Below are 118,830 nucleotides of genomic sequence, written 5' to 3'. Positions count from 1 at the left end.
CATGAAGGGCAGCTCTCAATCATGAAGTGTTAAACTCACAGGGCTATAAACACTCCCAGAGCACTGAAGCATGTGCTGCCAATGCAAAGTGTCTTTTCTATGCAAATTGTCTTCCTTGGCACAGCAGCCACTTCTAGCCAAGCAGTGCTTTTAAGTTTAAACTCATTTTCAGCTGATGCAGTTTCTTTGCCGTTCACAAGCCATTCAGAAGCTGTCTCAACTTACTGTGAATATTTAAAAAAAGTAAAGAACATGAAAATTCCTCTAAAAGATGTATTGAATTCAGTGTTTTAATTGGCTGAATCAGCCCTGTTTTTCTTTTATCTAGATTAAAGTTAGAAAATGCTTCCAATACCTGCAGCAGAAAGAATGTGTGCATATCATGCAAGGATGTGAGAAGAGAAAAGAGTAGGGATGAAACAGAGGAACAGAGAGTAGCAGAAAGCATGCAAGTGGAGTATAGGGAGGAAGAAAAGGGAAGCACAAAAGAGCAAAGAAACAATGAGAAAGTATAGGAGAAATCTTTCAAAATGACATGAACCAGAACCACAACTTAATGAGAATCATTTGACAAACTCACCGTCAAAAGTTCTCTTTTCAGCTCAGTCACTAGGGAAGGCAATAAGTGGAGTAAACCGGGCACTTCCAAAGAGCCCCAGGAAGAAAAGTGTCGTGGTAAAGAAACTGGCAACTCAATTTGGTTTGGCTCTGGTAGATAAGCACGCTTCCACACAGTGGTAACTTAGTGAAACAGAATGTCAGGTTTGTGCATTCTATGAGATTGATTGTGTGTCCCGTCAGCTGCCTAGATGAAAAGACTGCATCACTATCAGAAGAGAGGATGCACAAAAAAAGAATGCACAAAAAAGTGCTCCTGATGACGGATCTTGAAGCTCACCGCCTCTTCAAGAATGAATATCCTGATGTAAAAATCTGAACATCAAAAAAAGTCTGCAGCATTGCGCCCTGTGCACGTTCAACCTGCCTGTCTGTCGTTACCATGAGAACACAGAGATGCTACTAGATGGTTTGAAAAAGGTTTGCCAAAATATCCCCAATGGAAATCTCCTGGTCATTGGGTCACTTTGCAACTGGCAGATGAAATGCTGCCTTGGCCAGTGCGACACATACCAAGACCTTGCTAGTTCTATCAGGTAATACAAGGCAATGATAATGAAGATACAATTGTACACTACTACCAATAGATGGCTAACAATAAAAAGGAACTGCTTGAGTCAACATTACACGATGCCAAGGAGGAGCTCAAACCCAGCGCACCATTCTGCGGAGCCACAGTTTTATTGCCAAGGTGCAACTTCACCAAATCAAGACACTGAAGATGAATTGAAATGAATGTGAAGCTATACTTCAGGAAGATTTCTCAGAACACTTCCCTATAAAGCAGCAAGCTGAAATAATGTGAGCTTCCTGGATCACAGAAAGAGTGTGTCTGTTTCCAGCAGTTCTCACAGCTCAGTCTGTTAGTACTTCTTATGTTGTGCTCAGTGATGAACGGCAACATGACACATTTGCAGTTGTTTCCATCCTCCCCTCCTGCCTCCCTTCCTCCTCTCTCCCTGACTCCTGGGGTTTGTATTTTCACTTTGTAAATGTTTGATCTAATCTCATATTGAAAGTGAATGCTGCTATTCAGAGTGGAATCTTTTACTCTCAAAAGCTTTTTTGTGAATAAATGATCTTTTTTTTTTGTAATTTCATCATTTCTACACAAGTAAAGTTATTACATTACGCAGCAGCAACTCAATAATATCAAATTGCAAAATTCTATTTTAATCAATCTTTATTTTATATAGCGCCTTTCATAGTGGAGCACCATCACAAAGCGCTTTACAAGATAGTGAGGAACAATGCATGATACATTAAATACAGTGAAATACAGGGCATAGTACATTAAATACAAACAGTAAAAAACAATGCAAATACATTAAATACAAGCATATTACATTAAATACAAGGCTAGGGTGTGATTTCTAAACATTGTGGATGCGTGTTTCATACAGAATTATATGAATAAGATGGAGTGAAAAACCTGAAATAGCAATTCAGACAACGATTAATAACAGATATCAGGCTTGAAGAGCATTGAAAGCCAGAGAGAACAAGCGGGTCTTGAGAGTTGATTTGAAGTGAGCGATTGTGGGAGCTGTACGCCCTAGAGCTGGGAGAGAGTTCCAGAGAGTCGGGGCAATGAAGCTAAAAGAGCGCTCTCTGATTTGTTATAGCACACTTCACAATACATCGTCTCAAGGCAGTGTGTAACAAAGTGTAACAAAACAGTCATTTTTGTTTAGTAATTATTAAATAAATGAATAAATAAATGAAAACAGTCAATAATCATACAGGCAATAACCGATAATAAAAATATTCAATATAGAGATAAATTAAACTGCAGTACAGTACAGACAATGACTAATATTAAGATGTGAATGACAAAATATAAAAGTGTGCCTTTAATCGGGTTTTATAAACTGCAACAGTTGGAGCCTCCCTTACAGAAACAGGCAGTCGATTCCATAGTTGGGGGACCCTAAAACCAAATGCTCTCGCACCTGCGTTCTTTAAAAAATCTGAGGGACAGTCCTGGGATTGCAGTGGTTGTCTAGGTCTATATGGGATCAAAATATCATTTAGATAGGAGGGAGCCAAACCGTTTAATGCTTTGTAAGTAATAAGCATGATCTTAAAATCCCCCTGACCCTTACAGGAAGCCAGTGCAGGGCTGCCAATACCAGTGTAATGTGGCCATGTCTTCTACTTCCTGTTCAAACCCTGGCAGCAGCGTTTTGCACAAGCTGCAGTCGGGATAACACAGATCTGGGAATACCAGAGGAAAGAGCATTGCAATAATCTAGTCTGGATGTTATGAAAGCATGCATCACCCTCTCTGCATCTTCCATGGAAAGAAAGCGCCTTAGCTTAGAAATATTTCTCAAATGAAAAAAGGACACTTCAGTTAATTTTTCTAACATGAGGTTCGAATGAGAGATATGGGTCAAAAGTTACACCCAGCTCGGCCAATTGTGCGCCGCCCGGACGGGGAGGGCTCGAGTCGGCTGTGTAATCCTTGTCTCACCGCACACCAGCGCCTCCTGTGGGTGGCCAGGCGCCTGCGAGCCGGCTGTGCTGTCACCGGACTGCGTTGTCCTCCGACGCGATAGGTCTGCTTGCTTAGCTGTGGGCTTGCAGTGTGAAAAATAGAGGTCAGCTTGACAGAGCATGAGTCACTGCGGGGGTTGCAGCGGTGAGACAGGGGCTTCAAAAAACAAAGGATATTCCAGATATGGAGAAAAATGAGAGTAAAAATAATTGGCAATTTTTAATTTTTTTTTTTTTAAAACCTTACACCCAGATTTCTCACTTCAGTTCTCAACTTAAATGGAAAGCTGTCAACTGCAAAAACATCTGAATTTGTATTGTTTAATTGATTTTTTGATCCCAATAACATTACCTCTGTTTTATCGGAATTCAACAACAGACAGTTCTTTGACATGCATTGCCCAATGTCGGCAAGACAGATAGTAAGGATATTTACAATTGAGGTGTCACCTAGTTTAAGGGATGAATATAATTGAGAATCATCTGAATAGCAATGAAAATTGACAACATCACCCAAATCTGTAACCTCTATGCTGACACATACTGATGTGAGTCTGCAGGAATAACTGGGGTGTGGGACAGACAGCTTACAGCAACTCTCAGAGAGGAGAGCAAGGGGAGAATCATTGTGTTTAAAATGCTGGCTTGCTAAAGGGACATTTTAACATTCTTTAGTATTCACTGGGCAGCAGTGTGGAGTAGTGGTTAGGGCTCTAGACTCCTGACCGGAGGGTTGTGGGTTCAATCCCCAGTGGGGGACACTGCTGTTGTACCCTTGAGCAAGGTACTTTACCTAGATTGCTCCAGTAAAAACCCAACTGTATAAATGGGTAATTGTATGTAAAATAATGTGATATCTGTATAATGTGAAATAATGTATAATGTTATATCTTGTAACAATTGTAAGTCGCCCTGGATAAGGGCGTCTGCTAAGAAATAAATAATAATAATAATAATAATAATAATAATAATAATTCACTGGCAGGGGTGGAAGTTGCAGATGTCGAGATATTAGAGTCAGTGTTTCCCAGCATGCATCACTGTGAGCAGCTCCTTTATCCAGACACAGACCACACTGTAGTGTTTAGATGACTGGGTGTGAGGAGCCTTGTGTTCACAATGGGATAAATGGACTGACTGGGGAGGTAACTGCTGTGTATTTCAATTACCTTATTACTGTGTTATTACTTTATAGACAGCAGTGGTGCTCGGGCTCCCTCTTGTGGTCAGTATTAATATCAGGAGTGTGTCACTTGTAGATCAAATGAATGGAAGCTATAGTGCTGCTGACAGTAGTAATCTCCTGCATCTTCAGCCTGGACTCCACTGATGGTCAGCATGAAGTTTGTTCTTGACCTGCTGTCAGTGAATGGAGCTGGAGCTCCAGAGACTCGGCTATTCAGTGAAGAGAAGAGGAGTTTAGGAGCTCCTCCGGGTTTCTGCAGATACCAGGCTAGACTGCTGGTAGAACCAGAGCTACTGGATCTGCAGTTCAGAGTGACACTCCCTCCTATAGAGACAGACTCCACTGTGGGACTCTGAGTCAGGACAATCTGACCACTAGATTCTGAAAATAAAAACACAGAACATCAACCCACCGAGTCAACAGCCTCGTCCATTAACTGCATTCCACTGTGTGCTGAGGAAGCGCTGATATTAATAATAATTAATAATAATGAGGATATCTTACCATGAGCACAGAGTGCCAGTGTGCAGAGGAGGAGCCCCAGTGAATGCATGTTCTCTGTGTGTCTCAGTGACTGTGAAAGGGCTGAACTGTCAGCTTTAAAAACCCTGAGCAATGGAGCAGTGCAGTTATTCTAGCTGTTGTGTAGAGCAGTGAGGCAGGCACAGGTATGCAAAGCACCTTCCTTTATACAAATCCTGTCCCAGGCAGTTAGATGAGATCTGAGCCGTGAGCACCAGTGGAGCTTCATAGGGTTGGGCCACTTTTACTGTTTTCTTCTATTTTTACCCCAGTCAAAGTTCTCTGTATATCACTGCTGTCTAATCTGTGTGTCTGTCTGAACTGACAATAATGTTTGTGTTTGTGCCATTATTTCAATCCTATTGAGAATTAAAGGGTATGTAGTGCCCTACCCATAACCCTAGTGTTATACCTTCCCATGTGTTGCTGCTGCTGTACAAGTAATGGACCTGTCATTTTTCTTTTCATTGTTCTCATTTTGACAGCTTCTTACTCTTCTAAATGGAACATCTACTTCACTGTCTTTCACAGGCCTTTCCAAGATGTACCTTGAACTGCTACGAGTGTGTTTTCATGATTTCAATCATGCTAATATTTAACAAGCCAGGGAAAAAGGTAAAAAACTAATGTATTGATTTCTTTATTGATTGATTGATTGATGTGTGTGAAAGGGCGCACACAGTGACTGATCACACTCCATTGCCATGGCAATCCCAGCTCACTGAGAAACACATGGCTCTTGTATTTACATGTTGTTTTGAGAAAGATTGGAACAAACCAGCTTTCTTTCATTTTTAATGAGACTGAATTAGTGGGGAGTCTGTGATGTAGGGAATTCAAGTGAATATTATGAATGTGTTCAAAATATACATGACATGTGACAGTGATTTGAATGAAGAATTGTACATTTCAGTAAATACATTTTTATTTGTATTCACATTTCACCTATTATACACACACACATAATCAGTGATCAGAATATTCTCTCGTCTAAAACGGCATCAATGTCAATATCTTAACTGTCAAGAGGATGGATGCGGCCTCGCAAGATATGCTGATGCCGAAAAACTCTGTTAAAATCAGCATGAAAGAGAAGCAGCAACAGCTGCCGAGCCGTCTGGAAATGTGATTCTACGAATAGATTACACCCACTCAAAGGTATGGATACATTTTAAACAACAACTAAGCCTTGTGTTAGAACTATCTGACCTGGTGCAACTAGTGTCAATGTAGTAATATGTCAAATTAAAGTTAGTAAGACTTATGCTATAACTAAGCTAAGTATGAACTTACACAGAGCTGGTGCAACCCAGCCCAGGATTCATGGACATCTTCATATGAGAATCAGATATGAAAAACATGAGTTACATTTTTACAATTCTTGGAATAACTGAATGATGTTACAGAATAGAATAGATGGTATCATCACTACATTACTAGATGACCCTGTAGTCACAACAAAATCAGTTTGTTTAAATAGACCAATATTGAATCCATACCTCCATGTAACTGTGTGTTGTTATTGAGCTCAGTGTGTTTGTGTGCAGTTGAGCTCCTCCACAGGCCGGGTCCCGTTTCATTGCCTTCACCCTCAGCACCTGCAGTAGGTCCCAGATGCAGAAGTGCAGTCGCTGTGCAGTCCTGCTCAGGGAGGTTTTTGTATGGGTGTGTAGCACTGTGTGAACACCCAGCTACTGCTGGGGTAGTGTGCACTCTGACAGTAGTAATCTCCTGCATCTTCAGCCTGGACTCCACTGATGGTCAGAGTGAAGTCAGTCCCAGATCCACTGCCACTGAAACGAGTTGGGATCCCAGACTGAAGGGTACTTGCATAATAGATCAGGAGTTTGGGAGCTTCTCCAGGTTTCTGTTGGTACCAGGCTAGTACGTTGTTACTGTACACTGCGCTGTTGACTTTACAGCTCAGAGCGACTGTGTCTCCTGGGAGAACAGATTTCACTGCTGGAGTCTGAGTCACAGTATACTGTCCACTGGATTCTGTGAATAATAAATCATAACATAGACAATTATAGTACACAGTTGATTTAATGAACAAAAACACATTTCAAACTGTTTTTATTTTCCCCTGCTTTACTTTTTTAAAGTTATGTATGTATTAAGAATTGTCCCAGAAACAGATATTTCTTTAAACATGTTTTTCTAAATGATTCTTACCCTGAGTGCAGATGACAAGTGCCCAGATGAAGATGCTGATAAAAGTCATTGTTGTTGTGGATTCTGTTGCCATGAAGGGCAGCTCTCAATCATGAAGTGTTAAACTCACAGGGCTATAAACACTCCCAGAGCACTGAAGCATGTGCTGCCAATGCAAAGTGTCTTTTCTATGCAAATTGTCTTCCTTGGCACAGCAGCCACTTGTAGCCAAGCAGGTGGTGTAAACACAGGCTTGGTGCTGTGTGTTCTGACAGAGCGAGATTAGCAGTTTAGCACGAACACTCCCAGGACAGCAGGACTAGACAAAGAACAGCTTTAATAGGAGCATATGAGGAGAGCCAATCAGCCGAGCCCTTATTCCACTCAACACAGCTGGAATGGTGTCAAGTGTGGAGTGTGTGTTTAAAGCAGTACTCACACTGTGTGTTCAAACAGAGCAAGATTAGTAACTGCCCTGGTATTAACACTCCCAGGACAGTGGGACTATACAATAGAGCCCAGCTATTAAGAGTAGCATTGGAACCTGATTAGCACAGTCCTTAATGCACTCATTAAAGTGTAATGCAGCAGTACTGCTTATTAAACAGCAGCACCGTCATGATTGAAGTGCAGTGAAGTTCTCACTGGCTTCAGTAACGCTAGAAGACACTAAAGCCTGCTGTAGTAGAGATTGCCAGTCCTTGTTTGGTTCTGTGTTGAGTGGCTCTTGCGATGCTGTAGGTAGTTCATCCACAATGTCAACCAGTCCATCAGAAAGCCTTCAGGAATAGTAGAAGACACTGTGTCTGGAGTCCAAACTGTTCGTTCTAGTGTTACTGAAGAGCTCTCACTGGCACTGAGGGCAGCACTATGTTTTAGTGTCTGGAGCATTACCTTTATCTTTGCCCTCAGCAAGCAAGGCAAGAGTTAGCATCATGTCCGACACAACTGTGCAGCAAATGTATTTATCATGTATTTATTTATTTTCTTAGCAGATTCCCTTATCCAAATTGTTACAGAATATCACAATACTATTAAGTGCAATTTCAAAATGATTAAGTGCCATACAAAGGGCAAAATAAAAATGCAGTACAGATGCATTTCAAAGCAGTTGAACAATTAGACAAATGAAAGATACAGTGATTACAGTAGCATTTAAAGCAAATTCAAACAAGAATTGAGTTATTCAACACGTGCTGCTGTGGGGGACACTGCCACTATCAATCCACAAGAACAAGGCAGAGAAGCCCAGATAGAAATTTACATTGTGCTGTGTAACCATCGCCGACTCCGGGAAGGAGGACAGACACACTGTGGAAAACGTGAAAAGGCTCGAGAAAGGGCTCCCGAGTGGCGCATCCAGTAAAAGCCCTCGCGTAGAATGTAGGATGGCCCAATAGTCTGAAGTCCAGGCTATTAATTTGCTGACCGAGGACTGGAGCTGCCAAGGGGGCTGCGCACAATTGGCCGAGCGCTGCCTGGTGGGAGGGAGGGTTAGGTCGGCCAGGGTGTCCTCGGCTCACCGCGCACCAGCGACCCCCTGTGGTCTGGCCGGGCGCCTGCGGGCTTGCCTGTAAGCTGCCCAGGGCTGCGTTGTCCTCCGACGCTGTAGCTCTGGGTGGCTGCACGGTGAGTCTTATGTTCTTATGTTCTTATGTCTGCAGTGTGTAAAGAAGCGGGCGGCTAACGGCACACACTTCAGAGGACAGCGTGAGTTCATCTTCACCGCTCCCGAGTCAGAGCAGGAGCGGTGAGCTGAGCCTAAAAATAAATGGACTCTATTAAATTGGGGAGAAAAACAACAACAAACTAATTGGTTACTACTAAATATATATATAAAAAAAGAAGAGACTCGAGAATGACGTATATGAGAGATACAACATCACTGGGTTTTTGTTTTTTTAATATTGTACCAGTACACAAAATATTATACCGTTTGTAATCTGGAAATTTACTTCAGTTGTTTTTATATTTCATTTACTTATGAAATGAACTATAAAAAATAATTAAATAAATTACCAGACCCCCCCTCCAACACACAAAAACACACACACACAACATATGCACACGCAGGCACGCAGGCATACGCACATACCAACACATGCACACACGAACACACACACACACACAAACACACATACACACGCACGCGCACACACACAAACACACATACGCACACACGCACACACACTCACTCACACACACACACACACTGACACACACACACTCACTGACACACACATACACACTGTAACAAACTGGAGGGGTACCCTGCGGGATACTCCTCTCCACGGCTTCCACCGACGAGCACAGACACGTAGAGATTGCAGGCAAGTAACTTTTATTTACAATATTCAAACACAAGAGACTCTTTAAATCACTGAATGCCCTGTACGGGACACTAACTGTCTCACTTCTTCGCCCCTCTCTATCTAGTATAGAATACCAAGTCCCTACAGGCCGGAGCCTGTAGAAGTCCGCTCCCGAGGAAGGGTCCGTGTAGACTCTCCCTGTGGTATGAGCTTGGTAATCCACGTAGTCCACCCGCTACCTCTGCTGGGGTAATCCTGCAACACGGGTAAGTATCCACGGACTCCTCGCTCGCTGCAGGCTCTCTGGCCCAGAGGTAAGAACCGCACCGACTCCCTCTGCTGGAGTCTCGCTGCAGCACAGGCAAGGACAGCGCCGACTCCCTCTGCTGGAGCCTCGCTGCAACACAGGAACAGGTAAGGACAGCGCCGACTCCCTCTGCTGGAATCTCGCTGTAACACAGGTAACAGGTAAGTACAGCGCCGACTCCCTCTGCTGGAATCTCGCTGTAACACAGGTAACAGGTAAGTACAGCGCCGACTCCCTCTGCTGGAATCTCGCTGTAACACAGGTCACAAGTACCGGGAAGACTCTTGGTTGGAGTATGTAATGGGGCCCTGAATAAGAGCTCCTGGATGAACACTCCTGTGCCCCGCCTCCTAAGCAAGACGTGCCCAACGGCGTTGATGACTGTATCCAGACTGTGGGGACGAACCCCGGCAGCCAGTGTCCTGGGTGGTTCCAGAGCACCCCTGTGTACAATGTGCTTATTTTCCTGTTACAATAAAACGTGTCCTGCAAACCAAACTGTTGTTTTCGTCCGCTTTCTTTTCCCTTTTATTTCTACCCGCTGCTCCTGCAGCGCGTACTCATACAGTCTCTTTTCAAGTCCCGGATACCTCACACAGACACACAGTCGGCCGCCGTGACGGTCCTCAACCGACACGGAAGCTGCGGAACTGTTTTACTTAATACTGACGAGCGGCGTCCACACAAACGTTTAAATAAAACAAATTATACTAGCAAAACAAAAGGCTACCTCACCAAGAGGGAAACCGCTCACAATTTACACAAAACAAAACTCTTGTTCACAAAACAAAACCCGTTCGCTTTACCTTGCGAAGTTTTAACAACACTCTCTGCTCTCTGGGTATTTCCTGCAGGACAATCCGGCGGTGCTCCCCACGATCACCCCCGTCCTGTCCTACCCTACTTCCTTATATACCCCAAGAACCCCGCCCTACCAATTAGTGCTCCGGTTCCTGGGTGCTGTTTGCTTCATTTTCTGTAGTAACGCCGCCACTCCTTAAAGGCGACGTTACTTCTTTCTTACAACACACTGACACACACACACACAAACACACACACACACTGACATACACACACACACATACACACACACACATACACATACACACACAAACACACACACACAGACACACAGACACACACACACTCACACACACACACTGACACACGCACGCACAAACACACACACACACAAATACCACACGCACGCACACACACGCACACACACATACACAGACCAACACACACAGACAGACACACACACCACACGCATACACACACACACAAGCACAAACCACATGCTCACACACACATACTCACTGACACACACACAAACACACACTCACTGACACACACACACATGCACACTCGTGGACACACACACATACTGACACACACACACACACTCCCTGACACACTCATAGACACACACACACATACACACACAAACACACACACAGACAGACACACACACTCACACACACACACACGCACACACACACGAACACACACACACACACACCACTCGCACACACACATGCACACATGCACACACACCACACACACACACACACTCACTGACACACACACACACAGACACACACGCACACACAAACACACACTCACACACACAAACACAAACCCACGCATGCACACACACACACACAGTCACACACACACACATACACACACACAAACACACACATTTAAAACAGCTCTGGTCCTGCTGGATTTACTTTGTTTCAAGTGAAAGCCTAAAGGAGTTTCATGTTAAGTTGAGGATCTGTTTCTATCCCTCAGGGGTGGAATCAAGGGGAAATGAATCCCAAGTGAAGAGATATTAGAGTTAGTCATTTTATTACAAACTAACCCCCCCTTGTGGTCACAGAGTGTAGTGCAGTCTGTGCTGCTGGGCTGTGGAATTACTCTCTCCCTCTTGTGGTCACAGAGTGTAGTGCAGTCTGTGCTGCTGGGCTGTGGAATTGCAACAGAAATCCCTTCCCATGCTGGTGGAATGACATGCTGTAACCTCTATGCTGACACACACTGATGTGAGTCTGCAGGAATAACTGGGGTGTGGGACAGACAGCTTACAGCAACTCTCAGAGAGGAGAGCAAGGGGAGAATCATTGTGTTTAAAATGCTGGCCTGCTAAAGGGACATTTTAACATTCTTTAATATTCACTGGCAGGGGTGGAAGCTGCAGATGTTGAGATATTAGAGTCAGTGTTTCCCAGCATGCATCACTGTGAGCAGCTCCTTCCTCCAGACACAGACCACACTGTAGTGTTTAGATGACTGGTAACAGGAGGCTGTCTGGTCCAGTGGTTAAAGAAAAGGGCTTGTAACCAGAAGGACCAAGGTTCAAATCCCACTTCAGCCAGTAAATCATTGTGTGACTGTGATCAGGTGCAGTGGTGCAGTAAATAAATCCAGTCCACACAATCCTTTTCTCCCAAAACAGTCTGTGGACTTTAATAATAATAAAAATAATAACAACAAACACAAAATAAGTCCACCCCTTTACCAGCGATGGTATTGGGGGGGTACACGGCAGCTTTTCTAAAAATAAACAAAAACGGGACTTTGTCCGTCCCCGCGTTCTCTGTGCGCGCAGTGCTCTCGCTCCAGAGAAGCGTGGTGCCGTGAGTGGTGCTGTGCTGTGCTGTGCTGTGCTGTGCAGTGCAAGGACGTGCTCTTTATCAATCGCCGGTCCGCGGCTCACTCCTCCTCTGCAACACAAAACACACGTAATCCAAACTCATAAAAACAATACAGGCTCCGGCCGTTTGCATTTCATTCTCAGCGCAAGGGGAGGTTTTGACATAGCTGCTTCCCCTTTGTACCCAGCAAACTCCTCCCTGCAGCCAACGCGTCGCCATGATTTCTCCAATAGAGGGCTGCCCCGCAGCTGACTGCAATGGAATCGTCCTGAGTACTTGCAGCTACGCGCCCCTCCTAATATGGTCACCTTCCGGTTTCCACCTACCACCGAGGTGGCAGATCTAGGCGGCAGCTTACCTTCCCCCTTACACAGCGCCCTTTCTAATCGGGAGGGAGATTTGCAGCATCGATCCTTTCTCTCTCTATCACAAATCTCACCCCTCAGAGTGATGCCGAAGGAACACTCGGCCAACACTACATTCCCCAATGGTCCCCCCTCCCTTGAAAAAAAATCTGCATTTTGATGCTCCTTACCCGCACGATGTTTCACTGTATAGTGGAAGGGTTGCAGCGCCAGATACCACCGAGTTATCCGAGCGTTATTGTCCTTCATCGTGTGTAACCACCTTAAAGGAGCATGATCAGTGACAAGAGAGAAAGAACGCCCCAACAAGTAATAGCGAAGAGCATGAGTAGCCCATTTGATGGCTAAACACTCCTTCTCAATGACAGAGTAGTTAATTTCCCTAGGAGCCATTTTTTTGCTCAAATAAATGATAGGGTGTTCCACTCCGTCAACTTGTTGGGACAGGACCGCCCCCAGACCAATGTGGGAGGCATCAGTCTGAAGGATGAACTCTTTGCTGAAATCTGGTGAAATCAGAGCGGGAGCTTGACAGAGTCGCTTCTTAATCATATCAAATGCTTCCTGACACTGCCCTGTCCATTTAACTAATTTTGGAGCAGCCTTTCGGGTGAGATCGACCAGGGGGTTGACTATGGTGGCATACTCGGGGATAAAACGGCGATAATAGCCGGCTAACCCCAGTAGTGATCTCACCTGTGACTTGGTTCTCGGGATCGCCGTCTCCACCAGCGCCTGGACTTTGGAGGCGATAGGCTTTACCCGGCCATTACCCATAATATAGCCAAGATACTGGGTCTCCTGTTTGCCAAATGCACACTTGCCCAGCTTGGCTGTTAGCCCAGCCCCCCTTAGAGACTGTAGGACGGCTGAAAGCCTAATAATATGCTCCTTCCAGGTGGAGCTAAAAATCACTACATCATCGATGTATGCGGCTGCGTACTGATGATGAGGAGCCAAGACCTGGTCCATCAGTCTCTGAAAGGTGGCGGGAGCTCCATGCAACCCGAAGGGCATGGTCCGGAAATGGAACAAGCCATCTGGGGTAGAGAAAGCAGTTTTCTCTTTTGAGCTCTGAGTGAGTGGAATCTGCCAGTACCCCTTCGTCAGATCCAAAGTCGAAATTAACCGCGCCTTACCCAGTCGGTCGAGGAGCTCGTCCACTCGGGGCATTGGATACGCATCAAACTTAGAGATGGCATTGACCTTCCGGAAATCCACACAGAACCGAGTGGAGCCGTCCTTTTTGCCCACCATCACGATAGGACTGCACCACTCGCTCCGGGAAGGCTCAATGACTCCAAGCCTGAGCATATCCTCCACCTCCTCGTGAACGGGACCCCTGCGACTCTCCGGGATCCGGTACGGTCTCTCTCGGACCCTGACACCTGGCGGAGTAATAATAGCATGAGAAATAACATTAGTCCTGCCGGGCAAATCAGAAAAAACATCACTAAACCTTTCCACCAACTGGAAGAGCTCACGTTCCTGATCCGGAAGTAACTGTTCTCCCATCGGAATGTTAGTTGCAGCTAATGGATTGACAGTGGGACCAAAATCCTCTTCTAAACTGTCACCAGCTATAAACAGGGCCTCCCTTTCATTCCAGGGTTTTAGCAAGTTAATGTGATAAATTTCTGTCTTATTTCGGCGATTGGGTTGTCTAATTTCATAATTCACATTACCAATTCCCCGTATCACCTCATATGGCCCCTGCCATTTAGCATACAACTTAGACTCTGATGAAGGAAGTAGCAGCAGTACTTTATCACCTGGCCGAAAAGTCCGAATTCTTGCTTGTTTGTTGTACTGCTGCTCTTGGCGATGCTGAGCTAGTTTTAGGTTTTCTTGTGCCAAACGACCAACCAATTCCAGGCGGTCTCTTAACAGGATTACGTATTTGACTATGTTTTTGGAAGTTTTTGTTTGCTCCTCCCACCCTTCTTTCACAAGATCCAGAATGCCCCGTGGTTGCCTCCCATACAGCAGCTCAAAGGGAGAGAACCCAGTCGAGCTCTGAGGCACCTCTCTCACTGCAAACATCAGGTAGGGGAGGAGTTTAGCCCAATGTTTCTGCTCTTGGGTGACAAACCGCTTCAGCATCTGTTTTAAAGTCTGATTAAAACGTTCCACCAAACCGTCCGTCTGCGGGTGATAAACAGAGGTTCGAATGGACTTAATTTGCAACAATTTATACAATTCTTTCAAACACTGTGACATGAAGTTCGTTCCGTGATCAGTGAGGATTTCTTTTGGAATCCCTACTCTCGTTATAATCTGTACTAACTCTCGAGCAACTGCTGCGGCACTAGTAGATCTCAATGGTACTGCCTCTGGATATCTGGTCGCGTAGTCCACCACTACCAAAATATGCGTGTATCCAGAGTCAGACTGGCTCAAGGGACCCACTATGTCCATAGCAATGCGTTCAAAGGGAACTGAGATCAGGGGCAGTGGGACCAGCGGGGCCGGGCGAACCCGCCCCGGCGCTACTTGCTGGCATTCCGGACACCCCGCTACATATCGCGTCACCTCACTATAGACTCCCATCCAATAAAATCGAGCCAATATTCGTTCCCGAGTCTTATCGCTACCTAAATGGCCCGAACATGGGACATCGTGAGCCAACCGCATGATCTCACGTCGAAAAGACTGAGGAACGAGTAATTGTGTTACAATCTGGCTTGTGCTCGTGGCTTGGGATACCCTATACAGCAAATGCCCGACAATAATGTGGTGAGGATATGTAAGCGGCCGGTTATCCTCTACATCCTTCCCCTCGATAGACCGAACCTGCCCCCAGATGTGTGCCAGCGAAGGATCATTCTTTTGTTCCAACGCTAGGTCCACATCTCGGTCCCAGAACTTCGGGATATCGAGCGGAGCTACAGTAGCTTCAGCACTGGGGGCCCCAGTAACCTGCCCCCGCAGGTCACACTGAGTCCCAATCCCCTTTCCCTTACATTTAACAGACTCTGAAGTTTCCCCCACCAAACCCCAGCCTTGTCTTATTGACATTCCTTCCCATTTTTCGACCCTTCGCTCTTTTTTTGTTTTTTTCGGGCGAAATCGGGAATAGAACAAATCAGCTTGCAGCGGGAATATTTTCCCAATAGTTTCCCCCGCTGCTCCCATGGTCTTACCGGAGACTGGCGTTACCGTTTTATTAATCATTGTTTCAAAATATGGCCAGTCTCGACCTAAAATAACTGGATATGGCAACTTTGCAGCCACTGCCACGATTACGCGGCGGGAATGACATCCAATCGTCACATCTAATTTAGTGAGGGGGTAGTCCTTGTTATCCCCGTGAATACAGGAAATGACCACGACCCCGCGTGACCACCAAGGTACCCCCGCCAACAGAGCTTCTTCAATTAAAGTCTGCCCACATCCTGAGTCCACTAACGCGTGGGTACTCACATCACCAACCCGTACATCAACAATGCAAGGCCCCTCCCAATCATTACCCCTGGACTTACCTGGTGCTGTTGGTAGGTAATGGGAGGCCGCACCACATTCCATCGCCGCCGGACAATTCCGCGCAAGGTGGCCGACCTCATGGCACCGGTAACACGTGGGGTGAAAGGGCGCCCACGGAGCTTGCGTGTCCCGCTGCCGGTTCGGCAGTGGGGAGGGGTTCTCTGCTCTCACCCCGCTGGGGGTCGACCTTGCCCTCCATTGGGGTGGAGGAAGGCCACCCGTGGGGTGCCGATGAGAAGTAGCCCCGTGGGGGGAGGGGGTGAAGTGCTGTGGGGGTCCTGTCCTTGGAGTCGGTCCTGTCCGGGGTCGGTTGGAGGGAGGAGCGGGGGTAACGACCACAGGAGCTGATGCCAAGGCATCCTCATACCCCTCAGCCAATCGGACTGCTGCCTCTAGCGTGGTGGGTCGATGCCTGGTGACCCAGTTCTGGGTGTCCGGCCCCAGCACCTTCACGAACTGCTCTATGGCAATCAGCTCGGTGATCTTTTCTGCATCGTTGGTGCCGGGGCAGAGCCACCGGGTCACATGATCCACTAGTTGCTGGGCCACCACGCGGGGTCGCAGTCCTGGGGGGCGCTGGTACTCCCGGAACCGGCGGCGATGTGTCTCCTCTGTGATGTCCAGCCGCTGGAGAATGGCCTGCTTCACCTGGTCGTACACCAGGGCTTGCTCATGTGTCAAGGCTTGGTAGGCTGCCTGGGCCTCTCCGATCAAATTGGGGCCCAACTGGGTAGCCCACCACTCCCGAGGCCACTGAGCTGCTGTTGCCTGCCTTTCAAAGGCAACTAAGTAAGCCTCAGGGTCATCCTCCAGCGACATCTTCACTACCCTTACCCTTGGTAGGGGTACTGCTGGTTGAACCGCCGGTTCCCTCCCCCGATTGGCCTCCAGGAACAAGCCATGCATCCTTTCCATCATGGCCGTCAATGATTCCTGATGCCTCCGCTCCTGCGCCTCCAACAGCGCTGCCAATGCGGTTGGGTCCATTTATAATCCCACTTCTTGACACCAAGTGTGATCAGGTGCAGTGGTGCAGTAAATAAATCCAGTCCACACAATCCTTTTCTCCCAAAACAGTCTGTGGACTTTAATAATAATAAAAATAATAACAACAAACACAAAATAAGTCCACCCCTTTACCAGCGATGGTATTGGGGGGGTACACGGCAGCTTTTCTAAAAATAAACAAAAACGGGACTTTGTCCGTCCCCGCGTTCTCTGTGCGCGCAGTGCTCTCGCTCCAGAGAAGCGTGGTGCCGTGAGTGGTGCTGTGCTGTGCTGTGCTGTGCTGTGCAGTGCAAGGACGTGCTCTTTATCAATCGCCGGTCCGCGGCTCACTCCTCCTCTGCAACACAAAACACACGTAATCCAAACTCATAAAAACAATACAGGCTCCGGCCGTTTGCATTTCATTCTCAGCGCAAGGGGAGGTTTTGACATAGCTGCTTCCCCTTTGTACCCAGCAAACTCCTCCCTGCAGCCAACGCGTCGCCATGATTTCTCCAATAGAGGGCTGCCCCGCAGCTGACTGCAATGGAATCGTCCTGAGTACTTGCAGCTACGCGCCCCTCCTAATATGGTCACCTTCCGGTTTCCACCTACCACCGAGGTGGCAGATCTAGGCGGCAGCTTACCTTCCCCCTTACACAGCGCCCTTTCTAATCGGGAGGGAGATTTGCAGCATCGATCCTTTCTCTCTCTATCACAGTGACCCTGAGTAAGTCACTTATCCTCATTGTGCTCTGTCTTTTGGGTGAGATGTAGTTGTAAGTGAATATGCAGCTGATGCATAGTTCACACACTGTTGTCTCTGTAAGTCGCCTTGGATAAAGGTGTCTGCTAAATAAACAAATAATAAAAAATGGGAGAACTGGGCTGACTGGGGATGTAACTGCTGCCTATTTCAATTGTCTTATTACTATACTGTTATTACATTAATGACAGCAGTGGTGCTCTGGCTCCCTCTTGTGGTCAGTATTAATACCTGCATTGTGTCTCTCGGAGGTCACATTAATGAGTGCACTTTATTCACTTGAACACAGAGCAGCTCCTGTGTTAGCTGTCACTGAATCTCTTTATTCCATGATTTGCTGTATTGAGCTGGAGGCTCAGAGAGTGTTTCCTCTTTCCTATCAGCTGTGTGTTTTGTGTTTAAACCTCAGAGCACTCTGGATATTTACTGTCACCCTCCTCCCCTTTCCCAACTTGCTTTTTGCTCTTTCTTTTTGCATTAGGACTCTATAGAGTCCTTTTATGTAACTGTAACACCCACTAGGCAGTGCTTACACAGAATTGAAATACATAATCACATTTGGAGTCGGTCTGCGCCAGATTAGTGTGTAAGACACTGGACAAATAAAACAGTTACAGGTTATTTTATTCTGAAAGCAAATCAAGGATGGGATCAGAAACACAACCTCTTCCAATTATTATTATTATTATTATTATTATTATTATTATTATTATTATTATTATTATTATTATTATTATTATTATTATTTATTTCATTATTCATTTTAAGTGTTACAATACAAGTAATACAATAAGAGCAAGAAATACAATAACTTTTGTTCAAGCAAAGTACAAGTGTGACAAACCACAATTCAATAATACAGCAGATAATAGTGATAGTTACATCAGGATATGATTAAATAGTGATAGTTACATCAGGATATGATTAAATACAAAGTACTACAGGTTAAACACTTGGCAGATTACAGTATTCTGAAGTACAGGATTAAATACAGTAAAATAGGGGGCAGATAGAGCAAAATAAAGCACATTTACATAAAGGGTGATAGTGTCCCAGGATACACACAGAGGAGTTCTACAGGTGCTGTTTGAAGAGGTGAGTCTTAAGGAGGCGCCGGAATGTGGTCAGGGACTGGGCAGTCCTGACATCTGTAGGAAGGTCATTCCACCACTGTGGAGCAAGGGTGGAGAAGGAGCGGGCTCTGGAGGCAGGGGAGCGTAGCGGAGGTAGAGCTAGTCTTCTAGTGCAGGCGGAGTGGAGAGGTCAAGTGGGGGTGTAGGGAGAGATGAGGGTCTGGAGGTAGCTGGGTGCAGTCTGGTCAAGGCATCTGTAGGCTAGTACAAGAGTCTTGAAGTGAATGCGAGCGGTGATCGGGAGCCAGTGGAGCAAGCAGAGTAGTGGAGTAGCGTGGGCGAAGCGAGGCAGAGAGAACACCAGGCGGGCAGCAGAGTTCTGGATGAGCTTGAGCGGAAGGGTGGCGGACGCAGGGAGGCCAGCCAGGAGGGAGTTGCAGTAGTCTAGGCGGGAGAGTACCAGGGCCTGGACCAGGAGCTGGGTAGCATAGTTGGTGAGGAAGGGTCAGATTCTTCGTATGTTGCTCAGGAAGAATCGGCAAGTGCGTGCCAGAGTGGAGATGTGCTGGGAATAAGAGAGGCAGGGGTCCAGGGTGACTCCAAGGTTTTTAGCTGAGGAAGAGGGAGAGAGTGTGGTAGATCCCAGAGGAACAGAGATAGAGAGATCAGAGGAGGGGGAGGAGCAGGGAAAGAAAAGGAGGTCAGATTTAGAGAGGTTGAGTTTGAGGTGATGCAAGTGCATCCAGGAGCAAATAGCAGACAGATAGGTAGAGATACGGGAGGAGATTCTGGAGTCAGAGGTGGGGAAGGAGAGGAAAATCTGAGCATCATCAGCATAGAAATGGTATGAGAAACCATAGGATGCGATGAGGGGGCCCACGGAGCGGGTGTAGAGATTGAACAGGAGAGGACCCAAGACTGACCCTTGGGGGACTCCAGTTAAGAGAGGGTGAGGTGTGGAGGTTGCTCCAGGCCAGGTTACCTGGTAAGTGCGGTTGGAGAGGTAGGAGGAGAACCAGGCCAGAGCAGTGCCAGAGATCCCCAGGTCAGCAAGAGATGAGAGTAGAATAGAGTGATCAACAGTGTCAAAGGCAGCAGAGAGGTCAAGGAGAATTAGGACAGAGGAGAGAGAGGCAGCTCGGGCACACTTAAGTGAGTTGGTGACAGACAGGAGGGCGGTTTTAGTGGAGTGAGCAAAGCGGAAGCCAGATTAAAAAATAATCTTTTATTTTATTGCAGATAAAAAGAAATGGAATGTTAGCAGCAGATTAATACACAGTAGGAAACGTTCAGCACCAGAAGCACACTAAAGTGCGTGGTGCAATAAATACCTGTGAAAAATGATTGATTTAACATTGCAATCATTACAAAAAAATACAAATATAAACAACGACCGCTCTGAAAACAACACACAACACAAAACACAGCAGTGCACGCAGGCAGGGGATGTAGGAGAGCTGCATGCATCATTTTCTGATGCAGATCAATCTGTAACCCCATTCAACATCATCTCCTGCTTTACCAGACAAGGAGCAGACAAAAGCCTCACAAGACTTGACTAGCTCCTTGCTTACAGTATATCACTCTGTTACCCCAGTCTGCTCATTGACTGACAATGTCCTGTATGGTTGACAATGAAGTCAGAATGGTTTCTTCCTCTTTCAATGCGATGCATTGGTTGTATCAGCCTGTGAAAGCATGCATTCCACACAGAGCTTCACACTGATAGTGCCAAGTCCTTGCACATACAGCAGCTTCCACAGCTAAACATCTGGCTGTGTTCCTGTCAATGCTACACTTTATAGCATTGAAACAAAACTGTTTAATTCACCATTATGATATTTCAAACATTCTACATTTATTTAAAAACAGAGACCAAAACTTCAAATAACAGATGTGTTCGAATCCAAAGAGCCGTCCTCAGTGTTTAAAAGAAACAAAGCAAACCCAGCCCTTAATATCGTTATTACCAATTAGTGAACATGATTAAACACAGGTTTGTTAAGCAGACAATTCATTATCACAGACATACACTTCATCAAGTAAAGTTTCCAATCAGATATCCCAACATCAATGATTGGCAATTAAGTTACAATTTGTAAACCAAACAAACCTTAATAGTTATTAATCAATTGATGAAGATGATTAGATACAGGTATTGTTAAACAGCCAGCTCATTACCACAAACATACACTTAATGAAGTGAAATTTACAATGAATTATCTAACCATCAACGATCTGCAAATTGAAACAAGAAACAAACCCCACCCTTAATATAGTTCTTTAAATTGCACAATGGTGAATTAACAATGTGTTTGTGTGCGTACTCCATGTTTTCACACTATCAACACTTTTCTGAGCATCAACGCACCAAATACAAATGAATGAAATGCTTGAACTTTCAGCGTGAGGTTTAAATTTTGTAGCATTACTGATACACTTTATAGAAATAGATTTTTATTCATATTTATTTCACTATATTTATTTATTTTATACTTTCAATTAGAAATATATTAAATTGCTTTGAAGACATGTAAAGAAATAAAAAAAATAAATCTTGTATATTAATATTGAAATATGTTAAAAGCATAGATTGCTTTAAAACGCAATAGAAATATGTATGATTGTAATATGCTTTGTATGTATGTATGTATGCATGTATATATTTATTTATATCCTTTAAGAGGAGTTAAGTGACTGATTTAGTTTATTTTCAGTTTGTATTTAAGTATCAGAAAATTAAAAATATTCACTTTTATCTTTTCTTTACTATAGATAAATCAAGAATTATATTTTCATTTTCATTTGAAACTAAATTAGTAAATATAAATCCAATGACAGCCCTGCAGCCTCTGCAATGTATTAGAATACATGAATAATCAAGATATTTACCAGATTGATCTTGTCTTTTATTTTGAGCCCTTGTTATTGAGCTCAGTGTGTTTGTGTGCAGTTGAGCTCCTCCACAGGCCGTGTCCCGTTTCATTGCCTTCACCCTCAGCACCTGCAGTAGGTCCCAGCTGCAGCAGTGCAGTCGCTCTGCAGTCCTGCTGAGGGAGGTTTTTGTACGGGTGTGTAGCACTGTGTGAACACTCTGCTACTGCTGGGGTAGTGGTAACTCTGACAGTAGTAATCTCCTGCATCTTCAGCCTGGACTCCACTGATGGTCAGAGTGAAGTCAGTCCCAGATCCACTGCCACTGAAACGAGTTGGGATCCCAGACTGAAGGGTACTTGCCAAGTAGATCAGGAGTTTGGGAGCTTCTCCAGGTTTCTGTTGGTACCAGGCTAGCCAGTGGCCATTTCCATCACTGTACACTGCACTGCTGACTTTACAGCTCAGAGCGACTGTGTCTCCTGGGAGAACAGATTTCACAACTGGATTCTGAGTCACAGTATACTGTCCACTGGATTCTGAAAATAATAAATAATAATATAGAAAATTATAATAATAAGCAAGTAAATTGAATTATAAAAAACACATATTAAATGTCAAGCGTTTTCATTCACTCCTATTGTATTTGAACATATATACTGTATATTAAGAAATATCCCATAAATAGATTTTTTTAAAACATGTTTTTTGATATGGTTCTTACCCTGAGTGCAGATGACAAGTGCCCAGATGAAGATGCTGATAAAAGTCATTGTTGTTGTGGATTCTGTTGCCATGAAGGGCAGCGCTCAATCATGAAGTGTTAAACTCACAGGGCTATAAACACTCCCAGAGCACTGAAGCATGTGCTGCCAATGCAAAGTGTCTTTTCTATGCAAATTGTCTTCCTTGGCACAGCAGCCACTTGTAGCCCAGCAGTGCTCTTAAGTTTACACTCTTCTAACTGATGCAGTTTATTTGCCACTCTGAAAAAAATAGCTTATAGTTTTGTTTGTGTTAAGTTTGTACAAACACAGCTATTTCACTCTCTTCTCCCTTCTCTCAAACAATTCATCTTAGCCACAGCTGATAATATGTAGCTTTGTTACACAGTATAAATAATTATGAATTGTAAAATATTAAAATCAGACCTGCAGGTTAACAGATCCATCATAAACTTTGTGAAATCAAATCCATTCAAGAAGCAAACATTTTGATTTTGCACATTGCTAATGTTGAGTGAAAAGTTTCCAGTTTCCAGTTACCAGTCTCTGAGGACCCCAGGTTAAGAACCACTGCTCTGGATTAAAGAGCATCATTTTATTACTCTCTCTCTCCCTCTTGTGGTCACAAGGGTGTAGTGCAGTTGTAGTGCAGTCTGTTCTGAAAAAAAAATCTCTTACCATAAGACGCTCAGCTGTCTCAACATGTGAATATTTTAAATAAAGATCATGAAAAATTCTCTAAAAGATATATTGAATACAACATTTAATTGGCTGAATCAGCCTCCTTTTTCCTTATCTACATTACAGTTGGAAAATGCTTCCAGTACCTGCAACAGAAAGAATGCGTGCATATCATGCAAGGATGTGAGAAGAGAAAAGAGTAGGATGAAACAGCGGAACAGAGAGCAGCAGAAAGCATGCAAGTGGAGTATAGGGAGAAGAAAAGGGAAGCAGAAAAGAGCAAAGAAACAATGAGAAAGTATAGGAGAAATCTTTCAAAATGACATGACCAGATCCACAACTTAATGAGAATCATTTGACAAACTCACTGTCAAAGTTCTCTTTCAGCTCAGTCACTAGGGAAGGCAGTAAGTGGAGTAAACCGGGCACTTCCAAAGAGCCCCAGGAAGAAAAGTGTCGTGGGAAAGAAACTGGCAACTCAGTTTGGTTTGGCTCTGGTAGATAAGCACGCTTCCACACAAGAGCTGAAGTTAGTGAAACAGAATGTCAGGTTTGTGCATTCTATGAGATTGATTGTGTGTCCCGTCAGCTGCCTGGATGAAAAGACTGCATCACTATCAGAAGAGAGGATGCACAAAAAAAAGAATGCACAAAAAGTGCTCCTGATGACGGATCTTGAAGCTCACCGCCTCTTCAAGAATGAATATCCTGATGCAAAAATCAGAACATCAAAAAAAGTCTGCAGCATTGCGCCCTGTGCACGTTCAACCTGTCTGTCTGTCGTTACCATGAGAATACAGAGATGCTACTAGATGGTTTGAAAAAGGTTTGTCAAAATATCCCCAATGGAAATCTCATGGTCATTGGGTCACTTTGCAACTGGCAGATGAAATGCTGCCTTGGCCAGTGTGACACATGCCAAGACCTTGCTAGTTCTATCAATCAGGTAATACAAGGCAATGATAATGAAGATACAATTGTACACTACTACCAATAGATGGCTAACAATAAAAGGAACTGCTTGAGTCAACATTACACGATGCCAAGGAGGAGCTCAAACCCAGCGCACCATTCTGCGGCGCCACAGTTTTATTGCCAAGGTGCAACTTCACCAAATCAAGACACTGAAGATGAATTGAAATGAATGTGAAGCTATACTTCAGGAAGATTTCTCAGAACACTTCCCTATAAAGCAGCAAGCTGAAATAATGTGAGCTCCCTGGATCACAGAAGGAGTGCCTCTGTTTCCAGCAGTTCTCACAGCTCAGTCTGTTAGTACTTCTTATGTTGTGCTCAGTGATGAACGGCAACATGACACATTTGCAGTTGTTTGCTACAATCAGGATATTCTTGATGAAGCCTCAACTTCAGCCAACATCTCTAACTTGCATTTCTTTTCTGATGGTGCTGCGAGCCAATTAAAAACAGATTCATCTTGTGCACCCTTACCATGCCGAGCAATGTACACAGTAGTCTGCATCGAGCTGATTGGAGCTTTTTTGCCACAGCACACGCAAAGGGCCAGTTGCTGGAGTTGCAGGTAAAGTAAAGCGTGCAGTTTGGAGGCACATTCTGCAAAAGCATGCTGTTGTCAACACAGCAGAAGAATTTGCTAAGGTGGCAAAAGAAGCATGCCCAAATGTGAGCATCATTTATATTACAAAGCATGTGGTAAAGAAGGCACAAGATGAATGGGCAAACAGGTGGGAACAGAACTGCACAGAAGGTCCATTTGTGGAAGAAATTCAGCCTGACTGGAAAGCGGTCAGTGTGTTTGGCATTGTGGATCAAGCAACAGCTATGATAAAGTATCCATTCAAAAGCATTGAATTGTCAGTAAATGAGTACTGCATTGTTATGTATGAAGGCAAGTGTTCCCCTGGCATAGCTGAAGAAACCATACGGGCCCTGCCAGAGGAGCTCCTCAGTGCAAAGGGGGCTGTAAGTGGCCGACACAAAAGGATGTAACGTGGTGCCTTGCTTCATCTGTTCTCAAAAGGATTGATGCTCCAGTACCTGTGAATCCCCGGGGAGTACATGCCTTTCAAGAAAACATTACAAACTCTGCAGACACTTCACTGTGTGAGCGCTTCACTGTGTTCACATCCATGCATTTTTCACAGTGGTTATGTCAGTTACAAGACCTGGTTATGTCAGACACGTCATGTTTGGGGTTCTAGTAGAGGGTAGAATAGAAGTGGTGTCAATTGTTTCCTTACATTTGAGGACCAGACACTGTTCATTATTTTGTGCAGCTCAACATGTATAATTGCCTCTTTATTTCAGAAGGACTTTAATGAATTTGAAGACTTGTTTTGTTAATGTTAATTTTATGTTACATCAGTTACCAAATAAAATGTCTCTGTTTTAATAAAATGATTTACTGATTATTTCTAATTTCATATTTACTTGAATATATGCACACTAGGATTATCCATGGGTAAAGTAGTTTGGCCAATCTCAGTTTAGGTCGTACTGTTTGAGACCAAGAAACATACATTTTCTGCTCTAAGTTTTGTCAGTTACACTTTGCCCATCTAAGCCACGGTGCCCCGTGTCACTTCAAACCTGCGGCAGAGGCTTTCAACATGGTAATGTATTTCCCATACCATGCACCACTCCAAAATGAACTACTGGACATTTCTGCAAATGAAACAAAACATGCATTTCTCACCTCAGACATGGAAATCTGCATTCATTTCACTTGTTCGATCGCACGCTTCAGTTCCACAAACATTAATGGCAAATTCACTTGATTTTTTTTTAAAAAAGGTAAAACCTCAGGTCCCACACAGATTTGAACTGTGATCGCTGGATTCAGAGTTCAGAGTGCTAACCAGTACACCATGGAACCGAAGGTGAAGGGTCAGTCACTCCCCCTCCTCAAGGTATCAAATGTCTCAACTGACGACCCTTCGAGCGCCAGCCTTAACCATGTCCTCATTGCACACAACTGTCAACATTTCAACATCTTTTACCGATAAACATGGCATGTTGGAAGTTTGCCAGAATCTCAGACATGTAAAATGTCATACCTTATTAATTCTGTATTGATGGTACAAACATTTGATGGGTGCAGGTTTGTTGTCAAAATCAGAGCACTGTTGGTGTTTCGTTATGTCTGTGTTTTAATTTGGAAGCCTCATGTTTGTGCTTGTGCTGTGTCTGTGTAAACGTGTGTGCATACGAATGAACTGGAAACAATGTCATGTTTTCTTGTTTGAAATGAGCTTGCCAAAAAGAGGCAGCTTTATTTCCCACCATGCTGCATTTACCAGTGTACTTATTTCCACACATCTCGATGTTGTGGATAACTATTCAACACTAGTTGGTGTGGTCCTTGCTTTGTTTAACAAAAGCTCTATTTCATAATCCCATGATTAGTACTCACTTTAACTTAAGAAAAGCCTTCAGTAGGCCTACACAGTTCTGGTATAATAACCAGAATGGAGGGGCTGGAGGAGAGAGGGTGTTGGTGGCTGTCTGCGATGTTAGTGGTGCTCTGGCTCCCTCGTGTGGTCAGTATTAATACCTGCATTGTGTCTCTCGGAGGTCACATTAATGAGTGCACTTTATTCACTTGAACACAGAGCAGCTCCTGTGTTAGCTGTCACTGAATCTCTTTATTCCATGATTTGCTGTATTGAGCTGGAGGCTCAGAGAGTGTTTCCTCTTTCCTATCAGCTGTGTGTTTTGTGTTTAAACTTCAGAGCACTCTGGATATTTACTGACACCCTCCTCCCCTTTCCCAACTTGCTTTTTGCTCTTTCTTTTTGCATTAGGACTCTATAGAGTCCTTTTATGTAACTGTAACACCCGCTAGGCAGGGCTTACACAGAATTGAAATACATAATCACATTGGAGTCGGTCTGCGCCAGATTAGTGTGTAAGACACTGGACAAATATAACAGTTACAGGTTATTTTATTCTGAAAGCAAATCAAGGGTGGGATCAGAAACACAGCCTCTTCCAATTAAAAAATAATCTTTTATTTTATTGCAGATAAAAAGAAGTGGAATGTTAGCAGCAGATTAATACACAGCAGGAAAAGTTCAGCACCAGAAGCACACTAAAGTGCGTGGTGCAATAAATACCTGTGAAAAATGATTGATTTAACATTGCAATCATTACAAATAAATACAAATATAAACAACGACCGCTCTGAAAACAACACACAACACAAAACACAGCAGTGCATGCAGGCAGGGGATGTGGGAGAGCTGCATGCATAATTTTCTGCTGCAGATCAATCTGTAACCCCATTCAACATCATCTCCTGCTTTACCAGACAAGGAGCAGACAAAAGCCTCACAAGACTTGACTAGCTCCTTGCTTACAGTATATCACTCTGTTACCCCAGTCTGCTCGTTGACTGACAATGTCCTGTATGGTTGACAATGAAGTCAGAATGGTTTCTTCCTCTTTCAATGCGATGCATTGGTTGTATCAACCTGTGAAAGCATGCATTCCACACAGAGCTTCACACTGATAGTGCCAAGTCCTTGCACATACAGCAGCTTCCATAGCTAAACATCTGGGTGTGTTCCTGTCAATGCTATACTTTATAGCAGGAAAACAAAACTGGTTAATTCACCATTGTGATATTTCAACCATTCAACATTTATTTAAAAACAGAGACCAAAACGTCAAACAACAGACGTGTTTCGACTCCAAAGAGCCGTCCTCAGTGTTTAAAAGAAACAAAGCAAACCCAGCCCTTAATATCGTTATTACCAATTAGTGAACATGATTAAACACAGGTTTGTTAAGCAGACAATTCATTATCACAGACATACACTTCATCAAGTAAAGTTTTCAATCAGATATCCCAACATCAATGATTGTCAAATAAGTTACAATTTGTAACCCAAACAAACCTTAATAGTTATTAATCAATTGATGAAGATGATTAGATACAGGTACTGTTAAACAGCCAACTCATGACCACAAACACTTAATGAAGTGAAATTTACAATGAATTATCTAACCATCAACGATCTGCAAATTGAAACAAGAAACAAACCCCACCCTTAATATAGTTCTTTAAATTGCACAATGGTGAATTAACAATGTGTTTGTGTGCGTACTCCATGTTTTCACACTATCAACACTTTTCTGAGCATCAACGCACCAAATACAAATGAATGAAATGCTTGAACTTTCAGCGTGAGGTTTAAATTTTGTAGCATTACTGATACACTTTATAGAAATAGATTTTTATTCATATTTATTTCACTATATTTATTTCTTTTATAGTTTCAATTAGAAATATATTAAATTGCTTTGAAGACATGTAGAAATAAAAACAAATCTTGTATATTAATATTGAAATACGTTAATATGTGTTTTAAACCATAGATTGCTTTAAAACTTGTAACGCAAAAAAATATGTAGGATTGTAATATGCTATCTATGTATGTATGTATGCATGTATATATTTATTTATTACCTTTAACAGGAGTACATTGCCTGATTTAGTTTATTTTCAGTTTGTATTTAAGTATCAGAAAATTAACAATGTTCACCTTTATCTTTTCCTTCCTGTAGATAAATCAAGAATTATATTTTCATTTTCATTTGAAACTAAATTAGTAAATATTATTATTATTATTATTATTATTATTATTATTATTATTATTATTATTATTATTATTATTATTATTATTTATTTCTTAGCAGACGCCCTTATCCAGGGCGACACAATCGTAAGCAAATACATTTCAAGTGTTACAATACAAGTAATACAATAAGAGCAAGAATACAATAACTTTTTTTCAATCCAATGACAGCCCTTCAGGCTCTGCAATGTATTAGAATACATGAATAATCAGGATATTTACCAGATTGATCTTGTCTTTTATTTTGAGCTCCTCCACAGGCCGGGTCCCGTTTCATTGCCTTCACCCTCAGCACCTGCAGTAGGTCCAAGCTGCAGCAGTGCAGTCGCTGTGCAGTCCTGCTGAGGGAGGTTTTTGTACAAGTGTGTAGCACTGTGTGAACACACCACCACTGTGTAAACTCTGACAGTAGTAATCTCCTGCATCTTCAGCCTGGACACCACTGATGGTCAGAGTGAAGTCAGTCCCAGATCCACTGCCACTGAAACGAGTTGGGATCCCAGACTGAAGGGTACTTGCCAAGTAGATCAGGAGTTTGGGAGCTTCTCCAGGTTTCTGTTGGTACCAGGCTAGACAGGGTTTACTGCTGCAAGTGCCCACTGCGCTGCTGACTTTACAGCTCAGAGCGACTGTGTCTCCTGGGAGAACAGATTTCACTGCTGGAGTCTGAGTCACAGTATACTGTCCACTGGATTCTGAAAATAATAAATAATAATATAGAACATCAGAATAAATTAGTGAATTAAATAATGAAAATGCATTACATTTCAGCATGTTTTCATTTCATCTTTTTAATTTCCCTTTTTTACTTTGTATTAAGAATTGTCCCAGAAACAGATATTTCTTTAAACATGTTTTGCTAAATGATTCTTACCCTGAGTGCAGATGACAATTGCCCAGATGAAGATGCTGATAAAAGTCATTGTTGTTGTGGATTCTGTTGCCATGAAGGGCAGCTCTCAATCATGAAGTGTTAAACTCACAGGGCTATAAACACTCCCAGAGCACTGAAGCATGTGCTGCCAATGCAAAGTGTCTTTTCTATGCAAATTGTCTTCCTTGGCACAGCAGCCACTTCTACACAAGCAGTGGTGTAAACACAGGCTTGGTGCTGTGTGTTCTGACAGAGCGAGATTAGCAGTTTAGCATGGTTGGGATGGGAAGGGTCAGACTGGCAGGAGAAACATGATGTGATTGTGATTGCTGTCAGTCTGGGGTTGTGTTGTAACAGCCTGTTTTATTACTGTGTCGTTACTTCATACAATGAGTGCTGTTCTGGCTTTCTCTTTGGCAGTGTTCATAAGTACACCCTGTGCAGGATTGGGTCTGATGGCTTGAATGGAAATTGCTTAAGAATACAATGAAATACAATCTTATTCACTTGAGTTTGCGGAAGGATATTTAAGAATGTTTTAATAGAAATCATTTTAAAAATATGATGTTCAGGGAACTGTTTTACATTATGGAAATCAGTGGTGCTGTGTGTTTTGTAAAGCCCAAAATAACAGACCCCTACAGATTGTGTTTGAACAAGTGCCTGTTTCCCTCTTGTGGTGAGTGTTATTAACTGCAGTCTTTGCTGTTCAGGATCAGTTTAATGAAGATGCAATCCCTTCATTTAAAATGTGTGCTCCACTTTCATCAGCCTCTCACAGTAAAAGTCATTGCAGGAGAAAGTGGAGTAACATATGGGACACGGGGCATGAAGGGACAGACTGTGTGAGCTGCTAAAAACTCAATTAGCTATCTGTATGATGATTTGTCTTTTTTATTTAGTTTTTTAACAACCATGATGAGAAGATTTATTTAAAGTTAAGTCAAAGCCAAAAACTGTTTTTTGTTAATTTGATGGTGTGTTTATTCACTGGTAGTGAGAATACAATGTAAAGATGCAATCAGCATAGTGGGGCAATGTGGGCACCTTCGAAAACATTCGTCCTTTCTGCTCCAGTCTACTCTGAATACTCACGCTGTCACTGTGTGGCCCTTGTCCCAGTTTGCTCACTTTGCAATGAGGATAATGAGACTGCATTAGAAAACATTCCTCCATATTGCTCGATGTCTTCTCATACAGACTGTTTGACTTCTCAACCTGTCACTGTGTATCTCTGTTCCAAGCTGTCACTGTGTATCTCTGTTTCAAGCTGTCACTGTGTATCTCTGTTTCAAGCTGTCACTGTGTATCTCTGTTCCAAGCTGTCACTGTGTATCTCTGTTCCAAGCTGTCACTGTGTATCTCTGTTACAAGCTGTCACTGTGTATCTCTGTTACAAGCTGTCACTGTGTATCTCTGTTCCAAGCTGTCACTGTGTATCTCTGTTACAAGCTGTCACTGTGTATCTCTGTTTCAAGCTGTCACTGTGTATCTCTGTTCCAAGCTGTCACTGTGTATCTCTGTTTCAAGCTGTCACTGTGTATCTCTGTTTCAAGCTGTCACTGTGTATCTCTGTTTCAAGCTGTCACTGTGTATCTCTGTTCCAAGCTGTCACTGTGTATCTCTGTTACAAGCTGTCACTGTGGATCTCTGTTACAAGCTGTCACTGTGTATCTCTGTTACAAGCTGTCACTGTGTATCTCTGTTACAAGCTGTCACTGTATATCTCTGTTTCAAGCTGTCACTGTGTATCTCTGTTCCAAGCTGTCACTGTGTATCTCTGTTCCAAGCTGTCACTGTGTATCTCTGTTTCAAGCTGTCACTGTGTATCTCTGTTTAAAGCTGTCACCGTGTATCTCTGTTACAAGCTGTCACTGTGTATCTCTGTTTCAAGCTGTCACTGTGTATCTCTGTTACAAGCTGTCACTGTGTATCTCTGTTACAAGCTGTCACTGTGTATCTCTGTCACACTTTGCCACACTTTCAGGTTACTAGCACAGTGACTGTCGGGGGTGGAATCAAGGGGAAATGAATCCCAAGTGTGGAGGTATTAGAGTCAGTGTTTCCCAGCATGCATCGCTGTGAGCAGCTCCTTCCTCCAGACAAAGACCACACTGTGGTGTTTAGATGACTGGGTGTGAGGAGCCTTGTGCTAACAATGGGAGAACTGGGCTGACTGGGGATTTAGCTGCTGCCTATTAAAATTGTCTTATTACTGTGTTATTACACTGTGGACAGGAGTGGTGCTCTGGCTCCCTCGTCTGGTCAGTATTAATATCTGCAGTGTGTCTCTCGGAGGTCACATTAATGAGTGCACTTTATTCACTTGAACACAGAGCAGCTCCTGTGTCAGCTGTCACTGAATCTCTTTATTCCATGATTTGCTGTATTGAGCTGGAGGCTCAGAGAGTGCTTCCTCTTTCCTATCAGCTGTGTGTTTTGTGTTTAAACCTCAGAGCACTCTGGATATTTACTGACACCCTCCTCCCCTTTCCCAACTTGCTTTTTGCTCTTTCTTTTTGCATTAGGACTCTATAGAGTCCTTTTATGTAACTGTAACACCCGCTAGGCAGGGCTTACGCAGAATTGAAATACATAATCACATTTGGAGTCGGTCTGCGCCAGATTAGTGTGTAAGACACTGGACAAATAAAACAGTTACAGGTTATTTTATTCTGAAAGCAAATCAAGGATGGGATCAGAAACACAGCCTCTTCTAATTAAAAAATAATCTTTTATTTTATTGCAGATAAAAAGAAATGGAATGTTAGCAGCAGATTAATACACAGCAGTAAACATTCAGCACCAGAAGCATACTAAAGTGCGCGGTGCAATAAATACCTGTGAAAAATGATTTATTTAACATTGCAATCATTACAAATAAATACAAATATAAACAACGACTGCTCTGAAAACAACACACAACACAAAACACAGCAGTGCGCGCAGGCAGGGGATGTGGGAGAGCTGCATGCATCATTTTCTGCTGCAGATCAATCTGTAACCCCATTCAACATCATCTCCTGCTTTACCAGACAAGGAGCAGACAAAAGCCTCACAAGACTTGACTAGCTCCTTGCTTACAGTATATCACTCTGTTACCCCAGTCTGCTCGTTGACTGACAATGTCCTGTATGGTTGACAATGAAGTCAGAATGGTTTCTTCCTCTTTCAATGCGATGCATTGGTTGTATCAGCCTGTGAAAGCATGCATTCCACACAGAGCTTCACACTGATAGTGCCAAGTCCTTGCACATACAGCAGCTTCCATAGCTAAACATCTGGGTGTGTTCCTGTCAATGCTATACTTTATAGCAGGAAAACAAAACTGGTTAATTCACCATTGTGATATTTCAACCATTCAACATTTATTTAAAAACAGAGACCAAAACTTCAAACAACAGACGTGTTTCATTATCACAGACATACAGTTCATCAAGTAAAGTTTTCAATCAGATATCCCATCATCAATGATTGGCAAATAAGTTACAATTTGTAACCCAAACAAACCTTAATAGTTATTAATCAATTGATGAAGATGAATAGATACAGGTATTGTTAAACAGCCAGCTCATTACCACAAACATACACTTGATGAAGTGAAATTTACAATGAATTATCTAACCATCAACGATCTGCAAATTGAAACAAGAAACAAACCCCACCCTTAATATAGTTCTTTAAATTGCACAATGGTGAATTAACAATGTGTTTGTGTGTGTACTCCATGTTTTCACACTATCAACACTTTTCTGAGCATCAACGCACCAAATACAAATGAATGAAATGCTTGAACTTTCAGCGTGAGGTTTAAATTTTGTAGCATTACTGATACACTTTATAGAAATAGATTTTTATTCATATTTATTTCACTATATTTATTTATTTTATCGTTTCAATTAGAAAAATATTAAATTGCTTTGATGATATGTAAAGAAATAAAAACAAATCTTGTATATTAATATTGAAATATGTTAATATGTGTTTTAAATCATAGATTGTTTAAAACTTGTAACGCAATAGAAATATGTTGGATTGTAATATGCTATGTATGTATGTATGAATGCATGTATATATTTATTTATTTCCTTTAAGAGGAGTAAAGTGTCTGATTAAGTTTATTTTCAGTTTGTATTTAAGTATCAGAAAATTAACAATGTTCACCTTTATCTTTTCCTCACTAGAAATAAATTAAGAAATATTTTCATTTTCATTTGAAACTAAATTAGTAAATATAAATCCAATGACAGCCCTTCAGCCTCTGCAATGTATTAGAATACATGAATAATCAAGATATTTACCAGATTGATCTTGTCTTTTATTTTGAGCCCTTGTTATTGAGCTCAGCATGTTTGTGTGCAGTTGAGCTCCTCCACAGGCCGTGTCACGTTTCATTGCCTTCACCCTCAGCACCTGCAGTAGGTCCAAGCTGCAGCAGTGCAGTCGCTGTGCAGTCCTGCTGAGGAGGTTTTTGTATGGGTGTGTAGCACTGTGTGAACACTCTGCTACTGCCGGGGTAGTGGAAACTCTGACAGTAGTAATATCCTGCATCTTCAGCCTGGACTCCACTGATGGTCAGAGTGAAGTCAGTCCCAGATCCACTGCCACTGAAACGAGTTGGGATCCCAGACTGAAGGGTACTTGCCAAGTAGATCAGGAGTTTGGGAGCTTCTCCAGGTTTCTGTTGGTACCAGGCTAGCCAGTGGCCATTGCTATCACTGTACACTGCACTGCTGACTTTACAGCTCAGAGCGACTGTGTCTCCTGGGAGAACAGATTTCACTGCTGGATTCTGAGTCACAGTATACTGTCCACTGGATTCTGAAAATAATAAATAATAATATAGAAAATTATAATAATAAGCAAGTAAATTGAATTATAAAAAACACATATTAAATGTCAAGCGTTTTCATTCACTCCTATTGTATTTGAACACATATATACTGTATATTAAGAAATATCCCATAAATAGATTTTTTTTAAAACATGTTTTTTGATATGGTTCTTACCCTGAGTGCAGATGACAAGTGCCCAGATGAAGATGCTGATAAAAGTCATTGTTGTTGTGGATTCTGTTGCCATGAAGGGCAGCGCTCAATCATGAAGTGTTAAACTCACAGGGCTATAAACACTCCCAGAGCACTGAAGCATGTGCTGCCAATGCAAAGTGTCTTTTCTATGCAAATTGTCTTCCTTGGCACAGCAGCCACTTCTAGCCAAGCAGTGCTCTTAAGTTTACACTCTTCTAACTGATGCAGTTTATTTTTTTTATAGTTATAGTTTTGTTTGTGTTAAGTTTGTACAAACACAGCTATTTCACTCTCTTCTCCCTTCTCTCAAACAATTCATCTTAGCCACAGCTGATAATATGTAGCTTTGTTACACAGTATAAATAATTATGAATTGTAAAATATTAAAATCAGTCCTGCAGGTTAACAGATCCATCATAAACTTTGTGAAATCAAATCCATTCAAGAAGCAAACATTTTGATTTTGCACATTGCTAATGTTGAGTGAAAAGTTTCCAGTTTTTTTCCTGAGGACCCCCTGGACTGTCTCTGAGGACCCCAGGTTAAGAACCACTGCTCTGGATTAAAGAGCATCATTTTATTACTCTCTCTCTCCCTCTTGTGGTCACAAGGGTGTAGTGCAGTCTGTTCTGAAAAAAAAAATCTCTTACCATAAGACGCTCAGCTGTCTCAACATGTGAATATTTTAAATAAAGATCATGAAAAAATTCTCTAAAAGATATATTGAATACAACATTTTAATTGGCTGAATCAGCCCTCCTTTTTCCTTTATCTACATTACAGTTGGAAAATGCTTCCAGTACCTGCAACAGAAAGAATGCGTGCATATCATGCAAGGATGTGAGAAGAGAAAAGAGTAGGGATGAAACAGAGGAACAGAGAGCAGCAGAAAGCATGCAAGTGGAGTATAGGGAGGAAGAAAAGGGAAGCAGAAAAGAGCAAAGAAACAATGAGAAAGTATAGGAGAAATCTTTCAAAATGACATGAACCAGATCCACAACTTAATGAGAATCATTTGACAAACTCACTGTCAAAAGTTCTCTTTTCAGCTCAGTCACTAGGGAAGGCAGTAAGTGGAGTAAACCGGGCACTTCCAAAGAGCCCCAGGAAGAAAAGTGTCGTGGGAAAGAAACTGGCAACTCAGTTTGGTTTGGCTCTGGTAGATAAGCACGCTTCCACACAAAGAGCTGAAGTTAGTGAAACAGAATGTCAGGTTTGTGCATTCTATGAGATTGATTGTGTGTCCCGTCAGCTGCCTGGATGAAAAGACTGCATCACTATCAGAAGAGAGGATGCACAAAAAAAAGAATGCACAAAAAAGTGCTCCTGATGACGGATCTTGAAGCTCACCGCCTCTTCAAGAATGAATATCCTGATGCAAAAATCAGAACATCAAAAAAAGTCTGCAGCATTGCGCCCTGTGCACGTTCAACCTGTCTGTCTGTCGTTACCATGAGAATACAGAGATGCTACTAGATGGTTTGAAAAAGGTTTGTCAAAATATCCCCAATGGAAATCTCATGGTCATTGGGTCACTTTGCAACTGGCAGATGAAATGCTGCCTTGGCCAGTGTGACACATGCCAAGACCTTGCTAGTTCTATCAATCAGGTAATACAAGGCAATGATAATGAAGATACAATTGTACACTACTACCAATAGATGGCTAACAATAAAAAGGAACTGCTTGAGTCAACATTACACGATGCCAAGGAGGAGCTCAAACCCAGCGCACCATTCTGCGGCGCCACAGTTTTATTGCCAAGGTGCAACTTCACCAAATCAAGACACTGAAGATGAATTGAAATGAATGTGAAGCTATACTTCAGGAAGATTTCTCAGAACACTTCCCTATAAAGCAGCAAGCTGAAATAATGTGAGCTCCCTGGATCACAGAAGGAGTGCCTCTGTTTCCAGCAGTTCTCACAGCTCAGTCTGTTAGTACTTCTTATGTTGTGCTCAGTGATGAACGGCAACATGACACATTTGCAGTTGTTTGCTACAATCAGGATATTCTTGATGAAGCCTCAACTTCAGCCAACATCTCTAACTTGCATTTCTTTTCTGATGGTGCTGCGAGCCAATTTAAAAACAGATTCATCTTGTGCACCCTTACCATGCCGAGCAATGTACACAGTAGTCTGCATCGAGCTGATTGGAGCTTTTTTGCCACAGCACACGGCAAAGGGCCAGTTGCTGGAGTTGCAGGTAAAGTAAAGCGTGCAGTTTGGAGGCACATTCTGCAAAAGCATGCTGTTGTCAACACAGCAGAAGAATTTGCTAAGGTGGCAAAAGAAGCATGCCCAAATGTGAGCATCATTTATATTACAAAGCATGTGGTAAAGAAGGCACAAGATGAATGGGCAAACAGGTGGGAACAGAACTGCACAGAAGGTCCATTTGTGGAAGAAATTCAGCCTGACTGGAAAGCGGTCAGTGTGTTTGGCATTGTGGATCAAGCAACAGCTATGATAAAGTATCCATTCAAAAGCATTGAATTGTCAGTAAATGAGTACTGCATTGTTATGTATGAAGGCAAGTGTTCCCCTGGCATAGCTGAAGAAACCATACGGGCCCTGCCAGAGGAGCTCCTCAGTGCAAAGGGGGCTGTAAGTGGCCGACACAAAAGGATGTAACGTGGTGCCTTGCTTCATCTGTTCTCAAAAGGATTGATGCTCCAGTACCTGTGAATCCCCGGGGAGTACATGCCTTTCAAGAAAACATTACAAACTCTGCAGACACTTCACTGTGTGAGCGCTTCACTGTGTTCACATCCATGCATTTTTCACAGTGGTTATGTCAGTTACAAGACCTGGTTATGTCAGACACGTCATGTTTGGGGTTCTAGTAGAGGGTAGAATAGAAGTGGTGTCAATTGTTTCCTTACATTTGAGGACCAGACACTGTTCATTATTTTGTGCAGCTCAACATGTATAATTGCCTCTTTATTTCAGAAGGACTTTAATGAATTTGAAGACTTGTTTTGTTAATGTTAATTTTATGTTACATCAGTTACCAAATAAAATGTCTCTGTTTTAATAAAATGATTTACTGATTATTTCTAATTTCATATTTACTTGAATATATGCACGCTAGGATTATCCATGGGTAAAGTAGTTTGGCCAATCTCAGTTTAGGTCGTACTGTTTGAGACCAAGAAACATACATTTTCTGCTCTAAGTTTTGTCAGTTACACTTTGCCCATCTAAGCCACGGTGCCCCGCGTCACTTCAAACCTGCGGCAGAGGCTTTCAGCATGGTAATGTATTTCCCATACCATGCACCACTCCAAAATGAACTACTGGACATTTCTGCAAATGAAACAAAACATGCATTTCTCACCTCAGACATGGAAATCTGCATTCATTTCACTTGTTCGATCGCACGCTTCAGTTCCACAAACATTAATGGCAAATTCACTGGATTTTTTTTAAAAAAAAGGTAAAACCTCAGGTCCCACACAGATTTGAACTGTGATCGCTGGATTCAGAGTTCAGAGTGCTAACCAGTACACCATGGAACCTAAGGTGAAGGGTCAGTCACTCCCCCTCCTCAAGGTATCAAATGTCCCAACTGACGACCCTTCGAGCGCCAGCCTTAACCATGTCTCATTGCACACAACTGTCAACATTTCAACATCTTTTACCGATAAACATGGCATGTTGGAAGTTTGCCAGAATCTCAGAGCTGTAAAATGTCATACCTTATTAATTCTGTATTGATGGTACAAACATTTGATGGGTGCAGGTTTGTTGTCAAAGCAGAGCACTGTTGGTGTTTCGTTATGTCTGTGTTTTAATTTGGAAGCCTCATGTTTGTGCTTGTGCTGTGTCTGTGTAAACGTGTGTGCATACGAATGAACTGGAAACAATGTCATGTTTTCTTGTTTGAAATGAGCTTGCCAAAAAGAGGCAGCTTTATTTCCCACCATGCTGCATTTACCAGTGTACTTATTTCCACACATCTCGATGTTGTGGATAACTATTCAACACTAGTTGGTGTGGTCCTTGCTTTGTTTAACAAAAGCTCTATTTCATAATCCCATGATTAGTACTCACTTTAACTTAAGAAAAGCCTTCAGTAGGCCTACACAGTTCTGGTATAATAACCAGAATGGAGGGGCTGGAGGAGAGAGGGTGTTGGTGGCTGTCTGCGATGTTAGTGGTGCTCTGGCTCCCTCGTGTGGTCAGTATTAATACCTGCATTGTGTCTCTCGGAGGTCACATTAATGAGTGCACTTTATTCACTTGAACACAGAGCAGCTCCTGTGTTAGCTGTCACTGAATCTCTTTATTCCATGATTTGCTGTATTGAGCTGGAGGCTCAGAGAGTGTTTCCTCTTTCCTATCAGCTGTGTGTTTTGTGTTTAAACTTCAGAGCACTCTGGATATTTACTGACACCCTCCTCCCCTTTCCCAACTTGCTTTTTGCTCTTTCTTTTTGCATTAGGACTCTATAGAGTCCTTTTATGTAACTGTAACACCCGCTAGGCAGGGCTTACACAGAATTGAAATACATAATCACATTTGGAGTCGGTCTGCGCCAGATTAGTGTGTAAGACACTGGACAAATATAACAGTTACAGGTTATTTTATTCTGAAAGCAAATCAAGGGTGGGATCAGAAACACAGCCTCTTCCAATTAAAAAATAATCTTTTATTTTATTGCAGATAAAAAGAAGTGGAATGTTAGCAGCAGATTAATACACAGCAGGAAAAGTTCAGCACCAGAAGCACACTAAAGTGCGTGGTGCAATAAATACCTGTGAAAAATGATTGATTTAACATTGCAATCATTACAAATAAATACAAATATAAACAACGACCGCTCTGAAAACAACACACAACACAAAACACAGCAGTGCGCGCAGGCAGGGGATGTCGGAGAGCTGCATGCATCATTTTCTGCTGCAGATCAATCTGTAACCCCATTCAACATCATCTCCTGCTTTACCAGACAAGGAGCAGACAAAAGCCTCACAAGACTTGACTAGCTCCTTGCTTACAGTATATCACTCTGTTACCCCAGTCTGCTCGTTGACTGACAATGTCCTGTATGGTTGACAATGAAGTCAGAATGGTTTCTTCCTCTTTCAATGCGATGCATTGGTTGTATCAGCCTGTGAAAGCATGCATTCCACACAGAGCTTCACACTGATAGTGCCAAGTCCTTGCACATACAGCAGCTTCCATAGCTAAACATCTGGATGTGTTCCTGTCAATGCTATACTTTATAGCAGGAAAACAAAACTGGTTAATTCACCATTGTGATATTTCAACCATTCAACATTTATTTAAAAACAGAGACCAAAACTTCAAACAACAGACGTGTTTCGACTCCAAAGAGCCGTCCTCAGTGTTTAAAAGAAACAAAGCAAACCCAGCCCTTAATATCGTTATTACCAATTAGTGAACATGATTAAACACAGGTTTGTTAAGCAGACAATTCATTATCACAGACATACACTTCATCAAGTAAAGTTTTCAATCAGATATCCCAACATCAATGATTGTCAAATAAGTTACAATTTGTAACCCAAACAAACTTTAATAGTTATTAATCAATTGATCAAGATGATTAGATACAGGTACTGTTAAACAGCCAACTCATGACCACAAACACTTAATGAAGTGAAATTTACAATGAATTATCTAACCATCAACGATCTGCAAATTGAAACAAGAAACAAACCCCACCCTTAATATAGTTCTTTAAATTGCACAATGGTGAATTAACAATGTGTTTGTGTGCGTACTCCATGTTTTCACACTATCAACACTTTTCTGAGCATCAACGCACCAAATACAAATGAATGAAATGCTTGAACTTTCAGCGTGAGGTTTAAATTTTGTAGCATTACTGATACACTTGATAGAAATAGATTTTTATTCATATTTATTTCACTATATTTATTTCTTTTATAGTTTCAATTAGAAATATATTAAATTGCTTTGAAGACATGTAAAGAAATAAAAACAAATCTTGTATATTAATATTGAAATACGTTAATATGTGTTTTAAATCATAGATTGCTTTAAAACTTGGAACGCAATAGAAATATGTTGGATTGTAATATGCTATGTATGTATGTATGTATGCATGTATATATTTATTTATTACCTTTAAGAGGAGTAGTGTGTCTGATTTAGTCTATTTTCAGTTTGAATTTAAGTATCAGAAAATTAACAATGTTCACCTTTATGTTCTCCTTACTAGAGATAAATCAAGAATTATATTTTCATTTTTACTTGAAATTAAATTAGTAAATATAAATCCAATGACAGCCCTTCAGCCTCTGCAATGTATTAGAATACATGAATAATCACGATACTTACCAGATTGATCTTGTCTTTTATTTTGAGCCCTTGTTATTGAGCTCAGTGTGTTTGTGTGCAGTTGAGCTCCTCCACAGGCCAGGTCCTGTTTCATTGCCTTCACCCTCAGCACCTGCAGTAGGTCCCAGCTGCAGCAGTGCAGTCGCTGTGCAGTCCTGCTGAGGGAGGTTTTTGTACGGGTGTGTAGCACTGTGTGAACACAGCACCACTGTGGCGACTCTGACAGTAGTAATCTCCTGCATCTTCAGCCTGGACTCCACTGATGGTCAGAGTGAAGTCAGTCTCAGATCCACTGCCACTGAAACGAGCTGGGATCCCAGTCTGACGGGTACTTGCATAATAGATCAGGAGTTTGGGAGCTTCTCCAAGTTTCTGTTGGTACCAGGCTATGTAGTGGTAATTGCTATAAGTGAACACTGCGCTGCTGGTTTTACAGCTCAGAGCGACTGTGTCTCCTGGGAGAACAGATTTCACTGCTGGAGTCTGAGTCACAGTATACTGTCCACTGGATTCTGAAAAAAATAAATAATAATATAGAAAATTATAATAAACAAGTGAATTGAATTATGAAAACACATATTAAATGGCAAGCCTTTTTCAGTTTTTCCTGTTTAATTTCAAAACTTATACTGTATATTAAGAATTGTCCCACAAATAGATTTTTTTAAAAGTGTTTTTCTAAATGATTCTAACCCTGAGTGCAGATGACAAGTACCCAGATGAAGATGCTGATAAAAGTCATTGTTGTTGTGGATTCTGTTGCCATGAAGGGCAGCGCTCAATCATGAAGTGTTAAACTCACAGGGCTATAAACACTCCCAGAGCACTGAAGCATGTGCTGCCAATGCAAAGTGTCTTTTCTATGCAAATTGTCTTCCTTGGCACAGCAGCCACTTCTAGCCAAGAAGTGCTCTTAAGCTTAAACTCATTTTCAACTGATGCAGTTTCTTTCCCTTTCAGAAAAAAAAAGTTTTATCTTGCAATCAAAAAGAAAAAAAATAGCTCATAGTTTTCTTTGTGTTGAGTTTGTACAAACACAGCTATTTCTCTCTCTTCTCCCTTCTCTCAAACAATTCATCTTAGCCACAGCTGTGATTATGTAGATTTGTTACACAGTATAAATAATTATTAATTGTCAAATATTAAAATCAGAGCTGCAGATTAACAGATCCATCATAAACTTTTTGAAATCAAATCCAATAAAGAAATATTTTGATTTTGCACATTGCTAATGTTGAGTGAAAAGTTTCCAGTTTTTTTCCTGTGGACCCCCTGGACTGTCTCTGAGGACTCCAGGTTAAGAACCACTGCTCTGGATTAAAGAGCATCATTTTATTACGCTCTCCCTCTCCCTCTTGTGGTCACAGAGTGTAGTGCAGTTTGTGCTGTTTGGTGTTTTCTCATTTTAAGGTTATAGAGAGATATTCTCATGTCATAAGAGACAGGCTCAGCTGACTCAACTTACTGTGAATATTCTCAAAGAGTAAAGATCAGGAAAATTCCCATAAAAGCTGTATTGACATCTTCATGAATTCATCATTTTAATTGACTGAGATACTCTAATTGGTTTATATTGTCATTTGAGCCACTTTGTGTGACTCGATGACCTAATAAAAGTTTAGTCACCCCAGCAAGTTAAACCAGTTGCTTCCAGATTGTTTTAATACATGCACTCCTTTTCCAGTAGACTCCATAGCATGCAACACTCCCTGTTTTTCACAGAACAGGACAGGTATAGAAGCCTCTAACCTGTTCTTAAGAGTGTGATCATGCACATTTGCTTGCAGTTTAAACAATGGCTCACAGGAAACCTGTCCCTGGAAGATGAACGGATGTCAGCATCTGTTACATAGGATAGCTCCAGCCATAATACATTGAAAATAAAAATAAAAGCAAAATTGATGAGAGTCCCTGCAAGGGGGGATCTGTATGGATGGTTCCATGGTGTAATGATTAGCACTCTGGACTCTGTATCTAGTGATCCGGGTTCGAAACTCAGTGGAACCTGCTGCTTTCATGTTATATTTGTCTCACAGAAACACTTTATACACTGGTTTTGGTTTAAATAACTAATGCTTTAAACTCCTACAGTTTAAAACTGACTCTGATGGGACTCGAACCCCAAACCTTTGAATACCCTCTCAGTGTCTGACTAGAAGTCCAAAATGCTATCCATTGTGCCTCAGATGTTGGCTGCAGGCAGTGGTGCCATTTGTGCAAAATCTTGGGGGGGAAATTTGAGCTACAGTAGCGGTGCTTGTATAATCAAAAAGGCACCTACACTCCACACATGAATAACAAAACAACAATACATCACCATACACGCAGAACATTAACAACAATAAATAATATGTGCTTATTTATTTAGATATTTATTTATTCCTTTATTTGTTTATTTGGATAATTATTTAGGTATTTATTTATTTCGATATTTATTTATTAATACATAAATTAATTAATAAATAAATATTGAAATAAATAAATAAATATCAGTGTATCTATTTATTTATTTGTTTATTTTTAATTTTGGCATGGAATATCCTCTATAGTTGCTGTGTGTGAGAATTTTTTTAAAAAAAAGAGCTACAAGAGCAACAAGAATATTATTAGAAATATGTGGGGAAATAGCGCCCCCTGCCGAGCTGCAGAAAGAAAAGTAGCATTTAGAGGCAGAGCATGTGCAATAGCATTTAAAGGAGGAGCATGCGCGGTAGCATTTAGAGGAGGAGCATGTGCAGTAGCATTTAGAGGAGGAGCAAGTGCAGTAACATTTAGAGGAGGAGCATGCGCAGTAGCATTTAGAGGAGGAGCATGTGCAGTAGCAATTAGAGGAGGAGCATGTGCAGTAGCATTTAGAGGAGGAGCATGTGCAGTAGCATTTAGAGGAGGAGCATGTGAAGCAGCTTTTAGAGGAGGAGCATGCGCAGTAGCATTTAGAGGAGGAGCATGAGCAGTAGCATTTAGAGGAGGAGCATGCGCAGCAGCATTTGGAGGAGGAGCATGTGCAGCAGCATTTAGAGGAGGAGCATGCGCAGCAGCATTTAGAGGAGGAGCATGCACAGTAGCATTTAGAGGCCGAGCATGTGCAGTAGCATTTAGAGGAGGAGCATGTGCAGTAGCATTTAGAGGAGGAGAACGTGCAGTAGCATTTAGAGGAGAAGCATTCACAGTAGCATTAAGAGGAGGAGCATGCGCAGCAGCATTTAGAGGAGGAGCATGTGCAGCAGCATTTAGAGGCACAGCAAGTACAGTAGCATTTAGAGGAGGAGCATGCGCAGTAGCATTTAGAGGAGGAGCATGTGCAGAAGCATTTAGAGGAGGAGCATGCGCAGCAGCATTTAGAGAAGGAGCATGCGCAGCAGCATTTAGAGGCACAGCATGTGCTATAGCATTTAGAGGAGGAACATGCACAGTAGCATTTAGAGGAGGATCATGCGCAGTAGCATTTAGAGGAGGAGCATGTGCAGTAGCATTTAGAGGAGGAGCATGCGCAGCAGCATTTAGAGGAGGAGCATGCGCAGCAGCATTTAGAGGCACAGCATGTGCTATAGCATTTAGAGGAGGAACATGCACAGTAGCATTTAGAGGAGGATCATGCGCAGTAGCATTTAGAGGAGGAGCATGTGCAGTAGCATTTAGAGGAGGAGCATGCGCAGTAGCATTTAGAGGAGGAGCATGCGCAGTAGCATTTAGAGGAGGAGCATGCGCAGCAGCATTTAGAGGAGGAGCATGTGCAGCAGCATTTAGAGGAGGAGCATGCGCAGCAGCATTTAGAGGAGGAGCATGCACAGTAGCATTTAGAGGCCGAGCATGTGCAGTAGCATTTAGAGGAGGAGCATGTGCAGTAGCATTTAGAGGAGGAGCATGCGCAGTAGCATTTAAAGGAGGAGAACGTGCAGTAGCATTTAGAGGAGAAGCATTCACAGTAGCATTAAGAGGAGGAGCATGCGCAGCAGCATTTAGAGGAGGAGCATGTGCAGCAGCATTTAGAGGAGGAGCATGTGCAGTAGCATTTAGAGGCCGAGCATGTGCAGTAGCATTTAGAGGAGGAGCATGTGCAGTAGCATTTAGAGGAGGAGAACGTGCAGTAGCATTTAGAGGAGAAGCATTCACAGTAGCATTAAGAGGAGGAGCATGCGCAGCAGCATTTAGAGGAGGAGCATGTGCAGCAGCATTTAGAGGCACAGCAAGTACAGTAGCATTTAGAGGAGGAGCATGCGCAGTAGCATTTAGAGGAGGAGCATGTGCAGAAGCATTTAGAGGAGGAGCATGCGCAGCAGCATTTAGAGAAGGAGCATGCGCAGCAGCATTTAGAGGAGGAGCATGCGCAGCAGCATTTAGAGGCACAGCATGTGCTATAGCATTTAGAGGAGGAACATGCACAGTAGCATTTAGAGGAGGATCATGCGCAGTAGCATTTAGAGGAGGAGCATGTGCAGTAGCATTTAGAGGAGAAGCATGCGCAGTAGCATTTAGAGGAGGAGCATGCGCAGTAGCATTTAGAGGAGGAGCATGTGCAGTAGCATTTGGAAGAGGAGCATATGCAGTTGCATTTAGAGGCGGAGCATGTGCAGTAGCATTTAGAGGAGGAGCATGCACAGTAGCATTTAGAGGAGGAGCATGTGCAGTAGCATTTAGAGGAGGACCATGCGCAGCAGCATTTAGAGAAGGAGCATGCTCAGCAGCATTTAGAGGCACAGCATGTGAAGTAGCATTTAGAGGAGGAGCATGCACAGTAGCATTTAGAGGAGGAGCATGCGCAGTAGCATTTAGAGGAGGAGCATGCACAGTAGCATTTAGAGGAGGAGCATGCACAGTAGCATTAAGAGGAGGAGCATGCACAGCAGCATTTAGAGGAGGAGAATGCGCAGCAGCATTTAGAGGCACAGCATGTGCAGTAGCATTTAGAGGAGGACCATGCGCAGCAGCATTTAGAGAAGGAGCATGCTCAGCAGCATTTAGAGGCACAGCATGTGAAGTAGCATTTAGAGGAGGAGCATGCACAGTAGCATTTAGAGGAGGAGCATGCGCAGTAGCATTTAGAGGAGGAGCATGCGCAGCAGCATTTAGAGAAGGAGCATGCGCAGCAGCATTTAGAGGCACAGCATGTGAAGTAGCATTTAGAGGAGGAGCATGCACAGTAGCATTTAGAGGAGGAGCATGCACAGTAGCATTAAGAGGAGGAACATGCACAGTATCATTTAGAGGAGGAGCATGTGCAGTAGCATTTAGAAGCAGAGCATGTGCAGTAGCATTTAGAGGAGGAACGTGTGCAATAGAATTTAGAGGAGGAGCATGTGCAGTTTTATTATTGAACAGAGAAGATTAGTTCAGATATTGTAGATCCTACCAAGGTTTTCATACACTGTGTTGTATGTGATTCGTGCGCTGCCATTGCTGGTAGTGTCACGTGGTCTGTTCAGTGTGTTGATGTGTAAATAAATCCTATTCGCCTGCGGGGGGCGTATCAACTTCAACCTCCGTCTCGATCTCCTGCCTATCACTCAGCAGCGAATGCACGCACCCACACAGCAAAAAGCTACTCTGTCACAAACATCAATACCCTGTATCTTTCTAAACAGGGGATTTACGGGAGCTCCCTAATAAAAGCTGAATCTCAAAACAATAATTGTGTGAATATATTAATTGTTACAGCTGTGTATAATGGTATTTAAAACAGGATTCATTCATCCACCTTGTTACATATCCGCCCTTACTGTGGTCCCAATGCAGTCGGATACATGACGGATTATTGTATAATACTGCGGATGTCCTTGTGTCAGCTGGCTTGAGCTAATGAGCATGTGCGCCTGGCTGTGTGTCAGCAGCCATGCTCTGTAGGGATCTGCTGACAGGAGAAAGATGCTTAGGCCAGTTTCAGATGGATGCTCCACAGGCATGCCAAACTCAATTGAAATTAAGTACGCGTTAGAGCCGCACTTAATTAAATTCCATGAAGCAATTGGTTTCATACTGGCGAACTGGAAGCGAATCGCACTTATTCCGAAGAAATCTCTCACAGTGCATCGGAAAATCACATTGGAGACAAATGATGACATGTGGTTATTATAAAGAACAGCAGGCCTACACAGCACAGTTCACTCGTGTCAAACAAATACACAGCTAAACAAGTTTGAATCACATTTAACCATCATTGATGTCTCCTTTTATTGTAAAATAATAATAATAATAATAATAATAATAATAATAATAATAATAATAATAATAATAATAATAATTAATATCTCTCAGTATTGGAAAAATGAATGATTTATGCGATACACGATACTCTTCAGTATATCATTTGTCTACATTAGCATTAAGTGCAGCTTAGAGTTCAGATCGCTGCTGGAGCTCCTTATGAAACCGAGGTGCAGCAGAGCCGCTCGGAGTAATGTGCCACGTCAAAAGAGCAACGAGGCCAAATACATTGTTCAGGTGGCGCTCTGCTCATGTACTTAATTAGGACTTAAAAATGTTGTGCTTGTATTGAGTTCAGAACACCTCTAGAGTGTCTGTCGTGAGTCTGTGAGTGAGCTTTTTGTTAATGCGCAGGCAGTGCCACTCAATCACACACAGAGAACAGGGGGTGTTACAGAATTATAAATACATACACACATACATACATACATACATACACACACACACATACATACATACATACATACTGTACATACATACATAGATGAATAAATAAATGAATTAATAAATGAACTAGTGTTTTACATTCCTATAGGTGCTGTTTTAAATGCTGATCAAAACAGACTGGTTTCTAAAATATTGTCAGCCCAACCCACACACTCATATCCAGACACCTTGAATTATTGTATATACGGTTCAGGTCCGGGCCGGCCGACTCGCTGCAATTGTATTTCTCGTTTGAAAGTCGCCCAGCTGTACTTACACCACGTGACCGCTGTCTCCACATAAGGAAGACACTCCATGTGAGATTCTAGAGCTCCTTGCTGTGAGACTTTCTCTTGGAGTCGAAAGCAGTTCAATCAAGCTGGAAAGTGTGTCACAGAATGACAATTTAGCGTTTCCAGCCCAGTCTCTCATTTTGTATTGTTTGTATTTTTAAATAACGTTTTTTTATTATTATTATATTATTGGTTTATCACATATTTAACTTTTGTTTTTGTTGTGAGAACACTTTATTACTTTGTTATGAAGCACGTTTATTTATTTTTTGTAAGTTAAGTTACTCACCTCGTTTTTTGTTTGTATTACACGGAGCACTGTGACTGAGGAGAAGCAGGAGTGTGACGTCATCAACCTGCGCCTTATATAGACATTTCCTGTTAGATTTTGGGAAATGTAGTTTTTGGGCTAGTGCTAGTGCCAATTAGATATTGGGGGTGTCTGATTGGTTTTGAGCAGGAATAGGAGTGGCCAACTGGGTTTATAAGCAGCACAGCATGAATAGAACAGACAGACACACCAGGATACAGAAGGAGACACACCAGGATACAGATGTCAGGATACAGAGGATGAGAACTGGGGAGGAGAATTCTGGTGCACCTTGGGATTGCTGATTGAAGTACTGGAATACTGGAGTACCGGAACTGGAGCTGGAACTGGAACTGGGATTATGGTTTGAGGCTGCATTGGATTGTGTCTGCTACCTAGATTACTGGGTGTATTAAGCAAATCATTGGGTGATGGAAATTGCGGTGTGATTTTATAATTGTCAGCAACTTTAGTTGTTACAGTGGACCCTGGTGTACCCTTCTTCCTATTTGTATTGATTCTGATTGGAGGTGCTTCTATTTGTTGTGGGATTTTAGATATGTCTTGGTTTTATTTGACCTCCTTTATATTGTCATTGTTTCACTCTACCTAGCAAGGTGCGATTGAGAACTAAGCGCTGTTGGAACAGATTATTGCTGCTGTGTTTTCTTTCCTTCTCTTTTCTCCAGGAGAGGGCACATGTTAATGGGGGACTGTCCTGGTTGTGGTACGGAAGACAGGGATTTTTGTGGAGCTGGGAAGACGCTGTTTACCTGCCCCTGAAGACTCGAGTGGAGATTGAGCAAATTGAAGTGATAGCTCTAGTTATTACTGGAGGGCTTTATTAATTTTATTTTGTTACTTTGCTCCCTAGTCACTGTAGTGGGGTTTTTTATTTTGTTACTTTACGCCCTAGCTATTGATGTGGGTGTTATGTTTTGGGTTTTTATTTTGTGATTTTTACTTATTGGTTTATTGTGGTGTTTTAATAAACCATTTTATACCGTGTAATTTGTGTCTGCCTCTTGGTGTGGTTAGCGTTTTGTGGTGGTTCCCAACTAGTTACATTTACAAACGAACCTGTGTTCACTTGTTTAAAATCCAGGTCCTGGTGCCTGACCATCACCAGGTGGCGTAGTTGGCTACTAGTAAACCAAAAGTTTACTATAAATAACATATTAGATTAAGCAGTCTCGTGCTTTGACGACTGGTGACACTTGGCGTATTAGTCGGCAGGATTGTGACTACTGTATTGGGACCAGACAGAGCTAACATGCCTGGAGGGGAAATACAAAATGAGGTGGTAAAGATGGCGGCACCATTTTTTATAGGGGCACCATGGGTCCCGAAGTTTAGGGGCACTGGTTCGGATATTTGTTTTGAGGACTGGAAAAGGCAGATTCAGGCTATGTTGCGGGCTCAGATATGGACCATTGAGCAACAGTGTGATTTTGTGTTAAGTGCATTAGAGGGTGAAGCTAGACGAGAAGTGGTAATTCTTGAGGCCCTTGACCGGGCAAGCCCTGAGCGGATTTTCCGCCACCTGGGGGAGCTATTTGGAGATAAGATTTCTATTGCCCTGTTACATTCAATGTTTTTTGATTGCAGACAGCGACCGGGAAAGGCGGTGCGAGCCTTCATATTACGTTTGCGGGAATTGGGTCAGCGGTTACAACGTCGGGACCCAGAGGGCCTTGACCGGGTTGATCGGATCCTTCGGGACCAGTTCCTTTTGGGTTTGCAGGAAGGGAATCTGCGTCAGGAGCTGAAACATCAGGTGCGTCGAGCACCAGACCTCACATTTGATCAGTTACGGAAGGAAGCCATGTATCATGAAGAAGATCAACAAGGTGAGGGGTGGCAAGCACCAATTTGTTCTACAGCAGCAAGGCGGCGAGGGCTACCTGAGATGGAGGAGGTTGACTGGAAGCAGGAATTACGAAAGGAGCTCCTCCAGGAGATGCGAGGCCAGATAGCAGACTTGGGTAAGACCTTGGGTGAGGAGCTGCGACAGGGGTTTAAGGCCCAGAGAGTAACACCTGTAGAGTACATGCCTCCACTGCAAAGTCGAGAGGGGTGGGGGCCGTCAGACCCAGTGCCAGAGAGGAGCACTATGAGATCGACTGGAGAACCAATGAGAGGGGTGCAGAGGCCATCTATGGTACCCCAGAGCCCCACTTTACAGTGGGATAGGCAGGGCCGGCCCATTTGCTGTAAGTGTGGTGAGAGCGGACATATTAGTCGGCATTGTGTAGCCAGGAATGGTTTAAGACCGGCTTTAAACTAGAATCTCCAGTCACAGTGGGCCTCGTGACTGGAAATCCTCTTAACGGCCCTGTACAGATAGAACCTTCCATTGTGGTGGGTGCATGCCCAATAGTGCAAGTACTACTTGATGGACAGCTTGTAGATTGTCTATTGGACACCGGCTCGCAAGTAACTCTCATGTCAGAAGGTTGCTATGGTCGGTTATTTCCAGAGCAACGGGTGGGTGCAAGGGGAGATCTTGAATGGCTTACGTTGAGGGCTGCAAATGGTCTGGAGATCCCCTATGTAGGCTATGCCTTGGTAGATGTACAAGTAGGGGAGATTAAGTTGTTGAAGAAAGGGATTGTGATAGCAAAAGATGGAAAGGAAGGATCACCTGATTTGCCCATTCTGGGGATGAATATAATTGGTTCTTGTTGGGACGTTTTGTTTTCTAACCCCCAGGTACAGGCTAACTTCCTGTCAACTCAATCCGAAGGGGCTTGTCGTAAGTCATGGGAGGCTGCTTTCGAGGATTGCTGTCGGATTCAGGCTTCGTCCTCAATTTCAGTGGTACAGGGGTCGTTGCGGCCAGCTTATAGACATCCAGTGAAAGTGCCTGCCCAAAGTGAGGTAGTGCTGTGGGCACGGGTGCCAGCAGGACTAAAGGAAGGCCAAAGTGCTTTGGTTGAACCACTTGGTGCTCTGGATGCGGTATGTGCAGCAAGAACTATTGGAGTGGTAAAGCAAGGACGTATCCCAGTCAGGGTAAGGAATATAAACCCGTTTCCTGTCTTTTTGGGCCGTTATCAGCGTATTGCTACCTTGTCTTGTGAGCCGCTGGAGGTACAGGAAGCCGAGGGCCTAATGTTAACTGAAGTGAGCCCTGGAGTATTGGAGGTGGGAGTGAAGACGGTGAGCCCAGTTAAAGATGAGGGTGTCGCTGTTTTGGAGGCCTTGTCTCGACAAGGGGAAGGGTTATCAATACAACAGCAAGGGAAGTTGTTGTCCCTACTCCAGAAGTGGGGAGGAGTCTTCGCTGCCCATGATGAGGATTATGGCCGTACTGGAATAAAAAAGCACTTTATACCTACAGGTGAGGTTGCCCCCATTAGGGAACGGTATCGACCCATACCCCCGACCTTGTATCAAGAGATGCGTGGCCTGCTAGAGGGGATGCTTCACTCAGGTGTCATCCGGGAGAGTACAAGTCCATGGGCTGCACCGATAGTGTTGGTTCGTAAGAAGGATGGGAATTTGCGTTTCTGCGTGGATTACCGCAAATTAAATGCGGTGACCCACAAAGATGCGTACCCTCTTCCACGTATTGAAGAAGCATTGACTACCCTTTCTAAAGCCAAATATTATTCAACGTTAGATCTGGCCAGTGGATACTGGCAGGTGGAGGTTGCCCCTCAAGATCGTGAAGACAGCATTTAGTACACCTGTGGGCTTGTATGAATTTGAGAGGATGCCCTTTGGCCTCTGTAATGCTCCAGCAACATTCCAGCGCCTAATGCAAAGTTGCTTAGGTAGGTTGGTATCAGAGTCCCTGTTGGTGTATCTAGATGATGTGATTGTGTTCTCCGCAGATTTCGAGACGCACCTACGTGACCTGGAAGCGGTTTTTGAGAGGATGGCCAAGTATGGTCTGAAGTTACGGCCTGACAAGTGTGCTGTATTTCGGAAGCAGGTGAAGTTCCTGGGGCATTTGGTGAGTGCAGAAGGTGTTGCCCCGGACCCTGACAAGGTGGCAAGTGTCCAGGATTGGGCGGTGCCCCAGACGGTACGACAAGTGAGGTCATTCTTGGGGTTTTCTGGGTACTACCGTCGCTTTATTCAGGGGTTCTCTAATATTGCAAGACCATTGCATGCATTATTAGTTGGGACCTCTAAAAAGGGCAAGAAGCACTCTGGCCCTGTGGAGTGGACCAATGAATGTGAAAAGGCGTTCCAGACTCTTAAGCAGAGGCTTGTACAGGCACCCGTGCTTGCTTTTGCAGACTTTTCTCTACCCTTTCGGTTGTACACAGATGCAAGTCAAGGAGGATTGGGGGCGGTGCTCGCACAGGAAAAGGAAGGGCAAGAGCGGGTGTTGGCATATGCTAGCCGTAGTCTGCTTCCTACAGAACGCAACAATGCCAATTATAGTTCTTTTAAGATTGAACTTTTAGCCCTTAAATGGGCTGTGACTGAAAAGTTCAAGGACTATCTCTGGGGTGCCAAATTTACAGTATATACGGATAATAACCCATTGGTCCTTCTACAGACTGCTAAGTTGGGGGCTACCGAACAGCGCAGGGCCGCACAACTTGCTAATTACCAGTACGACTTGAAGTATCGACCAGCCAGGAGTAATGTAAATGCAGATGTGCTGTCAAGGTTGCCTTTACAGGAGAAGTTCCGGAATGGAACTTCAGGAAGATGTGCTAGTCATGGGAGTCCTTGGTAATGTGCAGCGTTCCTTTGGGGATCCATGTTGTTGGAGGGAGAGACAGGAACAAGATCCAGCCTATCTACGGTTCAGGCAGTTCGTGGAACGTGGAGTGGCACCTACAGCAGAGGAGTGGAAGGAATCTGCAGAGGTGGGTAAACTCCTTCAACAATGGTCGCGATTGGAACTGTGGGATGGTGTGCTGGTGCGACGGGTGCAGGACCCAAGAGGTATATCTACAAATTCTAGTCCCTTTACAGCATCGTCGATCAACGTGGGAAGCTTACCACGTTCGGTCTGGACATCTGGGAGTAGATAGGACACAATCAGCCCTTCGACGTGGCTTCTATTGGCCTCAGATGCAGAGAGACGCGACAAGGTGGATATCTGAATGTGAACGATGTATCCTACGGAAGGCACGACCAGAAGGTTGGGCACCACTGGTTCCAATTGTGACTAGGGCTCCATTGGAAGTTATTGCTGTAGATTTCCTTACTTTGAGTAGACCTAGTGATGTATATCAGTACATCTTGGTGGCAACAGACTTATTTACCAAATATGCTTGGGCCATCCCTACCCGGGATCAGACTGCCCGTACCACTGCCAGAGCATTATGGCAGTATATAATCCAGCCTTTTGGGTGCCCTGAGTGGTTCCATTCGGATCAGGGTGCCAATTTTGAGTCTAACCTAATGAAAGAACTCTGTCAGTATTATGGTTGCCGGAAGTCGCACCACGCCATACCATCCACAAGGGAATGGTACATGCAGGAGATTTAATCAGACCCTTTTGAGTTTACTGGGCACTTTAGAAGTAGAGCAACAGGCTCAGTGGGTTCAGCATTTGCCAGAAAGGGTACAGGCCTATAATAACACTGCCCATGCATCCACAGGCTATACTCCATTTTATCTGATGTTTGGACGCAATGCTCGTCTCCCTGTGGAAGTGGCCTTAGGGGTTTGGAGTGGAAACGAAGAAGTTACCACGGAAGAGTGGGTCCAGCGACACCATGAGAGATTGTCACTGGCCTACGAAAAAGCAGGGGAGCAGGCCCGAAAAGCAGCTGCCAAGGACAAACTAAGGTACGATCGTAAGGCTCAAGCTTTGCCGCTGTTGCCCGGGGAGCGAGTGTTAGTACGTAATACTCGACATCAGGGATGAGGGAAACTACATGATCGATGGGATAGCGTACCGCATGTGGTGGTGGAGGAAGTTCAGGAAGGTGGACCAATGTACAAAGTAAGGCCTGAAGGTAAGGATGGACCCATTTGTACCCTGCATCGTAATAGGCTTCGAATTTGCACCCTCCAGTTACAAAGCCCCCCAGTCGAGCAGGTAGAACCTTCGGATGGTCATGTAGAAGATTACTTATTGATGTTGTGGAACAGTGGCTATGGTTCTGCTGGTCCCCAGATGCCTGAACAGGTACCGGAAGAGGTTCCTGAGTTGAGGCGCTCCCAGAGGGAGAACTTTGGAAGGCCCCCAGCCCACTTTCAACAGTGAGTACTAATCTAAGAGAATTATAGATTTGAAGGCACCGTTCCCGGGACGGGTACGGGCAAGCAGGGGAGAGTGTCACAGAATGACAATTTAGCGTTTCCAGCCCAGTCTCTAATTTTGTATTGTTTGTATTTTTAAATAACGTTTTTTTTTATTATTATTATTGGTTTATCACATATCTAATTTGTTTTTGTTGTGGGAACACTTTATTACTATGTTATGAAGCACATTTATTTATTTTTTTGTAAGTTAAGTTACTCACCTCGTTTTTGTTTGTATTACACGGAGCACTGTGACTGAGGGGAAGCAGGAGTGTGATGTCATCAACCTGCGCCTTATATAGACATTTCATGTTAGATTTTGGGAAATGTAGTTTTTGGGCTAGTGCCAACGGTCAGGGGTTTGAAGATTCATCAAGGGAGAATGAAATGCTTGAGGGAGAAGGGACAAGGGCCTCGCATTGATCAGTACTTCTTACGAAGTCAGTCAAGTCAGTCGAATGAAATCCAGCGACAGGAAGCAAACCACAGTTCGCAGGATATCAGCACCCCTGTCATAGATGTGAGGAGGACTTGCATGGACACAGTTAGTGATGAACCTAATGATCCTTGTGAACCCGGTCAGACAAACCAGCATAAGAGAGAAAAGAACCTCAACGGGCACAAGCCTGGAGTTAAATGGCCAAGAGCTTGTGAGAAAACTGCATGGGACACAGTAAACACAGATCTCTGCGTTGCATTGGAAAGATTAAGTGGAACAGTTGAAAAGAAGCTGGATAAATTTGGGGACATCATCTACGCATATGGAAGTGAGAGGGTTGGAGTTGAAAAAAGGAAGGAAAAAGTACAAACTATTCCTGGAAAGTCTAGACGGCAGCAGGAGATTGAACGCTTAGTTAGAGAAAGGAGACAGCTGAGGAACCAATGGAGAAGAGCAGAACAAAGTCAGAAGGAGGGACTCAATCTCTTACAAAGGGTCATAAAAGATAAGCTTGCAACATTGCGCAGAGCTGAGCGCCTACGGAAACGCTACAAAAAGAAGGAGCGTGCGAGAGCTAACTTTTATAAAGACCCATTCAAATTTGTAAAGAAGTTATTCACCAGTGAGAAGAATGGCACACTAAAAGCATCTAAGGTTGAGCTGGAGAGATATTTGGAGGAAACACATACAGATTCAAAAAGGCAGGAGCCTATGTCAATTCCGTCAGACATCCCACCTATCAATCCACCAGAATACCAAATGGAGGACTGTGCACCTAAGTGGAAAGAAATAGAGCAAGCTGTGAAAAAAGCAAGGGCTTCATCATCTCCAGGGCCTAATGGAGTTCCGTACAGAGTGTACAAGAGTGCTTCAGGAGTTCTACGAATTCTGTGGAAATTGATGAAAGTGGCATGGGAAAAACAGGTTGTACCAAGAGCATGGCGCCGAGCAGGTGGAGTCTTTATACCTAAAGAAAAAGATTCTACAAGCATCAGTCAGTTTCGTCCCATTTCCCTATTAAACGTAGAAGGCAAGATTTTCTTCAGCATTATTGCTCAGAGATTGTCAGCTTACCTATTAAAGAACTGCTTCATTGACACTTCAATACAAAAAGCGGGCATTCCAGGTTTCCCAGGTTGCTTAGAACACATCAATGTGATCTGGCAACAAATTCAATCAGCTAAAAAGGAGAGGAAGGAGCTCCATGTGACATTCCTGGATTTGGCTAATGCATATGGTTCAGTGCCACATGAACTACAAATTTAGTGAAAGCCTATTTTGGAGATTTGCAATTCAGTTTTTCAACTTCAGAATTCAGCACTACATGGCAATGCCTAGAGGTTGGAATAATGGCAGGATGCACCATTTCTCCACTGGCTTTTACCATGGCAATGGAAGTAATCATTAGGGCATCAAAATGGGTAGTAGGAGGAGAGCGCTTGGCTTCTGGAATGCGACTACCACCAATTCGAGCATACATGGATGACATGACAACCATGACTACAACAGTAGCCTGCACTAATCGATTATTGGGCAAATTAACCAATAACATTGAATGGGCACGAATGCAATTCAAGCCCACTAAATCAAGGAGCATCTCTATAATTAAAGGCAAAGTAGTAGATAAAACATTCTTCATTAATGGTGAGGCAATACCAACAGTGTCTGAGAAGCCAGTGAAGAGTCTTGGGAGATGGTACGACGGGGATCTAAAGGACACAGTTCGTGTGGGAGAAGTTAGACAACAAGCAGTGGAAGGGTTGAAGAGCATAGACAGCTGCGCTCTACCAGGTAAACTAAAACTCTGGTGCTTTCAGTTTGGTCTACTGCCGAGGTTGCTGTGGCCACTGACTGTGTACGAGGTTTCTTTGACAACAGTAGAGAAGCTGGAAGCTTTAATCAGTTCATACATCAGGAAATGGTTGGGAGTTCCACGCTGCCTCAGCAGAGTGGGACTTTATGGTAAAGGAATACTGCAGCTACCAGTCTCTGCTCTAACCGAGGAGTTTAAGTGCGCCAAGGTCAGATTGGAAATGACATTAGTAGAGTCACGCGATAAATGCGTAAGGGAGGCAGCACCTGTGTTGAAAACTGGAAGAAAGTGGGCGGCAAAGAAAGCTGTGGAAGATGCAAAGGCTGCCCTTCGAATTTGTGATATCATGGGGCAAGTTCAGCATGGAAGAGGGGGTCTTGGTTTCAGTTCAACTTCTCCTACATGGCACAAGGCGGCCCCAGCTCAAAGAAGGAAGCTGGTAGTCAACGAGGTGCAAAAGCAGGAGGAGAGGATGAGGTGTATAAAGGCCATTTCCCAGGCCAAACAGGGAGAATGGATGAGATGGGAGAGTGTGGAACAACGCAAGATTGGCTGGCAAGACCTATGGTCAATGGAACAGAGCAGGATCAGTTTCCTCATCAGGTCAACATATGATGTGTCCCATCACCACAGAACCTAAACCTCTGGGTAGGAGAGGATCCCTCATGTCCTTTGTGTTCATCACCTGCAACATTAAGGCACATTTTGACAGGATGTAAGGTGGCTCTTAGCCAAGGACGGTTTACTTGGCGCCATGACCAGGTGCTGCGATGTTTGGCCTTAGCATTGGAAGACAAGCGTAACATGACCAATAAGTTGCCACCTGTTCCATCAAAACATTACACACAAAAGACAACATTCCTCCGCCCAGGAGAGCAACCACCAAGAAAAGGTGTTAAAACCAATCCTCGCCCAGGACAACTGGAAGCTGCTAGAGACTGGAATATGCTGGCAGATGTTGGTCAACGGCTTATTTTTCCACCTGAGATTGCCACCACTAACCTTCGACCAGATATTGTCTTGTGGTCTGGATCAGCACGCCTTGTTCACCTGGTAGAGTTAACAGTGCCATGGGAGGACGCTGTAGATGAGGCGTATGAGAGGAAGAAACTGCGGTATGCTCAACTAGCCACTGAAGCGGAACAGCGAGGATGGAGAGTTCGGGTTTACCCAGTGGAAGTGGGTTGTCGAGGATTTGTGGCACACTCTACAACCCGGTTTCTCAGAGACGTCGGATTCAGTGGCCAAGAGTTGCGTCGCACAGTGAAGAACTTATCTGAAGCAGCAGAGAGGAGCAGCAACTGGCTGTGGTTGAGACGGAAAGATTCTGGCTGGGGACAGGTAAGTAAGCTGGGCTGAGTTGAGTGGGGGACGGAGGGGGGTGATGCTGGGACGCCAGAATCACCGTCGAGCCCTCTTGAGGTGTCGTGGGCTAGTCGACGAAACACTGAGGATGGAAGGTGCCCACTTGAAAACCCCAGAGATGTACCCTACTTAGCTCAATCCAGACGGTTGTCATGCTGATGCGCTGGGGAGGCCGCACTTTGGTTGATCCCCGGAGCCAGCATCGCAGCCGTTGTGTGTGCTGATGCGCCAGGGAGGCAAAATAAGCTGATCCCTGGAGCCAGCATTACACTTCAGCCATTAACACCAGACAGAAGGATATCTACATCATCATATGGAAGGAAACGTAAATGGATGGAGACGCATATGGATCACATTAGTTTACTGTAAAGCTACGTCTTAGTTGGTGCTTATCTTGGCGAGAGCCGAGTTCAAATCAGCATGAAGTTTTAACATCTACTCTCGTGTAATGGAAATCATGGGGGTGTCTGATTGGTTTTGAGCAGGAATAGGAGTGGCCAACTGGGTTTATAAGCAGCACAGCATGAATAGAACAGAGAGACGCACCAGGATACAGAAGGAGACACACCAGGAGACAGATGTCAGGATACAGAGGATGAGAACTGGGGAGGAGAATTCTGGTGCACCTTGGGATTGCTGATTTGAAGTACTGGAGTACCGGAACTGGAGCTGGAACTGGAACTGGGATTATGGTTTGAGGCTGCATTGGATTGTGTCTGATACCTAGATTACTGGGTGTATTAAGCAAATCGTTGGGTGATGGAAATTGCGGTGTGATTTTATAATTGTCAGCAACTTTAGTTGTTACAGTGGGCCCTGGTGTACCCTTTCTTCCTATTTGTATTGATTCTGATTGGAGGTGCTTCTATTTGTTGTGGGATTTTAGATATGTCTTGGTTTTATTTGACCTCCTTTATATTGTCATTGTTTCACTCTACCTAGCAAGGTGCGATTGAGAACTAAGCGCTGTTGGAACAGATTATTGCTGCTGTGTTTTCTTTCCTTCTCTTTTCTCCAGGAGAGGGCACATGTTAATGGGGGACTGTCCTGGTTGTGGTACGGAAGACAGGGATTTTGTGGAGCTGGGAAGATGCTGTTTACCTGCCCCTGAAGACTCGAGTGGAGATTGAGCAAATTGAAGCGATAGCTCTTTAGTTATTACTGGAGGGCTTTATTAATTTTATTTTGTTACTTTGCTCCCTAGTCACTGTAGTGGGGTTTTTATTTTTTTACTTTACACCCTAGCTATTGATGTGGGTGTTATGTTTGGGGTTTTTATTTTGTGATTTTTACTTATTGGTTTATTGTGTTTTAATAAACCATTTTATACCATGTAATTTGTGTCTGCCTCTTGGTGTGGTTAGCGTTTTGTGGTGGTTCCCAACTAGTTACATTTACAAATGAACCTGTGTTCACTTGTTTAAAATCCAGGTCCTGGTACCTGACCATCACCAGGTGGCGTAGTTGGCTACTAGTAAACCAAAAGTTTACTATAAATAACATATTAGATTAAGCAGTCTCGTGCTTTGACGACTGGTGACACAAATATAGTCTTAACTTTTATTAGCAGACCGTCGCCCCCAACTGGCAAGCTCTACTTCATATGAAACAATGACTGGGCAACAACGAGGTGTTACATTAACAATACAAACTAACCCGAGACAGCCAAGCCGTTAAAGCATACCTTAAGTTTGTCGTGTGATACAAAAGCAAGTATTGGCATTTTTGCATCGTCTGCCTCGTCAAACAAGCTCGAGCCACAGCACACAGCGCTGCTGCATCGGGACACAGATTGTGGATTTCTAAGCGACTGAATAAACGAGCTGAGACTACTTTTTAAAGAAATTGAAAACATACCTCTAGTCGAAATACTTGCTATTTAGTTAATTCAATTATTTTTTTAAATTTGCAATCACAGACTACATTGCCAAAATAAAAATAAAAAACAACTGACAATCTGATTTGCTCGTATCAAGCTGCGATGAAGCCTATGAGAATCCCTGGCACCATTAAAGGGGAATTAGCTCAAATGGTAGAGCGCTCGCTTAGCATGCGAGAAGTAGCGGGATCGATGCCCGCATTCTCCAAATAATTTTAAAGTATCTGCGTATTTTGTCCCGGCGCATTATGGAGATAAATACAAAGTGTGACAATTCTTTGTAACAGAGACGCCCACCATGCATGTGTATTTTAATGCACAGTCTGCTAATTTGTAATAATCCCCGGACTGAAAAACTGCAGCGCGTGATATTTTGTAGGTCTTCTTATCTCCTATGTCCGCTAACGCTAGGCACAACGTGCCCGAGTGCTGTAGCAGCAGCCATGAAGCAAGTTAGTTTTTCAGTAGAAATAAGGCTTTTGTGTATGGGTGTTTTGAAAAGATCAGTTAAATAGCTACGTATTTTGAAATAAGGATGTATTCATTATTATGAACGTTGGCAGAAAGGATATGGTATTATTATTTCCCACGTGTGCTTGACTTGTACAAATCTGATAGAGTTTCAACAAAGGCATTTGACTTGGGTTCATTATTTAGCCTATACTGCCATCTGCAGCATTACTGCGGGTGTCGTTTTCTTCTTTTGACAATAATACGGCTGTTTTCACGGAAAACCGTGAGAGCATGTAGCCGTGGCTGAGTGGTTAATGAACAAACAGAGCTGTCAGAAATGGAATTCGAACCCACGCTTCCAGGGTAACTGTGATCTGAACGCAGCGCCATAGCTCGCTCAACCATCCTGAATTAGACACGTCTTTTCACAACATTGCAGTACACTGCTGAACCTCCGATGTCTGACGCTGCAGTATATCAACTCGTGTGTGTGTGTGTACTTATTCTTTTTCTGTTTATATGAAGGAGGGCGACCTGTTTTGTCGCATTCTATATGGGATTGTAGCAGCCACACCCAGTGACACCCAGTGAGAGTCCTAATACCGACACTACTAAAAATTAATTAAAAGGTTTGGAATAGGAATGACAACAGAATGACAAAGGCAGAATAACAATTCACAAAGCTTTATTACAATGATCCATGAGTCACATAAATCAGTTCAAATAACTAACAATACAATGTATTAAAGTTGTACTAAAAACAAGGAGGGGAAATTGAATAAAGCCAGCCAATAGCCACATTTTAAAAGCATGGGGTATTAGACCAACATATAGCAGCGATTACACTTCTCTTTAAGAGTGCTAGGTGATTGGAAACAGCTCTTCGCAGCAAGGGTACAACAACAAAAGCCAGATTGTTAATACACACAAGTTTTAACAGTATTAGGGAACGTTAGCTGCAACATTACATGTTTAAGTATATTAGAGCAATTCAACAACAATACAAGTTTAGTTAAGATAATTAGCAGCAACGTTCAGGTTTAGCAGTGGTGTAGCATAAGTAAACAGAACCAAAAGGTGTGGGGACATTTACCTGCTGCTGGAACACTTTTAATCTAACAAAACAAAATTGATGAGACCGGGATTTAACCACACGTCTCTGAGCTTTATTCAACAGACTAGCTCTCGAATTATCCAACACTTTACTTTAGGAATATACTCACACGGCTGTAACACCACAGACACAGACACAGACACAGCGCATCTACAGAACACTCATCTAAAGCAGCAGCAAACTGAATCTCAGGTCCCACGCACCTGTCGGTACTTCCTCTCTCACCCCGCCTCAAAGAAAGAAACTTTCTCCCGTCAGCCCGGCTAGCTCAGTCGGTAGAGCATGAGACTCTTAATCTCAGGGTCGTGGGTTCGAGCCCCACGTTGGGCGTCCTTTTTAAATACAAATTGTAGATGTTTCTTCGAGGCAACGGAGCAATGTCTGATTCTGTTCACATTGTATAAAGTATTGCAACACAATTACTTATTGGTCATTGTCATATAGCAATTGCTATTGTAAAATGCGTGCATCTTTTAAAGCTATACCGATATTGAAATAAAGAATCTTACTTTCGTGGGTTGGCTTCAATCTGTTTCTTTTTTTTACACTTGTCATTACATCATTCATGGAGCAAGTTAGTATGTGCGTAATAAACCCAATCGGGCCTTGATAAAATAGACAACCCTAGTCTGTGCTGAAATGCAATAATGCGGTTTTCTACTAAAGCAAACGCAGCTTGTCAGAATGGCCGAGTGGTCTAAGGCGCCAGACTCAAGGACGCTGTCTTTCCAAAGAATTGTGTGTTCTGGTCTCCGAATGGAGGCGTGAGTTCAAATCCCACTTCTGACATTTCACTTTTACTTATTTTTTAAATGAATCAATTTGTTCATTTTACTATAAAAGATTGTTTCAAGGAAATCAACAGCTGATACCAAACTCTTGTCAGCACTCAATACCATTTTAATTTCCATTTTAAATCGGACTAAAATAGCGTTCCTAACACAGATTGCATTTTTGTTGTAAACTGGCTACTTGTCGAAGTCACTGAAAAATATTTTGTGTAGAAACATGTGTTATTTAACTAAAGATTGTTTTAATATTTCAAATAACATATTACTTTGAAAAACATCTCCGACTGCCACTGGATCGTGGTCTCAGGCTGGGATGCGGACCATTGAGAACAGTATAAACAATCTATTAGTGTGTAACAGACTTCTTAAACTGAATTGCTAAAACACTTTGTTCCAAAGAATTAACAGAAGTTAAAAATCTCTCTTTACAAAAAAGATAAAACAACTCAGTCAGAAATCAGCCACAGCACAAAAAAAAGGGAATCCAGGGCAAGTAACAGATAGAAGCAAAATATAAGATTTATTACTTATCCAGCCAATAGCAAAACTATACAATTAACCCTCAGGTCTTATGTAAATAGTAATTAATAAGTCTGGCAACCCCTGACAAAAGATAAACAAAATCCACTACAAAGAAAGGTAACTCATATTTTTCTGAGTTAGCTATATAAATATAAGTAACTCAGAAAATACTATTTGTATAGGGATATATTAATCAAGACAATAATATCACACCCAAGGAGTATACTGACTAAATTGGCAGAGTTTAACAATTATATGCACCCTTTAGATGTTAACACCACCGAGAGAAAAACAATCACTTATACAGATTTTAGAGATTTATATTCCTTCACCCAACAATAAGAGTAACTAACAATTACAGGTTAGAGACCCAATAATATAATCCACTCAAGGGATAGCACAGAGAAAAAAAAATAATGTTCAAAAACAAAAAACAAACAGTCTTAATCCAAAGATCCATAAAACTCAAACAAGAAAAAAAAAACAATGTCCCAAAAACAAAACAAAAAATGGCCATTCAAAAAATTGTAATCCAATAGCAGCAGAAAAAAGAAAAAAAACAAAACCCCAAAAGGATTGATCTCACCCAATTCTACTGTTCAGGTCCACGGTGATGAAACTTCTTAATAGAGCTGCAATGTTCCTTTTAATCCATGCTTGAGAAAAAAGAAACTCGCACCAGCGATTGAAAATAGTGCGTTCAAACCAAAACCAATGCAAATATAGAAAAAAGAACACGACTAGCAAACACGAAAGTATCAAAGCAAAACAAAACATTAAACTTACTATTAACAAACGTTAGTAAAGCCGAGTAAAAGATAATGTCCATGAAAAGACTGAATATCTAATCCTAAACAAAGGAAACTACATCTTAAAAATCAATAGACATACTAAAACCCAGACTAACGAAATAGATAAAGAAGTAAATAAACTTAGCCAAAGGTTCCAAAAGAACGGCAAGTCCTGAGAGCACCAGCTGAGAACAAAGAACTCTCCAAAATAATTTTCTACCATCTTTTACATTACCCGGCTACCAGTCAGGAAACGAGACCTGTGTAAAAAAAAATATGGCAAGCCGAAAGGGACAGAATTGAAAAAAGCGTAGCAGTAATTCCAAGTGAAAAAATTAAGCAAGGCAATCTTAGTCAAATAACTACTGCTAACCACATCATATATATTAGAAAATCTGATCAAATAAAGTACTTGACAGATATATATATATATATATATATATATATATATATATATATATATATATATATATATATATATATATATATATATATATATTTTAGCAATAGATGGTATTCAAAAGTATATTTAATTTGTTAGAATCACAGAATATAGAACATAGAAAGTAAAGTAGTAACACGTCCAGACCATCTGCAATTCAGGTACGAATTAAACAGGTGTTGTGCTTATTACAACACATTGTGTGACAGTCGTCACATAGTCCCCCCCCCCCCCAACCGGAGGTACCAGAGGTTTAGCTCCAAAATAGAGCTTAAGATTTGCTATATTTACCGTGTCAATCCTTTTAGGCTGGTCAGACCACTGCACTCTATAATTAACAGGACCCAACTTTTTCAAAATGACTACAGGCCCAGACCACTTAGGGGCAAGCTTCGCAGAGAAATGGGTAGCAGCATCAGACAAAGGATGGGTCCTAACCCACACAAGGTCACCTTCAGTGAACTGCACTTTTCTATGACGGATGTTATAATGCTTAGCCTGATGGGCCTGTGCCTTTCTATCTGTTGTTGTACAGTTCGAGTCAATTCATGCTGACGCTCTAACACAGAGTACTGGGTAGAACTGGGAGAAGGGGCTACAGCAATTAACATTTCCAGGGGCCCTTTGAGCAAACGACCTACCGCTAATTCTGCTGGAGACAGTCCAGTGGTTTCGTGGGTGGCAGTGTTAATAGCAAACCTGAACTCAGGCAGCCAGTCGTCCCAACACTGATGATTATCCCCAACATAGGATGCTATCATCGTCTTGATAGTCCGGTTGGCCCTCTCTGTGAGGTTTGCCTGGGGATGATATGCGGTAGTCAGTTTCTGAGTTACCCCCCAGGACTGGCATATTTCTTTCAGTACCTGGCTGGTAAATTGTGGGCCCCTATCAGATACCAGATACCGCGGTGTTCCCCATCGAGTAAAGATTTCCTGTATCAGGATCCGAGCGATGGTTAGAGTTTTACTATTCCGAAGAGGAAATAACTCAACCCACTTGGAATAGTAATCGATAACAACTAAGAGAAAGCTGTTCCCTTTTTTGCTTCGTGGGAAAGGACCCATCAAATCCACGCCAAGTTTTTCGCCAGGTGCCTTTACTATGGTGGATTGCATCAAACCTGGGGTTTTCTGATTAGTAGGTTTGTATCTCTGACACGTACTACACTCCTTCACATACTTCCAGGTGTCTTTACGTATGTGAGGCCACCAAGCAACTTGAAAGACTCTGCGCAAAGTCTTCATTCGCCCAAGGTGTCCACCCAACGGGTTATCGTGGAAGTAGTGTAAAAAAGATGGTACCAATACAGTAGGAACTACCAATTGAAATTGATAACCATCACGATCAGGAACCCGTCGATACACCAAACCTTGCTGCTGGACAAAAGTAATGTGCACTGCCTTTGCCAATGAGGGCGTCTTCTGGTCACCCAGCAACTCGCCAATTGTGGAATCTGTAGATTGGGCAACAGCTATTTCTTCCAGCGAAGCAGGTAAATCAGTACTGTAATTGTTCGTCTTAGCTACACAGGCAGCAACAGTAGCCACTGAGGAAACAGGAGCTCTGGACAACGCATCTGGGACCATATTCATACTGCCCTTCCTGTATAATACAGTGAAGGAAAAAGGCTGGAGCCTCAAAGTCCAACGAGTTAACCGGGAAGAGGTTTTAGGTGAATTAAAAACCCAGGTAAGAGCAGCATGGTCAGTCACTACATGAAATTGGACTCCTTCCAGGTAATGACGCCACTTCTCAATAGCCCAAACAACCGCTAAACATTCCTTTTCAGCGGTAGAATAGTTTTTCTCAGCACTGTTGAGTACCCTGGAAGCATAAGCAATAACATGCTCCTCTTCACCCTCTAGTTGGACGAGCACCGCTCCAAGCCCCACCTCACTAGCATCAGTGCACACGCGAAAAGTCTTGTTTAGATCAGGGTGAGACAACACTGGTGCATCCTGTAGAGCTTGTTTCAGTTGTTCCAGGCTATTCTGGCAGGCTGCCGACCACTCCCACTTGACATCCTTTTTCTTAAGGTTGTTCAGAGGGGCAGCTATGTCAGCGAACCGGGTGATAAATTTATGGTACCACCCTGCCAACCCTAGGAAACGTTGGACTTCCTTCAAGTTAGTTGGAGTGGGATAATCTTGAATAGCCTGTAACTTCTCTGGATTAACAGCAACTCCCTCTTTGGACACTATATGACCCAGAAACTTCAGGGTGGATTTAAGAAATGACATTTAGGCATGTTCAGGGTTAAATGTGCTTGGTGTAATTTTTGAAACACTCTTTCCAAGTCATATAGATGTTGAGACTCGTTGGAAGAGTAGATGATAATATCATCAATATACACAAAGCAACACTGCCCTCTTAAACTTCCCAACACCTGCTCCATTAAACGCTGGAACGAGGCCGCCGCATTCTTAAGCCCAAAAGGCATCACCCTGAACTGGTATAAACCAAATGGAGTGGAAAACGCAGTTTTATCCTTTGATTTTTCATCCATGGTCACTTGCCAGTATCCAGAGCGAAGATCCAGAGTGGTAAACACCGCAGCTCCATTCAATGATTCCAGAATATCATGGACCTGTGGCATGGGATAAGCATCAAAAGGGGTCTTAAGGTTCAGCCGACGGTAGTCTACACAAAACCGGTAGCTTCCATCTGGTTTTTCTATTAACACCACTGGAGCAGCCCACGATGAAAAAGAAGGTTCCACCACCTCATCCTCCAACATCTGGTGCAAGTGCTTCTGTATTATAGCCTTCTTCATGGGAGATGCACGATAGGCCCTACATCTCACAGGTATCTCATCAACAGTAGAGATGGAATGAGTACACACAGTGGTTTTGCCTAGACGAGAAGTACATACTGAAGGCCAAGCTTCAATAAGCTGTGCTAAACGGGGGTGTTCACTCCATGGAGAAGGTTCTGGACTGCAAGATTCCTTCACTACTGGAATCAAACCAGCAGGGGGCAGACTTTTTTCAGGGACAGCCCAATACAAGCTTACCGGAAGAAGCTCAGGTCCACGACGAACAGTCCAGGCATGTCCCCACTCTTCCTTCAGTAAGAAAGGATAATACTTATAGCCTAACTGTCCCTTGACCCCATATTGTCTTCTCTGTAGGTCAATCTGGGTATCAGTCTTAAACAGAAAACCCAAACCAAGAATCATTGGAAAGGCCAGCTGATGATCTTCCATGATGTATGTATCAAGCATCCATATCTCATTATGAAAATCAAAAGTAAGACAGGTCTTCCCTAGAGCTCGATGCGTTTGACCATCGGCTAAGACAAAGTTTGGTCTTCACAAGGATAAACAGAGTCAGTGATCTTTCTAACCTGTTGCCACAAGTGATTCTTTATAAGAGTAAAAGTACATCCAGTATCGAGTAATGCAGGAAAAGCTGTCCCTCTTACGCCTATCTGCACCACTAACAAAGTCAGCTTTGGAAGACTGGAGGGTGGCTCTTTAATCCGCTGCACATTCTGTATCACATAGACCTCAGCTGGCTTTCTTTGGGTCTTCTTACCTCCTTTGATGTCCAAGGAGGCTTTACTATTCACTTTGGCCCAGTATTCTTTTTGTTCACTCCAGTCCCTCTCAATCATGGTACCTACACGGACTAAGTCAGTGTATACAGTATGAACAGTGCCACGAAGACAACTGGCTAATTTAGGGTTACTGTTATTCAATATACGGCGTACTATCTCCGCCTCAGAACAATCAGGCTTCCCTTTTAAGCATAAGGCACGATAATCATAAGTAAAGTCCCGTATACTCTCTCCTGGGGTCTGTACTCGAGCTCGCAGCTTGTCCTCCATAGTTGTAAAAAAATCTGCTGGGAGAAAAGCTTTTAGAAACTCCCTTTTAAACTGTTTCCAGTCTTGTATTCCCCGCTTCTCTGCACTCCACCAACTTTTTGCAGAACCTTTCAATACAGAGGATAAGGTAGCCAATATTTCACTGTCCCGTAGCGGTTGCAAAGCCAAGAACTCATCACAGAGATCAAGATAAGCCATCGGGTCAGAACTCTCATTTTCTCCTCCAAACTCTGGGAATTTAATTTTAATTGGTAGTTTTGGAGGTCTTGTATGACACTCGTGTTCCTCCAAAATTACAGAGGTAGGTTTAGATACACGAGTCTGTTGATAAGAAGGGAAAAAGGTTGAATAAGGAGTACTAGATCTACTTTCCAGCCTGCGCAGTGAATCCTGCCACTGTTGGTCACGGCGTCGAAAACACTGCGTCACTGACTGCTCCAGCTGAAAAAGGGCAGATTCAACATAACTCTCAAACCCCTGGAAACGATCATCAATATGCTGCCGCAAAGACTCTTCTCTGTTAATGTTACTATGAAGCGACTGGCTAAAGTTTTGTTCCACTAATTTAACCCGCTCTGAGATTTCATATAACTCCTTCCTTACATCATCCCAGGCTGGATATATTTCCGCCTGAGCTCCCGCAACTGCAGTCTCACCCTCATCAGGGCATCGTGTACTCACATATAGTTCACTCAACTGGGAACCCAATTCAAGTACAGGGTCTCTAGGTTTTCTCTTGTTCACAAAATTATCAGTAGGGATATCTGACAATGTATCTGAGAGCTCTGGATCTCTATACTGGCCTGGTTCTATAGACATTATTACTACACACAATATTGAAAGCTACTTCAAACTCTACCACTAGAGGTCCCTGTTTGGGCGCCAAGTCTGTAACAGACTTCTTAAACTGAATTGCTAAAACACTTTGTTCCAAAGAATTAACAGAAGTTAAAAATCTCTCTTTACAAAAAAGATAAAACAACTCAGTCAGAAATCAGCCACAGCACAAAAAAAAGGGAATCCAGGGCAAGTAACAGATAGAAGCAAAATATAAGATTTATTACTTATCCAGCCAATAGCAAAACTATACAATTAACCCTCAGGTCTTATGTAAATAGTAATTAATAAGTCTGGCAACCCCTGACAAAAGATAAACAAAATCCACTACAAAGAAAGGTAACTCATATTTTTCTGAGTTAGCTATATAAATATAAGTAACTCAGAAAATACTATTTGTATAGGGATATATTAATCAAGACAATAATATCACACCCAAGGAGTATACTGACTAAATTGGCAGAGTTTAACAATTATATGCACCCTTTAGATGTTAACACCACCGAGAGAAAAACAATCACTTATACAGATTTTAGAGATTTATATTCCTTCACCCAACAATAAGAGTAACTAACAATTACAGGTTAGAGACCCAATAATATAATCCACTCAAGGGATAGCACAGAGAAAAAAAAAATAATGTTCAAAAACAAAAAACAAACAGTCTTAATCCAAAGATCCATAAAACTCAAACAAGAAAAAAAAACAATGTCCCAAAAACAAAACAAAAAATGGCCATTCAAAAAATTGTAATCCAATAGCAGCAGAAAAAGAAAAAAACAAAACCCCAAAAGGATTGATCTCACCCAATTCTACTGTTCAGGTCCACGGTGATGAAACTTCTTAATAGAGCTGCAATGTTCCTTTTAATCCATGCTTGAGAAAAAAGAAACTCGCACCAGCGATTGAAAATAGTGCGTTCAAACCAAAACCAATGCAAATATAGAAAAAAGAACACGACTAGCAAACACGAAAGTATCAAAGCAAAACAAAACATTAAACTTACTATTAACAAACGTTAGTAAAGCCGAGTAAAAGATAATGTCCATGAAAAGACTGAATATCTAATCCTAAACAAAGGAAACTACATCTTAAAAATCAATAGACATACTAAAACCCAGACTAACGAAATAGATAAAGAAGTAAATAAACTTAGCCAAAGGTTCCAAAAGAACGGCAAGTCCTGAGAGCACCAGCTGAGAACAAAGAACTCTCCAAAATAATTTTCTACCATCTTTTACATTACCCGGCTACCAGTCAGGAAACGAGACCTGTGTAAAAAAAACTATGGCAAGCCGAAAGGGACAGAATTGAAAAAAGCGTAGCAGTAATTCCAAGTGAAAAAATTAAGCAAGGCAATCTTAGTCAAATAACTACTGCTAACCACATCATATATATTAGAAAATCTGATCAAATAAAATACTTGACAGATATATATATATATATATATATATATATATATATATATATATATATATATATATATATATATATATTTTAGCAATAGATGGTATTCAAAAGTATATTTAATTTGTTAGAATCACAGAATATAGAACATAGAAAGTAAAGTAGTAACACGTCCAGACCATCTGCAATTCAGGTACGAATTAAACAGGTGTTGTGCTTATTACAACACATTGTGTGACAGTCGTCACAAGTGGAAGTAGCTTACATGAGAAATGCCCTCGTTTAACATGCTAGGATGATCGACTTCGGTATTCTCCAACTGCTGTTTACATTTTCTAACACGTTATGAGGACGAATACAAAGGTTGACAGCTTCCTTGTAAGTGGGGGTAAGCACAAGTTATTTTCAGATGTAATGTCTATTTTAAACTCAATCTAGTCCTGCGTAGTGCAAAAGACATTGCTATATTTTTATATTAGTCAAGCCCTATTTAAAGTTTTCTTAAATTGTTTTGACATTAGCAATGATCAATTTAAATGTGGTTATTGATTTAAACAACTGAACAATTGTGGGCTTGATGGTTTCTTTTTTCTACGTTTCTACCGGAATGAGATACACACTCAAAATGTGTCCCCTTCCTTCAGCAACCCCCTACTGAAGATTGACGTGGTCATTCCTTGCAGCGAGTAGGTTCCCGATAACAACACTCATTGTCAGCTCGGTGCTCAGAAGAAAACACTGCCACTCCTCCTGGTGGATACCGAGACCAATCCTGAATGTAACAGGTGGGACCGCGGGAACCAGGAAGTGTTAATTGTTGGCATTATAAATATCGGCACCATAAGGGTGCAAGAGAACCAGTTTGTCGATGTGCAGCTGTGTTTTGGTGTTCCTGTGTTCCCGTGGTTCCCCCTGTGACGAGGTAAGCCGGTTGCACTATTGTTTTGCTCCCTCTTAATTTTTATGTGCAGTACTCTTTTGGTGTCCTGGTTTTATGGTATTGTTATTGGTATATTGTAGGGCGAGTCGGCGGATATTCTTTTGGACGTCAGTATTCCGGACTCTCCCGAGGTAATGGAAACTGTGTTTTCAATGTAATTGCTGCGTTAGATTTGTGGTGGTGGTGCGGCGTAACAAGGTTTCTTTTGTTATTGTAGGAAGTGGAACGCCGCCAGCCACTGTTTCTGGTAGTTGTCTTTCCCTGTGTTTATCTTGCACATTGTTTTTGCTTATTATTGTCCCTTGTTTGTTTTAGTTTGTGTACGCACGTTTTTATTTGTCTTTACAGTTTTAATAGTATCGTGCAGCGTTTAGCTAGCTTTTAGTGTGTGTCTATAGGAGCTGCGAGGTAGAGCATCGCTATTGTAGCTGCTCTGCTCTACAGAGCATTGAACGTTTAGTCAAGTAAGGTGCTGGGTTGTGTTTTCTTTTTGAATTGTGCACTATTATGTTTGGTGTGGTGATTTTGTTTATAGTTACACTTTTAATATATTTACTTTAATAATTCACGTGTGGTTTCTTTTTGTTTATTTTATCACAGGTGGTGGTTGACTGCCCTTCTGGGCTTTGGTGGGTGGAGCAGCCAAATATTTATTAATTGGATGGACGTTTCTCTATCTCTCCTCTAGGTGTCGCTGGGGACAATAAATAAGCAATTATTCTATTGTGCAAGATATATGGTTAGGATTGTGTGTAATTGCACTGCAGCAATTGTGGGTTTTAGTGTTGTTGTTGATAATAAAGATTTTGTTGGCACAACCAATTTCCATTCTTTTGTCTTTTCATTTATTTGAGAGGGGCTCTGTGTGGGGTACCCAAATATTGCTGCTAGATTAATAAGGTTATGTGAGGTTCTATTTCTCGTTAAACTATAGATGGCGTAGTCTGCATCGCGACCTGTACAGTTAAATAGAGAATAGGTCGTGGACGCCACATTTGGCGTAGTCGGCAGGATCTTTGGAAATTGGTTGTGTATGCTGCAGTGCTGAAGCTATTTGTTTATTTATTTATTTTTTTGTATAAAGGGAAAGATAGGGAAACAGTGGCTTAGCTCTTCTAACGTGGATGTAGAAGACTCGGCACCCTAGAGAACACTCCCCATCAAGTTTATTTTTTTTTTAGCGCTAACTTGTCTTAAGGTGCTAAAATGGCAGAAATGGAGCAGTTGAGGGAGCAGTTGCAGGCGCTGAGGGCAGCTCATGATACCCTGGCTGCTAGACAGCAGAATGTACTTGCAGCTGTACCAGGAGAAAGCCCTGCGGTAACTGAAAGATTAGTGTATTTACCACGGGAACGGAGGTGCCCCAAATTCCAAGGTAAGACCATGGTTGGTGGATTGTCTATTGATGATTGGGTGGAGGAAGCACGGACTAGCATTAGGGCCCGACATATGTCTAAAGTAGATCAGGCAATTTTTTTATATGACCATTTAGAAGGGGAGGCTGGAAATGAGATAAAATACCGATCCAAGGAAGAGAGGATCCTGAGAAAGTATTTAAAATATTGATTGAATTATATGGCTGTTCTCAGTCCTATGTGGGTTTGTACAAGCAGTTTTTTGAGCGAAGGCAGAAAGAGGGGGAGTCTCTTAATGAGTATTCCCATGCATTAATGTCCTTACTCGAAATGGTCTTGCGGGGTAATTCTAACAGTATTCCAAATTCAGAGATTGTGCTAAGGGATCAATTCGCAGAGAATGTGCGAGACAGTATGTTGCGCCAGGAGTTAAAAGGTATCGTACGTCGAGACCCACAGATTACTTTAATAGCCTTATGTCAAGAGGCAATTAGATGGGTTCAGGAAGGGGAACAGGGATCAATTAGTGTTGTTCGTGCTCCCCCAGCCTGACTCAGTAGTATCCAATCAGAGGTCCAAGGCAGTTGTGAAGCGGTTGCTGTATTAAAAACACAGGATAGTGAGTTGGAGGAAATTAGAGGGATTTTAAGTAGTCAACATTTGCAAATTGATCACTTATTACAGCTCTTAGAACAGCCATGGGCTGTTAGTAAAGGACTGGGGGCAGTGTAGGCTCCAGTGCTACTCCAGATAGCGCCACTGCGGTATCATGTTTGTTAGGCCGTTGTCCGGTAGTGAAAGTCTATATGAGTGGGGTCTTAGTGCCTTGTGTATTGGATACTGGTTCAATGGTTACTACTGTTACAGAAAGTTTCTTTTCCCAGAATTTTAAGTTTAGAGGTGGGGGGAAGCTTAGAGATTGTGGTTGGTTAAGGCTTCAAGCTGCCAATGGTTTAGAGATACCGTATGTGGGTTATTTGGAGTTGGATGTACAAGTATTGGGGAAGTTAATTCCCAGTCGTGGGTTTTGGTTGTTAAAGACCCCCCAGGCATTGGGGCCAAGTGTTGTAGAGGAGAGCTACCAGGGCTTCTGGGAATGAATGTAATTGAGGAGTGTTATCGTGAGTTATTCTCACAACATGGGCCCGTGCTTTTTCAGGTCCCCCCTGTTGTTAATGCAGGTGTAGATTGGCAGAAGGTACTTCATTTTTGTTGACGCGTGGTGACTGGCACATCCCAGGTGGGTAAGATAAAAGTGCAGGGAGCTGGGTTAGTCAGTATTCCTGCTGGAACGATGGTTATGGTTCAGGCTACCGGCCCTCAGGGTGGTAGTATGTTGCCATGGACAGCACTATTAGAACCCTTGGGGCCAGGTGAAGGTGCCCTACCTACTTTACTCCTATTGCCTTCCGCTGTAGTAAATATAGTAAAGGGGCAGGTACAGGTACCGGTGGTAAATGTAGGGGTGAATGTAGCCTATTTACATCCCCGTGAAGTTTTGGGAACAGCACATTGGGTAGAGGTAGTGCAGGAGCCTGCTACCGGTATCCAAATTGAGGAGGTAGGGGCCCCTGAACATGTTGCAATTGTTAATGTGCAGGGTGTACCATCTAGTAACATGGGCTCCTTATCTGATTTTTCTGGCCTTGATTTATCTGGGTTAACCTTAGTTGAACAGCAGCAGGTGCAGCAGTTGCTACACAAGTACCATACTGTGTTTGCTGAGGGTGAGGGTGATATAGGGTGTACCAAGGTTATTACCCATGAGATCCCCCTGGTGGACAATGTGCCAGTCCGCCAACGACATAGAAGAATACCCCCTTCGCAATATGAGGCCGTAAAGGCCCATATAAAGCAGCTGTTGGAAAGCCAGGTTATTCGTGAGAGTAGTAGCCCTTATGCTTCTCCTATTGTGCTGGTGCAGAAGAAAGATGGCAGTCTGCGTATGTGTGTTGATTACAGGCAACTTAATGCCCAGACCCGGAAGGATGCATACCCCCTACCCCGTATTGAAGAATCCTTGGATGCCCTCTCAGGCGCGCGTTGGTTCTCCACACTTGATTTAGCAAGCGGATATAATCAAGTTCCGGTAGCAGAACCTGATCGGCATAAAACAGCATTTTGTACCCCTTTTGGTCTGTTTGAGTTTAACAGGATGCCTTTCGGACTCTGTAATGCCCCTGGCACATTCCAGCGACTAATGGAGCGACTGTTTGGAGATCAGAGTTGCCAGTCTCTCCTCTTGTACTTGGATGATGTGGTTGTGTTTTCTTCGACTGTGGAACAGCATCTGGGACGTCTAGAAATGGTCCTTAGTCGCCTTCAACATCAGGGCCTTAAGGCTAATCTCAGTAAGTGCTGTTTCTTCCGTACAAAAGTTAAATATCTGGGGCATTTGGTTTCCCGTGAGGGTGTAGCCACTGACCCTGAGAAGATCACTGTTGTTGCAGAATGGAAGCGGCCTAGAAGTCTTGTTGAGCTCCGGTCATTTTTGGGATTCTGCAGTTACTACCGTAGGTTTGTTGAGGGATTTGCAAAGTTGGCGGCCCCCCTTCATCAGGTAGTGGCTGAGTTAGCAGGAGCTGGCAAAAGAGGACGGAGAGGCCCAGGGGTTATTACGGAGAGCATCTGGACTAGGGAGTGCAATGCATGTTTTCAGGCATTAAAAACTAAACTTGTTTCTTCGCCAATTTTGGCTTATGCTGATTTTTCGAAGCCTTTTGTTTTGGAGACAGATGCCAGTCATCAGGGGCTAGGGGCTGTATTGTCCCAAGAACAAGATGGAAAATTGCGTCCCATTGCCTTCGCTAGTCACGGGTTGAGACCAACAGAGCGGAAAATGGAGAACTATAGCTCCATGAAATTGGAGCTACTGGCCCTGAAATGGGCCATGACGGAAAAGTTCAGGGAGTATTTGCTCGGACAGCATTGCCTGGTATACACTGATAATAATCCTCTCAGTTATTTGCAGACTGCCAAGCTGGGGGCACTAGAACAGCGATGGGTGGCACAACTGGCATCGTTCTCTTTTGAGATTAAGTATCGCCCTGGTCGACTCAATGGCAATGCCGATGCCCTGTCTCGGCAGTATGAGGAGGATGTTATGGTTGCTGAGGCTGGAGCGGCAGTGGGATCTCGTCTTCCCCTTGTTCTACGATGGTGTCAGTCAGGACTTCAATGTCAGGACGTGAGACCAGGGGAAGCAAGTCAGCGTACCATCACGGCTCTGCCTATTCGGCAGAAAGCTGATTTGGCCACCTTGCAGGCCCAGGACCCTGTAATTGGATGTTTCTGTGATTTTTGGAGACGGGGTTATGGACAGGACCATATTGAGAGAACACGGCTGTTAAAGCCAGTGTTGGAACTGTTGCGTCAGTGGGAATGGATTGAGCAAAAGCAAGATGTGCTGTATCGTGCTGCATATCCTTCAGGAGGAGGTAAGAAGTTTTTACAACTTTTACTCCCTGAAATTCTTAAGAAAGAAGTGCTTACTAGTTTACATGATGACCATGGCCATCAAGGGGTGGAGCGAACTATGCACCTGATTCGACAGAGGGTATTTTGGCCAGGTATGGGGAAGGATGTTAAGCACTGGTGTGAACAATGCATTCGATGTACATTGTCCAAGGCGGTTCAGCCGAAGATCAGAACCTTTATGGGGAATTTACTTGCTTCAAGGCCCCTAGAAGTGTTGGCGATTGACTTTACTGTATTGGAGCCCTCTAGTGATGGTAGGGAAAATGTTTTAATAATGACAGATGTGTTCTCAAAGTATACGCAGGCAGTACCAACTCGGGATCAGCGAGCTAGTACGGTGGCTAAAGTATTAGTCCAGGAGTGGTTTTATCGTTTTGGAGTGCCTGAGAGAATTCATTCAGATCAAGGAAGAAACTTTGAGAGCACCTTGATTTACCAGCTCTGCCAACTGTATGGGGTGCAGAAGAGTCGGACGACTCCTTACCATCCTGAGGGGATGTGAGAGGTTTAATCGCACTCTCCATGACCTCTTGCGGACACTCCCTCCAGAGAAGAAACGTCGCTGGGCTGTTCATCTTCCCCAAATGTTGTTTGCTTATAATACGTCGGTTCATCAGAGTACTTGTCAGTCTCCTTACTATCTGTTGTTTGGAAGAAAACCTCATCTGCCTATAGATTCCCGGCTTGGAGTTGGAGAAGTGGAGCCAGCCGGGGGTACTGTGGAGGACTGGCTAGCGGAACATCAAGAGAATTTGCAAACAGTTTTTGGGGAGACTCGAAAGCGCCTGTTGGATGCGGCACAGTGGAGGGCGAGAAGGCATAACGAGAAGGTCCGGGATGTGAGGATAGAGGAAGGGCAATTGGTTTACTTGAAGAACCACAGCAGCAGAGGACGGAATAAAATTCAGGATATTTGGAACCCTATGGTGTATAAAGTGGTACGGTCCCCTAAAGGACAGGGGGCAGTTTATTCTGTTGCCCCTGTGGATGGAACTGGGATAGTTCGGCATGTCCATCGAGGGGAGTTAAGACCACTTCATTCCAATGTGGTGGAAGTAACGTCACCTGCTGTAGACCTTGATTTTGGCCTGTTCCCCTCACAGTTTCCCATTGCAGGAGAAGATACATCATCAGAGGATGGGGAGAGTGTGGTGTGTAGCAGAGTCCCAGTACCTCAGGAGGCCCCTATTCTATCATCTGAGGAAGAGGAACTGGACAGCAGTCTCTAGTGGTGCAGGAGGAAACTGCCCCAGTGGTAGAAGAGGTTTTGCGACGGACCATACGGAGTACTGCAGGTTATCATTCTAATCCCCACAACCTTCCTAGGTCTGTAGTCCAACACATCGAAGACGTTCCAGGTCTAGCAGTAAGGGCTGCGAATCTTACTAGGCCAGGCACCGACAGTTGTATAGTTGAGTCACTACCTGGTATTTCGGGCAGTGGTTGTTAAAAGTATTGGCGACGGGGGCGTCGACGCAAAATAGGGGGGGTAGAATGTAACAGGTGGGACCGTGGGAACCAGGAAGTGTTAATTGTTGGCATTATAAATATCGGCACCATAAGGGTGCAAGAGAACCAGTTTGTCGATGTGCAGCTGTGTTTTGGTGTTCCTGTGTTCCCGTGGTTCCCCTGTGACGAGGTAAGCCGGTTGCACTATTGTTTTGCTCCCTCTTAATTTTTATGTGCAGTACTCTTTTGGTGTCCTGGTTTTATGGTATTGTTATTGGTATATTGTAGGGCGAGTCGGCGGATATTCTTTTGGACGTCAGTATTCCGGACTCTCCCGAGGTAATGGAAACTGTGTTTTCAATGTAATTGCTGCGTTAGATTTGTGGTGGTGGTGCGGCGTAACAAGGTTTCTTTTGTTATTGTAGGAAGTGGAACGCCGCCAGCCACTGTTTCTGCTAGTTGTCTTTCCCTGTGTTTATCTTGCACATTGTTTTTGCTTATTATTGTCCCTTGTTTGTTTAGTTTGTGTACGTACGTTTTTATTTGTCTTTACAGTTTTAATAGTATCGTGCAGCGTTTAGCTAGCTTTTAGTGTGTGTCTATAGGAGCTGCGAGGGAGAGCGTCGCTATTGTAGCTGCTCTGCTCTACAGAGCATTGAACGTTTAGTCAAGTAAGGTGCTGGGTTGTGTTTTATTTTTGAATTGTGCACTATTATGTTTGGTGTGGTGATTTTGTTTATAGTTACACCTTTAATATATTTACTTTAATAATTCACGTGTGGTTTCTTTTGTTTATTTTATCACAGGACCGCGGGAACCAGGAAGTGTTAATTGTTGGCATTATAAATATCGGCACCATAAGAGTGCAAGATATATGCTTAGGATTGTGTGTAATTGCACTGCAGCAATTGTGGGTTTTAGTGTTGTTGTTGATAATAAAGATTTTGTTGGCACAACCAATTTCCATTCTTTGGTCTTTTCATTTATTTGAGAGGGGCTCTGTGTGGGGTACCCAAATATTGCTGCTAGATTAATAAGGTTATGTGAGGTTCTATTTCTAGTTAAACTATAGATGGCGTAGTCTGCATCGCGACCTGTACAGTTAAATAGAGAATAGGTCGTGGACGCCACAATTTGATCAGGAGCAGTCTAAGAGTGTATTGTCTATTGCGGTGTTGGAGGACTCTTGACTGAAATGTTGATAATCGTAGGACATAGTTTCCGTATGTGCCTGGAAGCTCAAATTGAATGAAATGGACTTTGAAAGTTGTATTAAGTGCCTTGATGAAGTTGGGGGCAAATGACGAAGTGCAAATCCGGGAGCAAGAAAGTTGCAGGAATGGCCTGATGCATGGAAGCTGGAAAATTAATGTGACAGTGGATTCTTAACATCTCAGAAAGCTGCTAAGCATGGCTTCATGACCAGATCCTCGAAGGGAGGGGTTTTGATTTGAAATAATCAAGTTAATATATGAAGCAAAAGAGGTTGAGGCAGGACGGGACTGAGAATCCCTCGGAAAGACAACGAACTGCAGGAATTGCTAGAAAGTTTGGAGTGTGCGAGATTCGCAGCGATAGCAAATCAGTTTAAATTATGTAGATTGTGGTGTTATGCTGCCATCTCGAGGTTGCGATTGGAATTGAAACTACTGGCTTCAGTGAAGCAGGGTAGCATATATTTGGTTATTGCGATTAAAATCCTTGTCTATGGATAAAACGTTTGCTTTAGAACAGTTAGTGATGATATAAGTAAGTTAACGTAGGTCTAGAAGAGGAGCCTGCAGTATTTAGATGTCATAATTCGGCGAGTTGAAGCTCTCATGTTGCAAAAGCGCAGCAGCAGGAGCCAGAAGATTGCAGTAGTGAGGCACAGGCTCGCATTGCCTGTTAAAGCTGCCTGGTCGCCATGGCAACTTACCACTCCCAGTAGTCACTCGATGAGGCGTTGCCGTGGTAACCATGGTCTGTGAGGCGCCGGTGTTAAAGAGTTGCAGTGCAGCGGTGACGTCGGAACAGTCTTTCTGATGAAAACGCAGAGCAAGCTGAGAATGACGCTGCGCTTTGAACGGCGCTGTAGCTGCGCTGGAGACTGGAGGGAGCAGAGAAGACTAACGATGGAGCTCCTGCTGAAAAATACAAAAGCTGAATGATGAAAAGAATCACCTGAGCAGGTAGGAAAATAGCTGATACTGTCTACCAGCGCTGAGCAGAGAAATTACCTGCAGTGAAAGGAGCGAACAACAAAAAAACAAACACAGACCAAAAACAAACACAGACGAAGGGCGGGAAGCAGTGCTGGGTGTATAAATAGAAAAGAAGGAGAGATTGACATGCAAGCTACCTAACGGGATTGCCCATACCGCTCTGGTCACGCCCTTTTTACCTGACCAAACACAGCAGCGCAAGATAATGGCAGAGAGACTGGAACTTGATTGAAATTTGTTTGTCGCTATATAATCAATAAATTGTATAAATTGTATAAATAAATGTCCGGAGACATTCAAATCCAAACACGTTAAAAAATGAAATATAGTGGAATAGAAATAAAGACGGCTTTGACCTCGACGTGATTTGAACACGCAACCTTCTGATCTGGAGTCAGACGCGCTACCGTTGCGCCACGAAGTCCTGGCATAGTGCATACTTGTTATGCAATCCTAGAGTGCACAGCGTGACGTGACAGAATGCAATAATGTGTTAATTTACCAAAAAAAGAAACATAAATAAATGTGTAGGTATTTATTTGTGAATAAACTATCTTGCTTCTATGATGGGACCGGAGACCTTACATCCGCATTCTAATGATCGTCCCACCCCAGAAAGACTTTGTCTTGACCAGGGATTAATATAATTTAAAAACAAACTGCTATGGTTCCACGCGATGGGAATGTGAATAGAGTCAAATACATTTGCATCATTCTGTATATATATATATATATCGAGTAACTGTAGCTTTATTATCATATTGAAGACACATTACACATGACCACAGTTCTGTAACAAAATGACAATAACAAGAACGTTCCCATACCGGGAGTCGAACCCGGGCCGCCTGGGGGAAAACCAGGGAATCCTAACCGCTAGACCATATGGGAAGCTGAGGAACAAAATCATGGACATGCAACAGTAGCTAGTAGTATACAGTACAATGATTGGTAAAAACACAAGAACCGATATTTCATTATAAACACGTTACGAATGAAAGCAAACTTAAAGCCATTTATTTTTATTCTCAATTAACACAAACTCTTTAATTGCTAATAAATAAATAAATAAATAAATAAATAAATAAATAAATAATCTCCCTTTGTGCTTCTCGGAAGACATACGATGGACGGCGCACTGCAGTTTTTCAGTCTTGGGAATATTACAAATTAGGAGACTGTGCTTTAAAATACACATGTAGGGCGGGCGTCTCTGTTACAAAAAATTTTCACACTTTGTATTTATCTCCATAATGCGTTGGGACTAAATACGCAGATACGTTAAAACTATTTGGAGAAAGCGGGCATCGATCCCGCTACTTCTCGCATGCTAAGCGAGCGCTCTACCATTTGAGCTAATTCCCCTCGATTTCTGCCAGCGATTCTCATAGGCTACATTGCAGCTTGATACGAGCAATTCAGATTGTCTTTTTTTTATTTTTTTTTTTTTGGGGGGGGGGCAAGGCAATGTAGTCTGCCATTTGCAAATTCAAAACATTTTTTTAATTAAATAGCAAATATTTCGACGAGAGGCATGTTTTCAATTTCTTCAAAAAGTAGTCTCAGCTCGTTGATTCAGTCGCTTTAAAATCCACCTTTGTGTCCCGATACAGCAGCACTGTGTGCTGTGGCTCGAGCTTGTTTGACGAGGCAGCCAATGCAAATATGCCAAAACTTGCTTTTGTATCACACGACAAACTTAAGGTATGCTTTAACGACTTGGCTGTCTCGAGTTAGTTTGTATTGTTAATGTAACACCTCGTTGTTGCCCAGTCATTGTATTATATGAAGTAGAGCTTGCCAGCTGGGGGTGACGGTCTGCCAATAAAAGATAAGACTATATTTGCAAGGATCATTTCTAGAGTGAAACTGTTTTGAAGGGATTGGTCTCGGTATCCACCAGGAGGAGTGGGAGTGTTTTCTTCTCAGCACCGAGCTGACAATAAGTTCAGTTGTTTAAATCATTAAGCAAATTTCAAATGGATCACTGCTAAATTGTTAAAACAATTTAAGAACACTTTAAACAGTAATGTGATTTGCACTACGCAGGACTAGATTGAGCTTAAATAAAGACATTACATCTGAAAATAACTTGTGCTTACCCCCACTTACAAGGAAAGTGTCAAACTTTGTATTCGTCCTCATAACGTGTTAGAAAATGTAAACAGCAGTTGGAGAATGCCGAAGTCTATCATCCCAGCATGTTAAACGAGGGCATTTCTCATGTAAACTACATCCACTAATAGATCGTTTATACTGTTCTCAATGGTCCGCATCCCAGCCTTAGACCACGATCCAGTGGCAGTCGGAGATGTTTTTCAAAGTAATATGTTATTTGAAATATTAAAACAATCTTTAGTTAAATAACACATGTTTCTACACAAAATATTTTTCAGTGACTTCGACAAGTAGCCAGTTTACAACAAAAATGCAATCTGTGTTAGGAACGCTATTTTAGTCCGATTTAAAATGGAAATGAAAATGGTATTGAGTGCTGACAAGAGTTTGGTATCAGCTGTTGATTTCCTTGAAACAATCTTTTATAGTAAAATGAACAAATTGATTCATTTAAAAAATAAGTAAAAGTGAACTGTCAGAAGTGGGATTTGAACCCACGCCTCCATTCGGAGACCAGAACACACAATTCTTTGGAAAGACAGCGTCCTTGAGTCTGGCGCCTTAGACCACTCGGCCATTCTGACAAGCTGCGTTTGCTTTAGTAGAAAACCGCATTATTTCATTTCAGCACAGACTAGGCTTCTCTATTGTATCAAGACCCGATTGGGTTTATTACGCACATACTAACTTGCTCCATGAATGATGTAATGACAAGTGTAAAAAAAGAAACAGATTGAAGCCAACCCACGAAAGTAAGATTCTTTATTTCAATATCGGTATAGCTTTAAAGGATGCACGCATTTTACAATAGCAATTGCTATATGACAATGACCAATAAGTAATTGTGTTGCAATACTTTATACAATGTGAACAGAATCAGACATTGCTCCGTTGCCTGGAAGAAACATCTACAATTTGTATTTAAAAAGGACGCCCAACGTGGGGCTCGAACCCACGACCCTGAGACTAAGAGTCTCATGCTCTACCGACTGAGCTAGCCGGGCTGACTTTTCGAGGTGTCTTTCACTGTAACCAACTGAGCTATTAATTTGTCATCTTATTTGAGAAAATAGTGAATGACAGAACCAAAGATTCCAAATATAATCCACTGAACTGTAGTTTTCTTATCATAATGAAAACAGATTACACATGACCACAGTTCTGTATCAAAATTAAGTCGTAAGTATATGGTTTCCATTGTAGCTATTTACACACACTGCTCTGTGGTCTCCCAGGGTGTTATCTAACAAAACGACATATGCTGTGCTGCCATAATTGATTACATAGACTTTCCTGCCCCGTGTTGCTTTCTTCTTAGATGTGATCTCAGGTTCTGATGACTTCTGCTCCCTCGATCACGTTCTGCAGCATCTCGCCTTGCTCATCACTCCCGTATGCTTTGGCTGCTTAACAGGTTGGTCTCTGTGGCGCAATCGGTTAGCGCGTTCGGCTGTTAACCGAAAGGTTGGTGGTTCAAGTCCACCCAGGGACGATGTTTTTTTCATTTCTTAATCACATTAGAAAATGGCACTCTGATATGCTGTTATTTCATCCAATTACACTGAAGAATAAATGTGCTCTGTTTTTTTAGTTCAAAATAATACACAACCAATACCGTCTTGTTGTTTGCCGAAACCCGGGATCGAACCAGGGACCTTTAGATCTTCAGTCTAACGCTCTCCCAACTGAGCTATTTCGGCGTGACAAGACTGAGGTTTCGAGATAGCATTCTTTTTGGCAATCCAGTAAACCTGTAATGAAAAACGTTCAACAGCTCGGCAACACCATAATAGAATCCGAAGCCTTTACAAATGCTTTTCGAAACTGTTAAGTTTTCTCGCAAATGCGGTTCTCAACAAATGTGTTTTTGTTTTTTTTGTATTCCTTCCAGAGTAAGTCCAAAAAGCAAACACTGGAACTGGTTGCCTGAAAGTGCCGCGCTTGAACTGCCTCAAGAAACGCTTAGCTCTAAAACGTGTACATAGAAAGTCTATTAACATCTTTAACACAATCATCTGTATTCCAATAGCGGTTAAACCACAGGGTGATCAATAAAGTGACTGCTGGCTTTGTTTAAATATTAACGAGATGTTTTCAGGATTCACGCGTATTCTGAACAAGCACAATAGAATATGGTAGTGAAAGGACAAGCAAATAACAGGTTTATTGGCTCTGGTCTTGTATCATCACCCTGACTACTGTCCGTAAGAAAGTGGCATTAATAAAAACGTCATTATGCAAAGTTCCCAATGCGCAAATACGCAGCATATTTAAACTTCTTCACAATCTTAAACCTTCCCAAATGAATTTAAAATACTTACTGAAAGGTTACGCACATTTTCACTATCTCATGCAAGGAAGTGTTAATATGACCTTTATTACCCAACTGTGTCAATGAAGACTGGTCAACAGTAATTTCGGATTCACTTTAGTTTATTGTGCTGTATCAAATGAAACATAAAAATGAATCGCAATACAATAAATATCTGTTTGATCGCTATACAATCAATATGTTGTATAGGCTAAATTGTATAAATAAATGTCCGGAAACAGTCAAATTCAAACACGTTAAAAAATGAAATAGTGCCGAATAAAACAAAGGCGGCTTTGACCTCGACGTGATTTGAACACGCAACCTTCTGATCTGGAGTCAGACGCGCTGCCGCTGCGCCACGAAGTCCAGGTGTAATGGCAGCTTGTTATGCAATGCTAGAGTGTACAGCAAGCATGCCAAACACATGGTAATGCCGACGCTGATACTAGGAAAACACGCGGTATCACCAGGGTCATGGGAAACAGCCGACTCAATACTTGTTCGTAGCCAGCAGGGCTATGAAGTTGTCGGAAGTGTGTTTGATTCTCAGCTTTAAAAGTAAAGAAAACATAAAACAATACGATTTGCTTTTAGAAATTTCATTATTTGAAACGTGGGCATAAACACAGTTGAATTGGCTGGGAATCATATGCCTGTGTTTATTTATTTATTTTCTGCACGTATTAATTAGTATTGTGTGAACATTTTATTTAGATCGTGTGTGAACATTTTATTTAGATCGTTTTTTTTTATTTTCATAATTTTCATAATTTTCTGTTTGCTTTGCACTGTGTTTTTGCTGTGTTGATTATTATTTGTCTATTTTGTTTGGTGCACGGGTAAAACGGAGTTCGTAATTAAAGTATTTTTTTGTTTTGTTTATCAGAAGCACTGTGCACACGGACATCAGGTCACGCCCCAAACAATTGCAGGTACCTGTACACACCTGGAATTAGAAGGGCTTTGAGGTATAAAAAGGGTGAGGAACTAAGAGACTGGGAGCATGGAGCTAGGAGATACCGGAATAGGAAAGAGAGAGAAGCTGAGGGAAGTAAACGAAAATAAAGAGGACGAGATTAGACAGCGAGTGGTTGGGGTTTTTTTTGTGCACGGACAGTGTCAGTTTCGTTTTGTTATTTTTTCTCGTAGACTCACTCTGGGAGGACTGCGGAATTTGGTGATTGAAGACATTTGAAAAGAGGTACTGACAAGAACCTTTGCGTTCGTGGTTTATGTCAGGATATCAGGATCTCTCCTGAGGACTTCAGCTGAAGCGCAGCACCCTATGGAGAGGGCTGCCCAAACAGGCGTCTGGACCAGAGAGTGGATGACGTATGGTTAAGTGAACAAATACACATTAAAATGCATCTAATGCTCAAAAATAAAACAATAATTCAAATAAACAAACTGTGCAAAAAAGGAAAACCAATCCAATTAAAATTCAAAAATCATAAGTGATAACACTGAATAAAATAATAATCAACACATTCGTCACCCGTGACATTACCACCACTGCGATCTTGAAAATGTTTGTATGCCACAGAATTTAAGATCAGAAACGGAATGTTTGTCATCTACAAAATGTCTTGCTAGTGGTGGATGAATATATTTTCTCCTAATTGAACTTTTATGTTTGCTCATTAATGCGCAATTGTAACTGTCTAGTAGTTTTACCATCATATTGCAAATGGCTAGGACAAGAAATCACATTAATGACATGAGCTGAAGCACAATCACTTGTAAGATACTGTACTCTTTTTTTTCGTTGTATGGCTTGTACATTTTCTTAGTTTTAAATGTATTATCACAGGCGGTACACTTACGATTTGGAAAAAATCCAGTAGATTTGTCCAGTACACCTAGATCTCTCGAACATCTAAACGAGTCAGCCCTTAATAAAGACCGTCCGTGTTCATTTCGGCGTTTATGACATTGTCTATACACAACAGCTCTTATGTAATCCTATTGGTATCGAATCGATCGCAATTAATGTGTTCCATGTTTCCAGTCAGTTTGATAGTTTTAATACTGTATTACATTCTGAATATGAATAGAGCTGAATTATTAATTGTTGATAATACTTAGAATACCAGATACATATTTAGCATTAAAAAGCAATACATGTGATTTATTTAAACAATCGTTCATTATTTTGTGTATCAGCGGCCACACAAAGCTGAGCGCAGTGCGCTATACTGTAATGATGCTCCAGTCAGTCTGTCCGGACTGCACCTGAACCATCTTAAAAACACGAAGCCCCTAATAAGCTCATTTGTAAAAGTTAGTAAAGAGTTGCGCTAATATAACGAAGCTAAATTTGAACTCCTAGCTGGTACAACGAGAGAGGACGAGAGGGCGGGGCAGAGAAGGAGGGGGAGATGCTGCTGGGCAACCGGCTCGTGAACATTCCACTCAGCTGAGGAGAGACCGTTAGGATTTAAAAATGCGAACGTTCCGAGCGGCGTTAGGCGCTTCGTTAAAGTAACACACCGTTGCTGGCATGTGAATATAACCATATTTTAAATACTCAAATAGGACTGTATTAAAAAATATATGTTTTTCAAAGTAATATGTTATTTGGAATATTAAAACAATCAAATTAAATAACACATGTTTGGACACCAAAATATTGTTCTTCCTCATAACGTGTTAAAAAATGTAAACAGCAGTTGGAGAATGCCGAAGTCGATCATCCTAGCATGTTAAACGAGGGCATTTCTCCTGTAAGCTGCGTCTAGTAATAGATGGTTTATACTGTTCTCAATGGTCCACATCCCAGCCTGAGACCACGATCCAGTGGTCGACGGAGATGTTTTTCAAAGTAATATGTTATTTGGAATTTTAAAACAATCAAGTTAAATAACATGTTTGGACACAAAATATTTTTCAGTGACGTTAGCAAGTAGTCTGTTTACAACAAAAATGCAATCTGTGTTAGGAACACTATTTTAGTCGGATTTAAAATGGAAATTAAAATGGTATTGAGTGCTGAAATTTATTATTTTTAAAAATAAGTAAAAGTCAACTGTCAGAAGTGGGATTTGAACCCACGCCTCCATTCAGAGACCAGAAGACACAATTCTTTAGAAAGACAGAGTCCTTGAGTCTGGCGCCTTAGACCACTCGGCCATTCTGACAAGCTGCGTTTATTAATGTAGAAAACCGCATTATTTATTTCAGCACACACTAGGGGGTCGTATCAAGGCCCGATTGGGTTTATTACGCACATACCAACTCATGCTGCATGAATGATGTTAAGACAATTCTAAAAAAAAGAAACTGATTGAAGTCAACCCAAAAAAGTAAGATGATTTATTTCAATACCGTTATAGCTATAAACGATGCATGCTTTTTACAATAGCAATTGCTATTTGACAATGACCAATAAGTAATTTTGTTGCAATACTGTATACAATGTGAACAGAATCAGACTTTGCTCCGTTGTCTCGAAGAAACATCTTCAATTTGTATTTAAAAAGGACGCCCAACGTGGGGCTCGAACCCACGACCCTGAGATTAAGAGTCTCATGCTCTACCGACTGAGCTAGCCGGGCTGACTTTTCGAAGTTTCTTTCACTGTAACCAACTGAGCTATTTATTTGTCACCTTATTTGAGAAGATAGTGAATGACAGAACCAAAGATTCCAAATATAATCCACTGAACTGTAGTTTTCTTATCATAATGAAAACAGATTACACATGACCACAGTTCTGTATCAAAATTAAGTCGTAAGTGTATGGTTTCCATTGTAGCTATTTACACACACGGCTCTGTTGTCTCCCAGGGTGTTATCTAACAAAACGACATATGCTGTGCTGCCATAATTGATTACATAGACTTTCCTGCCCCGTGTTGCTTTCTTCTTAGATGTGATCTCAGGTTCTGATGAGTTCTGCTCCCTCGATCACGTTCTGCAGCATCTCGCCTTGCTCATCACTCCCGTATGCTTTGGCTGCTTAACAGGTTGGTCTCTGTGGCGCAATCGGTTAGCGCGTTCGGCTGTTAACCAAAAGGTTGGTGGTTCAAGCCCACCAACCTTTTTCATTTCTTAATCACATTAGAAAATGGCACTCTGATATGCTGTTATTTCATCCAATTACACTGAAGAATAAATGTGCTCTGTTTTTTTAGTTCAAAATAATACACAACCAATACCGTCTTGTTGTTTGCCGAAACCCGGGAGCAAACCAGGGACCTTTAGATCTTCTGTCTAACGCTCTCCCAACTGAGCTATTTCGGCGTGACAAGACTGAGGTTTCGAGATAGCATTCTTTTTGGCAATCCAGTAAACCTGTAATGAAAAACGTTCAACAGCTCGGCAACACCATAATAGAATCCGAAGCCTTTACAAATGCTTTTCGAAACTGTTAAGTTTTCTCGCAAATGCGGTTCTCAACAAATGTGTTTTTGTTTTTTTTTGTATTCCTTCCAGAGTAAGTCCAAAAAGCAAACACTGGAACTGGTTGCCTGAAAGTGCCGCGCTTGAACTGCCTCAAGAAACGCTTAGCTCTAAAACGTGTACATAGAAAGTCTATTAACATCTTTAACACAATCATCTGTATTCCAATAGCGGTTAAACCACAGGGTGATCAATAAAGTGACTGCTGGCTTTGTTTAAATATTAACGAGATGTTTTCAGGATTCACGCGTATTCTGAACAAGCACAATAGAATATGGTAGTGAAAGGACAAGCAAATAACAGGTTTATTGGCTCTGGTCTTGTATCATCACCCTGACTACTGTCCGTAAGAAAGTGGCATTAATAAAAACGTCATTATGCAAAGTTCCCAATGCGCAAATACGCAGCATATTTAAACTTCTTCACAATCTTAAACCTTCCCAAATGAATTTAAAATACTTACTGAAAGGTTACGCACATTTTCACTATCTCATGCAAGGAAGTGTTAATATGACTTTATTACCCAACTGGTCAACAGTAATTTCGGATTCACTTTAGTTTATTGTGCTGTATCAAATAAAACATAAAAATGAATCGCAATACAATAAATATCTGTTTGATCGCTATACAATCAATATGTTGTATAGGCTAAATTGTATAAATAAATGTCCGGAAACAGTCAAATTCAAACACGTTAAAAAATGAAATAGTGCGGAATAAAAACAAAGGCGGCTTTGACCTCGACGTGATTTGAACACGCAACCTTCTGATCTGGAGTCAGACGCGCTACCGTTGCGCCACGAAGTCCAGCTGTAATGGTAGCTTGTTATGCAATGCTAGAGTGTACAGCAAGCATGCCAAACGCATGGTAATGCCGACGCTGATACTAGGAAAACACGGGGTATCACCAGGGTCATGGGAAACAGACGACTCAATACTTGTTCGTAGCCAGCAGGGCTATGAAGTTTTCGGAAGTGTGTTTGATTCTCAGCTTTTAAAGTAAAGAAAACATAAAACAATACGATTTGCTTTTAGAAATTTCATTATTTGAAACGTGGGCATAAACACAGTTGTATTGGCTGGGAATCATATGCCTGTGTTTATTTATTTATTTTCTGCACGTATTAATTAGTATTGTGTGAATATTTTATTTAGATCGTTTTTTTTTTCTTTTCATAATTTTCTGTTTGCTTTGCACTGTGTTTTTGCTGTGTTGATTATTATTTGTCTGTTTTGTTTGGTGCACGGGTGAAACGGAGTTCGTAATTAAAGTATTTTTTGTTTTGTTTATCAGAAGCACTGTGCACACGGACCTCAGGTCCCGCCCCAAACAATTGCAGGTACCTGTAGACACCTGGAATTAGAAGGGCTTTGAGGTATAAAAAGGGTGAGGAACTAAGAGACTGGGAGCATGGAACTAGGAGATACCGGAATAGGAAAGAGAGAGAAGCTGAGGGAAGTAAACGAAAATAAAGAAGACGAGATTAGACAGCGAGTGGTTGGGTTTTTTTTTTTGTGCACGGACAGTGTCAGTTTCGTTTTGTTATTTTTTTCCGTAGACTCACTCTGGGAGGACTGCGGAATTTGGCGAATGAAGACATTTGAAAAGAGGTACTGACAAGAACCTTTGCGTTCGTGGTTTATGTCAGGATATCAGGATCTCTCCTGAGGACTTCAGCTGAAGCGCAGCACCCTATGGAGAGGGCTGCCCAAACAGGCGTCTGGACAGGAGCCCTAAGAGGAGGTCTGGACCAGAGAGTGGATGACGTATGGTTAAGTGAACAAATACACATTAAAATGCATCTAATGCTCAAAAATAAAACAATAATTCAAATTAACAAACTGTGCAAAAAAAGGAAAACCAATCCAATTAAAATTCAAAAATCATAAGTGATAACACTGAATAAAATAATAATCAACACATTCGTCACCCGTGACATTACCACCACTGCGATCTTGAAAATGTTTGTATGCCACAGAATTTAAGATCTGAAACGGAATGTTTGGCATCTACAAAATGTCTTGCTAGTGGTGGATGAATATATTTTCTCCTAATTGAACTTTTATGTTCGCTCATTAATGCGCAATTGTAACTGTCTAGTAGTTTTACCAAATGGCTAGGACAAGAAATCACATTAATGACATGAGCTGAAGCACAATCACTTGTAAGATACTGTACTCTTTTTTTTCGTTGTATGGCTTGTGCATTTTCTTAGTTTTAAATGTATTATCACAGGCGGTACACTTACGATTTGGAAAAAATCCAGTAGATTTGTCCAGTACACCTAGATCTCTCGAACATCTAAACGATTCAGCCCTTAATAAAGACCGTCCGTGTTCATTTCGGCGTTTATGACATTGTCTATACACAACAGCTCTTATGTAATCCTATTGGTATCGAATCGATCGCAATTAATGTGTTCCATGTTTCCAGTCAGTTTGATAGTTTTAATACTGTATTACATTCTGAATATGAATAGAGCTGAATTATTAATTGTTGATAATACTTAGAATACCAGATACATATTTAGCATTAAAAAGCAATACATGTGATTTATTTAAACAGTCGTTCATTATTTTGTGTATCAGCGGCCACACTGAGCTGAGCGCAGTGCGGTATACTGTAATGATGCTCCAGTCTGTCCGGACTGCACCGGAACCATCTTAAAAACACGAAGCCCCTAATAAGCTAATTTGTAAAAGTTAGTAAAGAATTGCGCAGATATAACGAAGCTAAATTTGAACTCCTAGCTGGAGCAACGAGAGAGGGCGAGAGGGCGGGGTAGAGAAGGAGGGGGAGACGCTGCTAGGCAACCGGCTCGTGAACATTCCGCTCAGCTGAGGAGAGACCGTTAGGATTTAAAAATGCGAACGTTCCGAGCGGCGTTAGGCGCTCCGTTAAATTAACACAGTGTTGCTGGCATGTGAATATAACCATATTTTAAATACTCAAATAGGACTGTATTAAAAAATATATATGTTTTTCAAAGTAATATGTTATTTGGAATATTAAAACAATCAAATTAAATAACACATGTTTGGACACCAAAATATTGTTCTTCCTCATAACGTGTTAGAAAATGTAAACAGCAGTTGGAGAATGCCGAAGTCGATCATCCTAGCATGTTAAACGAGGGCATTTCTCCTGTAAGCTGCGTCTAGTAATAGATGGTTTATACTGTTCTCAATGGTCCACGTCCCAGCCTGAGACCACGATCCAGTGGTCGACGGAGATGTTTTTCAAAGTAATATGTTATTTGGAATTTTAAAACAATCAAGTTAAATAACATGTTTGGACACAAAATATTTTTCAGTGACGTTAACAAGTAGTCTGTTTACAACAAAAATGCAATCTGTGTTAGGAACACTATTTTAGTCCGATTTAAAATGGAAATTAAAATGGTATTGAGTGCTGAAATTTATTATTTTTAAAAATAAGTAAAAGTCAACTGTCAGAAGTGGGATTTGAACCCACGCCTCCATTCAGAGACCAGAACACACAATTCTTTAGAAAGACAGAGTCCTTGACTCTGGCGCCTTAGACCACTCGGCCATTCTGACAAGCTGCGTTTGTTAATGTAGAAAAACGCATTATTTATTTCAGCACACACTAGGGGGTCGTATCAAGGCCCGATTGGGTTTATTACGCACATACCAACTGATGCTCCATGAATGATGCTAAAACAATTCTAAAAAAAAGAAACGGATTGAAGTCAACCCAAAAAAGTAAGATTATTTATTTCAATTTCGTTATAGCTAGAAACGATGCATGCTTTTTACAATAGCAATTGCTATTTGACAATGACCAATAAGTAATTTTGTTGCAATACTGTATACAATGTGAACAGAATCAGACTTTGCTCCGTTGTCTCGAAGAAACATCTTCAATATGTATTTAAAAAGGACGCCCAACGTGGGGCTCGAACCCACGACCCTGTGATTAAGAGTCTCATGCTCTACCGACTGAGCTAGCCGGGCTGACTTTTCGAGGTGTCTTTCACTGTAACCAACTGAGCTATAATTTGTCATCTTATTTGAGAAAAAAGTGAATGACAGAACCAAAGATTCCAAATATAATCCACGGAACTGTAGTTTTCTTATCATAATGAAAACAGATTACACATGACCACAGTTCTGTATCAAAATTAAGTCGTAAGTATATGGTTTCCATTGTAGCTATTTACACACACTGCTCTGTTGTCTCCCAGGGTGTTATCTAACAAAACGACATATGCTGTGCTTCCATAATCGATTACATAGACTTTCCTGCCCCGTGTTGCTTTCTTCTTAGATGTGATCTCAGGTTCTGATGAGTTCTGCTCCCTCGATCACGTTCTGCAGCATCTCGCCTTGCTCATCACTCCCGTATGCTTTGGCTGCTTAACAGGTTGGTCTCTGTGGCGCAATCGGTTAGCGCGTTCGGCTGTTAACCGAAAGGTTGGTGGTTCAAGCCCACCCAGGGACGATGTTTTTTGCATTTCTTAATCACATTAGAAAATGGCACTCTGATACGCTGTTATTTCATCCAATTACGCTGAAGAATGAATGTGCTCTGTTTTTTTAGTTCAAAATAATACAAAACAAATATCGTCTTGTTGTTTGCCGAAACCCGGGATCAAACCAGGGACCTTTAGATCTTCAGTCTAACGCTCTCCCAGCTGAGCAATTTCAGCTTGTCAAGCCTCCTTTTTCGAGATAACATTCTTTTTTAGAATAGTTGTAATATAATTACGTACATTTCTAAACAATCCGTTAGTAACATAATATCAAAGCGCTATAATTTATTTCAGCTCTTATGAGACAAGTATCTTTGCGCATTATATCATCCTTGATTACGATATGTAATATTAATTAATTGCTTCAGTTAATATTAAAAAAAAAACTAGTTTGCTAACAGAAGAAAAACAAGCTAGCAGAGGATGGTTTCCATCCATCGACCTCTGGGTTATGGGCCCAGCACGCTTCCGCTGCGCCACTCTGCTACAGCTGCCTCATGACTGAATTACCAAGCAGCAGAAAAAAAAAAAAAACTGAACATCGTTTTAACCAGACACACGGCAGTGGCCGGGCCGAACCATGGAAACGTTGCAAATCAGAGATGATCCGTTTTCTTTTCTCCCAAATACGGTATGCAAAGTATGCAACTTTTCTGCCCACTTTGATCACAGGTAGTTTTATCCCCCAGTTTCGGCTGCCAATTCCAATATTCTGTCTCTCTAAAGCATCTTAAATCGTGGAAAGCGCTCTTTGTTTAAAATTACACTGAAGACTTATTTTGTTCGACCAGCCTTACAATTAGATATTTTGTTGTTTTTAAGTAGATTTTGTGAAGCGCATATCGGGCGCGATAGAAAATATATATGATTAATAGATAGATTGATTAATTGAATGTTAGCCTGCGTTCGATCTGGCAGGTTTAATTCTTCAAAAGACAACGCCGAAGGGTCTGATAAATGACACTGTAATTATCTGAGATGATGCATGTAGACAATAATGTAAAAATTATTATTATTTATTTATTTCTTAGCTGACGCCCTTATCCAGGGGGACTTACAATTGTTACAAGATATCACATTATTTTTACATACAATTACCCATTTATACAGTTGGGTTTTTACTGGAGCAATCTAGGTAAAGTACCTTGCTCAAGGGTACAACAGCAGTGTCCCCCACTGGGGATTGAACCCACGACCCTCCGGTCAAGAGTCCAGAGCCCTAACCTCTACTCCACAAATGGTTGTTTTCGAATTTGTATTATTTAATTTCATTTTTCTTTTTAAATGTAGAGCTGTTTTATAGTTATTAATGTATTATTATTAGGTTTGTGGTATTAATATTATTTATAATGTTCATTATTAACGTCGGTATTGTCGATATTAAACACAGACAGATATGAGGTTCAGTCCAAACAGAGCGCCGAACTCAGCGAGGTCCAGCAGGGGACAGTAACTTCACACGGGGCCATTTCATCAACCATCACCTCAGAAACACAAACAAGCAAATCATTATTATTCTCCATTTTTAAAAGTCGCTCAGCGCTCTCCTGTAGCAGAGCGTTAAGTCATTTAAATTCAGCTCCGTGTGCTTTCTGAGCGACTCACTTACTTAACGCGCCTGAATGCATCGCATTGAACACAGCGCTGAAGAGCCAACATGGCGAACTCTGGCATCCAGTTTCATAACCGCCTCGACAGGGAGGCCAGCCAATCAGGCTCACGTGCTGGGGATAGAGTGTTTCTACAGCCAATCAGGCTCACATGCTGGGGATAGAGTGTTTCTACAGCCAATAATACGCGATGGGTCCAACCAGACCCGCCTTCTGCTGGTGACGCTTTCATTTCAGTCCAGGAAATAGAGAGGTTTGTTTTGTTCATGTGTGGAGAGGTGGCTGCAGTCAGTGATGATTTTACAACACGCTGTCTCCTGCTGTTTAAAGTATTTAGGCTGGGATGAAATGTTTTCTAATAATTAGTGATTTTTGTGTTTGTTTATTACCTGCACGGAGTTCCGTGAAAAGGAAAGCATCCCTTTTCTGTGTTGAATTTCACACACAGAGCGGAGCGCGTCAGTCGCAGCTACAGACAAGTCGAGCTTTTCAATGAGATGATTTACTGAGAAACAAACGCGTTGAAGCTCCAGCAGAGCTCTGCGCGATTCTGAAAGACCAAAGTAAAGTTACTCCTTGCAAAGCATGTTGTTTGTGTTCTTTCTTTATCACACCAGAAGAAGTGATGAATATATTTGAATGGGAAGGCTACAGTAAAAAATAAATATTACTAAATACAAACCGCAGGCGGTGTTTCTGATTGAAAAGAGGATTCCGCTAGACCAGTGTGAAACTCAAACCAGTGAAGATGGACGCGTCAGTGTGTCCGTGTCGCTCAAGACGAGCTCGCCTCTACCATCGAGCACGCAGTGAAAGCGGCTCTACACACCGTCTTGTGTGCGATTACTAAAGCTGTCGGCAGCAAATTCACTGAATTCAGAGTGGAAATGGAACAAAAAGGAGAAAGAGAATGAAAGTCTGAAGCTGAGATTGGAAATATCACAGAACGAGCTGAAAGCTGTGCGAGCGTGTATAAACGCTGCAGATGCAGACATTAAACAGCCTTTAATATTTCAAGGTAAGATTGATTTTATTGTGTGGTATTGCTTGGTCAATCCAGCACCTTAAACTACCTTCTGTTGGAAAGATCTTGGTTAGAATTTCTCTTCGGACACGTTTTAAAGTGTTTGATTATTATAAGCGTTGTTAATAACACAGTTCTGTCCTAATATTGGCTAGAAGGAGTCTAATCAAGGCATTGTATTATTTTATATATTTAAATAGGTAGTCTAGAAATTAATAAAGTACTAGATTGGTAAATCTTAGCCAGTCTAATTTAAGAGCCTTCAATGGTATCCTTCTGGTAAAGTGATGTCTTGTATAGAGTCCCACTGAGACAGTCACAGACCATATTGCAGAGGGTTAGAATAATGATTTGTGATTTAATATCAACATACAGGCAGCAGCACATGGGGTTTCAGTGTTTGATTGAACTGTTTGACTGCGAATCTATTGTTAGATAAATGGTTTCATTGTATTCCGCTCCAGTGCTGTTGAGTTTGTCTTTGGTACAGTCGCGGCTCATTCGCTGCTCGTTCTTTTGCTTTAGTCCTGTTTCCTTCTTGTTCCACACACACATTTACACGATCTTTCCAGACCTCACTGTGTGAATAAAGGGGCGGCAGCAGCACCCTGCCTGCACCAATCCGCTGTAAGATTTTGGACACGAGTGGTTCCACAAGTTCAATTAAGGGTTGAAGTTGGAGGAAGTAAATACAACACAGTAAAGTGTCAACTGAATTGTATCATTTTATTGAGTCTCTAGATTGAGTCTCTAAATAAAGTACTTTGTTCAGCTGATGGTAAACGGAATTAGGAAACGGTCGCTCATATTGCTTATAAACATTTACTAATACAGGTTATTATTTAAGAGCAGAGATGAGTTTGCACAGGATACATACAATAGGGAGAGCCACACCATTCCAAATGTATTTTAATACTACAAGGGATGTTATTGGATTTATATCTACAGTTCACGTGACGTTGCACAAGTAAGCTTCCAGTGTTGTTGCTAATGATTATTACACAGGTGGAGTTTGTACAAAAAACATATTGCTGCACTTTAAAAAGTTTGAGTTGTGTAAATCACGTGTTTAAATGAAACTGCTTTGAGAATAAGCAGGCTATCCTGCTGCAGTCGCTTGTCTGCTCATTGTATTTGACACATTGAAACTTGTATTCTGCGTTGACCGTTTCCTTCAAAACCGTTCTCACAGTACAGTATCAGGTAACAAAAAGACATTCCTCAGACACTTTGCTAAGACTGCAAGTCTCCTGGCTTGGTTTCTAAGCATGTTTGCAGTAGAGAAATGGATGTTTGCATTAGAACAATGCAAAGGCAGAACGGCAGTCATGATGGTGATTGACAGGGAGGTAGAAGTGGATGCAATGCTCCAGTGTGAGGCTACAGGAGGTGAGAAAGACCAGCAGCACTGAGGCTTGTTTTGTACAGGACGTAGAATAAAAAGATGTTCATATGAAAATGACTTTTCCTTCACTTTGTTCATAGGAACACAGACACAGCGTTAACCGATAATTGCAATGTAGAATAACAGGAATGGTATCACACATCAACAATAAGCCGGTCCCTACACAAAGCTGGCCTGTATGGATGGGTGGGAAGAAAGAAGCCATTACTCAAAAAGCAATTGAACTACTGGTGACACATTTGCTTTTTATATTTCCATATTTCAGCACATGCATCAGTGATGTGATATCCATCAAAGTTCCTTTGAAATGGACAATCAGGTGTTCCGTGGGAGCAGTGGTCACGCTTCATTTGAAGTGCTGCTTGTTTAGTCTAGTAACTGTTAGCAACGAGCTCATTAAAACTATCAAACATTGTTCATTGTGTTCTTAATGTTTGGTTAATTAAAAAGTAACCTATTCATGTACTAATAACGTCATTTTATTGGAATTGGGAGAGGTTTGTTTAAAGGAACTATTGAAGCTAGTACTGTAGTAATGTTTAGCAGTGAGATCAGGTTTGGTTTTATTACCGTATACTCACTAGGAATTGACGCATGCGCTTATACTTGAGTATGTGCTGTTTTCTGTGCAGGTGCAGTTACTCCTTTGGTTTCATATAGAAGCTTATGCACCTGCATTTGAGTGTAATGCAAGGTGTGGAGGCTCACATGTTCATATATTGCATTACAAGTTAAACACCATATTTATTCTTTCTCTTTGAATTCCAAATGTTGTAAGACGGATAAGGGTGTCTGCTAAGAAATAAATAAATAATAATCTTTTTAGCTTGTAATAATATAATAATAATATCTTTATTTTTATATAGCACCTTTCATAGTGGACCACCATCTCACAGTGCTTTACAGAGGTAGGCTGTGAACTGTGCATTATATGCAGTCACTTACAATAGGGCATTGATTTAATAATATAAGAAAAGTTATGAACAAAATCAGGGAATTTAATGCATCAATACTTTTCTAGTAGCTGACTGATCCCTGGCTTTCATCTAGTTGGCTTTTAAAGACATCCTAATGACTCTGCAGCAGCACCATTCTAGTGACCCATTTCAAACACTCCCAACTCTGTGAGAAGTGTCTTCTCTAATCCTTCTTTGTTCCAGGCTAAATAGATTCAGTTCCCTTGTCTGTTGATTGTTTGTTAACTCCGCTGCAAGGGATGTTGCCCAGTTGGAGGAGCACGTCAACCCGAGCCCTTTTTGACACTGGGTGTAATAATAAATGTGTCAATTAGCAGACGCTGTTATCCAAAGCAAGCAACTACACAGACTAGGGAATGAACTATACACCAACAATTTCTGCTGCAGAGTCACTTCCAATAGGACCTTGGTTTTACATCTCATCCGAAGGACGGAGCACAAGGAGGTTAAGTAACTTACTTTGAGAAGATGTGTCTCCTAACCTCTGTCCTAAGTCTGTCTCCACTTATAACTGTGTACTCTAGTCCTGGTCTCTCTGCTGTGCTTGAAAGAGTGACTACAGTTAACTCCAACTTTTTAAAAGCTTTAGTCTCTAGTCTTTTTTTTGTTCCAGACTGAATTGATTTAGTTCCCTCAACTGTTCTCTCAGCATATTTAGGGTTGGTTGAGTGTACAAGGAAAACAACTGACTCTGGAGAGGAGTTACCAATCAATGCCAGCACACTGGAGATCCAGAATTCAGAACACAGAACCAGGGAGGGCATTCGGCCCATCAGTGCAGCAGCTGATTGATCTCAAACCTGTTAAGTCGGGTCTTAAAGGATCCCAGCCCTAACAACATGACTTGGTAACCCATTCCATCCCCTCACCATACTCTGTGAGAAGGTGTTTCCTACCCTCTGTCCTATGGCTATCCACACTTAATTTCCAACAGTGCCCTCTGACCCTGGTGTCAGTGCTATGCTTGAGGTATTAGTTTGGGTTAACTTTGTCAACACCTTTCAAGTTTTTAAAGACTTCAGTCAAGTCTGCCTAATTGTTCTGTGTTCAAGCTAAACAAATTCAGTACCCTCTTCACAGCTCGTTCCTTTAAACCCCGGGATTAGTCTTCATCTTTATGATTGCTTCCCCGTTGCTGGTAGAAATGAGTCTATCACAACACCAAGGTCTTTCTCTCACACCCACTGTGTATTTCAATCCTACTTTTTTCCTTCTAAAAAGAGACTTAGTAATACAATTGTGAAATGTTTCAATAAGAAACATGCACTCCACACCGTACAGCAGCTGACTGATTTGCTAATGAAAGAAGCAGCTCAACCACAACACCTGGTATAATGAACATGTTTGTGAGCCAGGTGTTTGCAGTACTGTACTGTAGATATGAAATTCCAGAGAATGCTTCATTTTGCATGACTGATAACTAATCATTCTTTTGCCTTTAATACTGTATATGGGGCCCCCTGTCTGCACCTGCTGACCCCAGCACTGATTCTGCACTGTGTTAAGAGAACAATGGAGATCACTGACACTGTGTCAATAGATTTGGATCATAGGGTATAGAGGAAATAGTTTTCAAGTGAAGTATGGAAATTTGGAAGAGGAGGGCATCACACAGTATCACAGTGTTGAAAAAGAAAGGGTTCTTGATGAGGGTTTAGTGGTGAAGGAGTGCATTTGCCTGGGAGAGGGTATAAAACAGAGCAGGGTGGAGGGACCAGAGCAGCTGAAGAGTGGAAAAGCAGCATCAGCACCTTGTCAAGATGAAAGCCTGGACTACAAGAGCCATTCTCCTCTCGGTCCTGACAGCATGTCTTCTGTCAGGGGCTGGTAAGACTGCCTTTCTTCTGAGTAACATGGGGAGGGAGGGAGGGATTGCATTGATTGCCTTCAACGTAAAATAAATGGGGGAAGAGATGGCATTGACTGACTTTCATCAGAATAACAGAAGGGTAGGGAGATAGCAGACAGTCTTCCATGAGATAACATAGTGGAGAAGGCAGGCTTTTCCTCAATGCTGCATCATTGAATAATCAACTTACCATAAGAATATCCTTCTTTGTTCTTAATTTGTACATTGCCATTTAAAATAATGATTCCACCCCCTCCATTTCCTCTGTGTGCAGATGCAAGGAGCCTCCTTGAGGACTCTGAAGAGCTGGGAGATGATGGTTACCAGGCCAGCAAGAGAGAACTGGGTAAGATCCATTCTTCCAGAACTCAATCCAATTTTCTCAACACAGAGGTTTGAGGTTTGGGGATTGATTTGATGAGCCTGTACTCCACTAGAATAAGACACAGCATTTAAAGAACTTGAAAACTCCCATGTGTTGCATCAACCACCTCCCACCATGGGGACCCCTTATTAAGAGGCTGCTTCAGACCAGAAGGATTCCCTGGTGCTGTAAAATGCAGCTGTGGCTTATCCACGTGAATAGCCAAATCAACTCATCGTTTCTTATCATTTATAAGAACTTATTAGAAATGAAACAGTCATAAACAGTAAATATTTAAATATATTGGGGGGGGGGGGGGGGAACAAATCAAGGTTTGCATTTGAAATTTCCCTTCGAGTCGATCTTGCCTCCTGCTCATCTCTTCAATAAACCATTGCAGGGTGTGAATAAAATACACTGAGATTTTAAAATGTTCATTCAGTTTGATTTACCTTTTTCACAAAATATACATATCCTTGAAACATATAGACCTGCTCTTTCATTTATTGTGCTAATATTCAAACCACTTTTTATACAGCAGATTTAATATAATAAATTATTTAAGAGATATTAAAAATGCAAACTGTTTACTGCAAGTTGATTTATTACAATTCCTTGCCTTATATAATATGTGGCACTTTAAAGTGGTTTATTTATATAATATTAATTCAACTATTCTACACTGTTGCAGTTATTAACAAAAGTGCAGAATTTTATGACCATAATTACATGTTTTCAATACAGATACAAAAATCTTAATAAAATTTTAAAAAATCCCAGTTTTCCTAATCGGTCCGTTTGCATTCTCCATTCCATGCTGTCATTCCTTTCATAGCACTGGATACAACACAGGACTGCTCTCATTAAAAATGTAACCACAGCCTGTGTTTACAGATCTCAGCAACACTTTGGAAGACTCAGAGGAGCAGGAAGGAGCACTGGAGAACAAGAGAGCGCTGGGTAAGGAAAGAAAGAAAGAAAGAGAGAAAGAAAGAAAGAAAGAAAGAAAGAAAGAAAGAAAGAAAGAGAAACAAACAGAAAGAAAGAAAGAAAGAAAGAAAGAAAGAAAGAAAGAAAGAAAGAAAGAAAGTTTCTTATTTGCAGGATTTAAGTTAAGCAATGACAAAAAAGCACAGTCCTGGACAGACCACACAATTTGTTTAGAAACTCAACCTGACTAAACATCGCTAATCATGCATAACATCAAGGGCTACTGTATATCCAGAAATCTCCTGGTTAAACCTCACAGCTCTGCATTGCAATGTAATAGGGCACTCTCTGCCTCCCTGTGTTGAGTGTCCTATGAAGCTGTGCACTGCAGTCGAGGGAATCCTTCATTGCTTCATGAAGCTCTCTTCTCCCTGTTCCAGAGGCAGAGGATTCAGGTGACAGTGATGCTGAACTGGACAGTGATGGACTCAAAGGAGAGCGGGAGTTGGGTGAGTCCTTTGAAAAGCACGTCTGGGTAGTGTGTGGGTACAACGTTAAACCTTCAAGAGGAACACATTGTGAATTACAGATGATAGACTTAAGGCCAAACCCCAGTGAATCTGAGCACATTTAGCTGCTGTTTCTCTACTGGCACTAACACAAAATGCCCAGATCTGTTTCCTAATGTACGTCTAACTGTATAAACCTATTTCTGTTTTACCTGATAGGAGACAATATGATGGAGAAAAGAGCTGACAGTGAGTACAGATGGCCTATAGCTTCTTCTGTTGAGTGTGTTTCTGTCTGTCTGTCTGTCTGTCTGTCTGCCTGTCTGTCTGTCTGTCTGTCTGTCACACTGAAGTGGAAGAGGAAAACACAAAGCTTGAGGGATATACACTTTGAAAATATTTCATCTGTTTGCATTTAACATGTGCATTTAAATGTGTTGATGCAGCACCTTTAATAAGACGTATTGTATTAATTGATCACCTTAAATGTCAGTAAGAAGGATCGCCCAACTGAGATATAATAACTTGACTAAAAGGTTGTCCTGTTCCCTTACCTTTTTATCAGTCAATGTTTATTTTATATAGCGCCTTTCATAGTTGACCACAGTTGTTTTGTGCATAAGTCTGTGTGATTCTTTTCATATGTAATGCAGACTGAAATATCTTTCTGTTAGTAAGTGCCATCACCATCTAGTGCATAGCAGTGAATTGAAAGCAGAAGGAAGCGTGATCCAGTCACTAGCTCTTCTATAAAGACACTTTGACTGATTCAGCCTACATTATGTACATATATCTAAGACAGGCAACTAGAACTGAAGAGCAGCTCCTGAACTCAGGTGAAAACATTGTAACACACACTCTAACAAAATGAAATCTGAAGCTCCTTACTGTTCAGCAATCTTCTTTAATGTACATTGAAATCCTAATCCAGATTTGGAGAGTTCCTCAACATGGTCTGTGTTTAAATAGAAGGGATGCAATCTACTGTTTGTTTAATGATCTTCACGTGCTTTCTGTCTCCTGAAGTGGATTCTGAAGTGGTCCTGACACAGTCCATGGTAGTGAAGAAGGATGCCCTGTCCAAAAGATACTACAGAAGTAAGTGTGTGTCTCTCTGGAGCTGGCTCCTGGTTTGGGTGAACTGCATGGATTGTAGACTGAAGGTCAATTGACTGAAGACATTGAGAAACACTTCAGTATTACAACATATTCTACCATGGAGTGGTTTCATAGTTCTGGACAGACTGGAGGAAACACTTTGAAATGTGCCCCTTGGTGTCTTCATTAAGCCTGTAACAGCTATCAAAATCAACCTATATTCTCAGAGGAACAGAAAACATTCCAGTAAATGGAACTCAAACATGAATATAAAGTGAACTATTAAATCCAATAACCACTGTTTCTGTTTTTCTTTTTCTTTGGAACAGCTTACTGTTGTAAGTATTTTATTTTATTATGGTACATTAATATGTAGAAATGAATTGTATATATATATTTTTAAATTGTATTTAATGGTGTATGTTTATTTCATTTCCAGATTATAGCATCTGTGCTCGTGGTAAGTGTGAATCTGATATTTTAATAAAAATGTGACTGTACACTACAATACAATACACATGTACTGTGCGCGTCACAAGAAATGAATACATGTTAACAATGGGGCCTCCTACAGCTGATGTTGAGAATATGGAATGGGGTATTATTGTATAATAGTATGAATTAGCTGCTCTTAATATGAAATGCCATCTTTATTTAATACATACTCACATAGTGAGGTGTTCTGTATCCTGTGGGAGGGGATATAAAGAAGGAGCCCTGGCTTTGGATTTTGCCAATAATAGAAATGTACAAATAGAGAGACACTCCTTTGAAATATATAGCTCTCTAATACACTACTGAGGCCCCATTCTTGTACAAAGCAGCCACTGCAGTGACTTCAAATGGACTGAACTCAATATCACTTGTATCTTTCACAGTAAGGTACAGATGCTACTATGGTAAGTAAATGGATTCTACTTTATTTTATGCAGCAATCAGTGGGTTTTATTTATTATTTTCAATCAGGGTATGAATTGTTTATCAGTGTAGCTTTGCTGAGAGGCTTCAGTGACACAGTGACTAGAGTGCAAAGCTGCAGTGTGGAAGGTAGTGGGTTTGAGCAGTTTAGTGGTTAGTGCTGGGCTGTAGTATAGGAGTTAATGGGTTTGATAGCTCAGTGTTTAGAGAAAGTGGTGCCCTGCAGAGTGGAAGGCAATGTGCATGCTTGTGGATCTGAGTATTACTTTTTTATTCATTAGTCTTTTAGCAGTCGCTTTTCTCCAAAGTGCCTTCGAGACTAGGGGGTGTACTATGCATCAACAACTGCTGCTGCAGTCACTTACAATAGGACTCCAGTTTTACGTTTTGACTTGCTCAGGGTCACACACAGTGAGTGAGTGGCTGAGCCGGGATGTGAACCTCCTGGTATCAAGCCCTTTTCATTAACCACTGGGCCACTGTCCCTGGGTAGCTCAGGGGGTTGAGTTCTGGGCTACAGTGTAGAAGGCAGTGGGTTTAAGAAGCTCTGTGTTAAAAATAGACTGTTCCTAATTATCTTTTCTTTTTTTGTGTAGCTCATCACTATCACTACTATTTCTACTACCATCATGGGTACCGCTGCGCACGCTGTGAGTATGCTTTTGTCATTTCAGTGAAACAAAATATAAAAGCAGGGGTTAAAACAAAGGAGCTTTGATCTAGGATTGCTCTGAATAAAACCTCAGAAGCATGTTTGGCATTTGAACTAGTATAGAGGGTTTCCGTGTTTTTTATTGATAGGATTACATTGCGAGGTTGTGGTGGCTCCACAGTTTAGCAGTTGATTCCATACCCTTTGGGATTGTGAAATTGCATGCTGAATTACACAAAGCTTTACTCAAATTTGTAATTCAAAGGAGTGCAATACAAAGAGTGTGGAGGATGCTGTCTACACATGGGAGGGAGTTCAATTCTGCAGCTCAGTGTGACACTGATTGCCTATATTATTAGACAATGCTGACCATTACCACCCCACAATCCCATTACCTAGCTGTGCAATGCTCTGTAGGGTATGGATCAGAACAATAGCTTTTCTGCCCAGGTTGCTGATAATGTCTTCAATTGGTTTCAGACTGGCGTACCTACCACTGCAGGCGATGCCAGCACTACTGAGAAGCAGCAGCGCCCAGGGATCACAGTGCTGGAGTTTACCTGACAGCAGACCTGCAAGCAAAGCTTAAACACACCAGCAACCTTCTTTTGTAGCATGGCTGTAACCTTTCTGTTGTGGTCCCTCTCCAAACACACAGCTACAGCACCCATATTTATTTCTATCAGGCCATTCCCAGTTTGTTTAAAACAGCTGCTCTCTGTTGTGCATTTGGTCAATCTCTTCAAGGATATATAATATGGAAAGTATGGAAAGGTGTCCTTATTTAACATGTAGTCTCAGATTCTCAGTGAGATCACATGCTCACACATGTTTGAATAGAAACACAGCTGCACATGGGCACATATACAAAGCGTTACTTGGAGAGCGTGCTTGATTGATTTGCCCCAGCTCATAATCACTGCACCGAGTCAGGTTTGACCAGTAGACTCCTTTCTTCTCCCAGCTCCTCACAGCCACCCTGTGATGTCACAAGTGACCCGTGACAGGCCTTGTTCACAGACTGACAAAAACATTGTGTTTATATAGAGATTTTCTTCATCTCTCAATTATTTAAAAATCTCTTTATTTGCATTCATGACAACAAATGCTCCAACTGTTGACCAGTATAAATGCTGTCCTGCCAAAACAACACTATCTGCTGTTACATGAAACTGGGTAAAAGCCTGTCTCTTTCTGTAAAGCTTTTTAAGCAATAAAACTATTAGCATCAATGTCTCGTTTTGGACTGGTTTATTTCACATGACATGTATTCTTGTCAAACTGCCACCACTGAAATCATTCAAAAAGCACTTTTTTATTGACAACAAAGAACTCTTAACAGGCAAGGGAGGATTCATGTATTTCCTCTTTCTTCTGCATTGCATATTTAGTAAAGGAGAAAGTGCCTGATTGTTTCTATAATGTCATCGGTTTAGCCGTTCAGAAGCACGTTGCTCTTTCCCAGGTAATTATTACTTGCATATTGTGGGTAAACCAAGAGGCATGATGAGATGCTGGAGGCATTATGGCAAACCCTGCTTTTACTTTACTGTGTGCTCCCTACATTAAACTGGTTATTGAACCTGGACCATCTCTCATCCTTCACTTCTACTAATGAATTACTCTCCAACTCTGGGGAAACAAACCACAAATGTGTGTATTGTATTATCATGATGTGCTAGAATTGACCTTGCTCTAAAGACTCACTGTGCTGTCTGTATTAACTTGTATTATAACAAGGTCAAGTTTATCAATTAATGTCAGTGGGCTTGGACAGCATTTAAATACTCCCGCTTCTAGAACATAAAAAAGTTTACAAACAAGAGGAGGCCATTCGGCCCATCTTGCTTATTTGGTTGTTAGTAGCTTATTGATCCCAGAATCTCATCAAGCAGCTTCTTGAAGGATCCCAGGGTGTCAGCTTCAAAAATATTACTGGGGAGTTGGTTCCAGACCCTCACACTTCTCTGTGTAAAAAAGTGCCTCCTATTTTCTGTTCTGAATGCTTCTTTATCTAATCTCCACGTGTGACCCCTGGTCCTTGTTTCTTTTTTTCAGGCCGAAAAAGTCCCTTGGGTCGACATTGTCAATATCTTTTAGGATTTTTAATGCTTGAATCAGATCGCCGCATAGTCTTCTTTGTTCGACTGAATAGATTCAATTCTTTTAGCCTGTCTGCATACAACATGCCTTTTAAACCCGGGATAATTTTGGTCACTCTTCTTTGCACTCTTTCTAGAGCAGCAATATCCTTTTTGTAATGTGGTGACCAGAAATTAACACAATATTCTAGGTGAGGTCTTACTAATGCATTGTAAAGTTTCAACATTACTTCCCTTGATTTAAATTCAACACTTCTCACAATATATCCGAGCATCTTGTTGGCCTTTTTTATAGCTTCCCCACATTGTCTAGATGAAGACATTTCTGAGTCAACATAAACTCCTTGGTATTTTTCATAAATTCCTTCTTCAATTTCAGTATTGCTCATATACAGACACAGACCAAACTGTAGTGTTTAGATGACTGGATGTGAGGAGCTTTGTGTTAACAATGGGAGAACTGGGCTGACTGGGGAGGTAACTGATGCCTATGTCAATTGTCTTATTACTGCTGTTATTACATTATAAACAGCAGTGGTGCTCTGGCTCCCTCTTGTGGTCAGTGTGAATGATGGCAGTGTGTGCAGCTATGCAAGGCACTGATGCCTGTTTCCAGGCTATACAAACACAGAGATGGATTCAATCAAACACTAAGTTCACAGTTTAATAGAAGAGTGGATTAGTTCTATTTGTATATGTGTTCTAAGCGCTGCACTTGTGTTTCAATAGGTGTCATATTATGATATTTATAATGCACATTTTTATTGCCTGTGTGCAGTACCTTACACTTTTCTGTATTAAATGTCAGTTGCCATGTGTTTGCCCAGTTCTGAATGCTGTCTAGATCATTTTGAATGACCTTTGCTGCTGCAACAGTGTTTGCCACTTCTCCTATTTTTGTGTTGTTGTAAATAACAAGTTTGCTTACTATACCAGAATCTAAATCTTTAGTGTAGATTAGGAATAGAAAAGGACCTAATACTGATCCCTGTGGTACACCACTGATTACCTCGCTCCATTTTGAGTTTTCTCCTCTAATCTGTTTTCTACATGTTAACCACTCCCCAATCCATGTGCATGCATTTCCTTGAATCCCACCTGCATTCAATTTGAGAATTAATCTTTTATGCAGGACTTTGTCAAAAGCTTTCTGAAAATCTAAATAAACCACGCCATATGCTTTGCAATTATCCATTGTCGATGTTGCATCCTCAAAAAAATTCAAGCAGGTTAGTTAGACACGATCTCCCTTTCCTAAAACCATGCTGACTGTCTCCCAGGATACTTTTACCATATAGGTAATTTTCCATTTTGGATCTTATTATAGTTTCCATAAGTTTACATATAATAGAAGTCAGACTTATTGGTCTGTAGTTACCTGGCTCGGTTTTGTCTCCCTTTTTGTGGATCGGTATTACGTTTGCAATTTTCCAGTCTGTCGGTACAACCCCTGTGTCAAGAGACTGTTGCATGATCTCGGTTAGCAGTTTGTAAATAACTTCTTTCATTTCTTTGAGTACTATTGGGAGGATCTCATCCAGCCCAGTGGATTTGTTTATTTTAAGAGCTCCTAGTCCCTTTAACACTTCTGCCTCTGTTATGCTAAAGTTATTTAAAACTGGATAGGAACAGGTTGACATGTGGGGCATGTTGTCCGTATCCTCCTTTGTAAAAACTTGTGAAAAGTAATCATTTAATATATTTGCTATTTTTTATTTTTTCATCTATGATTTTGCCATTTGTATCTCTTAGACATTTAACCTCCTCTTTGAATGTTCTCTTGTTGTTATAATATTGGAAAAACATTTTGGAATTGGTTTTAGCCCCCTTAGCAATGTTCATTTATATCTATCTCTCTTGGCCTTTCTAACTTCCTTTTTGACTTGTGTTTGCATTTCCAAATAGGAGTGGCAAACACTGTTGCAGCAGCAGAGGACATTCAAAGTGATCTAGACAGCATTCAGAACTGGGCAGACACATTTCAAATGACATTTAATAGAGAAAAGTGTAAGGTACTGCACACAGGCAATACATTTCTCCCCCTTCCTTTCTATATTGGTTAATTGTGGGCTCTATTTTCTTTTTTTTAACATCACTGAGTCCCTTGTCCCTGTGCAACCACGATGTAGAAACATATAGAGAATGTATGGGAATGGTCAATAAACACCACTGCTGTTTCTCTTAAAGCGTGTTTATTTATTTCTAATACTGGACCCTGTCTTAATACTGTATTACATTATGAATATGAATATAGCTGAATTATTAATTGTAGATAATACTTAGAATACCAGATACATATTTAGCATTAAAAAGCAATACATGTGATTTATTTAACAGTCGTTCATTATTTTGTGTATCAGCCGCCACACAAAGCTGAGCGCAGTGCGGTATACTGTAATGATGCTCCAGTCAGTCTGTCCGGACTGCACCTGAACCATCTTAAAAACACGAAGCCCCTAATAAGCTAAATTGAAAAAATTGCGCAGATATAACGAAGCTAAATTTGAACTCCTAGCTGGAGCAACGAGAGAAGGCGAGAGGGCGGGGCAGAGAAGGAGGGGGAGACGCTGCTAGGCAACCGGCTCGTGAACATTCCGCTCAGCTGAGCAGAGACCGTTAGGATTTAAAAATGCGAACGTTCCGAGCGGCGTTAGGCGCTTCGTTAAATTAACACAACGTTGCTGGCATTTTAATTTTGAAGAAAACAATATTTTAACTCAAACAGCACTGTTTAAAAAAAAAAATACTTTACTAGAAGTTCCAGACCGTTTTCCAACAAATAAAAGGTGATACGTATTTATAATAAGTATATTTGTTATGATATTAAGACTAAAGAAATGTGCTACAGTTTGGTGTATAATTTATTTATTTATTTATTTATTAAATGTTGTATTTATTTTTTAATATTGTATTGTTTTCACAAAATAACATCCATACATTATCAGTTCATCTGCTAGAGTAATCAAATCACAAATATTACTCGTCAGTAATTCATACACAGACACACTGTGGTAACTTCAAGAAGTTAAAATGTAAGGCTGGATTAAAGTTTAACCAAATAAATAAGTAAATACATTTTTATCTCTTGCTGGTGCCACGGCTTGTCTCTGTATCAATCCAGTGATATTTGAGGTTTTGTTTATTACACACTAGCAGGTGATCTGATAATCTTATTGATGTTATTTTGTGAAAACAATAACACGTTAATACTGCGCTACAAAAAATGACTCGCCGTGTTGTAACTTGTGCGGGTGATGTCATGGGTTGTCATGGCAGCGCCGATCATCACGGGAGGGGTTATCAGTGGTTGTCGGAGAAACGCTGGAGTTCCGCGGCTTCCGAGGTATCCAACCCGAATATCTAAATCATATCTAAAACATTTGATTTTAAACCGTTTTGTATAATATTTTCTTTTTCGGGGCTTCGCTAATAGTTTCTTGTTTAGTCTTTGTAGATATTGGACTGGATCATTGTTTCAACGTGTATGTCTGGGTTTTGTCCAGTAGATGGCGCTGCTGCTGCTGTTGTGATGTTTTGTTTAGCAGAATGCAGTTCACGTACCGTGTTACAAACGGGACGGCGCTGCACAGAGCGGTACAAACTGTGCAATTAAAATCTCCGGTAGTACTACAGACGGGCCGCCGATAGTCATCTCCGATTAACCCAACATGAATATAAATACAAACCCAGTGTGGTTCAAATAGCACTCACAGTGACGGCGCCGGAGAGTCTGATAGCAGTTTTAATAATATGAATGTGCCTGTGTCTGATCGAGTCTTGCATCAAGCTCTCCGTCCTCTTTATAATATAAACACATTACACCCCCCGTACTACACACGGGGTTTCCAGTGTAGTGAATTCAGTTCCAATAACTCACACACTCAAACATGAAGAGAACAACATGTTGTTAAGTAGCACTTTTTTGTGATGCTAAAACAAGGTATATATATAAGGAGTGTTGATAATTTCACCCTAAACTTGCATATTGAAAGTAGCATGTCAAAGCAAGAAGGAATCTAATAAGTAGATTATGCCTGTGTGATCACAACTCAGAGGCAGCCAGACCTATGGCATCACACATGGGACTACAGAAACTGGTACGGGATTCTGGGAATTGTAGTTTGTTTGCAGTTTTACCGTTTTGTGGCTGAACGCTGGAGGCTGCATTAGCCACTGTATTTGATTTTTTTTTATCTAACGGGAGTAATACAAACTACACTAAGCAAAAATGAAAGAGATATATTAATGTTTTATGTTTTGCATGTATTTGGATTAATACTTAATATACTTAGTTTTTGTGAACACGATCACCCACAGAACTGTATAATAAAGTTTGTTTTTAGAATTCTGTTCTTTGCATGTGTGTGTTTTATAATATGTACACCTGTCAGCACTGAGCTTTCAAAATAAGGGAGACTGCATGGGGCAGGACTCTGAAACAGGCCTTCACGGGCAGGGTTACCATATGACTTCATGCACACTAGAACACACTGGGATAGTTTAGGCTCTTCAACTTACACGCCAAAAGATTGTGGGAAGTGTAGTCCTGCTGTGAACAGTGACCAAGAGGTGTAGAATGTACCAGAATGCATTGCAATTGGAAAAGCCTGAATTGTCCCAATGAACAAGGAGTCACATGGTAACCAGAATGCATGCCTGCCACAGGCTTCCCATGGGCCCTAAAGTATGACCAATACAGACAGGAAGGAACTGCACTGCTGGAAATAGTGATTTTAGAACCCGAAATGTTAGCAAAAATAATTGCTTTTGCAAAAACGTATGTAGGAGCTGAACTGGAATTTTGATTATTAAAAAAAAGGAATTGTCACAGATAGCTGAGTTGGGTGGAGGTGTAAAAATAATCAAGCCCAGACAATGGTATGATATGACACAAGTTGTTTTCTTTTCCTTTATTTGTGTCTGCAAACCGTGGTAATCAGGACAACAAACAAAAGAAAATGTCCAAACAAAAGAGAAACGCTAACTGAAATGTGGAGAGACAAAACAAACAAACAACAAAGTAAAATTATCCAGACTCTGGGTGGCTGTCCTTGCCTTTCTGGTGTCCACCCTCCTGGTTGGCTGTCTCTCTTTTGAATTAGTTTGTTTATGTCTGTCAAAAAAGTCACAGTGAGCATTTGTTTGGTTTTATCCCTCAGTACCTCTTCCACACTCCTTTGTGCTTTCAGATACAACCCTCGACTGCTACAACACGGCCCCCTTTTATGTGCCGCGGAACACCAATCAGCAATTGGCATTTTAATCTCCTCCCAATTCTGGGACTTTGCAGGACATTCCGTGTTGTTGCCCTCAACAAAGATGGTGACCGTCCTTTCGGGACTTCCGCCCCAAAGGTAGAACTGCCACGTCACACCATCTCTGTTGGGGCCTTCTAGGCTGGCTCACAGGCCGCTGGCGGCTGGGAGGATGGCTTACAGCACGGGATCACTTTATCTCGTCACAGGAATGTATTCTTATTTTAGTTTATTTAGGTATGTATAATTATTATGGTTTATGGATTGGTATGTGCTCCTTTTCTATGCACTGCACCCTCAAGTGGTAGTTTTCTTTATAGCTAATGAACTATAGAATTCAGTGTAGAAAATAAACAATAAAGAACACAGATGACACAGTGAGGAGGAGCAGCAACAAATACAGTTCAACTGAAGACAATTAGTTTCTACTTTTGAAAGGAGTTCCTGGTATGGAACATATTGCTGTTTTGGAAGGATTTTCCACTAGTTTTATTATTGGATGTAAGTTAATAAAAGCTGACTATTCTGAAAATTGGGAAGTTTACACACCTGGAATTATTCTAGAAGTTAAGAGCTGGAAGTGATGTGAAGCACAGTGACTGTATGATGAGTTGTAATGTAGAGGATACCTAGCCTACAAAAACTAACAAGTGGGAAAATCATTTATGAAGCCACCACAATGTAAATTTAAAAGATACAAGAGAATCTGTCAGGGAGAAGTGCCCAACATAAGGGAAAGTGGACAAGCCTGGCTTTAGTGGACAGCTTTTAACTTTACACCAGCTTTTGTTTTCAAATGAACCCCCCCTCCTCCATTACTATTTCTACACATGAGGCTTCAAAATAATTAACAGTTAAACATATATTCTTAAAATAGTGAAGCCGGGCTCTAGTTTGTTTGTTGAAGCCTGGTTCATGACAATATATAAATTGTATACTGAAATAGAATTTCTATATGAAAATTGTTACCCAATACATATTTAATAAAAGGGACAAATGAGGGGGAAGGGGGGGTTTCTTCCTTAATTTTATCATGCTAAATAACTTAAGGTATAGTAATTGCCCTGTTACTGTTCAATATAAAAATAGGGTTACAGCTCAATGGAGGAAAGTCTTTGCCCCCGGGTTCACACAGTGAATTAGTGAAGGGTCCTTGAGTAACACACCAGATTGAGAATGGCCTGATCAGGGCAAATCAAAGCATTAAATACAGCAAGGATGAGAAAATCCCACTGACATGGCCATTCTGACATCACGTGTAGAATTAGTAAAGCACAAAAAAAATAAGCTTTTACAAGTAAGATTTTTATTTATCAATACACAATTTTTGGCAGTTTCCAGAAAGATACAACTCCAGCTACAAAGATAACCACTGAACACACACCCATTGCAGCTCCCAGAAGGGACCACACATTGAATTGGGCTGCAAGAGAAGAAAGAAATATTTAGAGGAATAAAAAGGAGATAGTTATATAAATTTTACTTGAACTGCAATTGTGTTCACATCATGCATATTACCACTTCTAGGCATAAAGTGAAGGGACCCATCTCTCTTCAGCTCAATTGGGCCAGAAGACACAAACACCTTTACTGCACCACCACCACCCATCCCTTCAACACTGTGACCTACAGGAGGAATTAGGAGTCCATCAAAACAAATGGACAAAAATGCATGCAAAATGTCCCCCCCCCCCTCTCAAAACAGAGCTCTTACCAAGCCTCTGTTTCCCTGGAATGCACCGTCTGCTACAGAGGCTGTCTGATGGCCGGTTTGAATCACATATCACAACACTGCAGTGGAAGTAAATCTGAAAGACAGCACACCTTGTCAAGCAAATCTAGCATCAATAGATCAGGCAGTACCATCATCCAATGAGGATTACTGAATTGAAAAACAAATATATTGCATCATAAGTGTTTCTTGCAAAAGTGCAGTTACATGTTTTCATTCCAACTCACTAAAGATTTGAGAACAGCGACCATTTGCTGCTTGCAAAGCAATCCAAACCATGCATTGTGGTACAAGACCCCCATCCCAACACTCCACTTTACCTGTCCTTTCAGTGCATCCCGGCCACTTGTGGAAGGAAAACATTTTCACTTCAAACCTCTTCAGATGGGAAGGGAACAGCACTCTTGCATTGCTGGAGACTGGGTGAAAGATGGTCAAGTACTCATCTGCAGAGTTCTCACAGCTAGAAAGAGAAAGTAGGTCAGGAGCACATCAGCCACAACTCCAATTCCTAGGTTTTGTAGCAGCAATATCATATTCAAGCATCTTACCTGTCCACAACGACATCCCACTTTGGAGAGCTATTCCTGTCAGCAGAATAGGTTGCCCAGCAGTTCTCCAAAAACAATTCAGCCTGTGGATCCCTGCTGTACAGGAGCTCTACCTCAAAATACAAGGGTCTTCGCAAGTACTTCACAACAGGGTAATCCCGAGCGCCATAGAAGTCATTGTAGGTTGAATCTGCAGAGATGCAAGGGAGAATTTTATAGGTGGAAACACACTACTAGAGCATCTATATTATTTCAATTGCCCAGTCATACCCAATGCAAGCCGCATGATGACTGCAAGGTCCCCCAAGCCAGGCTGGACTACAGGTGCAGGATTATTCTGGTACAAGAACTGTACTACCTTGGTGTCATTGACCAGATAGTGACAGGCAACTCTCAACCTGGAAAGAGGAGATGGGGTTAAGAGAGTTTCAGGCTCAGCCACAAGGATTCTCAATTTGATTGCAATCCTTACCGGTAAGATGTGAACAGCACTTCATTCTCATAAGACAGGAGGTTGTTGTCAAACTGGAATCACAAAAGGCTCAGGTTGCAATGAACTTGTAGATTTAGTATGGAGCTGCATACCAAGTTGCAGACTAGCCAATATGGTACTCAGGATCATCCCCAGCTGTGTACTAACTTTGTACCAATTTCACAATTTAAAAATAAAAAGCATCGATTATGAATATTGCAATTTCATAATTGAACACTTTATTGGGACCTCATGTTTGTTACAGTTAGTATGATACCACAAGTCTGTCTACAGAAACTGCTAGACTAATTTGGTATTGTTTTAGTAACCTCTAGGAGGGCAACAGCAGTTATTTTGGATTTGTTGCAAATACATTTGAATACACAGCTGGCGACTCTTGAGCTGCAATTGTTATTAACTCGTGTACTAGTTTAGTCCCATCCTACGTACCAACCATGGGATCTTCCCCAGTTAGTACGCTCCTTCCAGTTCACTGCCATTGACCCAAAAAGGTCTATAGGCAGCACATGCAATGCCATAACCAAGAGTCATGTGTCAACACCTTTCTCAACTGGACAAGCAGTTCAATACAAAGGTGGCATCCTTCAGATGTACACAATTCATGCAAGTAATTCAGCTGATGGAAACACCAGGTCACCATGGCTCCCCAGATTGATCCAGGGGTGTTGTGTCCAACTTGTCAATATGTTGAACCTCCTCAAAATATGGTTTTAAAAATGTGTCAATACTAACCCTTCTAGTTGTTCCACAGGAGTTGACATTGAAGTAGAAAACCGCATTGATAGCATCAGACTGAAGAGGCCGGCAACTCGGATCCCTTAGAGTTAGTTGACTTGGAGACAAGCTGGGGAAAGATTCCACTTTCACAGCGAGAGCTGCCAAGTTCCATTGGCGAAGCAATCTGAAACACAGCATTTGGATCCAGGTTAAGGAAACAGATTATAGCTTCAATACCACTCCATGCAACCTTTGGCCAATCTCAAAAGCAGCTATTCTAAAAAATGCTTGGTCTGCAGGAGAGTTACCAATCATCTTTGTAGGGAAACTGCAGGACAGAGAAAAGTCAGCCACCACAACCATGGTGCCAACATCCTTCAAGGTAAAGTCAAGCCTGCTTCTGATGCCTAAAGAACTGATCACCTACAGAGACAATACATCAGGTCAGTAATGTGTTGAACCCAAGACAACTAAAAACACATTAAAGTTCCATCACTTACTTCATATGTGGCATCAACTGAATTGTATGGCACAGTCATCCAGAAATTGGTAGTGTTGGCATTATACTTGTACAGGGCAAGCAGACTTCCACCAAGTTCTCTTGAGCCCACAAAAGGAACCCAGTTGCGACCCATGTTGCCATATGTTACCATGGTATAGAATGCAGCACCATCACAGTAGCCAGTTACTGTAGGTAGAACTGCAAGAGGAAGAGCAGTTGTCAGGGCAATGGACTGGATTGTCAGAAAAGGGTAGTTGTAGACCACAAATAGTCAGGCACTTACTGATGTCTGAGAATGGCTTCAACTACAGCAGGATGAGTAAAGGGTGTATTCTCTGGCACTATATTCAGCAAGTAGGTCAGGGGCAGAATGTAGGTTCTGGTGTCTGGAGGAGTTACCTGAAAAGAGCAAGGGTTTGTAGGATTAAACCCAAAGTCAGACAGCAAGCAACACATCCAGGAAGAAAATGTTTTTCAAAGGGCAATTGGATGGTTGAACAGGTGGGATGTTACCTTTTGCTTCACATTGGGGTCCTCAAATGGCACCTGGAGAGTGTAGGTCTTGGATCCATTGGGAAAGACATGCTCCTGGACATTATAACCTTTTAGGTTGGCTTCTGGCACAGTTAACGTCTCTGGTCCAACTATAATTTTGACCAGCTCCACATCAGGCAGGAATGTCCCCAGGGTCACATTGAACTCCCTGGCTTTAGGAACAGTGTCTGAAATTAAAGCATGCAGTTAAATGAAGGATATGAAGTGGAGCACTGCAACAAATCCCTTTGATTTACTGCATGTGGACAAGTTTTACATACTGTTTGTGACAACTGGTGGCCGAGGCATGAAAGGAGTGGTTATTGGATGAAGTACTGTGTACTTGGTCTTCTCAGGCCCATCTTGCCAGGTATGCTCCAGTATTGGTTCAATAGAGTAAGAGATCACATAGGTGTTGTCCAATACATGGCTCTGAAAGCACAGAAGCATCTTAGGAAGCAAGCTTTAAAATAAGGATTTAGAAGATGTTGAACATCTACATACCTTGTAATATCCACCATCAGCTCCCACAGGAATTTTTACAGTGATTAGCTGGGGACCGACATCCAGTTTATAATCTCTATTATGGATTGTTGCAGGGTCAAGCTTGCGACCATCAACTCCCATTTGAACATCAAGGGTAGTAATTTGTAGTGTTGGAACAAGAGGAGGTAGAACACGGGGAACATTCCATGTAATCATCTGTTCTGTGAAGGCTGTGCCATCTGACAGAAAGGAACACCATAGACTTGGTATAGAAAATTCACTTGAACGTAGAACAGTTCTTGAGCACCGTTACCCTCCATAAGCTTACTCACCAGTAGGACATGTAACTGCAGTGTCCACCATCATGACCATCCATCTTTGCTTATAAAAGGTGGTTGACCTTGGCACAGCCATTGGTACAGTTTGGATCTGTTAGAGGGGAGGGGGAATTTTACTAAAACAAAAGCAAGACTAAATCTACCTTCATAGTCTGGATATACTGTACTAGAGAACAAAGAAGCCTAGACTACTTACCACCTGAGGCTGGCTTTCTGTGGAGTTGTATGCAGCTCTAACCAGAATTCGAGTTGGTGTAGTGTTTATGCCATAGCCATTTGTCATGGCCCGAGCAACAGTCATGGTTATCTTTCTATTTGCTGGGAGATGGAACACAATTTTCCAGATGCTGTTGTCAGCAGCAGTTGCCTAGCAAAGAGAAAACCCCATTAGAATAGGGAGTTTTGAACACAAAGCATCCCCAGTCTAAAGGATTTGTCACAGCAGATGGCTTGTTTAATCAAACATGAACTAAAACTGAAGGGTGAAATTAACAAGGTATCACTGAAACCGTTATATGATCAAACGTCTAATGGAACAGAGAATCCTCAAATACAACTGCGTACGAAAGAGCCTACGTGAAAGCATGTGGTCTGGATCGGATACAGGCAGAGTTTGTAGCCACTCATTTGTACTGGACCTTAATCAGTGTACCAAAACTTTAGGATAATACTTGAAATTGCTCCTATACAGCAGACTTCAAAAAGGCTTATCAGGGACACATTTATCATGAAGGGTTTATAACCCTGCACATATGAAGCCACTACCTCAGTGGTTGAAATACAAGGCTTACACACTGACAAGAAAGTGTTAACTTCACCACAATCATGGTTTTACCAAAACAAATCACAGAATATATTTATACAAAGCCAATGCCTTAAATGTTACACAGTTCCAATATGACCACCCTCTTGGGAGACAGGTTAAAGTTAAGGGGGCCGTTAGATTTTGCTTCCTCTAGATGAGACAGTAGAGTAGACCTCAATTAGGCAAGACCAAGGGGATGTGAATGAAGCAAATGCAAAGTCACATGATTCTACCTCAGGGTATGCAAGGGACCAATCAGGATCATCTTGAACAAAGTTTGGCTCAATAAGTGGCACACCTCTTCTCACAGAAACCTAAAGAATATTGAAATTAGTCATGAGTGAAGCACTTCTGTAAGGACAATTAAAATACCCACACAACCCAACAAGTTATACTGAAACAGCATTATCACATCCTGACAGCCTTTACCTCCATGTAGTTTCTTTCACACAAAATCTCCCTCTCCACCCATGAAGAATAGCGGCATGTCATGCTCTGAACATAGGAGGAAGCTGAAGTCATAGCACTGTTTGAGAAGACACTGATTTGTACTGTCAGCTTGTAGGTCTCATCATTCTGGAAACAAAGGCTAAAGTTAGTCCCAGCATGTCACCATTAGAAACAAGTTTACAAGAAATAAAATGACGACTCACTGTGTTCCGAGCAAAGCAGCTCAGCACAGAAGCAAGGAACTTGGCATTTCCCAAGAAGTCAACAGTTAAGCTATATCCACACTGTGCAGCCAGTCTTGGAGAGAGGGAGACAAGCACCCCCTTATTGTCTATAGAAAGAAATTCAGATGGCCTTTTAAGAAACTGTACACGTGATCAAGCAATGTAGAGATATAACAAAGTGAACACCCCCACCGCCACGTCCCATCTACTTTTCGCAATTTTTTAAAAAACTATTTATATTTGTAGAATTATACGCCCATTCGGAACAATAGGTTTAGAGTAAATAATTTCTAATTCTGCGCACTTGAGGTCAACAAATCTGACCAAGGTTGTAGCAGCACAGGT

General features: G+C 41.8%; 2 protein-coding genes, 3 long non-coding RNA genes, 15 other non-coding genes and 2 gene segments (V, D, J or C); 7 read left to right on the top strand and 15 right to left on the bottom strand.

The window, feature by feature from the left end:
• Positions 1-6,509: 6,509 nt before the first annotated feature.
• LOC131729900 (Ig kappa chain V region K29-213-like) lies at positions 6,510-7,106 on the bottom strand (the record flags this gene model as incomplete). The annotated part of the segment is given in 2 exon segments: positions 6,510-6,823; positions 7,001-7,106. Coding segments are annotated over 2 exon segments (387 nt in total), but the record flags the coding sequence as incomplete, so codon positions are not given.
• Positions 7,107-21,789: 14,683 nt separating this feature from the next.
• Positions 21,790-22,711, bottom strand: LOC131729902 (immunoglobulin kappa variable 3-15-like). The segment is given in 2 exon segments: positions 21,790-22,348; positions 22,534-22,711. Coding segments are annotated over 2 exon segments (489 nt in total).
• A 39,132-nt stretch (positions 22,712-61,843) lies between these two features.
• On the top strand, positions 61,844-61,916 carry trnak-cuu (transfer RNA lysine (anticodon CUU)). Its single transcript has one exon. It is a non-coding gene; the product is annotated as a tRNA-Lys (tRNA).
• Positions 61,917-62,264: 348 nt separating this feature from the next.
• On the top strand, positions 62,265-62,375 carry trnal-caa (transfer RNA leucine (anticodon CAA)). The gene is made up of 2 exons: positions 62,265-62,302; positions 62,330-62,375. It is a non-coding gene; the product is annotated as a tRNA-Leu (tRNA).
• An 8,696-nt stretch (positions 62,376-71,071) lies between these two features.
• On the top strand, positions 71,072-72,129 carry LOC131729898 (uncharacterized). 2 transcript variants are annotated; one of them, XR_009323788.1, is made up of 4 exons: positions 71,072-71,129; positions 71,228-71,278; positions 71,365-71,394; positions 71,748-72,129. It is a non-coding gene; the product is annotated as an uncharacterized LOC131729898 (long non-coding RNA). The 2 variants fall into 2 exon arrangements; XR_009323787.1 differs by lacking the exon at positions 71,365-71,394.
• Positions 72,130-79,984: 7,855 nt separating this feature from the next.
• On the bottom strand, positions 79,985-80,056 carry trnaw-cca (transfer RNA tryptophan (anticodon CCA)). The gene has a single exon. It is a non-coding gene; the product is annotated as a tRNA-Trp (tRNA).
• A 394-nt stretch (positions 80,057-80,450) lies between these two features.
• trnae-uuc (transfer RNA glutamic acid (anticodon UUC)) lies at positions 80,451-80,523 on the bottom strand. The gene has a single exon. It is a non-coding gene; the product is annotated as a tRNA-Glu (tRNA).
• Positions 80,524-82,223: 1,700 nt separating this feature from the next.
• On the bottom strand, positions 82,224-82,334 carry trnal-caa (transfer RNA leucine (anticodon CAA)). The gene is made up of 2 exons: positions 82,297-82,334; positions 82,224-82,269 (listed from the first exon to the last, which is right to left on the bottom strand). It is a non-coding gene; the product is annotated as a tRNA-Leu (tRNA).
• A 347-nt stretch (positions 82,335-82,681) lies between these two features.
• On the bottom strand, positions 82,682-82,754 carry trnak-cuu (transfer RNA lysine (anticodon CUU)). Its single transcript has one exon. It is a non-coding gene; the product is annotated as a tRNA-Lys (tRNA).
• A 414-nt stretch (positions 82,755-83,168) lies between these two features.
• trnan-guu (transfer RNA asparagine (anticodon GUU)) lies at positions 83,169-83,242 on the top strand. Its single transcript has one exon. It is a non-coding gene; the product is annotated as a tRNA-Asn (tRNA).
• Positions 83,243-83,377: 135 nt separating this feature from the next.
• trnaf-gaa (transfer RNA phenylalanine (anticodon GAA)) lies at positions 83,378-83,450 on the bottom strand. Its single transcript has one exon. It is a non-coding gene; the product is annotated as a tRNA-Phe (tRNA).
• Positions 83,451-84,358: 908 nt separating this feature from the next.
• Positions 84,359-84,430, bottom strand: trnaw-cca (transfer RNA tryptophan (anticodon CCA)). Its single transcript has one exon. It is a non-coding gene; the product is annotated as a tRNA-Trp (tRNA).
• A 2,660-nt stretch (positions 84,431-87,090) lies between these two features.
• Positions 87,091-87,201, bottom strand: trnal-caa (transfer RNA leucine (anticodon CAA)). The gene is made up of 2 exons: positions 87,164-87,201; positions 87,091-87,136 (listed from the first exon to the last, which is right to left on the bottom strand). It is a non-coding gene; the product is annotated as a tRNA-Leu (tRNA).
• A 344-nt stretch (positions 87,202-87,545) lies between these two features.
• Positions 87,546-87,618, bottom strand: trnak-cuu (transfer RNA lysine (anticodon CUU)). Its single transcript has one exon. It is a non-coding gene; the product is annotated as a tRNA-Lys (tRNA).
• Positions 87,619-89,199: 1,581 nt separating this feature from the next.
• Positions 89,200-89,271, bottom strand: trnaw-cca (transfer RNA tryptophan (anticodon CCA)). Its single transcript has one exon. It is a non-coding gene; the product is annotated as a tRNA-Trp (tRNA).
• Positions 89,272-91,914: 2,643 nt separating this feature from the next.
• Positions 91,915-92,025, bottom strand: trnal-caa (transfer RNA leucine (anticodon CAA)). Its single transcript has 2 exons — positions 91,988-92,025; positions 91,915-91,960 (listed from the first exon to the last, which is right to left on the bottom strand). It is a non-coding gene; the product is annotated as a tRNA-Leu (tRNA).
• A 344-nt stretch (positions 92,026-92,369) lies between these two features.
• On the bottom strand, positions 92,370-92,442 carry trnak-cuu (transfer RNA lysine (anticodon CUU)). The gene has a single exon. It is a non-coding gene; the product is annotated as a tRNA-Lys (tRNA).
• A 413-nt stretch (positions 92,443-92,855) lies between these two features.
• trnan-guu (transfer RNA asparagine (anticodon GUU)) lies at positions 92,856-92,929 on the top strand. Its single transcript has one exon. It is a non-coding gene; the product is annotated as a tRNA-Asn (tRNA).
• Positions 92,930-94,818: 1,889 nt separating this feature from the next.
• LOC117965260 (uncharacterized) lies at positions 94,819-102,673 on the top strand. Its single transcript, XR_009323790.1, has 4 exons — positions 94,819-95,588; positions 101,560-101,628; positions 101,848-101,877; positions 102,655-102,673. It is a non-coding gene; the product is annotated as an uncharacterized LOC117965260 (long non-coding RNA).
• Positions 102,674-103,165: 492 nt separating this feature from the next.
• On the top strand, positions 103,166-105,641 carry LOC131729901 (uncharacterized). The gene is made up of 4 exons (XR_009323789.1): positions 103,166-103,186; positions 103,605-103,625; positions 104,241-104,294; positions 104,777-105,641. It is a non-coding gene; the product is annotated as an uncharacterized LOC131729901 (long non-coding RNA).
• Positions 105,642-112,958: 7,317 nt separating this feature from the next.
• On the bottom strand, positions 112,959-114,456 carry LOC131729899 (zona pellucida sperm-binding protein 2-like). The gene is made up of 7 exons (XM_059020163.1): positions 114,409-114,456; positions 114,207-114,334; positions 113,937-114,126; positions 113,706-113,848; positions 113,368-113,461; positions 113,172-113,279; positions 112,959-113,076 (listed from the first exon to the last, which is right to left on the bottom strand). Exons 2-5 carry the CDS (start codon positions 114,220-114,222, stop codon positions 113,430-113,432), a joined length of 381 nt encoding a protein of 126 aa, XP_058876146.1. The 5' UTR covers positions 114,223-114,334; positions 114,409-114,456; the 3' UTR covers positions 112,959-113,076; positions 113,172-113,279; positions 113,368-113,429.
• A 1,471-nt stretch (positions 114,457-115,927) lies between these two features.
• LOC131729897 (uncharacterized) lies at positions 115,928-118,560 on the bottom strand. Its single transcript, XM_059020162.1, has 9 exons — positions 118,465-118,560; positions 118,241-118,387; positions 118,045-118,125; positions 117,203-117,373; positions 117,001-117,097; positions 116,687-116,907; positions 116,464-116,614; positions 116,162-116,370; positions 115,928-116,047 (listed from the first exon to the last, which is right to left on the bottom strand). Exons 2-9 carry the CDS (start codon positions 118,331-118,333, stop codon positions 115,928-115,930), a joined length of 1,143 nt encoding a protein of 380 aa, XP_058876145.1. The 5' UTR covers positions 118,334-118,387; positions 118,465-118,560.
• Positions 118,561-118,830: the final 270 nt, after the last annotated feature.

The sequence above is a fragment of the Acipenser ruthenus genome, unplaced genomic scaffold, assembly GCF_902713425.1.
Source record: "Acipenser ruthenus unplaced genomic scaffold, fAciRut3.2 maternal haplotype, whole genome shotgun sequence".
Classification (NCBI taxonomy): Eukaryota; Metazoa; Chordata; class Actinopteri; order Acipenseriformes; family Acipenseridae; genus Acipenser; species Acipenser ruthenus.
Note: the sequence above shows the minus strand (reverse complement) of the source record. Positions and strands in the feature narration are given on the sequence as shown.

Excerpts from the sequence above, each read along its gene's own strand:
- LOC131729899 (XM_059020163.1), bottom strand. Across the intron at positions 113,849-113,936 it reads TGGGATGTCGTTGTGGACAG|CTGTGAGAACTCTGCAGATG; the intron begins GTAAGATGCTTG and ends TTCTCTTTCTAG. Across the intron at positions 113,462-113,705 it reads GGGATGCACTGAAAGGACAG|ATTTACTTCCACTGCAGTGT; the intron begins GTAAAGTGGAGT and ends GCTGTCTTTCAG.
- LOC131729897 (XM_059020162.1), bottom strand. The coding sequence starts at position 118,333 with ATGACTTCAGCTTCCTCCTATGTTCAGAGCATGACATGCCGCTATTCT. Across the intron at positions 117,098-117,202 it reads CAGAAAGCCAGCCTCAGGTG|ATCCAAACTGTACCAATGGC; the intron begins GTAAGTAGTCTA and ends CCCCTCTAACAG. Across the intron at positions 116,908-117,000 it reads TGCAGTTACATGTCCTACTG|ATGGCACAGCCTTCACAGAA; the intron begins GTGAGTAAGCTT and ends CCTTTCTGTCAG.